At 41.3% G+C, this 144,179-nt stretch overlaps 6 protein-coding genes across 8 annotated transcripts in view; 4 read left to right on the top strand and 2 right to left on the bottom strand.

Moving 5' to 3' along the window:
- The window catches only part of gckr (glucokinase (hexokinase 4) regulator), a 10,591-nt gene extending 9,354 nt beyond the window's left edge, over positions 1 to 1,237 (bottom strand). The window contains exons 1-3 of the mRNA XM_079581956.1: positions 1,151 to 1,237; positions 199 to 351; positions 57 to 125 (exon numbers count right to left, since the gene is read on the bottom strand). Coding sequence (XP_079438082.1) covers positions 57 to 125; positions 199 to 351; positions 1,151 to 1,192 — 264 coding nt within the window. The 5' untranslated portion in view covers positions 1,193 to 1,237. The remainder of the gene's footprint in view (positions 1 to 56; positions 126 to 198; positions 352 to 1,150) is intronic.
- A 7,523-nt stretch (positions 1,238 to 8,760) lies between these two features.
- LOC306982061 (XK-related protein 6-like) lies at positions 8,761 to 21,394 on the top strand. The gene is made up of 5 exons (XM_079581836.1): positions 8,761 to 9,831; positions 15,576 to 15,772; positions 17,557 to 17,974; positions 19,458 to 19,746; positions 21,065 to 21,394. Exons 1-5 carry the CDS (start codon positions 9,260 to 9,262, stop codon positions 21,278 to 21,280), a joined length of 1,692 nt encoding a protein of 563 aa, XP_079437962.1. The 5' UTR covers positions 8,761 to 9,259; the 3' UTR covers positions 21,281 to 21,394.
- Positions 21,395 to 32,973: 11,579 nt separating this feature from the next.
- On the bottom strand, positions 32,974 to 39,236 carry enpp4 (ectonucleotide pyrophosphatase/phosphodiesterase 4). Of its 3 annotated transcripts, XM_079581461.1 has the most exons (9): positions 39,101 to 39,224; positions 37,591 to 37,656; positions 37,278 to 37,515; positions 36,905 to 37,198; positions 36,140 to 36,244; positions 35,850 to 36,048; positions 34,959 to 35,132; positions 34,486 to 34,755; positions 32,974 to 33,214 (listed from the first exon to the last, which is right to left on the bottom strand). In XM_079581461.1, exons 3-9 carry the CDS (start codon positions 37,512 to 37,514, stop codon positions 33,114 to 33,116), a joined length of 1,380 nt encoding a protein of 459 aa, XP_079437587.1. In that variant the 5' UTR covers position 37,515; positions 37,591 to 37,656; positions 39,101 to 39,224; the 3' UTR covers positions 32,974 to 33,113. The 3 variants fall into 3 exon arrangements, with proteins under 3 accessions (XP_079437587.1, XP_079437586.1, XP_079437588.1); XM_079581460.1 differs by lacking the exon at positions 37,591 to 37,656 and having other exon boundaries at positions 39,101 to 39,236; XM_079581462.1 differs by lacking the exons at positions 37,591 to 37,656; positions 39,101 to 39,224 and adding an exon at positions 38,724 to 38,981.
- Positions 39,237 to 39,613: 377 nt separating this feature from the next.
- On the top strand, positions 39,614 to 42,466 carry lypd6 (LY6/PLAUR domain containing 6). The gene is made up of 5 exons (XM_079581921.1): positions 39,614 to 39,770; positions 40,892 to 41,023; positions 41,092 to 41,190; positions 41,252 to 41,382; positions 42,116 to 42,466. Exons 2-5 carry the CDS (start codon positions 40,909 to 40,911, stop codon positions 42,290 to 42,292), a joined length of 522 nt encoding a protein of 173 aa, XP_079438047.1. The 5' UTR covers positions 39,614 to 39,770; positions 40,892 to 40,908; the 3' UTR covers positions 42,293 to 42,466.
- Positions 42,467 to 48,516: 6,050 nt separating this feature from the next.
- Positions 48,517 to 52,300, top strand: clic5a (chloride intracellular channel 5a). The gene is made up of 6 exons (XM_079581914.1): positions 48,517 to 48,590; positions 49,487 to 49,596; positions 50,699 to 50,824; positions 50,920 to 51,026; positions 51,114 to 51,280; positions 52,037 to 52,300. Exons 1-6 carry the CDS (start codon positions 48,543 to 48,545, stop codon positions 52,199 to 52,201), a joined length of 723 nt encoding a protein of 240 aa, XP_079438040.1. The 5' UTR covers positions 48,517 to 48,542; the 3' UTR covers positions 52,202 to 52,300.
- Positions 52,301 to 54,599: 2,299 nt separating this feature from the next.
- On the top strand, positions 54,600 to 136,135 carry mgat5 (alpha-1,6-mannosylglycoprotein 6-beta-N-acetylglucosaminyltransferase). Its single transcript, XM_079581831.1, has 17 exons — positions 54,600 to 54,674; positions 61,904 to 62,272; positions 63,017 to 63,181; positions 77,961 to 78,037; positions 80,801 to 80,890; positions 87,935 to 88,006; positions 89,521 to 89,682; positions 91,968 to 92,137; positions 92,232 to 92,366; positions 98,211 to 98,344; positions 110,032 to 110,165; positions 122,381 to 122,530; positions 130,262 to 130,408; positions 130,518 to 130,634; positions 132,326 to 132,400; positions 132,543 to 132,700; positions 134,557 to 136,135. Exons 2-17 carry the CDS (start codon positions 62,032 to 62,034, stop codon positions 134,753 to 134,755), a joined length of 2,226 nt encoding a protein of 741 aa, XP_079437957.1. The 5' UTR covers positions 54,600 to 54,674; positions 61,904 to 62,031; the 3' UTR covers positions 134,756 to 136,135.
- The last annotated feature ends 8,044 nt before the right edge of the window (positions 136,136 to 144,179 follow it).

Below are 144,179 nucleotides of genomic sequence, written 5' to 3'. Positions count from 1 at the left end.
CTGAGCCTTAGTTTAGTCCAGGCTCGTATTCTTTTCTCTCGTATAGCATTCGTTACCTTGAGAATCCGCTCCACTCTTACGGCAACTTCCATCACAGATTTCAACACAACTTCACTCAAAAGTGTCTAAAAAAAAAAAAAAAGTGTCCATAATACTAATTTAGATTTGCTTGATTCCTTTTGAAGTCACACTCTATACCTGGTAATGGCCACAGGCGTCCTCTTTTCGAAATATTTGCTCATCACAGGCCTGGAGGATTCTGACGATCTGATTGGCCGACGCTCTGTCCATGTCCCGGCTAAGGGGGTTGGACTTCTCTGAAACAGGAAGTGAGGGCTCGTAGTCTGAACTCTGTAATCACAAACAATACGGTCAAATCAACAACTTTCTGACACTGGCAGAATGATATACTTGTAGTGAAGGCAATTGAAGGACAGAAAGCATGATGAAGGTGATTAACCTCTTAAACCTCACCGAGCACACGTTCTCCAGTTTGGCTTTACCCAAATCTAAAAGCATCTTGAAATATTGTGTAAAATAGCAGCAAAAACTAGATGAAAACGAGGATGAAAATGCAACAAAAGAAGGATGAAAAAATTATGATAAAGTGACAAAAATGTGACGAAAAAGTGACAAAACAGCAGCAAAAGAGCAGCAAGAAGCAACACAAAAGTCACAAATGAGCAACAAATGAGCAACAAAAGGAGCAACAAATGAGTAACAAAAGGAGCAACAAATGAGCAACAAAAGGAGCAACAAATGAGCAACAAAAGAGCAACAAAAGAGCAACAAAAAAGCCACAAAAGGAGCAACAAATGAGCAACAAAAGGAGCAACAAAAGGAGCAACAAATGAGCAACAAAATGAGCAACAAAAGGAGCAACAAAAGAGCAACAAAATGAGCAACAAAAGAGCAACAAAAGAGCAACAAAAGAGCAACAAAAAAGCCACAAAAGGCAATGAAAATGTGGCAAAAATGTAATGAAAACTCTGAAAAAAATATGTGCAACTACACGAGGCAAAAGCTCCATTTAGATGAGTTTTGTTGGTCTTAGCTTTCAAATGAGTCGTTGCACTGGCCTATAGGCTGTGACCTCATGCGTTTGGGTAAAGCTGAACTGGAAAAAACACTCAGTTGATGTTGATCTTACCTCCCAGGCGTGTGTGAGGGCATTTCTATTCGGTGCGGCCATTACTCAAATAACCAGAGTAAGCTTTGCAAAAACAAGCAATGATTGACTCCCTTTAGCAGAGAAAAGTGAAAGGCAGGAAGTACCAAGTTATCTCTAAGGTCAAAGTTCACTTAAAGGTACAGTATCGCATTTGCACTGCCATAATAGAATACAATCATACTTCTGTCTCTGCCTATTGACAGTTTAGGATGACGTTATTCAGTAATAGTAGTAATCACCATAATCACACTAATATATCAACAACAGTATAAAAGTAGTAGTAGTAGTAATGTCTAATAGGGAAATATCTCAAAAATGGCCATCTAGCAACATACTTTAATGATGTCATAGTTGCTTCATTGTGTTAATCTTTTAGAGTCTCCCCTTGTTTCACCAGACGAAGTACAAGCATTAAAAGCTTCACTTCACAAGCACTTGAAATTCATCTTTACTTTTTAAAATGAAGTACTTGGAGCTATTTTTATTCCACAAAGTTTCTGTTGAGTGGGCGAGTAAGTCAAGGCCTCCTCAGCGAATAAGTAAAAGTATTGTGTGGTTAACGAACAAGAACAGAAACTGTAAGAGAAAGGACTTTAAATGAAGTATTAGTAGTAGTGAGTGATACTGCCTCCTCAGCTATTTATTTACTCAACTTAAAAAGATGAATTCTGCTTATTACTAAACATCCCCCTTCGCTCGTAGTTGGCGTTCAGCTGCCGGGTGTCGGCGTATGTGCCAAAATGACTAAGTAGTCGCTCAGATGTCCCCAGTCATTCTTATTCACTGTGAGACATCGGTGAGTCAAGCTGTTTTGTAATCGCCGGAGTGGACAGACAGTGCACGAACCGTGGTCCGAGGCTGCGCTTATTCAAGAGGCATCAGATGGACGGACACTTTTAGACGCATTAAAATTAAACGAGTGACGGCCTTGTGAATCAAGAAGCATTTGTGAGCTGTGTGTGGGATAAATTTGTCACTTTCGTTTGCAGTTTCACCGATCTGTGCCTCTAATATGGCGTCCAGTTGTGTTCTGTAGTGAAAAAGTAAAAGTAAAAACAAATTCTCTAGGCATGAGGTTTCCAAAGTGGGGTCCGGGGCTCCGTGGTGGGCCTCAGAGGCACTGTATGGGGGCCCAGAACAATGAAAAAAATGTAATTTGGAATTAAATTTGACTGAGTTTAGATGTTACTGTTTTAAAGGGGTTAGATGCAAGTTGGCCATTTTATACTCACTACTGCCACCTCAGGTCTTATGCGTAACTGCAGCTTTTATATTAAGCTTGTGCATGATGACAATTCAGACCCTGAAGTAACTCATTCTACACCTTAGGACATGGCTGGAACATGTAGGGGGAGGAAAATACATAATTTTAACATTTAAACTCTGTATAGTCCCTTTAAGTCAGTATTTAGCCCCCACAGTCATTGCTATTTGCTATTTTATACTAATTTCAAGTTGTAAAACATTAAAAATTCTTATTATAGGGGGGACCTTTGTAGGATATAATGGGATAAGGGACACTCCAGACTTTGGGAATGGCTGCTCTAGGCTATTTGGGCTATGAAAAAAAACAAAAAAACTAAACTAGCTCAGACAACCTTCATTTAAAACATTACTGGTATCAGATATCAGAGCCGATACTGGAAAAAATACAATATCGGGTGTCGGCTACAAGTATCAATACCAGTTTTGGCTCTGACCACTTTAAAAAAAAACAATTTTCACCAACTAAATCTTACTGAACATAGACATGCAGTATATCATTTTGAAGAGAGGAGCCTGAAGAATATAATCACTGAGTTACTTTTAACCTCTGCATACGTATATATGATCGCCATGCAAAATGCTGCGGCTAGCAATAGCATGCTAAAGCTAGCGGGAGCATGCTAATGCTAACGGCAACTAATCAAGGCTGGGTCAGAAACTAGGACATAAATACCTAAAGGTGCTAAATAGAATATTATCGGCCCCTGCTGGTGTGGCCAAGTGTTTTGTATTTAGTTTAAGAAATGCTGTTAAAGAATAACTGATATAAGATAATAATTAATATGAGTAAATAATAGCCTAAGTAAATAAGTAATGCACAAGTTGTAATGATCAGATGACAGTTAATGTAAAATAGCCTGTCCCAAGGAGTGTCTAAAATCCATTAGTTTTTCCATTTGTTTATTAATAGATGTAATTTATAATTGATCTGTAACATCATCACAAGAAATACTTTATTGACCAGTCACGTTTTCACTCACAGCAGCCACTTTTAAGAAAGTCTCTTGGTATCGGTTAATATCGGATTTCGGCCGATACTCAAACCCCCAGTATCGGCATCGGAAGCAAAAAGGCTGGATCGGTGCATCTCTAGTTATTACTATTTAAATACGAAAGATTTACCCCAAGGCTGCACTTTAGCCCCACTTTTGTTCTAAATAGATTCATAAAGAAAATGATTTTTATAGAAAGAGACATTACACTGAAAGCCTTTTTTTATTTGTGCTTTCTCATCTCGTCGTCTCCACCGAACATCCTCATCAATAAAACATTCCCGACCAACGCGACCCCCGTCTTCTCAACACTTTCTACTCATGCCCGGCTACACTGCACACTGACCTTGAGGACAAACCCCAAAAGGTCCGTCTTTCTTCACAGCTACATGCATTTCCTATTTCCTCCCTTAGCCTCTTTTGCTCTTATCCTCACGCTCGCCTTGCTCTTAATTCTAAATAAATCACCTCCCAAAGGAAAGAGAACTCATCAACACTAAGTGGTTCTCGCCTGTAATCATAATTGGCAAGGCAGTATAAAAAAACAAGAGAGATTGAATTCAGGGCGAGGGGAAAAAAACATGTTTTTTTTGTGTTTTTTTTTCAGTCACGAAGTCTTTTGATGCTTCGGTAAAAGAAGGTCATAGCAGATTTTGTGAATGCGCGCGGATTAGTCATCACCTTCTGCTGCGCCTTTGAAACTATGGAGTAAATTATTTTGGCAAGATTTGGAAAAAAACACTTTTTAGTTTATGTGATTCGTAGTCATTTCAAGTCGGGCAAAGGAAAAACATGTTGATAGACTTGGTTAACTCAACCTATAGGGTCACATTATTTTGTACGGTACAGCAAAGTGCAAACCACAAAGCTGAAAGATGAACTGCAGACCAAATTTGGACAAAAATCCGAAAAAAAAATTTAGTTAAGGGGTAAATGCTCTGTCCACAAATGCCACTCTAGACTTATAACTACCTTAGTATTCATCTTCACAGCAAGAGGTTCAATCCCTGGGCCATTAACCTCTTAACCCCCACCTGAACCGACCACATTTTCTCCAGTTTGCTTCAAAACAAAAAATGAGACAAAAATGTGCCGAAAAAGCGATGAAAAATTTGATGAAAACAGCAAAAAAAATGCAACAATAAAGTAGCAAAAAAGCAACAAAAAACCTACAAAACACCAACAAGAAAGTGACCAAAGAGTGACAAAAAAGGGATTTTAAAAAAGTGACGGCAACACAACAACAACGCTAGGAAAAACATCAGTTTAGATCAGTTTTGTAGTAGATTTGGGTAAAGCTGAACTGGAGAAAAGTTACATTTCCTCAATACTGCTTGGACGACAAAAATCTAAGTAACAAAATAAGAAAACTAGCTCAGACGACTCTCATTTAAAACATTAGTTGTTGCTATTTAAGTACAAAAGGTGTACCCGTTTAGACCCACTTTTATTCTTTTTTTTTTTTACTTTATTTATGAATTTTACATTTTACAATTATGCAAAACCATAAACAGAAAAAGTATAACTTTCATCAAAACACACTCTACCCCTTACCTAAACCCACTGTACATGCCCAATTAGTCAAAAAGGAAAATTAAAAAGATAAATCAATCAATAAAGGGAGGAAGAACATTGAATAAGAGTGGTAGTTGCAAAGAGACAAGTAACCCAGTATGAAAAAATAATAATCAGCCCGAAACATTCTGAACAGGAATATTTTCAACATAAAGTAGAAAGGGGTTCCAAATTCTTGAAAATTTGTCCTGAGAACCACCTGCACTGAGTCTGATTTTTTCACATTTAAGAAAGTACATCACATCTTTAACCCATTGAAAATGAGTGGGAGCAAGTTGAGACTTCCACTTCAGAAGTATCAGCCGTCTAGCAAGCAGTGTAGGGAAAGCTACAACATCTCTGTCAGAAGAGGAAAGAGAGGATGGAGATGGACATACCCCAAACAGAGCTGTAACAGCTTTAGGAGCAATTCTTGTGCCGGTTACAACAGACAAAGTGACAAATATCTCAGACCAAAACCTATTTAAGGATGGGCAAGACCAGAACATATGAATGTAGTTTGCCGGGCTCAGTTGGCAACGGTCACAGCATGGGGATGTCCCTGAAAATATTTTAGCAAGCCGAGCTTTAGTGTAATGAGTACGATGTAAAATTCTACATTGAGTGAAACAATGTTTTGCACAGATGGAGGATTTATGTACTCTACGCAATATTTCAGTCCAGACTTCGTTTGAAATAGTCTCACCCAAGTCTGATTCCCAGTTGCTCTTAACAATGTCTAATGAGTCCGGCTAGACCCACTTTTATTCTAAATAAGAGACACAACATTGAAAGCATGAGTGAGTGAGTGAGTGAGTGAGTGAGTGAGTGAGTGAGTGAGTGAGTGAAGTGAGTGAGTGAGTGAGTGAGTGAGTGAGTGAGTGAGTGAGTGAGTGAGTGAGTGAGTGAGTGAGTGAGTGAGTGAGTGAGTGAGTGAGTGAGTGAGTGAGCATGAATAATGATTACAGTGTGGCGAAACTTGGTAATTCAGGCTTGTGTATTGTGTATTGTAAGTAACAGTTGGCTTTAGGAGTTGTATCAAGTATGATCATACATACTCGAGTAATATTTTTGCTAGTCAAAGTATTTTCATAAAGTAAGACGCAGTTTTTTCCATCTCACTGTGTCTCCGAGGCTGTATGTATGGAAGCATTTTACAGTAGCAGCGGTTCATAATGAAGGCAACGGCGAACTACTGTATCGGCTGCTCCTTGCACCCAACGAACCAAACCCTGCTACACCAGCCGTCCTTCATCCCAGCCTGGGTCGCCATGACAACAGAGAGGCTAATCTCCAGCGGACAAACGAGAGAAGGGGGGAGAGAGAAAGAGAAAGCGCTGGCATCGGGAAAACGTGAGCACAGGAGACGCACGTGTGTGAGGAAGAAAAAGACGCATGGATCCGTCCACACAGAGGAGGGGAGAAAAGGGGAAAAAAAATCGCAGAGGGTTGAAGGGGTTCACGAGACCGATACACGAACATCTCTCCAAGCAATACATCATTAATTCCTTGCTTTTCCTCCTGCCAGATGTTTAAAAATAAAACATCTTCCCCTCCTAGTTCTTTCTTCGCTTTCTCCTCTTCCTCTTCCTTCCTCTGCGTGCTTTGATCTCGCCTCAGCCTTGTTAGCGAGTCATTTGAATCTGATTGTGCTTAATAATGCAAATACGGATGGTAATGTTGTTGTGAAGCAGTGCTTTAAAATGAATGAGTTTGGATTTCGTTTGCATGGCGGCCCCTTCAGATCAGGGGCGAGGCAGAAGCAAAACCTTCCAGGAGAAGAACAACTTGACGATTTGGAGACTTTGTGTGCGTCAGAGATCAAATACATGTTAAAGTATGGTTCTCAGGCTCCTGCTGTTCGTACCTTAGATGGGATTTTGCAGAAAGTGCTTCACTTTGAGCCAGGATTTGGGGGGTTTGACTCCTGATCTTTGAAAAGTAAGAAAATCGGCCAAAAATGAAGTAGCCTATAGAGCTATAAAACTCCTCCTTCAAGCAAAAAGTGCACATTTCTAGACTGTGCCACAGACTAATCCACCTGTTTGGATTGTAAACTATAACTGGAGGAAAAGAGATGCTGCATCATTAAGTGTTCAAACATTAAACAAAGAGTGTCCTCGTACGTTGCAGTCAAGCGCTTAACAAAAACTTAGACAAAGAAATGGCTTATACTTGAACAAACACTTTCCTCATCTGACAGTTCAAGCAAATGTACATCAGCAACATCAGACACTTTACAAAATAAAAGCCTTTCTCAGATCATGATACAATAAAACACAACACATTTGTATCTTGTTCTGAATTTGTAAAACTTCATTAATGGGAATAACAAAAAAAGCATAAAGGGAACAGGAATATTCAAGTAACCATTACTCAGAATAATAGGACAGGTTAAGACTATATTTAAAGGGGCAAGTTGGCCATTTTATACTCCCTACTGCCACCTCAGGTCATACGTGTAACTGCACCTTCTATTAAGCTCATGCATGACGGCCATTCAGACCCGAAGTAACAACTTTTTGAGTGACAGTGCAGGATTGTGGTGAACAGGTCTGAGCTCATTCTACACATTAGGACATGACTGGAAAATGTAGGGAAGAAAACACTTAATTTTAACATTTTTAAACTCTGTATAGTCCCTTAAAGTAACAAATGTTATTAGTACAAGGAATTCCCAGTTGCCTGTACTTACATGTCTAGTAATCAGAACTTGTATCATAAGTAATGAATACTGTGAAATCCATGTTACTCATACTCATAGAGTTACTTGTGATCATTGGGCTTAATAACTATGCATCAGGTTTACTTATTCCAAGTAAGCGCAATGAGTTGGAATTTACAGTGTAGATATTGTTGTTGTTTCTTTGAGAACTGCTTTTGTGCAGAGTCCTTCATAATAAGGGTACTTGCACAATGAAAACTTGCTCACAAAAATAGAAATGGCTTGACGAAAGATTATTTTTTTCAGTGTCACATGCCCTACAACCCTCTCCCTCCGACTCATGGGACCAGGACTAAGAGTGCACCGCTTGTGACTTTCCATGGACAACTTAACTCCCTTCTATCCTTTCCATCCATCTTTGACACTATCTTGCCCTAATACACTCTGCTGCTCTGCTCATCCTGTCAGTCTACCCTTCACCCCCCCTCTCTCTCTCTCTCTTTCTCTTCCTCTCTCCATCGTTTTGTCGGATTCCCAAATCAAGCCTTCACGCCTTATCTCGCCTGCAGCTCCACGTTGCGCTGCCCACAGTATGGATTGGAAAAAGCCCAGTGTGTATCTGCTTTGCTTAGCGGGAATGGCACATATGTTGCTGATGATTAGGCTGGCACAGCACAAGGCGGCTGCACCGGAGTGGGCTGTGGGAGGAGAGGGGGGTGGGGGGGGGGGGGATGGAGACAGAAGATTGATATGGTGTCAGAGCTGTGGCAAAGTGACATGTTCAGAGAGAAAGCACGGGTTTATCAAACTGAGAATTAAGTTTTAAAGAGTTACTCAATTCCCTTGATAATGGATCATTTCCAGAGCTTTATCTTCACGGGTCATGGTCAATTCTTTCTTATTATTACTATGTTTCTGTGAGTGTGCAATAGGCAGCATGTAGTTGAATAAAGCCACAGCAGCTCCAGTTGTGTCTTCTCTTTTAGGGTGGATTTGTTTGATAGTGGAAGAACCCTGAGAGTGATCCGGTCTTTGCTGGAGTGCGCGCGTACGTGCTCGTGCCCGTGTGCAGATGTGTTTTGGGGGGTGCTCTCCGGCAGAGGGCGGAGTGACGGTGAGTCGTGTGTGAGAGGAGGGGAAGCTGCAGAGGGCTGGGAGCTGCGGAGAGGAGCTCTTGTGGCGGACATGGAGAGTAGTTGTAGCCGGGCACCTGCACCCTGAGAGCGGGTCAGAGCGGAGGGGGAGTCGGTGAGGGGGGTTCGCAGCTGTTTCAGAGGGCTCAGGTGGAGCACATTCACTCACGCCTCGAGGACCACGGGAGATGCATTACGTCATAGCCAGGAGGTGCCCGAGGTGACCGCGCGGCACGGGACGATGCTGGGCTATTCCGCTGCTGCCGCGGGCCGCGTGCGCCCGGTGGCGAGAACTGAACCGGTGAAAGCAGCGGTGCCGCCAGCGCGCGGACACCGGCTCTGATGGCCGCTCGCGCCCGGGGCGAGAGCGAGACACAGCCGCTTTTCAGGATCAGGGACCGCGGGGCTCGGGGCCCCGCAACACACCAGCACCGTGCGTGTTCCGTGTTTATCCGAGAGCAGGAGCGGGAAGGGGGACATGCCCGCGCAGTCGGACGGGGGGAAGGCGGCAGTGGGGTTCGCGCAGCTGTACGATGTGGACGGTGAGGAGCCGCTGGACTCTGCCGCTATCCACATCTGCCAATGCTGCCGCACCTCGGCCTGCTACTGGGGCTGCCGCTCCGCCTGCCTCGGCAAGCTGCTGGGCGTGGGCCAGCCCGGCGCCGGATTGGGCATCAGGGAGACCCACTGCCCCCCCAGGGAGCAGCTGTGGATCGACTGCCTGTGGATCATCCTGGCCCTGCTCGTCTTCTTCTGGGACGTGGGCACAGACCTTTGCCTGGCGGTGGACTACTACCGGCGTGAGGACTACCTGTGGTTCGGACTCACGCTCTTCTTTGTGCTCGTGCCCTCGGTGCTGGTCCAGATCTTGAGCTTTCGCTGGTTCGTGCAGGACTACACCGGGGGAGGGCTGGGGGAGGTGGAGGGGCTCACAAAGAAGGGCGCGGTGTCACTGGGATGCCTGTATCCCGGGAGGGACCGCATGCAGCTGGCGTCCATCTGGCTATGGCAGGCCACCATCCACATCCTGCAGCTGGGGCAGGTCTGGAGGTAGGTCTTTACACACTTCTCATTACAGCTCAGATAGTGAGTACTTAGTTTACTTCTGAAGGTGTAGTGTTTTCACAGCAGGGACAGACGCCTGAGACATACTGTGCACGAGCTTGGAGTAACCTCAGACTTCCTGTTGTGGTCAGGGTGTGGCTGCTGTCACACTTGTCTCAGTTTCTTTGGAGTTGAAACACTCATTCGCTACAGAAGAAACAATTCACTGAAAACTTTCTCCTGTGCGATGTTGTCATGTCCCGTTAGGGAAGAGAAAGACCTAAATGAGCTCACGCAAAACAGCTCAGTCACTTTTCTAAGTTTCCATCACTGCCTGAGCACATGCCATTGTTTTGACAGGAAAGTTCCCCATTCCCGTGACAGCATCCCTTCTCTAATGGCTGTCGTGGCGTGTCTAGACAATGTAACAGTGAGAAAAGAGAGCCCGCTTCATGCTGACAGGTTTGTGGAGAGGGAGGCTGTGAGCTCTGACTGAAAGAAACTCCACGACCTCCCTGCGCTTCAGCCTGTCTTTACGATACAACACACACATTTGCTTACACAGTGTGGGGCCACTTTGATACGTTACTTTACCCACTTAAGAAAACATCTACAGGTGCAAAAAGTAGAGAGAAAGGCGAGAGTAGTCTGTTTCAGCACCACGGACAGCTCCCCGACTCCTTTCTAGGAACAACTGAACTGAAATGGACACGAAAGACATGAGGTAATGGACCAGGGGAGGATGTTTGGCCTGGGAATCCATTAAGGAAGTGAAGACTGGCTCCGGACACACTTTTTTATCGCTTTTTCCATGTCCTTCCTGAGCAAGAGCGGACTTTATTAGCACCGAAGGATGAAGAAATCGCTACAACTGTTTCCACATTATAGCTGGAGCAGTAGCAGCAGTGGAAATACTAATGGTAGAAGTAGGAGTTGTCATTGTAGTAGGAGCTTCAGCTACTCCTACTACTGCTCTTACAACTACTAATCCTATACTACTACTGCTGCTGCTGCTGCTGCTGTTGCTACTATGCTGCCGTCACTGGCCTATATGTGACGACAGGTTTCTCTGCAGCCCCCGCGGACACTTTCTTAAACATAGCCAGTTGTAGCTTGAGATCCCCGCGTTTTTTTTTGCATGTGTGACCAAGCGTGCTACTGTGTGTGACCGGCGGAAAAATGGTGTTATGGCCTTTTCCCTTCAGTGTCAGCGTGCACGGGGAGTACAAAGACACGAGGCATCTGCGCTCCTGGCATAGATACTTACACGAGCCGCCCGGGAGGAGGTGATAATTGTGGTGGGAAAAAGCAGATTGGAGAGATTTGTTTTTTTTCTTTTGAAAAGGGGTGCTGTTGTAGTGAGTGCCCTTAACAAAAAGACTACTAAAGTGTGGGAGGGATATGAGCTTTTCTTGCTACAATATGAAAGAAAAAAGCATCGGTCTTTTGGACGTCTGGCATAGCAACAGAAACAGCTGCTTTAAAGATATGTGATAGATCTTCCAAATGAATTGATTCCTAAAAGGATAGAGTCTAGTAGCAGCTGCTCAGAGGCGAGTACTGAGTTGTAACAATGTTGTTTAATCACATAGTGCGTAACATTATTTGAAGTATCCACACTCCACAAACCTTTCCCTTCCCAAGTGACGAATGCTTTGTTTTAACATTGAAAAAATATTTAAAATGTGTGATTTTAAAGAGACTAGATGCAAGTTGGCAATTTTATACTCACTACTGCCACCTCAGGTCTAAGGCGTAACTGCAGGTTCTATATTAAGCTCGTGCATGGTAGTAACAGCTTTTTTGAGTGACTAGTGAACAGGTCTGGGCTCATTTTACACATCAGGACATGGCTGGAACATGTAGGGGGAGGAAAATACTTAGTTTTAACATTTTTAAACTCCATATAGGCCCTTTAAAGTTGCATTATGGAACTTTTTATGTCAGTCACCCAGCAGCTGGTCAAAATGGCGCCTTTACTTTCCATCACAGGGGCCTCTATGACGCGCCAGGATCAATTGTTTGGAAGGTTTTCACTGCTGACGGAGCCTCTCACTAGAAAACCTACGAAACAATTCATCCTGGTGCGTTGTAGAGGCCACTGTGATGGAAAGTAAAGGAGCCATTAGGTCACAAAAAGTTCAGTTATACCGTTATATTTCCCACCACATAAAAAGTTGCATAATGCACCTTTAAATCAGACTTTCTAACACTCAGTGCTCAAGTAGATTTGTCTTCTTCAATGATCTGGGGTTCGGATCGGCCACCTTATAGTCCAGATCTTAACCGCACTGAGAATCTCTGGGATGTGCTGGAGTAGGCTTTGCGCTGTGGTCGCACTCTCCCATGATGTGTGATGTTTTGTCTGGCAGTGCTATTCTAAAACAGCATTACTCTTAAAGGAACAGGCCACCGTTTTTCCATACTGTGATATGTTCTTACCTGAGCTTAGACGAGTTCATAAGTACCTGTCTGGTCTTTGTGCCTGTGGAAGAGCGGGGTTGCTTCTAACTTCACCCCCATTTGGAGCCATAGGAATATGTTGGGAGAGGCCATATGCTAACAACATCTTTGGTCTTTTTGCGTGACTGAGGGCACACACAAAAACCAGACAGGTACGTATCAACTCATCTAAGCTCAGGCAAGAACATATCTCAGTATGGAAAAACGGTGGCCTGTTCCTTTAAGCGAGTAAACATCCACCCTCCTCTGTTGGTATCATGCTTTATCTATGTGGAGTAGCTTAACCAGCCGTCCATATTATGTTTACAGCCTGTTAGCTGAAGCACATAAACAAGTGATTCAGCGCTACATCATAAGAGAGGTGTTGAATCATGCACACAACGCTCGCCTGTGCTGGAGTAAAGCTGCTAAGTCCAACACGGTAAAAGTAGTTGGGACATTTACTGTATGCTCTGCTTTTGCCCCGACAACACCGCCCTTACTTGAGTACAGTATTTCGCTCCTCAGGACTCCATTGCCTATTTCCCTGTAGCCTTTCCCCGCATCATCCACCCATACAAAGCTTGATTCCATCCCCTTCGCCCGTACTCCCTCTACTCTCTCTTCACTGTGGCCTTTTGTAATGGTCTTTCTCTTTCTTGCCTCTGGGCCCTTCCTCTCCCCCTACTGTTTACATCCTCCTCTTCCTCCGAGTAGTAAAACCTACCCCCTCCCTCCCTCCCTCCCTCCCACCAACACCACTGTGCAGCGAATCGACCCAGGCCACCCCCACGCAACGGGCAGAGTGGACTCTCCCACCTGAAAAACAAGGGGGTTGGGTGGGTGTTCCCTCCCTTGCACTTTTCCCCAGAATGGTACAACCTGATTGAGATAGATCGCCGCAAGACGGTGGGGGGGGGGGGTGAGAATTGGGGGAGGGGACGGCACGCTATAGGTGGTTGTTGAGAGATTTATAACAAAACAATTGACTAGTATCGGATCGAGTGTAATGTAATTATAGCTGTTTGATTAATCCTTGCTGTGCTGCTTGATTTTCCTCAAAAAAACATCCCACTCTCAGCTCCGAAATCGACTCCTTCTACAAGCCCGTCCCCTTGTATCATCAATGCGACGTGGTTTGAGCGCATATGTTCAAAAGCAGCCGGCTTCAGTATCGAAGTATTGAATAATGCAAGAGGCAACACACACACTGGAGAGAGGAGCGGCGCTGCTGTATATAGGCGCACAGTAAAGTCATTAGAGTACATTAGCACATATGTTACAGCCTATACACGCCCCCACCACGTCTCTACAGCCTCCCAGCGCTTTAATTGAAGTCCCAGCCCACATCCCATCACCGTGCGCCACAGCTGCACTCCCCATGTGGCTCCCCGGGCTTAATTCATGACAATAATGAACGGCAAATGTTTGTAATTAGGAAAACAAGGAGGCAGAGGGTCACGGCGCGCGAGGTGTTATCGCCCAAGTGTCAAGGCTTTGTAGTTGAGCGCGGGAAGGGATTGATACTGCGGGGGCGTATTTAGCTTTATTTAGACAGAGAGGGTTGTCAAAGCAAAGCGTCTGGATCTTGTATGATGTGAGAGTCATGTGGCTTCAACCCAGTCAGAAATAACACTTCAATGACCAGCAAACATTCAGAAAAAGACAGTAAACAAAGTGGAGCGAAGAAAAAGGCAAAAAAAAAAACACACACACAGATGTACCAAGAGAGAGGGAGGCGGCTGCTTGCTTACACGTTGCCAAAATGTAAATACAACGAAATAAGATAAGATAAAGATAAGATAAACCTTTATTGATCTCACAAAGGAGAAATTCACTTGTTACAGTCGGCGTTCAAGAAGAAGAGTTAATAAAGTGCAGCTGATGCAGAGATTATTGCACATGTTACTTTACAGTCTTATTGTTCAGTCTGACAGCAGTGGGGATGAAGGCTTTGCGGTAGCGCTCCGTCCTGCACTGAGGGTGTCTCAGTCTGCCACTGAGAGAGCTGCTCAGCTCTTCTACAGTCCCGTGCAGTGGGTGGGAGGTGTTGTTCATGATGGAGGTGAGCTTGGCTAACACCCTCCTGTCCCTCACCTCCTCCACAGAGTCCAGGGGGCAGCCCAGGACGGAGCTGGCCCTCCTGAAATTCTGTTTGTGTAACTGTTAGTGGGGGAAAAAAGGAATTCTTCTCATCTCTCTGCTCCTTTTCATTCACTCTATAATATATTATACAGTTGTGCTCAAAGGTTTACAAACCCTGGCAGAATTTCATCATTGGCCTTGTTGACCACAAAAAAGTGCACCACACCCACTGTAGGGTGTTTCACTGATGCCTCTGGCTCCAGCAGAATAAAGTGAAGGTCCCGTTAGTTCCATCTCAGTCTCCCGACCTCAGTATCATTTCAGTTTCAGTTTATTATTACGAATATACAGTTCATTCATAGATGATAATGCATACTCACAAATGGGACACCCTTGAAGCAACATTTAGCTCATAGCCCAAGATAAGACACAATATTAAAAACACAAACATACATTAATACATTTATAACCTGAGATACATATTACCTACCAACAAACCTTACCTACTCTAATTTAAAACTACCGTGCCTTACTTATACTAGCTTTGAAATGCATACATTGTACATAAAAAGGTACATATTTTTTGCTTACACACATTACTATCAGAAACAGAAACATGTAGAACAGCCCAGAAACTTACAGGAACCGAAGGCTTTTTGCCAAGGAGAATGAGCCGCCAGTATTAAAAACTGGGGTGTGTAAACTTGTGATTGGGCTCATTTTGGCACCTTCTTTTTTCATTATGATTCAAAAATAGTAAACTCGGTTGTTTCACCATGAATATCTTCACACAACCACGAACTAGGAGGATCTTTCATATTCTTTGAGAAATAGCAAAAAATATATAAAAAATTCTGCCAAACTTTTGAGCATGACTGTATTTTCATTATGTACAGTATATATTTGAATTGTCACTTCTGAATGAAATAAATGAAATGGAATAAATTGAGTCAATGTCAAACTATTCACAAGTTTAAAAAAAGATAGATGTTGAAGGAGGCTTTTTTATTAAAGAGAGTTCTTCCCACTCTCATTCCGACGTGTACTTTCTTTGGTAAAATAGATGTACTATGATGTTTTTCAAGGTCTGAGTAAAATAAAGTCATTCATCCATTCAATTGAAGTAAAGTGAGTGGTCTTCTATTCACAGATGACTGTACTTTACAACATACTGAAGGATAAGGATAATCTGATTTGACTGGTCTCTCTCTCTGAATGCGCAGGTACATCCGCACGCTGTACCTGGGCATCATGTCGCGGCGGCAGAAGGAGCACCAGCGCCGGTGGTACTGGGCCATGATGTTCGAATACGCCGACGTCAACATGCTGCGGCTGCTCGAGACCTTCCTGGAGTCGGCGCCTCAGCTCGTCCTGCAGCTGTGCATCATGATCCAGGAGAACCGGGCCGAGACGCTGCAGTGTACGGACACAACATCCATTATTCAACACAGAAAATCCCCGTTTGCAGCGGCGGGTTCTGCACATGCAAATGAACGGGCGGACAAACAGCAATTAGCAATTAGCGCCGACACAGCCGACTCTGTAATTAACAAGGGGTGGACTGGATTCTGATTAGTTTTTGGCCTATGAGACAAACAAAACAACAATGGATTACAAATACAAAAGCTAAAAGTTCGGAGTATTCTTGCCACAGTTACTATGAAGGCTATTTGAAGTACCAAAAGTTTCATGTACTAGTCCTAAAAAACATCTAATTCAAAATATGCTCAAGTACAGTATACATGAAAGTCTCTGATACTACTTTGTACCTAATATAAATTTGAAACATTTCCTGTATATATATATATATATAACTTCATTATGGGTAGGGGTTTGGTATAGAAATAAAAGGTTTAGGTACTACTGGTATCGAAAGCAGGAGCCAAAAAGAAATATGAAATCTTTATATTCAAGGTTCATTTTATTGATGATTATTATTATTTTATATTCAAAATGTAAAACACAAGTTGAAAAAAAAAGGAATATATTAGGGGGAAAACTGGGAAAAATTGACAAATTTGGGAAAAAAAGTGAAAATAATATTGAAAAATTTAGAAAAAATAGGAAAAAAAAAATTAGAAAAAATTTGGGGTAAAAATTTAAAAAAATTGGGAAAATTTGAGAAAACATGTAAAAAGCAACTGCAGAAAAAAAAAGAGAAAAAAAAATTCTGGCCTTTTGTCGTTAAAGGAAACTTCTTGGTTGTTTCACCTAAAAAAAAAAGATAAAAAGATATATATATAAAAGAAATTAAATGGAAGGAAAAGGACTAAATTAACATTATTAACATAATGTTATATGGTTCTATGTGACAAATAATTTAGTATCAGAATCAAAAACCAAGTATTGTTCAAGCACCAATATTGAATATAATGTAACAGCACCCAGCTCTCATAATGAGTTTGTATCATTTTACATTTTCAATCTAGAACTGACTTTGAAGTTACGAGATTCCACATTAACTTAACGCTCATACTGGGAAACAAAAAACAAGATTTCTCAGTGAAAGCCCACATTTAGAGTCAAATCCAGCCCACAACCTGAAAACAAAGTGTTGCCCACACTGTCTCCCCTTAAATAGAATTACACTCTTAATATAATACATAAATGTGGTGAAGTAAAAAAGCGCTCTCTCTTGATGAGGGGGTAGACGGGGACATTTAGTCCCGGCTCTGTCATCCAAATGTGATGGGCGCTTTATACCGGGACAGTGACTCAGACAGCGTGTTTGTGTCCCTGTTCTTAAAAGCATGACTCAGCATCTGAATAATCCACATTTAAAAATAATATTGGCCGTGAGAGTCTGTTTACAGAGGTGAGAGGAGCCAGCAAGAACCTAAACCCAGATTTTAACCGAGTTTAACTGAATCTAACTTTGTGTTATGTTGCCCCTGGTTTCAAAGAGCTGTGAAAACTAGAATCTTACTGTATCCAGCCAGCTGCTAAAAGATTGTTAGTTGTTGATGAAGCCTCACATTGTCTTAATGAAAACGTAGCTCAATCTGACCTCTGATATGTTGCCTCTGGTTTCAAAGGGCTGTGAAATGGTTATTTTTAAAACCCACGAGAACATTACTGTATACAACCTGCTGCTAAAAGATTGCTAGTTGCTGATGAAGCCTCACATGGTCTTAATGAAAACGTACCTAAAGAAGAATGGCCTTATTGAGCGAAATCGTGACCTCTGCCTTCTTGTGTTTGCAGGCATCTCCTCTCTGGCCTCTCTGCTCTCCCTCGCCTGGGTCCTCGCCTCCTACCACAAGCTCCTGCGGGACTCCCGGGACGACCAGCGCAGCATGAGCTACCGCGGCGCCCTGCTGCACCTCTTCTGGCGCCTCTTCACCATCTCGTCGCGCGTCCTCTCGCTGGCGCTGTTCGCCTCGCTCTTCCACATCTACTTCGGCATCTTCGTGGTGGTGCACTGGTGCGCCATGGCCTTCTGGGTGGTGCACGGCGGCACGGATTTCTGCATGTCCAAGTGGGAGGAGGTGCTCTTCAACATGGTGGTGGGGATCGTCTACATCTTCTGCTGGTTTAACGTCAAAGAGGGCAGGACGAGACACAGGATGGTGGCCTATTACACGGTGGTGCTGGCGGAGAACACCCTCCTCACTGGGCTGTGGTGAGTTACCTGGCAAGATTTCACTGTTCACCCTCGCCATGGCACATCGTACACTTTACACACTTAAGCCTTGATGTTTTACAGTAAGACTTAAAAGAACATCTCAAGAAAATACTCATAGGCTTTAAAATGTTAAGAAATGCAGTTATACAACACACTAGCGCACCTCTTCCTCTGGTAAACCTGTTCCTCATGCAAAAAAACGTTCAAAATGTTTATCTACCCTCATTTTAGCAACATGGGGGAAAAGACTTGGCCATGGCCAGGATCAGGACAGGTTTGGTGAAAGCATGTAGACTATAAAACGTCATGGAAACGCCACCGGAGTGCGGGTTGGCGCTTTGAGTGCGGAAGACAGACTGAATATGCAGGATTCCTGAAACATGTGCATATCAAACAACTCCAGGTATGTTTCCGGCGAGGAGATAACATTAAAGCATGCATGGGCTTTAAGTAGAAACGGAGCTGGTATCTCTGTCCTCAAAGTTGAAAGAACATGTAGGGAAAATGGGCAAACATTTTAACAAGGCCATGTCTTTGTGAGAGCATTTCCAAGACTATGACTCTTGCGGAGTTCAAAATCCACAGTGGTCAGTATCTGTAGAAAACTGCAGTGGTGAACTGGGAGTCAAGGTTTATCTGTTGTTTTAGGTTTCAGTTACTGTATGCAGTGTAGGGGTTTCCCAAACTTTTGAGGCCGCGAGCCCACAACCACGAACCAACAAATCGGGACCCTCTTCTGTAAAATAACTCATTAATTGTCTATGAGAGTAAATACTACGCTGACAGAAAAGAAAAAGGGAGAGAGGGATATTGTACATTGTGCTACAACCCAATTATACAATGGAGATATTTTCTTTTCACTCAAACTTGGCTGTAAATACTGCTAAAGTGGCGTTAGCCCGCAGTTAGCTTTGCCCATTAGCCTGTTAGCTTCCTTGGATTGTTATAAACCAAGCAACATTTTACAAAATGTTCATCAACAGAATACATTCAGGACTTACCTGTACCATGTCATTGTCGAGAGCAGCGAGGGAGATGTTTTCCATTGGTGTGTATTGGGGCTGCCGGGTCGGAGGCAGGGAAAGTTGCAAGTGTGGTTTTCTGGCCAGAGACAACGGGGGAGATGAAAGACCCCCCAATCATCCCATTAACACTTGTATTACCCTCAGAGCGACTACAAAAAGGATGTATTAAGGTAAAAACTTTAAGGTGCAAAACATTACAAATCGGGGTTAATGATGTTAGTTTGGATTCTGTATTTTAATATTTGGCTTGATTTCTCTCAAATATGCTGCTTTCAATCAAAGTCAGAACCACTGCTGCAGTTAATGCTGGTCCTCATAGAAATTTGTTTTTCGTTGCATATTGTGGTATTATTATTATATCAGGATTTGGTAGTATATTAGGAAAGCCACACAGTGCAACTACATTAGAAAATACCTGGCATAAACTGTACAATTAACGCTGGACTCTTCCACAGGTACGCCTACAGGGACCCGGTCCAGACCGACTCGTACGCCGTCCCGGTGCTGTGCGGGGTCTACCTCACCTTCGCCGGCGGGGTCCTGGTGATGCTGCTGTACTACGGCTTCCTCCACCCGGCCACCGCGCACATGCAGCCCAGCCCGGCCTCCACCTGCTGCGCCCAGCTGCTGTGGGGCCTCCCCCTGCCCCCCTCGGCCCCGCCCACCGCCCCGCCCACGCCGGCCCACATGACCAAATCGCAGACGGAGGAGGACGTGGCCGAGAGCTGCCTGCCAGTTTTCCAGGTAGAATATAACGAGAGAGTAATCAGTAATCATCAGTCATTCGCTTTGTTAATAGACACAGCATGTGAATAGGAAAAATAAATAAATCTACAGATATCAATTTGAAACTGTTGCTGGAGACTACTTATATAAATATGAGAAAAATATGTATTGCAAGATTTCTGTCATTTTATTTTTTCATGTAAATAGTGAAAAAAATTGCTTATATTTTCAGCGACTAATCTAAATAATGGATAGAACTTGGTTTAAATGTATGTTTTTTTTTTTTTTTAAATATCACATATTTGCAGAGAGGGTTGTTGTTAAAGAGGGGATATTCTGCTTTTTTCAATCACATAGCACCAGTCTACATTACACTACAATGATGACCAAACCTTCTGTTGGTCTGTAAATTCAGTAAATTAGAATAACTGCCTTGTATAAAATTGCTCTCTCAAAATGGCTGTAGTGAATGTCTTGAAATAGGCCTCTGTCTCTTTAAGAACCTCTGAGCCTTTCCGACACGCCCCCTCCACACTCTGTCTGTGGCATCAGTGGGGAGGGGGTTCTGCTGAGGAGCAGTGGTTGGTTACTCGGCTGGTGACGAAAGCTCGGAGGCGTCTCCAGGAGGTGGGGGCGTTCCTAGGAGGACTCAGGCAAAGCTATCCCTAAAATGGCCGCCATCAGAGTTTTTACAGATTACTCAAAAATACGTGAATGTGCCAAGGCAACACTTCAGGCATGTTTTTAATGAGGGAATGACATAATAACATGATGTAAAGCTTGAAAAAGTCCATTTTGCATAATACCCCCCCTTTAAGTTTTTGAATTAGCTTTTTATAAATGAAAAAAAAAACATTTATATGGTTCAAAGCAAAATCAGGCTGGGAATTGACTTCAAATCATAACAACGCCGCCCAAGAAGTAACTTCCTGTTTCGATCCAGCACGCCAAAATAAAAGCACTCATTGATTAGTTCAGCAGGCACTTGGAACACTACAAGAATATAATTAAATACACACATTTTAAGTGTTTTGTCTGTTAATAGTTAAAGAAAGTTGAGCTAATGAATAAGATGGTGCTTTTATTTTGGCGTGCTTGAATCGAAACAGGAAGTCACTTCTTGGGCGGCGTTGTTATGATTTGAAGTTATGCACAAAGTCAATTATATGTTAAAAATTCCCTTGGAGTCTGTAGGAGCTGCTAAAGTGTGTGTAAAACTGTCTCCCAGAAAGGAAATGACCATATTTGGCCTACACAGTCACTTTTATAAGTGGACGCCAAATATGTCTTCTTATGCCAGCTATACTCCTAAACATTAAAAATATCTGCCTTCCAGGTGAGATCATCGCCCCCCACTTCCAAACCAGAGGGCCCACTCATTAAGATCGACATGCCCCGGAAGAGGTACCCGGCTTGGGACGCTCACTACGTGGACAGGCGGCTGCGGAGGACTATAAACATACTGCAGTACATCACCCCGGCCGCCGTGGGCATCCGCTACCGGGACGGACCGCTCCTGTACGAACTGCTGCAGTACGAGTCCTCCCTTTGACACAAAAAAAAATCATGTTCACACTCCAGCGCACCACGGGATACATGTAAAAGAGAAAATAACACCGCCTGAAAGCAGACAGTGGAAACAGATGGACTGAGTAGATCATTTGGGCTGAAGATGCTACCAATTCAATTCCAGGTTGTAGGCTTTAAAGCAGCACTAAGTAACTTCGTAGTCCCTGTGGGGGTAATACAAGTGTTAACGGGATGATTGGGGGGTCTTTCATCTCCCCCTGGTGTCTCTGGACAGAAAACCACAATTGCAACTTTCAAAACACTCTAATGGAATCACGAAGAAGAAGCTAACAGGCTAACGGGCAAAGCTAACTGTGGGCTAGCACCACTTAAACAGTATTTACAGCCAAGTTTGAGTGGAAAAAAAGTATCTCCATTGTGTAATTGGATGTATAATATCCCTCTGTCCCTTGGTCTTTTCTGTCGGTGTAATATTTACTCTCACGGACAATTAATGAGTAAAAAAACGTAACATGCTACAACGCCTGCAGTGACACTTGTGGCCTCTGGGGGCATGAGTTACTTATTACTGCTTAAAAACGTCGATTTGAATGCTAATATTTACAAAACAGGTATTACAAACTCACCTCAGAGTAGATATTCAATCAAACAACATTCAATGAGATTCACTTATGGCAAAAAAATATGGCTTTTCCACCGTTTATCGCCCTCTATCTATTGATCCATTTGTTTCTACTGTCTGTGGCTTCGTGTCTGCATACCTGATCTCCATTCATTCAAAATCACACTTTAGTTTCTATCCTGTCCGCCGCCGTGTCCAAAACTAAAAACCGCCATTGTGTCGCCATTGCACCTTCCAACATCGAAAAACACCGTGACACCCGAGTCCGAGATGTCACTTCCACGGGCAGGATTTTGTGCGCGTTTCCTCGTCAGTCCGGTTGTCAAAAGATTGTGTATATAGTTTTTAAGTCCATGAGAGGTGTTTTTATTGTTTCGTTTTCGTCAAATGTGCGTGCTAAAAGAAAAATCAACTGATGTAGGGGAAGTCTAGACAGAATAAACTGTCTCCAAGTTGGCTGGAAAAACATAGTCAAAAGCCCAAAGGAGAAGTTAATCATTTTTGAAACAGCATTTGGCAACTCCCCGCTCCAGCGCTAACAGTGTGGGGGCTGGTCATGAAACACTTTGGGGGCTTTTCAGTCGTCGACGCCCCTCCCTCGGGTGGCTACTCGCTGGAACGCGTCCAGGCCACCCACGGGCGCGCTGTGATGCATGGCTCATCATTTGATTTATTTATTTTTGTGTTTGTTTTTATGCCTGTGATCCAAGCTGTTACGCCGGCACATGGCACACAAACCGGCCCGAGATATCAGTCATCGTCGCGGGGTATCACACGCGCCGACGGGGGGCCCGCCACAGAAACATGGGAGACAGAGACAGAGGAGGAGAGAGAGATTATTACAAGCGAGAGTGGTCTGTCATCTGATCGAGGAGTTGTTTCTGATTGGACGAAAGCCTCAGTGGAATAAAGGGTGGTTAGCAGGTTAATAGGAAGAATAAGGAGTTCTTTAACATCAAGTAACCTCACACAAGATTTACTTTTTGTAGTGTCTGTGGTAAATATACATATTACTGCTGCTGTGAATACTCAACCCATTGTGAACTAGGGATGCATCAATACCGATAGCAGTATCGAGTATCGGCCCGATACCACACGTTTGTACTCATTAATGTGGTCCCCATACCAGAAACCGATACCACTTCATTGTACCTCAGCGGTGGGTCTGCTGTGTTTACAAGACCAGCCGCTAATGTTGCTAACTATGCCAACTCTGCTAACGGCTCTAGTGATTATTAAGCCGCTTAATGCCTAGAGCGTTCCAGGCAACTAGTAACTGGTTCCCTTGAAAATTAGGACTTACCACCTCAGAGCGTTCCAGCTGAATAAACGCATATGTAAACAAAATGGCTAATGCTACAACAGTTAGCTCGTATGATGCTAATGTTTTATGAAAGTTTCTCCAAACCAGATATAATAAAAAAACATGCGACATAATGTTTTGTTACAGCTTTAGCTGCTCCTCCACTGGGGGCCGCCATTACTGTCTTCATTCGAGTTTACAAGTTGTAATTACTAGTTCGAGCGGCATTCCAAGGCCTTTTTCCAAGTGGAAGGTGGGAAATTTAGCAGTTGCTAGTTGCCTGGAACGCACCATTAAGTACTCAGAAAATGCAATTTAAAGAGATATAGCATGTCCATTTTTAGCTGCAGCAAAAATAATCAATATGCTGTAGGCTGCTGGCTAAGTTGCTATAAACACAAGGGAAAGTCCACACTGAGCTGTAAAAGGCAAAAAGAGGCCAATTAGTAATAATAAGTAACCATCTCAATACTGTTATTGAAAAATAAGAATAAAATGAATACAGCACAGGCACTGAGTAATGTTTGGACATGGACTGTTCTGTTTATGATGAACAGTGCAATAATAAAAAAAAAATGTCATTCAATTCCTTCTTAAAGCAGTACAGAGTAACTTGTTTACGTTACTTAAGGCAAAGGTAACTGCGGGCTAGCACCACCTAAACAGTATTCACAGCCAAATTTGAGTGAAAAAAAAATATCTCTCTCTCTTTGCCTTTTCAGTCAGTGTAGTATTTACTCTAACGGACAATTAATGAGTAAAAAACATAACATGCTACGACATCTGCAGTGGCGCTTATGGCCTCTAGGGGCATGAGTTACTACTGTGAAAAAGTTTGTCAATGAACCGTCTATACACTTCAAAAAGTATGTTTAAGAAAATGCCATGTACTCGTATCAGTATTTGATATCGGTAAGTACTCAAATCAAAGTGCGTACTCGTATTGGTCTTAGAAGAAGTGGTATCGGTGCATCCCAGTCTGTCCCTCCCTTTCAGACTACCTACCACTCTGCTGAAACTTGCAATGTATCTTTTAGCTAAACAGAGGTCACTATGTTAAAGAACGCCTTTAAGTAAACTTTCTCTTTTGGTGCTTTTCACCAGAAAACCTCTTTCTCCTACAAGTTGGGTTGAGTCAGACGAAAAGTACAACTGACTGTAATTACGCACGATACTTAAGAGTGGGTTCTCAAAGTTTTCAGGCCTCTTTAATTCATTTCTATTTCACTGAACAGCAGTCTGATACAAAGTAAAATAAAAGTGTTAAGATTCTGCTTTCGTCGCCCTATAAAAACGCAATAATGACTGAGGTTTTGAGAAAATTTGAAAGATAGATTGAATAGAGGGGCTTGAAATCCTTCCCTGAACCCAGTGTCCGTCCAATTGGCTGCTAACCCTTCACTTATGGTGCAAACATGTATGACACACATGTACTTTATGGTGCAAATACAAAGGGCAGGTAACCTCTTTAAAGCCTACTGTATGGTGCAACTTCAGTACTGCCTTCACGACGCATTTGCCAAGGCTGTGCCAAAGTTTTCCGTGCAACACTGCTCTTCCTCGTCCTGCGATAGCTATGCAAAGTCTCTCCGGACGCAAGGGAGACAAGCTTAGGCTAGACACGGTACTTAACAGGCCGCATACTGCAAAGACACCGACGCCCCCCGCCAACAGCCCTTCTCCCCCTTTACGATGTGGGAACAATATTCAAAATGGTGCTACGATTTTCTACAGACGTGTAGATTTCAGCCAAATTATTTGTTTTAGAAAAAGTCAACACAATGGGTTTTAGTGGATAAGGGTGAACGGAAGTAGCAACACACTCGTTAAAAGTATTTCTGTTTCAATTTCAATCGCCTTATTAACTCAAGAAAGGGGATTCTTGCAAGTATAAAATGTCGACAATGGCTGCACGACGTTTTAGAGGTTGCTACTTTTGCTTTACTCTTGCAATGCAGCCGCGCCAGTCGCAGGAGTTCACTGGAGTTTGATTTTTCAAAGAGGCGGGACAAATATTTTCTGTTAACACAATCAACATTCTGCCCACGTTAAACCCGCTCTGGTTCGCCGAGTGAAAAACCCATTCATTTATCTCACAGACCTTTGGAGAAGGATGGAAGCTTCTACTATTTAACTACAGGGTTTCTTTAATTCTATCCTGACATATGTTCTTACCTGAGCTTAGATCTATCTATCTATCTATCTATCTATCTATCTATCTATCTATCTATCTATCTATCTATCTATCTATCTATCTATCTATCTATCTATCTATCTATCTATCTATCTATCTATCTATCTATCTATCTATCTATCTATCTATCTATCTATCTATCTATCTATCTATCTGGGTATCTGGGTATCTGGGTATCTATCTAGGTATCTAGGTATCTAGGTATCTATCTAGGTATCTATCTAGGCATCTATCTAGGCATCTATCTAGGAATCTATCTAGGTATCTATCCAGGTATCTATCCAGGTATCTATCCAGGTATCTATCTAGGTATCTATCTATCTATGGCAACTCATCTAAGCTCAGGTAAGAACATATCTCAGGATGGAAAAACGGTGGCCTGTTCCTTCTGTTTAAGATCTGTGTGCTCTATTTCCTGATTTCCTGACATAGATATTCTGCCATGAACAATGATAAAGGTACGTCCGGTTGTCAACGCCCCAAGAAAAAGTCGCCTCGGAAGACAGCACAGAACGCCGAAACATTTAAAAGCAAAAGTTCAAAAAGCGCAATTTGTCATACAAATAGAAAGCTAATTGCAAAAGTTTTGAACAAGAAGACATAATGAACTTATAAACAGAAGCTAGTCAGGTATGTGCTAACACAACACGATAAAATGCTAATTTAAAGCTAGTCTATGGCGAAATGAATGGGAGTTCCACTTCAGGAAACAGAGCGGGTTTCGAAGTGGGCGGGACAAAAGAAAACATCCTTCAGACCAATCAGAGACAGCGATCACCCTGTAAACCCCGCCCTCTCTTTTGGACAAGCGCCTCGACTGGCCGGGCTCCTTGCACCAGAGACCAGGCATGGACTGCACTGTACATTGAAAGCCAACAGAAAAACTCTTACATACATGTACTGTGATAGCACACGTGCCATCTTGAAAACACACCGTTTAGTGTCACACATTGTGCTGTTGTGAATATTTTGCATGAATGTCGTAGATCCGAGGGCACGTGACGTAACGCCTGTGCTCCCGTAGGAAATGCTTTGCTTCTAGATTGTTCTTTGGGGGGAAAAAAGAAAAAAAAGATGAAATAAATAGGAGGAGGTTGTTTTTTAGCTTAGCAACAGCCCCGCTAGCTCCAATCTGTCAGCTTTGACCTATGACTTTCAACTTAAAACAATCATTCCTCGCATTTGTAGTCGTTCAGGTGAAGAAATCAGGTCTGACACAACCAAAAATCGAGTTTATGTGCAACTTTAGAGATTATTTTTGTATTTTGTCTTCACTTAATGTCAACCGTCGATCTTTTCACCCAAGCGAACCAGCGCCAATCAGCAAAACCATTATGACCATGAGCTTATTATTACTAATGATAATAATGCATTTGTTTTCTGATTATTTAAAGGAGACATACCACGCAAATTCAACTTTTTTTTGTTTTTAATCATGTTGTAGCCTTGTTTTGAGTAATCTTGTTGGGTAATTTGGTTGTTTCCTCTCTACGATTCTTGGATATTATCGCATAATAGAGGAAACACAAAACTATCCACTCTTTCAAGCCCATAATCTATCATCGGGCTTGTTATAGATACAGACGGCATCTCTGGAATCGCACACATAAGGTCATGTTTGAAAACAGTTAAGGGGGAAAACAATGTGGAAACTTTCTCTAATTATTCAAAAACTCCTTTAACAAATGCTGAATTATTATAGATTTCTACCCAATACAGATTCAAAGACATGGAGAGGAGCAAAGTGGTTCAACAGCCCATAAACACATAAATAACCGAGAATGCTAACACTAGCTACGACTGACTTTTTTTGCTTCTACTGAACAATCTGCTGTGAATAAACACCCATATGGACCCGATTTAGACTGAACTTCATTTGTATCTGATAAATAAGTTCATATTCCACCAGAAAATGGCCTAAAGATTCTGTTTTCCCCCTCGGCGAAGCCACGCCCCTTTCTATGACGCGATGCCGTCTGTATCTATGAGCCGTTCTGCGCTTGAAGTGTGTTCATCGCGCCGCTAGCATGTTGTGGTCTTAATGCCTTTTCTGATTGGCGTACGCAAAACGGCGCAGGTTCTCGCTTGGTGTAACATCACAATATCTCGTATCGATGTTTACTTTTATTTGTTCCGCTTTTTTGACTCGTCTAATTGTCTGGAAGGCCATACAGGGTAACAAAGAATGGATGCAACCTCCCGACTAACTACTATGTGACTTCTTTCTTTCTCTTTTTTTTTTGTACTCAATCTAAAAATCGATGTCAGTATTGCATGGTCCATATTGTCCTATCCCCCTTCCCCCTCACCTCCCCCCTCCCGCACCCAAATCTGAATCTTTGCAGCTGAAATCCACGAAAAACGAGTGGATTTTTAGCAACTTGGCTCAGGTCTGGCAAACTTTGAAGCACACAGGTCAATAAGTCATGGATGTAAGTATATCTTTCTCTCTGGCAAAAAGCTTTTATTTTCAAAATGCAAGAAGTAGCTTTAGAAGTTCTATGTGCTCGTGGCGGTTCTTTGTACATACGTTTTTGTTTCGGGGGAAATATCCGTTGGGCTTATCGTTGCTCTTTTGTTTGGAAGAAATATGTGCCACTTGTAAATGTTGATAACTATTATGGAGAATGTACGACCAAGAGAAGTGACTGTGTTGTCGTATAGCAGTCTGTGCCACTGTGTTGTCATTGAGTAGAAGCACTCAATTAGATGTTATGGAGACTATGGGGAGGTCTTGCCAGGCAGCCATCTTGGATTAGAAGGATATGGAGCCAATGCTAGTCATGGATTTTTCTCCGATTTGGATTTATTCTTGATTACAAAACATTTTACAGGGTTTTCAAGTGGTCCTTAAACCTTAAAAGATCCCCCCTGAACTTAAAAATAGTGTCATCATCGATTTACAGGCTTAGTAATGTAGGTGATGTCACAGCATAGCAACAGCATAGCAACAGCATAGCAACAGCACGGCAACGGAAGCCAAACGAGTGGCAAGTCTGCATTGCAGGTACAGAGAAGTAAATGTTTATAAATTGACCAAAGAAAACTAAAAAAATACATTTAAATAATGTTGAATTTATCTTTACTGGTCAAAAGTTTGAAAACACTTTTAATGTATGGACTTTTCTTTATTTTCAACACTATTTAGATCTCTCTCATTGAAGACATTAAACTATGACAAAATAGGGTGAAATAACTCAAAATATGTTTTATATTCTTCCAAATCTTGGCATTTCCTCAATGAGCTAAATTCCAACAGTCTGAGAACTGAAAACCATTTCTGTGACCACATCGTGAAGCCCAGTGTGTAAAGCCGGAATCAAAGCAAAAGGCGGCCATTTTGAAGAATTTATTTCAACTTTAAAACTTAATTCCATATGTGTTTGCTCATAAATGAATGCCCTAAGTGAGAATCTTCGATGTGAAAAAACTAAACATAAGAAAGCGTTTTCAAACTTGACCGGTACTGTAATGTATGTGATGTCACAGCATAGCAACAGCACGGCAACGGAAGCCAAATGAGTGGCAAGTCGGCATTGCAGGTACAGAGAACTAAATGTTTCTAAATTGACCACCGAAAACTAATAACTAAAAATACATATAAATAATTATTAATGTATCTTTACAATTTATGCACCAAATGTTCGTGAACACTTTTTACATTGTGTGATTCTCATTGTAGACATTAAACTATGAATGAGCACGTGGAATTATGTAGGGAACGAAAAAAAGGGTAAAATAACTTAAAATATGTTTTGAATTTTAAATTCTTCCAAATTGCCACCCTTCCTTCAATGAGCTTCATTCCAACAGTCTGTGAAGTGAAAACCATTTCTGTGACAACATCGTGAAGCCCAGTGTGTAAAGCAGTAATCAAAGCAAAAGGCGGCCATTTTGAAGAATTTATTTCAGCTTTTTTTTGTTTTGTTTAAAACATAATTCCATTTGTGTTCACTCATAAATGAATGCCCTAAGTGAGAATCTGCAATGTAAAAAAAGAAAAACAGTACATAAAAAAAGCATTTTTAAACTTGACCTGTAATGTAAGTGATGTCACCACATAGCAACCGCATAGCAACGGAAGCCAAATGAGTGGCAAGTCTGCATTGCTAGCGTTTGGTTTGACACTCAATGAAAATGATGTTTTTTTCTTAAGTTTGGATGAGAAGCTTAAGTTAAAAAGAAAAACTACATTGATTTGATAGGTTTTGATTATTAATTGAGAGATTTTGGGTTAAAATCTAATAGAAACATCTCTTGATCCTCATATTCAAAATACATAAAAATAATGACTAGTTCATCTTCCTATTCCACTGTGGCTGCCTGGTGTTCTTTCCCCATAGCGTTTTATCCTCAACAATGGCTACTACTGTCATCTACCAAACTGCTCCCACTTTAGCTCATCCGAAACACAACCGGGGGAATTTTCCCAAGTCACTCCGAATGTTTCCAAACCAATTTTTTCCGACCGCAACAAAACAGGTTCTGTATCTCAAGTCTGTAAATGAAACTACGTGTGTGTCTAGGAAAGATATTTTTTAAAAGATGTTTCGTTTCGGGGCCAGTGTTAGCAAACGTGTTATTTTTGTTACCTCCAGAAAATCTATTTATCTGTGCAGAGATTTACAATTATTGACAAACGAACAGAAACTAATGACAGATTTTGAACCACGGTATAGAGATGTATAATAACGAGTCTGTAACGAGTTTGATTTTCTATTTATCTACATTGTAACGTGACTGCGATGGAGAAAAAAAAAATAGATATATAAATTAATTTTTCAAAATGTGTGTTTGTGTGGAGTTGCCATTCACTTTTAACTATTTTGATTTAATAAAACACAGAAATGTCTTAAGTTTATTTTATTTTTAAGCTTTTTTAAAATCTCAAAAGCGGCAGGAATTTCTTCGAGGGCCGTAACATTGCATAGTGACAAAATGCTTGAAGTGCAGTATCATACAAATGTACATAGAAAACAAGCTATTATATATACACATAATCCAACATTTAAAATCACGCATTGGTGCAACAATCTATTTGTACAGGGAATATTTCAACAGTTTATCAGTAACAAGAAGCTCGAAGGCAGTTTTTTTGAATGTAATTGACTCTGTGCATAACTTCAAATCATAACAACGCCGCCCAAGAAGTGAGTTCCTGTTTCGATCCAGCACGCCAAAATAAAAGCACACAGCTCGTCTCTTGATTAGTTCAGCAGGCACTTACATTACAAGAATATAATTAAATACACACATTTTAAGTGTCTTGTCTGTTAATAGTTTGGCAGAAAGAAAGTTGAACTAATGAATAAGATGGTGCTTTTATTTTGCCGTGCTGGATCGAAACAGGATGTCACTTCTTGGGCGGCATTGTTATTTGAAGTTGGCACTTTATGCAATTTATATTGGTTAGTCGGCTCAACTCAAAGTTCATTCAAAGTTTCATTATTAGTGAAAGAAGCATTTGCACAAACAATCTCACATCTAGACATTAAAATAATGAATAAACAATCAACTAAATCAGTGATACCCAACCTTCCCCTTGACTAAGGATGGGACGATCGCCACAGATTTGATTATCATGCTAGAAGATAATGGCTAAATCCATCAGACAACCAGTAACTTTACCGGGAGTGGGTGCGTCGCCATGGAGACGTGACAAAACTCAGCAGTATTTAAAATTTCAGTAGGTATTTCAGTAGTTCCTCATCCAAATCCATTCTTTGATTAGCCACTGCAGAAAAAGCACTTTCTGTGTCGAGCTGTTCATGAGCTGCATGTTTTGTATTGATGAACAGTAGAGTCCAAAATGTTACACAGTGTGCCTTTAAATACTTCATGTCTCACTCAATATGACTTTTACAGCAGACAATGAAGAGGAATATATAATAATTGCCCATCATTTCTGCAGGTTCAGTAAAGGGAAATATCGTGATATCGTTAATCGCAAGATAACCGTGACCCCAAATTTCATTATCGTCCCATCTCTACCCTTGAGTCAATCATCTTTACTCCGAGTACCCCCCATCTAGAGGATCTGCCCATATTTTGACAAAGTGATCAACAAATTATTCACGATTGAGAACGTCCAAAATGAAGCTACTCTTAAATTTAAAAATCACACTAAAAAAGCAAAAAAAAAGCATACTATAAAACAAAAAACAAAAAAAAAAGCATGCTATAAAAAAAGGCCCCAATAAGCATACTATTAAAAAAAAGAAAAAAAAAACATACTATAAAAAAGAAAAAAAGAAAAGTAAAATATACTATTAAAAAAACATACTATAAAAAAGCCAAAAATAAAAATATACTATAAAAAAATCCCCCCCCAAAAAAGAAAAATAGACTATTAAAAAAAGAAGCAAAAAAACTACTATACTATACTATACTATACTATACTATACTATACTATACTATACTATACTATAAAATACTAAGTTTCCCCTTTTTAAACTTAGTTCTCTACTGCCCCCAGGGGTCCCCGTACACCTGGATGGGAAACACTGATCTAGGAGGACGTGTTTTGAATGTAGATTGTCCAGTAACAAATAGCGAAGATTGTCAAGGCAAAATGCACAGACAGAACATTGAAAAGCAGCAACACTTTCTTTTACAATGCATAAGATCCAATAAAGGGAGCAGTGATGATATTTACATTAACAACTGCAGGATAGGATTATGTTCCCATCGTTAGTCCTCACAACTCATGATGAATTGAAACCGTTTGGAGAAAATCAGCTCAGGACAGTAAAGTAGTGCTCGATCTGGTCAGTTCAAAGAAGAAGCTTTGAATTGGTCAAAAAAACAAAGTCATATCCACAGTCAATGTACAGGCTTTAAACTGGACAGGAATAATCAAATTACTAAGAATTCATTACACGTGTGCCCTGTTTCCATGTAATTACTTATTACAACGTTTGGTGCAATGCTATTCCCCTTCCCTTTAAGTAACTTATACACATATCACTACTTACATGATTTATATATACATGATTTTCCAAAAGCAAAAACTATATTAAAGACTATTCTGTTGCATATCTTAAAATGGCAAGTAAAACAACAACAACAACATGACAGAAATAATCAGTATGGCTCTTTCCTGTGTCTCCTATGTGTCAGTGTGACCTTGAGCAGCAACGCCTGAAGCAACATGAAATCCCAGTTCAGTGTAACAGAGGTTGGATATATATATACATATATATGTGTACATACATTAAAGCACTATCAACTCCCTGTAGATATTTTCTACCTACTACATTTGGTGCAAGTCTCGGTGGAATTCAAGTGCAAAATAGAGCTAAGATTTGGCTAAACTGATAGTTGGCAATACACAAAGCAAAATAAACACTGTAAATGCAGTGAGTCCATTCTGTAAAATCATGATTTCTACTAAAAGCTGTTTGTTTTCCATTTTTTCCATAGATGTATGGCGCCCTCTGCTGGCCACAATACAGGAAACAAGTAAAAATTGAAAAAAAAAATCCCCTTATTTTCTGATCAAGTGAAAGAAAGGTTTGGCTTCCTTTGGTGCCACGACTTCAGTAACACATGAAACAAAACAATAAATAAGATATTTTCTCCCCTACATAATTAATCTCTTTGATTCTTCGAGATATTCCTCAAATGGACATACTGTACACGTCAGAAACTTTTGGAGTCAAAAAGGCATTTCAAATAATCCAGTGTCTAAGTTCAAGTGCAACACGCTTTGTACCTCCCACAGATTTGGGCTAAAGTTACTCCAGAAGTGGGTCATCGTCGCTGTCGTCCGCGTTCAGCCTCTGGAAATCTCGGACGGAGAGAGGACGCCGACGCCAGCCCAGGCACCGGAACAGGACTGGAGACACGCGGACATTAAAAACACATCAGGAATGTTCAAACCTATGACTAGTTCAAGGAATTCAAAATGCGCATAATGTTTACTCAACCTAAAGGGACTATGCGGAGTGTAAAAATGTTAAAAGTATGTATGTCCTCCCCCTACATGTTCCAGCAATGTCCTAATGTGTAGAATGAGCCCAACTGCCTCTAAAATCCTGCACTGTCACTCAAAACGTTGTTACTTCGGTCCGAATTGTCCATCATGGACGGGCTTAATATAGAAGGTGCAGTTACACTTATGACCTGAGGTGGCAGTAGTGAGTATAAAATGGCCAACTTGCATCTAGTCTCTTTAAAAGAAGCTATACCTGACATTTTTTCATTTCGTAGGGTAAAATTGACTCTAACTTCAAATCATAACAACGCCGCCCAAGAAGTGACTTCCTGTTTCGATCTAGCACGCCAAAAAAAAAGCACACAGCTCGTCTTAGTGATTAGTTCAGCAGATAATTGCAACATTACAATAACATTATAGGCGACAGTGGCGCAGATGGTAGAGTGGGTCGTCTCATGATCGGAAGGTCGGGGGTTCGAATCCCACCTCCTGAAAGTGCACACTGTCGTTGTGTCCTTGGGCAAGACACTTCACCCACATTGCCCCCAGTGTCTGCGTACATTGGTGTATGAATGGGTGACTGGATCCTTGCTGTAAAGCGCTTTGAGTGCCTAATGTAGGTGGAAAAGCGCTGTATAAGTTGAGACCATTTACCATTTATCTATTTATTTATAGATATTATAATTATATTAAATACACACATTTTAAGTGTTTTGTCTGTTAATAGTTAGGCAGAAAGAAAGTTGAACTAATGAACAAGATGGTGCTTTTATTTTGACGTGCTGGATCGAAACAGGAACTCACGTCTTGGGCGTCGTAGTTATGATTTGAAGTCATGCACAGAGTCAATTATTTTAGCATCATAAAAGCATGTTGTAAAAGTAGAAAAAAATCAGCCTGATGCGTGAAATTTGCGCCATATTATGATTTGTTGATGTTGTGTATGGACAACCCAAATAGTCAGTATGTGACGAAAAAGGGGTTTACCTTTTTCGCCACATATTGACTCCAAAGGATGGTAAAAACACCCATTTCTTCACATTGTGACTAAAAAGGTTCAAAATGAGGTATAGTCCCTTTAACCTCTTAACCCCCACCTGAGAAAAAACTGGAGGTTAAGCTTTATCAAAATGCTACATAAGTTTAACATCAGACACTAGCCTCATGCTCACCAGTGACTGTCGACAGCACGAGTAGCACCCCCACCACCAGCCCGACGACCAGCGGGACGTCCCAGCACCTCTCCCCGGCCATCATGCAGCGCGTGTGGCCCAGCGTGCCGTTGTTGGGCCGGGCGCTGATGGACAGGAGGCGGCACATGAGCGGGTAAACGTCCACGGTCTGTATGGAGCTCAGGCGAACGCCCTGGCGGAAACCCGGGCCCGTCGCAGCCAGGAAGGGATGCATGCTGGGTAGGGAGTTGTCGTAACCATGGTCACCCACTGAAACACAAGCAAAAAAAACAACTACTACGACAGCATACAATGTTCTAATGCAGGAGAATGTGTTATATAATGGCCATTCAATTTCAAATACACAATAGAGGATGTGGATGAATCTGCTGAGACCATGAATCTAAAACATGAATAGACAGACGCCTAACAACGCGGCGCATTAGCTGAAGTGAAATGACTCAGAGCCGTACGTCTGGGCAGGACATTCCCGGTCTCTACGATGGTCCAGCCCTCGTCTGCGATCAGGAGGATGGGCTGAACGCGGTGATTGTTCCGATAATGCAGCCTCTCCGGGATGGACTCCTTCAGATATGCGGTCACGTGAGGATCGCAGTTCTTCAGCAAATTGAAGACTGCTGTTGTGTCTGGTGGGGGGAGGACAAAACATCATTGAGGAGCCAGCAAGGACTTAACCAGGACATGAGTAGGGATGGGCACCGTTACATTTATTTCAATACCAGTACTGTAAAGATACTTGGTTTTCGATGCCTGAACGATGCTTTTTTATATACTTATATTAAATTATTTGTCATATAGAACCATAAAACAAGGCAAGGCAACTTTATTTATACCGCGCATTTCGTACACAATGCAACAGAATAATAATGTTAATAATAATAATAATGTTAATTTAATACTTTTCATTTCATTTCATTTCTATTGAGGGGAAACAACTTAGACACTTCCTTTAACTACAAAAAAAAAACACTTTCCAAGTTTTTCTTATTCATCCCAGATTTTCCCCAAATTTTCCTGATTTTTTTCCCTACATTTCCTCAATTTTTTCCAACTTTTCCCAATTTTCCCAAAATGTAAATTTTCTTTTTTCAATTTTTGTTTCATGTTTTCCACCCAATTTTGACCCTTTTTTTTTTTTTTTTTTTCCCAAATCCTTTTCAAATTTTTCCTTTTTTTTTTCCTTTTTTCAACTTCTCTTTTTTTCTTAACAACTTCAATATAAAGATTTTATATTTCTTTTCTGTAACTGCTTTCGTCACTTTTATTTTTTCAATACCAGTAGTACCTAATACTTTTCCTATAACAGACTGGTTTAACGGTACACAGCCCTGGACATGGCGTACCTTGTTTTGGAATGAGCGCAGCCACAGGGGTAAGGTCCACCAGTGTGTAGTTGTCCGGGTGGAGACACTTGTCCAGGGGTATTAGGCGGTCGGGTGAGCACTGCGCCATGCCGTGGTCACTGGTTATTATGACGTTTACCCGACCCCAAAGTCCCACCCTTTTCAGCTCTGACATCAACAGGCCGATATTATCATCCACCTAGGGGCAAATAATGAAGAGCAATATAAAAAAAACAGTCTTTGAGTTCACTTATTTTGCATTCTCTCCTGTAGAATACTTAGGACAGTACCTCTTTGAGAACTTCGCTCATCATTGTGGTGTTGTCTGGACCATAATGGTGTCCCGACTTGTCTGGTTCCTCCCAGTACATAGCTGCAAATTTGGCTCCTTCTTCCTAAGGGAACAAAGCAAGTGACCGTTTATTTCTCTCCATCCCAGTATTTTAACCTCTCTTCTCCAGTTGTTTGACTTCACCCAAATCTAAAAGGTTCTCAACTGGGGCTCACAGCCTCTAGGCCCGAGTAACGCCTCATTTGAAAGCAAAGACTGATCGGAGATTTTTCCTTGCTGATTTGTCGTCACTATATTTTGTCTATTTTTGGCGGGTTTCGGCACTTTTTTATCACTTTTTCCAAGAAGCTTTTATATTTCGGTAAAGCCAAACTGGAGAAAATGTGCTAGGTTCCGGTGGGAGTCAATGGGACTATACAGAGTTTAAAAATGTTAAAATTAAGTATTTTCCTCCCCCTAAATTATATTACAGCACTATCCTAAAGTGTAGAATGAGCCCAGACCTATTCTTCACAATTGCCTCTAAAATCCTGCACTGTCACTCAAAAAGTTGTTACTTCAGGTCCGAATTGCTGTCATGCATAAGCTTAATATAGACGCTGCAGTTACGCATAAGACCTGAGGTGGCAGTAGTGAGCATAAAATGACCAACTTGCATCTAGCCCCTTTAAGAGGTGAATAAATGTTGCCAATAACACTCCCATGATCATGTTTTTTCAGTGTCTACTTTAGGTATGGAGGAAGTTTTCAAGCACATTTTTACCTCGCCGTTCCTGGTCATCCACTGGGTCACGTTCCCGAGCCTCTCTTTGAACGTCAAGCGTGGGTCGTACGGCAGGAAGTGGGTTGCGGTGCGGTTGTGGATGACCACATCGGACCCGGGCCACATCATGGCTGCCGTCTTGTAGCCGGAGTCCAGGGCAGTGATCCAGAGGGGCTCCGCCTCGCTCCACCACGACGGGTCAGTGTCGTTCGAAATGCCAAAGTGCTTCTTGGTGTCCGGGTCGTACATGTTACTGGCAATAATCCCGTGGGACTCTGCGTACAGGCCTGTTACCTACAGAAACCATACAAAGTGATAGACGTTAGGGATGATATTGTGACCAGAGCTGTGGCACAGGGAGTATAAGCTTTACCAGGCTGTAATGGTTTGGAAATGTTTTGGTCACAAAGACGTTGGTCATTTGCTCCACCAGGACCCCTTGGCTGTAAAGGCTCTTCAGGTTGGGCATGGGGAACCGTTTTAAATAATCCGCCCGAAAACCGTCAAAGGAGACCAGCAGCAGAGGAGGAGGATCCGTCTGACCCGCTTCTGTGCCCGCGGCCACTGCAGGCACCGCAAACAGGAAACCCAGCAGCGTTTGAAGCAACATCCTGTAAAAAGTACAGATAAATACATGTAGATCAGTCAAGAAGAAAGTATGGGTTGAATCATGGTGACTAGTTGACCTTTAAAATATTATGATGTTGCGTCCCACAGTGCAAAAACCTTCCAAATAAGTGTGCGGCTGTTTGCTGCAGGAGCCGCCAAATGTTCAAAAGACAAGTTGAAAAAGAGGCGAGGTGAAAGGAGGAGCAATTATTAACCAGGAGAGGTGAACAGAAGGAAAGGCAGAAAGTACCAGACAGCCCTTGAGGAACTGAAAGTATACCTTATGACTCTAGAGTGTAAAACGATATTACTCACTAGATTGAATTATTTTCATTTTTGACACTTAAGAACACACTACATTCATCATTTCCACTGCTCCTTAATCGAGTCTTTACCGAAATCTGAACTGAGAGGTAACGGTTTTGCAATAACGAAAATTACCTTCATGTATTTCTAGTTGAAACCGGGTTATCTGACATTACAAGACCAATTCAGAGGCAGTTTTATAGTAAATCATGTTTACCACTAGTCAAAAATTAATAGTATGCAGATGGGGAAAAACACTTGAATTTTCTACTGATAAGTGGCTTACATAATACAAAGTTTACCATTACAAATATATTGCACAACTTGAGCTTTCAACTGTAAGAACACATGGTGCTCTCACAAAGAATGCAGGAGGTTTGTGCTAAGCTACAATCCTTGGATACCTAACTTCAATCTGATTATGGTAGATGACGATGATGATTGTTATTGTACTATGATAGGTAGTATTGTATTTACATCCATTTCTGTTTTTCTATCTCTTCCCCTTTATCCTTTCTTCCCTTTTCTTTAACTCCATTATCTCTGTCATATCCTCTCCTCTTATTCTCTCTCTCTTTCTCTCCAGATGACTGGGCAGGGTGGTGGAAGAAAAAAAAACACTGTTAATGCAAACGTATAAATCTATGATAACCACGAATAATAAAGAAATGAGCACAAAAAAGTCAATATTGTATTGTGACATAAACATAAAGGGAGAAAAACACACCAAAGTTCACAGTATCAATCCTATAACTGCCCTATATGCGTCTTAATACACAAACTTTAACCATAACATGAAATAAGCCAGACGGAAACGCAAACTTATCCCTGCATACATGTCTGTAATTTATTTCTATGACCATAAAACATCAATAATAAACATTGTATTTCCATTGGATCATACCTGTTTCGCTAAAGTAGCCCCGTGCAATCTTCTCCTCTTTCACTTTTACGAAAACCTCTCTAGACTAGTCCTAACAATGGCATGACGCAGCTCTTCCTCGCAGCTGACGGGGTAAACAACATCAAGAAACTGCAACTAACCAGGAAGTCGCACCTTTTGGAGAATTGTGCTCATTATTCAGAAATATCCATCTTCTAAGAGTGATAACATCTGCTAGAATAACAATCTGATACGAAGGACAATCGATATTACAAGGATGAGTGATTTAGCACAGGACAGAGTGTTAAAAACAAACTGGTTAGCACCTGCTGCAAGTGGACACTTTTAGCCCGTCTAATATTAGCAGCAAAGAGCATCGCCGCACTTTTAATCCTCACCTGTAAACGGGCGCAGACAAAAACATCCTCCAAAAACAGATGGTCTTCAATGATGCTCCGGTTTCACTATCAACATTTTTTTCCACGACATTATCAATGAACTTCCTCGAAATGAGAGGAAAGGGGGGCGCTGTCAAGCTAATCAAGAAGCTAACAACAACATCCGGTATCTATGTTTGCTACTTCCTGTATCTCATGCACGAGCGCTCTTAAACTTAATTTGTAGACGCATTGGCCACAAAACTATACAAATTCTTGTAGTTTTAGCTCATTTGGTCTATTGTTACAATCTTGAAAAAGTATAAAAACCAAACGAGATGCTTTGTGGGTTAAAATGCTTTTATTTTGAAGCGGTGAATGTTGTGTTTACTAACCGCTTGCTGTAGCCTCTCAGGCAGCCAATCAGCATTTCAAATCCGTGTTAAAGGCGGGTCTAATATAAATATTGAATTATTTAGTAGCTTTTAATGCAGAAAATCAATGTTTTATGCTCTCGCGGTGCGATGCATTTGAATCCTATCTTCTCTTACGAAGGATTGACTTTAAAAAATTTTTTTTTAGAATACACAGGGGGGAAAAGCCGGGCGCGCACAGTCAGTCACGCATCTGCAGAAGATCTTTGGAGCCTCAGACTGCAATTAGATTGTCCTAAACCGCAAACTAATACAAGGTGAGTTTTATGTCGCCTTTTTCCCCCACCGTAACCTATTTAATTCCTATGTAAATTCATCAGCACTGCTACTGCATATTGTAAACGCACGTGCAGATTAATAGTGTAGTGGACTAGATTTTAGCAAATGTATTTATGTTGTATACCTACCTCCAAGGGGTAAAAAAACAGAAAACAAAAAAAAAAACACATTTTATCTTTTTTTCATTCTTCAAATTATTGTTTTGGCTATTGCAGATTTCTATTTTGCGCAATAAAATAATACTAAGAGGCTTTTATGTATAAGTCTGTGACACCAGTGTGACCAGAAAGAGACATTATCAACAATTTACAGCTGTCTATCTTTTTCTCTCTTAGTATCTACACTTTCTTGCCGGTTTATTTTATTAGGGTCTTAGAGAGGAAGATTGAGTCTTTTCGAGTGTCCTTTACATTCAATTACGCAGGTCCTGGAGAGGTCACTTGGACCTGATTGAAGCCAGGGTTTAATAAAGTCTGTCCCATTGAAACGCTCTGATTTTGGGGCTAATCCGCCTCTTGAGGTCCCTGGTCTGGACCCTGGTTCAAAGCTAATCTCGCTTTCATACAGTAGAGCCATACAGCTGCCTTGCCTCTGTAAGGAGCTTAATTACCACAAGCACCAGACTGGATTTGAGCTTTAGTCTGCGGTGCCACATTTTTTGCGTAAACATAATAGAATCGGATCTGTCTCAGGGATTTTAGCACCAATTTCGAGTTACAGGATAGAATATTTGGCTTCTTCTGTTGCCATGCTCCTCCAACATTACTATGGACTATTATGCAAATAGCTGACATGGTGGATGCTCCCAGTTACAGTATGAGGCAGAAGCCATTGACCTGGTTTCGCGTCTGAACCGGACCAGTGCAGATTTGTGCATTGACTTGAGATGCCTTCACTTTATGTGGCATGTCCCGAGGCGCTGTGGTGAAGAGCAGTGTGCTCCTAAATGCTTGTTTTCTTTGCATTATCTACGCCCCAATAACAGGCACAGATCACTGTATGTGCCATGGGGAGCTTATTGAAACTGGCATCATTTCTTTTTTTGTGTAAAGCAGGCAAGTATTTCAATTTTTTTTGTCTTTTTTGCCAATTTCTGCAGTGTTTGGACGACCCACAATGAAGTCTTGGCCAGTGACTTGTGTCTTATTGCTTTCGACTGTTGCCAAATGGATAAAGGACGCTGAAGCTCGAGACTTTACAGCGAAGGATATTGTTCAATTACACCCATCAAGTAAGATTTTGCCTCACTTTGACCCCCTCTAAAAGTAGATGAGTTATTTTCTTTTTCGTTGTCCACAGCCACTCCCCATCCCGGAGGCTTCAAGTGCTTCACGTGCCAAGAGGCGAGAGACAACTACGAGTGTAACCGCTGGGCTCCAGATCGCTACTGTCCCAAAGGTATATGAACTTTGTCTTGTGTCTCTTCCATCATGTCTTATCCTTATAAACAATATTACAGAGACGAGATACTGCTACACTCTTCACGTTATGGACTCTGATGGAAACAGCCTGTCCGTGTCCAAGCGCTGCGCCAGTCTTCACGAGTGCAGCTTCACTGGATGTGCTCCCCTCACCATCAACGGACAACAGGTCTGTCAGCCCATAGTATTTCTCATCTAGTGGCAAATACTTTCTAAAGAAGAAAACCTCTCATGGGAATCACAATTTTCCACTATTTTTAGCAGTTTTCTGACAGACTATAAACATATTAATCACACACCCATAAGGACAAGCCAAAATGGGGTCCACATGGAGGTTTTTTCACAGGAAACTGTTCAGTAGAAGCAAAAAACGGCACTTGTTAGCATCACTTTGCTAGCGTTAGAATATGTAGCATGAAGCTAGCGTAGCATCCTGGTTAGCATTGTCCGTTTTTTAAAGTATTTATGGGCTGTTGAGCCACTTTACTCCTCTCCATGTTTCTGTTTCTTTATATAGTACAAAAATACGTATACTTATGATTCTGCATTTGTTTAAGGGACTATACTGAGTTTGAAAATGTTAAAATTATGTATTTTTCTCCCCCTTTCATGTTCCAGCCATGTCCTAATGTGTAGAATGAGCCCAAAATCCTGCACTGTCACTCAAAAAGTCGTTACTTCGGTCCGAATTGCCGTCATGCACGAGCTTAATATAGAAGGTGCAGTTACACGTATGACCTGAGGTGGCAGTAGTGAGTATAAAATGGCCAGATTCCTAGACTCACTCCTGCTTCAAATAAGAACAAATAAAGTTCCCAGGAAGCTTCAAAATCTTCCCAAGTTTCTTTCACCTTTTCTGTGGCAAATGTGGTGACATCTAAAGCAATCTCGATCTTTTTAAGGTGTGCTCCTCCTGCTGTGAAGGAAACATCTGCAACCTCTGGGTTCCACGAAACGAAAGCAACGCCATCTTTGCTTCGAGCTCTCCTCTGCGCAGCTCTAGCAACAAACTTGAGCCTGCAATCCTCACATTTTATAATATTATCGTGATCAAGCTTTGGACATTTGTAAGAGACTGACAAGTAAAAGAGAACTCATACTTTCATATATATGTGTTTTTAAACCTTCCTCATAACTGTTTATATTTTGCGGTTTTGCAATCCCAACAGTAATGCATTTAAAATTTATGACTAGGATCTTTATTCATTTTTAATACTCTCTCGAAAGCAGCAAGTTTTTCTTTTGAACTGTATCCACCCAATTCTCTCGCAGCTCAATAATTTTCTGCAAAAAGTGGAATCGCTTTTATTTATAATGTTTAAAAACCTTTATGTAATGCTTTTTATACTTCTGTTAATTAGATGCAAGCGTGTATTAAAAACTGTTTTGCAGATTTTACATTCCGAACCAATGTGAATTCATCAACGTTCATCAAGGTTTAGACTTGGTTTACAGTGGTACTTGTATGGCAGGCCCTTTTAACGTTTAATCAAAATACTGGATATGTAATACAGATATCTCCAATTCAGTTTTCACTAGTAAAAACTATAATTACAGATATTTGTAAATATAGTTCTACTCTGCTCAATATAATTTTGGATTTCCATTACATCATTTGTACTATATTCTTTCCCGTTCATTTCTATGGATGACGTCATTATAGATATCCGTGATGTAATTTTTACTAGACATAATTCTAATTAGAGATATCTAAAACTCAACTTTATTTAAGATATCTTTAAAATGTTTTAGATATATACAAAACTGCTTTTTGACTATACTCAAACAAATATGGATTTCTTTAATAGGCTTTGTGACTTGTCAAAACTAAGTGACAGATATCTGTAACTGTAATTATTACAAGCAACAATGTAGTTGAAGATATCTTTAATTATGTTGCAGATATCCACAGTTCATTTTTATTAGGTTTACTCAATTCAAGATATCTTCAATAGATGTTTTGTCTAGAGAAAACTCAATTACAGATATCCCCAACTGTTGTTTGTACTACATATACAGTACTTGGTTTAAAGCAGAGGTGTCCAAAGTGCGGCCCTCAGACCAATTTATGGTGGCCCTCGGCCTCTTGCTGTATCGGTACACATCACCAAAGATGGACCTTTTTATTTGAAATGTAATAATTCTATACAATTCTAACCTAACAACTAGCATTTTATTGTGAGACAGAGCTGAATAGAGGTGTGGGGCACAATTTAAACCTCTGCTAGTCGAAGGTTTTGCGGCACTAACTACTGATCTACGGCCCTTCACCCCGTGTACGCTTCAATATGCGGCCCCCCATGAAAAAAGTTTGGACACCCCTGGTTTAAAGGGTTTGAGAACTAATTGCTGTATGATGTTACAGACAGTAACCTCTAGGTGGCAGTAAAACAATGTGGATCAGGGAACAACAGTGTTTCTGATTAACTGATTTTATTCGATTTTATTCATTGTAAAAACAGCAAATGATGAAGTTATGTTTAGGGAACTCTTTATGGGCAGGACAATACTACTTTGTTTTATTTCTTTCTCAATAGTTTGCTTCTGAAACAATTAGGATTTTATGTACTGAATATGCTGAAAATACAAGCCTTAGCTATAATTGGGACAATGGTTGACATTTCTAACACAATTCTGTTAATGTCTCAAGTCTCCACATATGTTTTCAAAATCTCAGTCTTGCTTTATGAGGGCCACTCCTCTTTCACAACCTTTACACATTCTGCAGGCAAATGAAATCTGCCAAGTCAATCTGGTATGCTCAGTTTTATGACCAACTGCATGCTTTGAGTAGTAGGTGGCCCCGTCTCTCGCAAAACATTTATTTTTCTATTTTACTTTTTCCTTTGCGTTTTCCCACTTTAACAAAAATATATGCTGTTTATTTGAGCATATTTTACTACTCCTATCAAAACTAGCATGGTGATGTAGATCCAGCATTGCCCATATAAGGTTAGCCTTGTTGCGTTCTCCTTTAAGAATCTCCCTCTATCTTCTTGGCATGGCTGATCACTGTCCAAAGTCCTCCAGAGCGTCCCCTTTGATAAGGTAGGCACTTCTGGCATACACCATCACTCCACCTTTGCGGATCGCACGCCGTTGTCTTTACCTGTGTGTTTTCACCTTCCCAAGATGGCCGTGTACGAGACCCCTGACGAATTGAGTGAGAGGACTTACGATGTCCATCTAAATCCCAGCTCTGGCATCTACGAGTCCGTCTACGAAGAAGCGGCAAACGAGTACGAGAACACGGGACGCAGCTTTGAGGGGATACCGGAGCCCCCTTCTTCACCCCCGCCCCATCCACCGGCCTCAGGTGGGTAGAACGAATCCAAAGCAGGACTGGGTGGGGATCTCTGGCACTGATTTCAAATGGGTGAAGTCCCATCTGGAGGACAAGGAGAAATCTGTTGAAATTTGTAACTGTGTCTCAAATCAAATGGCCTTGACTTGTGGGGTTCCCCAGGGGTTGATTCTGGGACCCCTTTTGTTCAATAATGTGGTATTCAGATCTCGACAACGGTACAGTTATTAAAGTACTACTTAATCAACCAATCTTACTTATTTTGTCTACAGAGCTCAGACGGGACAGTGCCTCCTCTTCATCATCTTCCTCTTCATCATCTTCCTCTTCCAAGTCCGACGAAGAAGACATGGTGAAAGATTTGGTGGAGGAGATCGAGGAGAGGATCCAGGAGGAGGAGGAGCGGATCCAGGAGGAAGAAGAGCGGCTGGAGAGTCATGTCCCCGCCACCTTGGATATGTCCTGGGACGATCATGGGAAACAAGACGAGGTGGACACCGGTGGGACGTCCCGCCGGTCTTCATCTTCTTCATCCTCTTCATCCTCTTCGTCATCGGCGTCTGAGAAAGAGCAGGAGAAGAAGCCAGAGCCAGACAGCAACGAGCCCAAAGTCACACTCTATACTAAGGTAAAAGCATGATGTGGCGCTCCTGTTTCCAATACCGAGTAAAAACATGCACAATAGGGTCCACGCTGGGGCCAGGACTCCCTTGATAAAGAGAATCTGCTTAAATAAAGCCAAATATAATGTGTCATTTAGGTCTGATAATGAAATCTTGAGCACAGTTGGTGGTGTATCACTGAGTTGATTATATATCGGCATTGGGCATGTTCGTATTATCTCTAATGGGTAAAACATTAACTAACATTGTCTCCTCTACATTATAGGCTTCTGTTATCATTTTAGAACTGTACCAGATTTTCTACAAGTGGAACACGCTTTTTTGTCCCCCTTAAGTATGTTTTTAACTCTTTTTAACTTTGGGGGAAAACACGGTGCATTTAATTATAAAGAATTTGTATATTTCATGAACTTACAGGCTAGTTTTTTAGCATTCCTGTGAAAGTGACCCTGCATGTTGTAAAATGTACCTATAGAAAGAAATTGGGCAACATTCGGCACTAGGAACAAAGTCACCACGACTTGGCTGTTTCAGCTCAGATAAAGGACTTTTCCCCGCCATTTTTCATAATTTTGTTATTCCCCATTTTCCATTATTTTGTTGCCACATTTTCTCCCAAATTTTCCCAATTTTTTTTCTGATTTTTTGCCTAATTTTACACTTTTTTCCTCCCAATTTTCCTTTTTTTTTCTGATTTTTTTGCCTCATTTTACACTTTTTTCCTTCCAATTTTCCTTTTTTTTCAGATTCTTTGCCTATTTTTTTTTCCTCACTCCATTTTTCCCTTAATTTTTCTTTTTTTTTCTTTTTTTTTTTGTTTTCATTATTTTTTGTCACATTTTCTCCCAATTTTCCCTCATTTTTGTTCTGATGTTTTGCTTCATTTTCCCCATTTTTCTTCTTTTTTCCTTCCGATTTTACCCCTTTTTTACAGATTTTTTTCCCATGATTTTCACAATTTTTGTCTGAATTTTTCCCACATTTTCCCCATTTATTTAAACATTTTTGGGGCTAAACCAGAACTGCATAAACCATAGCCAAAACAAAAACTTTATCTTGACCAACTAGAACTGGTTTACGACAAGATGAACCCCACGCGCCACTCACTGAACCCACACCACCGCTTGAGAACCTTTGACCCTAATTTTAGTGCCAGCGTCATGAGTGGGGGGAGTCATCCTGAAAATGGGGCGGGGGCTTAGTCTGTGTCTAAATATAACAGGAATCTTAGTCACTGCTGGGATGGTTCCTTTAGCATGTGCATGTGATCTGGCATGTTAAGGTGAATGTACTCACAGCTTCCCCTGCGTGGTTTGAATCTGCTCTTCCTGCTCGCCCATATTCACACTGTGTATATCTGAGTGCGTGTTATAATCCAAGGTCCAGAGGTAATAAAGTAAGGCCATAAATCTCACACTTTGAATCCAGATTGGGAGTAACTTCCTGGGGGTGGATAAAGGAGTGATTTACCTTTCAATGTTGCAGCATTAATGTCTTGTAATCATTCTGTTTGGCCGAAATATTAATCATTTGATGTTTTGATGTGTTTATTTAGATGTATTTATTAGATTGTACAGATAGCAGCCTGAAAGTGTGGGGAGAGACATTGTCGGAGCAGGTTTATCAGTCTCACAATGTTGCGAACAGAGCCTGGCATGTGTGCTGTGGTCAAACCCTTCAGCCATCCTTTAAAGAGGGGGTATTATGCTTTTTTCAGCCACATAGCACCAGTCTATAGCACACTACAATGATGACCAAACCTTCTGTTGGTCTGTAAATGCAGTAAATTAGAATAACTGCCTTGTATAAAATTGCTCTCTCAAAATGGCTGTAGCAAATGTCTTGAAATAGGTCTCTGTCTCTTTAAGAACCTCTGACCCTTTCCGACACGCCCCCTCCACACGCTGTCTGTGGCATCAGTGGGGAGGGGGTTCTGCTGAGGAGCAGTGGTTGGTTACTCGGCTGGTGACGAAAGGTCGGAGGCGTATCCTGGAGGTCGAGGGCGTTTCCTGAAGGAATCAGGCGTTTTATCCCTAAAATGGCCGCCATCAGAGTTTCTACAGATTACTCGAAAATACGTGAATGTGCTAAGGCAACACTTCAGGCATGTTTTTAATGAGGGAATGACTTAATAACATGATGTAAAGCTTGAAAAAGTCAATTTTGCATAATACCCCCCCTTTAAGACCAGTGCCATTTCTTGATACTATGGGGTTAAGACGAAACCGACACAAAAAATTCCCACATTAAAGGAGTAATCTGTTGAAACTGGGAGCTGTGTCTCACATCAAATGACCTTGACTCGTGGGGTTCCCCAGGGGTTGATCCTGGGCCCCCTTTTATTCAACAATGTGGCATTCAGATCTAAAATAAGGTGTAGATATTGATTAAAGTTAATTTTTGTGAGTGTACAGATTTGGTTAAAGATTGATAGTCGTTCTCAAAGGAAGATTAGGGAAAGACATTTAGAAAGTTGTCGGAGCAGGTTCATCAGTTTCACAATGCTGAGGACAGAGCCTGGCATGTGTGCTCTGATCAAACCCCTTGGCCATCCTTTAAGACCAGTGCCATTTCTTGATACCATGGGGTCAGGAGGGAACCTAGACAAAAATATCCCACATCAAAGGAGTAATCTGTTGAAATTGGTAGCTGTGTCTCAAACCAAATGGACTTGACTTGTGGGCTTCCCCAGGGGTTGATCCTGGGACCCCTTTTATTCAACAATGTGGCATTTAGATCTAAAAGAAGGTGTAAATATTGATTAAAGTTAATGAGGGAAAGTCAGGAGGGAACCTAGACAAAAATATCCCACATCAAACCCAAAAGATAGCATTAAGGAGGAACAGCTAATCTTTTTCATTTATTCATTTAGATGTGCTTGTCATTTAGATAAGATAATGATTTCAGTTGCCTCATAATAACAGTGATATGTCAGGCCATTACATCATAAATGTAAGTACTTAATGTAAGATATTGTTATTATTCATTGTACATTATAGGTATTTGTCAATTTAAATACAATTAATTAATACCTACTAATAAGCAATGACATCAAATAGCCACTCACTCAGCAATGTTTGCCATTACACTAAGTAACCAAAGCTTCCGATCCTTCTCTCTCAGACATGAATAAGTCAAAAACATGTATGACACTCTTTACCCCTGACGATTCAGGATGATTCAAAGTCACCCGGCCCTGTCTCTCCCTCTCTCTCTCTCCTCTTGGGGGTTATTTTTGGACAGTCACGCCCCGGTCCGGTACAAGTTGCACCCCTGTCACACTTTACACTTTGCGGCTCGTGACTGTCCTGTACTCGACCAGGACTGGCTGCTACAATGGGACCAGACCCGGTTTGGACTTGGCTCTAGACTCGTTTTGAGGATTTTTTTTTGTTTGAAACAATGACGGCTTCTGGAGACAAAGATCCTGATATTGAACTTTTTGTCAAGGTGGGATTTTAAGAGTCAGATATGTGTGGATTTATTCATCTTTATTTGTGCATTTTCATAACCTCCCACTGAAGATTTACACGCTTTAACATTAGTTCTACTAACTTTTGTTCCTGTTGTTTTGGTTGTGGCCCCTTTAATGCTGTGCATGCCTTGTTGTTGTTGCCGATTTTCCATGTGTTAACCTGACACCCACGTGCACACACAATCTCTCTCTTTCTCTCCCCTTATCAATAAATTAAGACCAATACATTAATATTGATAGCTAATGATTTGAATCACATCTTTCAATTTCATTTTAGATCATTATTGCTTTGTGTTTTGGGGATAAAATGCTTTAAAATTGAAAATAAGATCATAAATATTCATTAAAGTTTGTGTTGGAACGTAGGCTATGACAGTCTATAGTGTCACCGTATATTATGTAAATGTATTCACTGATCATTTGATACAAAACGCACAGCAAATATCAGAATGGGCAGTGAAGCAGCTAATGGAAGTGTTGTGGATTATTAATGTCGGACCTTGGGTCTCATTACAGTGTCCTGTTGCAGCTTTGTGCGCACACATTCTACACACGTAATGTTATTATAATTATTGAAGTAGAAGTATTTCATTAGAAGTGGTGGAAGCTGCGGATGGAGAAGGAATAATGGTTGTAGAAATGATTGTGGTGTTGCTTTGTATTCAGATGTATGGTTAATATTCAGCTGCAGTGGTAATAGTAGTAGTAGTAGTAATAGTAGTACACTTGACTTGCTACTTCCTGTTTACGAACCGCTGCTTGGTGACCACACAGACTGCAGAATAAGATGACTATATATATTTTTTGTTTGTTTTTTGTAATTTTAACTGGCTGATATGTAAACCCTGTGTTTGTTTGTGTTTACGTCCAGGCGGGGAGCGATGGGGAGAGCATCGGAAACTGCCCCTTCTCCCAGCGCCTCTTCATGATCCTGTGGCTGAAAGGGGTCGTGTTCAACGTCACCACGGTCGACCTGAAGAGGTGAGAGAGGCCGCGTCGAGTTACACTGTACACAAACGGGAGGTCAGGAGCACTTAGCAGCTTCGGTTACGGATCGCACGGACCGGTGTTAAAGTCAAACGGTGCTGTGATTTGACCAGGGCGCTGCAGGCGCTACAAGCTACACAAATCACTACCACTTCATCAGCCTCCTTATGTTTGTATGGAAGGTATGGAGATGGCATTTCCCTCATGTATAAATGAGCACATGTGCAAACCCTCAACTCAAATGATTTAGCTTTGGGATCCACCGTTACCTTCGCCATGACCAAAATAGAAAATAAATGTATGTGCAATGCAAAATACTGTATTTTCCCACAAAAAAAAATCATTATTGAATAGCTATTAGATAAGCCATTAAAGTCTTAACAAGTGCATTTCTCCAGTTCAGCTCTACCCAAATCCTAACGCTTCTGGAAATGAGCCTATAGGTCAGAATAATGCCTCATTTGAAAGCTAAGACCTACAAAACTGATCTAAACGGATCTTTGTCCCACATGGTTGGCCTGTTGTTGTCACTTTTTTTTTTTTATTCTTTTGTTTTTCAATCACTTTTTTGTGGCTTTTCTGTCACATTTTCATCGCATTTTTATGTAAGTCACATGACAGGACTTGGGGGAGTTTTTAGTTGCTCTTTTTTGGGTTTTCATCGTTTGCGTCTCATTTTTGTCACTATTTCCACACTTTTTTCCAAGAAGCTTTTAAATTTGAGTCATTTCAAACTGGAGGAAATGTGCTTGGTTGGGGTGGGGGTTAAGAGTCATTAAAGCTGAAATTATGATCCAAACAACTGCCATTTTAACAGACTTTGGTACTGTTTCTCCTCGTTTCATTACCTCCATTTTGAAAAAAGTTTTCTGGGAAAGGCTTGCGTCGCAATCCACTCTACTACTCAAAATTATAGTGATATTAAAAGTCCTTTGCCAACTTGGATCTGTCTGCTTTACCAGGCCTTTCATGGGAATCGTTGCTCTAGTAATTAAAAATTCATCAAATACTCTAACTTGTGAATGGTGTAAAGTGACTGAAACTCATGGATGATCAAAACCATGCGTCCCTCACTCTAATGTCTGCTTGTTCTCAGGAAACCAGCGGACCTCCACAACCTGGCCCCGGGGACACACCCTCCGTTCCTCACCTTCCAGGGGGAGGTCCTGACTGATGTCAACAAGATCGAGGAGTATCTGGAGGCCGAGCTGGCGCCACCGAAGTACGAATCACAAGCAAAAATATAACATACCCTATTTTCCGGACTAAAAAGTGCCACTTATAGGGAATTGATAATGACGTCTGTATCTTCTTCAGATATCCCAAACTCGCAGCAAGAAACCGGGAATCCAACACAGCAGGGAATGATATATTTGCAAGATTTTCAGCTTACGTCAAGAATACTAGGCCGGATAAACATAAAGGTAAAGTTTCGAACAGCAGCTGTAGTAGTCTTTGTCCGAATCAGGACACGTGTGACTAAAATACACTAATGTTTTTCTTCCCTACAGCTTTGGAGAAAAGCCTGGACAAGGCACTGTCACAGCTGGACGAGTACCTGGTCAGTCCGCTGGCCGATGAGGACCACAGTGGCCACGAGTCCAAACGCAAGTTCCTAGATGGAGATGAGCTGACTTTGGCCGACTGCAATCTTCTTCCTAAGCTCCATGTTGTCAAGGTAAAAGAAGAGGATTTTTTATTTTTTTTATGTGTTTGAAGGACTTGAGAGGGATTGTGAAATTGTGATAGTGGACAGAGCATCTCCAGGTCTGTTCAGGTTTGATCCTGGTTCGGTACTTTTGACCTACATTAGTTCTGGGTTATAGGACTCCTTTAGTACCATGTTCAGTGCAGGTCTTGTACGGTATTTCCAGAGGTCTGTCATTGCTCAGCTGTGTACTGGAATCCTGGCTTTACTGGAAGGTTTACTCAAACTCCAGAAAAGGTCGGACTCTGTAAACTGTCTGCGTGAGGAGAGGTGGAAAATGAAACTCATCTTCAGCCTGAAATGTTTTGCAACAGCGACGACGACGACATGAAATGGATGTTTCATTCTAATGCGTTTCAACTGGCTCCTTTTGTTTGTGAAGTCTGGAAGAGGCGGCAGACTTGCATAGTTGAGTAAGTTGTATTGTATTGTTTATTGTGCCTATTGTCTGGCATCTGGTCTTTTGTTCGTGTTGCTGTCTCACAAGCCCATGAAAGGAAATACAGTGTTGATGCAAGACACAATAATAAATTCATTCATTGCTTTAGACTGGGTTTAATCTTGGGCTAGACCTGTTTTCTCCTTTGCTCTTATGGGGTGCACCCTCAATATCAGTGGTACCAAAGCCTGGGTTTAGACCTGGTACAAGGAACAAGAAAGACACCATCAATAATGTAATGTATGTGTCATAATGTTTTGGCTCATCAATGTATTTTCTATATTCAGGTGGTGGCGAAGAAATACAGAAACTACAACATCCCGTCCGAGTTCAGAGGGGTGCTGCGTTACCTTAGCAACGCCCACAGCCGGGACGAATTCAGCAACACGTGTCCCGCCGACGAGGAGATCGAGCTGGCCTATAAGGACGTGGCCAAGAGGCTGGGCAAATAAGCTAGACATAACAACAACAACAAGAAAAAAAACACAGACTGTATATATAGATGGACACTGGACACTTAAGTGGGTCTTTCCAATGTTTTTCTGGCCCCAGTTTTCCATTTAGTGCATCCAATTGTGTCTCTACATCTGCGGGATATTGGATTTTATGCTATGTTGCAACAAAATCAAGCAAAGTAAATTATATTCCTGGTGAAATTTCATTGTTTTCTTGCAAATACTCCATCTTTATATACAGTCTAGCACACAGCTAACCACTGTTTTGAATAATGTCTACACTGTGTTCCTCTGCAGAGACAAATTAACAACGTACAACTGTGAACAAGTACATTTTCAATAGCATATAGTTGTAATTCCCTTATTATGCTGATTTATTGGTTGCATTCTGAATTGCAGAGCAGCAGTCGTTGACTATATCCGGCCTCAGCCAAAGTAATTAATCTTTTTATTGGACACTTCCCATTTGTTTTTGTGTCTATTGCATTGTTTTATAATCTGCTTCATAATGCTATTCCATGTGAACTGAAGATGCTTGTGTTTAACAAAGGCAGTAATGAAGTGTATTGGGAAACAGCCCACACTTTTGATGCTATTATGATTTAATTCTTGAGTGCCCTGGGAAAAGCTAACCCTCGCCCGCCTCTGCTCCTACGTCTGTAAATTATATATGTTTAAATGTAACATAGATGTACAAGGTAAGTTATGAATAATAGACAGGCACCTATGCAAAGCTTTAAGGCTGATATTAGAACATTGTGTGAAACATGCTTTTCGAAATCTGCAATGATAGAACCATGACGCTATTGTGTATATGATGATTATTTGCATAATAAATCTATTTTCTCAAAAACTGCGCTGGCCTTGTTATTGCTCGGAGAGTATAGCTCCACGTAAATGGTAAAGAAAGACAAATGACATTCACAGAAATAGGTTAAAGGTTTGTTGCATGCATACTTTCAGTTTCAAAATGGCACTGAATATAAAACATGAGCTGGGCAGCCTTTTCATATTGGTTTATACTGGTTTTAAAACATTGGATAGACTCAAAGCATTAGATTCCGATTGGACAATTGGCAGGCCTAACGTTTAGTAAACATTAACCAAAAACTCCAACATACCCTTCTTTTTACCTCTTAACTCCCGCCTGAACTGAGAGATCTTTTTCCTCACGTTATCAGATATCAGATCTAATTTTTGTAACTTTTTTGTCATTTTTTGGTCCATTTTTGGTCCATTTTTTATCACATTTTTGTCATTTTCTTTGGTCATTTTTTGGTCACATTTTGTCACATTTTTGTCATTTTTTTGGGTCATTTTTTGGGTCAATTTTTTGTCATTTTTTTGTCATTTTTTCGTCAATTTTTTTAAATTATCTTGTCAAATTTTTATCACATTTTTGTCATTTTTTTGTCATTTTTTGGTCACATTTTGTCACATTTTTGTCCTTTTTTCTTCACATTTTTGTCAATTCCTTGTGACATTTTTGTGACATTTTCATCATTGTTTTCGTCTCAGTTTTATCACTATTTTCACACCTTTTTTCCAGAAGCTTTTGGATTGGGGTAAAGCCAAACTGGAGAAAATGTGCTCTGTTCAGTTGGGAGTTAAGGGGTTAAACGTTTAAATGTGTTTAAATAAGAAGCATTATACATGTCATTCTCATACTAAGCTGCAATTACAGCGCATTACCAGCAGAGGGAGGCAAATGCTACACTTTTAAAAGACGAACAGGCAGGAACTAGCAGTTAGGGAGCGTCAGTCATTTTGCAATTAAAGGTTTATATTAACAATACTTATATAAACAAATAAACTAATCAATTAAAGAAAAATAGAAACTGTGCCCATATATTTAGTACGGTGTCATCCACAACTGTTATTAGCTCTTATCTAGCTAACAAAATGAAGAAAAATTAAAAGTATTTGATTTTATTGCATTTGCACGCACGCTTGTGTATCATCCTATGTAGATTTTAGTTATATTTATTTGTTTTAATTGTTTTTAAACTGTTAAAAATGTCATGTTGATTGGTGCACTTTTGGATATTAGGGCCCTGAAGCAATGTTTGCTTCCATGTCCGCCACAAAATTAACGCAACAAAAAACAATCCCCTTCAAATAACCTTTGGAGGTTTAAATTACTCTTTTTGAATAGACAACTTATCTACACAAACTCCACGGATAGTTATTATGCAACGTCACAAAAATGCAGCGATTCCACGATTTCCGTCATTTTTCGTTTTCGCTCGGGGGCGGTAACACGCTGACGGTCCCTGCGCTCGTGCTGTGGAGTGGGCTGAGCGTTGAGCAAACACACTCGTGCTCTCCGCCTGAAGAATCTCATCGCTCCAGTCCTTCCAACACCACCTCGACGCCTTTCCCCCCGCCGTCTCCTTCTTTCGGACATTTCCACAAACTTTACCCCAGGTGAATCGCGAATCCCGTCCGGCGACTCCATACCGAAGCCTCCGTAAGTCATGGTTTTGCGATGCGAAGGCGGCGGGGTGCGATTTTTTCGGGGCGCTATTGTTGAAGCTAGGCGGCGAAACAGACGCAGTGTGTGTGGATGGGACTTGTCATTGCGGTGCGTTTTGTTGTCATGTGGGTAAAGCGGCTGGGAAATAGCAACCAGAGCCCGTCCTAAGCCTCAAAGCGAAGCTAATAAAGGGGGTACGGGAGTATGCGGTGCCTACAAAGCGGCTAGCTGCCTTTATTATGGGTAACAACATAACGGTTAAAGGCTAATGTCAAAGCTAGCTGCGTTTTACAACCATTTGGGGACGGTGGTGTTCACGCGCAGCTGAGGGCGCAGGACTCCCGCTTGTTATTACACGGTGGCGAAGGCTTTTTGACGGCGGCTGTGAATGAATTACGAGGGAAATCTCACCGTCAGCAGAACAAACAGTGTTTTAGATTTGATAGCGTCGCCATATGGTTAAAGTAAGGACGGGCAAGCAAAGGCACAGCGCGTAAAGCCGTCACCGTGGAGACGTTTTGTCCTTAACCTGTTATTATAATCACATAAACTGCACCCATGTCTGTTTTGTAGCACGTGTTATAGATGGCAAGGTTGAAATTGAAAGTTTAGCTGGTTAAATGATGCATGGATGAGGTTTTATTTCCGCATTGAGAGGGAGCAACGTCTGGAAATGCTTGTGCGTTTTGGCATTGACGTGATAAAAACATGCCCAACATCATATCTCATCGTTTGCATGTTTTGCTGTAATTCTTGTGATGGATTTGGACAACAATAACCTTTTTCAACCCCCCCCCCTCCCTTACACACACACATACTCATGCTGTAGTGTAGTCTGGGTGAGCTCATGTTGAACACAGGCTGCTTTACTATCTTGAGGTGTTGCACTGACGCCGGTATAAAGAGCCTCTTTGACGAGATTTTTTTCTCTCCCCCCCCCCCTGGAGCTCCCGGGATTATAAATCGAGGGTTAAGGGAGATTTGAAGGCAAGAAATCACATGTTAAATGGGAGTTAGTGACTATATGCTGGAGTGAAAGCTGCGGTGCTTCTTGGTGAGGGAGATGATACAAGATTTAAGTGTGGTGTGATCCTCTATTTGTCTTCTTTATCACGGCTTTATTCTATCTAGCTTCATTAAGTGATGTCATCTGCAAGTAACAAACTATCTTGTCTCCATGGGGTTAGAGATAGAGACGTTTTGTATGTGTGATTGCAGCTTTAATGCTTCATATTAGTTCAGCAGTTAGTCAAAAGGCATTTCCGTTTTCTGACCGAGAAAGAAGCACCTGTACCTGTTGCTCCTTACTTCTTAGTGAGAGTACAATTTTATGTAACTTCTGCCATGCTCTCTTGACAAAAGGAGATCCGCTATCACAGTGAGACTTCTTCTCCCGCTTTATATAAAGGTTGAGTCAAAGATAGTAAAGAATTGATGTGAAAACATAAACCTCAGATTGGAACACAATCTAAATACCAGCCCAAGGCCTCGTTTTGATGATAAAGAACCTGAGAACATTCGTCTGAGTAAACGCAGCCTCCTCTCTGGTTAGTTTGTCGACGGATGGCACGCGGTGATGTGGAACATTTGGCCTTTCTCTATTAAAGGAGTCTTGTTTTCTCCCAGGCCGCACACACCTCGCCGCTGTCCGTGCGGTGGATTTGATTACCGATCGCTAAGCCAAAAATTGCAGCCTTTCCACAGCCAGCGATCCCTAATGTGATGCGACAGTGATGGCTGCTGTTATTTAATGCCAGCCTGTAGGATTTGCTCGAATTTGAGTTTTAAAACAGCCTGATTCGGGGCAGTCTGGGCTAGTTTTCTGTTGGCATTTATACCTCGCTAATCTCTCTCAGTCCAATTGGGAATCGGTGCTTTTGGAGACATACTTGAGGGGATTTTTGCTAAAGAAGGTTATGAACTTCAGTTGAAAGTAAATGGCATTTTGAAGTGTTAAATGTCACAGAGTTAAGACGGCAGCAACATATTAGCCAGGCTAGTTAAGTGAAATAAAAAATCTTAATATTTGTGTATATTAGTAGTGACAAAGTGACTTCATAGGTGCAGCATGGGACCTTTGCTTTCCCTCACAGTGGCCTCTATGATGCTCCAGAATCAATTGTTTTGGGGTTTCTGGCCAGTTTCACGCACGGACCCATAAAACCAACTGATCGTGGAGCGTCATAAAGGCCTCTGTGAGGGAAAGCAAAGGTGCCATGCTGCACCCATAAAGCCACTGAGTCACTACAAGGTCAAATATACACAAATATTAAGATTTTTGTTTTCACTTAAAAAGTTGCATAGTGCACCTTTAACTAGCCTGGCTAATTTGTTGCTGGCGTCTTAACTTTGTGACATTTAACACTTCAAAATGGCATTTACTTTCAACTGAATGCACATAGGGCTGTCACGATAATTACTATATCGACTTGGCGTTCGGTAAATGACAGATGAACAATACCTCTTTGAGCCCATTTATTTAATATAGTACTATTTTTGTATTGTATCATTTGTATCATTGTATTTCATGTTTATTGAAGGATATTTGAAGAGAGAGTCCTTTTTCTGTCATTTTTTAGCTTTAGACTTGCTATATATACTAATATAGTTTATTTGCCATCGGTGCGGGACCTGGAGACATGAACTCGAGACATTGCGCTAGTCCTACCATTCAAGTCTGTCTATGCTTCCACAGAAGAGGGATAAATACCCTCTCAGAGCGTCATACTGATACGCAAGCATTCAGTGGCAGAGAGTGGGCGCCTGAGCACCACAGTCAAGGCTATGACAGAGATAGTACGACTGTACAGCCTGACCCAGTATGATAAATAGCGATTTAATGTTATCCTCTAACATATATACTAATATGTTCCCCATGTAAAAACAAGATACAAATAAAGAAATGCATAATACATTTCTACAAATTATGCTTTTGGTTTCTTGAACTAGTATTATGATTAAATAGATTCATAAGTGACATTTTTCTTCTAATATTTTGTCTTTGTTTGCTTCAGTTATTCTTGCAACCGTAAAGGGTGCAGTTTGAGACACACCTTTAAAATGTTATAGATAAAGTGCTTGCTCATAAGTCATAATCATAGGTTTACGATTGTGGTCACAGCTTTGTCACACTTGTTGAGGTTGAAAATGCCTGCGCTTAATCTCTGAACTTGCACTCGATTTCAGCTTGTTTTGCTTCCTCTTAAACAGCTGAGATGGTTCCTCTCTGGGCCGGACTCCGTTCCAGACAAAAGGAGACTACAGTTTTGGGCACCATGTAAAGTAGTGTTTTTCATACTTCGACTTCCTGGAGTGTCAAAGCTCACTTTCTCCTTCCAACACACGGAAGCCGATTTCAATATTTGACACTGCACTGTGGTGTTTGTTTTCGCGGGAATGCGTGGTTAACCATCTCTAACCAAAGGAGATCAGCAAATAAGTTGACCTCAAAGTCGAAGTGTCAAAAGTGGGAAGTGAGATAAGGAATTTGAGTAAGTTTGTAGGAGAACGACTTGGGGTTAAGATCTGGTTTAGACTTTGTTTGTCAAGGTTTAGAACTAGTCAATTGTCGTCCAAGGAAGAAAATGAGAGTGAAAGCTCTGTATTGATCTGACTAAATATTGAACTTAAAGCAGAACTAAGTAACTTGTTTTCCATAGTAAATCCTTTTTGTAGTCCCTCTGGAGGACCCCCTGGTGTCTCTGGCCAGAAAACCACCCTAACAACTTCCCTGCCTCTGGGTTATAGGTGCAATACACACTAATGGAATCATGAAGAAGCTAACAGGCTAGTAGGTAAAGCTAACTGTGTGCTTTAGCAGTGTTTACAGCCAAGTTTGAGTGGAAAAAATGATCTCCATTGTGTCAATTAGTTGTGGCACATTGGATAATATCCCTCTCTCCCTTTGTCTTCTCTGTCAGCGTTGTATTTACTCACGGACAATTATTGAGTACAAAAAAATGCAGTGGCGCTTATGACCTCTAGGAGCATGAGTTACTTAGTTCTGCTTTAACACTGTATTGACCAAAAAAGAAATAGATACCAGTTAGGTTTGGTAAATTGGGGCGACATGTTTTTTTAGGCCAATTAAGTGGCACACTGTGTAATAATGAGATGGGCCGGTCGTAATGTTTAGGCTCATCGGTGTGCTTCAAATGAGGAAGCTCGCAGTGTCGAGTGTTCGCACATTAGCATCGATCTGTCTGTCCCCCGGCGCCCTCCTAAACTTCCTCCTCAGACTCTGCGGTTTCGCTTTTGGTTTCGCCTGTCCCCCCCATCATCATCCTTCAACCAGATCCACCCTGTACTGGGAAGAAAAAAAAAAAAAAATCTCAAATCTTACTTCATTATGTTGCTATTTTAAGAAATTGAGCAGAACGTGCATTTAAACTCGTAGATATTCCTTTTCGCCGCGCGCCCGTTTCCGCGGAGTGTGCCTGATGAATTATTAAGAGGCGGAGTTTGTGTGAAGGAGTCCATTAAGATGCAGAGTCACTGCGGTCGCCATGGCAGCAAACACATGACCGAGGATCCGAGCCGGGTCTTCGGACACGCAAGCGAGGACCGAGAGAGACCGAGGCGTCAAGGGCAGCAGCAGGACCAGAGGGACTCAAACCGGGACTACACAGCCGGACTTGAATGAAGAGTAACCAGGGCGCTGAGAGGCGGTCTGCGCAGCCAACTGTCTGCTGCTCCACGGGCTGAAATCTCCCACCTGTTCAAGTGGGAAAACAAGCTCCGTGACAAAAAAAGAAAAACCCCAAGACGCCAAGTCCTGGGAAAGTCTGTGAGATATAAGAAAAAGACTGAGATGAAGGAGTACAGTCATACAGTCACTCACCCACCAACCAGAGGAAATGGACAAAAAGGAAGCTCAAACATTGAACTTGGGAGGTTTTCTGTCCACTCCACAATTCTGTATTTTGTTTTGCGCTTGTGTGTTTGAAAACCATCCGCCCGTTTCCGGTTGGGAAAGCGGGTCACGGTCGGCTAAAACCGGCGTCACCTGGACGTGAGAAGTCAGGGCTTTTTATCCGAGACAGAATGGATAGTTTTTCAGGCCTTATCCATCATTAATGACCGGGGCTATATCCAGAGTGCCGTGTGCCAAGCTCTACAGTCTCTCTTAAACCTGGAGCTGTGGAATAAATATTCACCTTCATGGAGCCTCTCCCCGGGTTATTTTGAGTTGGGGATAGCCCTAGTTTTTTGTCCTAGTTTGGTGCTTCTGGTTTCTACCTCTACTCCTGGCTAAGCTTTTGTTTTGTCCTGGGGGATATTATATTGTTTCTCTACCAATAGAAGAGTATAGGTGTTCATTTTTCAGTCTAGTCTCAGAAATAGGAAGATATAATGGTAGCTACCTTTCCATTATCATAAAAAAATGATCCTTAAGCTATAGCCGTTGATTGTAATGTTGACCATTGGACGTGAGTATCTCCTGAATGAGTCTTGCATCAGCAGAAGAAGCCACTATTGTCTCACTAAACGACGTGGATCACCTTTTTCCCAGCGACTTCACCATCTGGCCCGGTCTGCACCGAACAAGGGCAAAGGCTTTCTGCGTATTACTGTTAAGCCCGAACATGATTATGGCGACGATGATGCCACAATGTCATTGTTCAGGCAAATCCATCCACATAAACGTAATCCATTTACTTCCTATAGCTCAGTGGCACGCTGCTGCACACACATTTTCTATCCAGGAGTCATTTGGAATAACAAGGTTGGACGAATATCAATCTCCCTGCGCGGTCTTGTATTATTATAACATATCCCAAATGTCAAAGCCAAGACGTAAAAGAATAGCTTCATAGTGCTTTATCACAATGAAAAGAAATGCTCACAACACCCCCCCCCCCCCCCCCCCCCCCCCGCAGACTTGTGTAGCGCTGATTATACTGGTTTCCTCTCGGCTGTTGAACTATTTACCAGTCTGAGCTTTTCGGGCACTTTTCCTGTACACAAATGCCAAATGCTGCAAGGTTTTTGGCCCCCTTTCTTGGCAACATTAACGCCGTGGTGCTTACATTATTGCATAATTAACACCACGGTCTGCAGGGCTTTATCTTGTCTCTGTCAGTTAGAGCCTCCGATTGTACAGTAATGGGGAAAATGAACGTTAAGCAGCGAGGCAGGTGGGAGCAAGACGAGGCCTGTTTGCCATATGATAGTTCAAAAACTTAGTGTGGTTGGTTGCAATGAATCACAAACCTTATTACAATCTTAATGCAGTTGTGTTTCATTATTTCGGTTTGGCAGTTCATGCTTTAGTTCCATGTAGCAAAACATACCGTGAATTGTGTTTTTTTTTACTCTTTGAATGCTCTCCAGTGGCTATTCCGTGTCCAGGATACACTTTCCTCACCTCCCAATTAGAGATAGACTGATCCAGCTTTTTTTGCCACGGATACCAATGCTGGCCAGCCGATATCCGATATTTACCGATACCAAGAGACTTTTTTAAAAGTGGCTTCCTCTGAGTGAAGCATTTTATTGACTGTTCTCCATTGTAAGATCAATAGAGTCATATTTTATTGTCATGTTACGGGTCAATTATTAATGACATCTATCGATAAACTCTTGGATAAACATTTAACAAGGGTGACTTTTCTACACTAAATATCCTTGGGTTTATGACAGGCTTTAAGTTACATTAATATAAACAACTCACATGAAGTGATCTGATCATTACAAATATGTCAGATCAGTTATTTCTAAGGCTAAAATACAAACACTTGGCTTCAGCTAACTGCAGAATTCTGCGCGTTGATCAAAAATACATTGGCGAAGATTGAAACTAACTCAGTGATCGGATTCCCCAGTTGTGTTGTGTTTTTAAGGCGTTGAGAGCCAAAACTGGTATGGTTTCAGTATCGGATATGTGTAGCCGATAACCGATTTAGTATTTTTTCCAGTATCGGCTCCAATATCCAATAGCAGTATCGAGATCAATCCCTATTCTCGATCTCGTGCCAAACTTAATCCTCTTATCACGAAGTAAAAACCTAGAAATACCTTCACTACAACCACACAAACCGGAATTCATTTATTTGTGTCTTTACTGAAACTGCTGCACAGCAAAGAGGAGGAGGTGGGAGGAGCTTAGAGTCAGATCGCTTTATAATCAGGAATTTGGCTGTTTTAGATCAGTATTGCAGTTTCTAACAAGTGCAAGACTGTGATCAACATGTGTTTGACCGTCAGCTGTGTGTGTCCTTCAGGTGGGACTGGCGTGTCGAGTCGTGAGGATGCGTCAGAAAAGGAAACCCAGCCACGCCCCCAGGCCATGCCCCGTTTGAACTCCTGATCCGACCCCCCCCCCCCTCCCCCCGCCCTGCCCCGCCGCGCCATGGCCACCCCGTTTCTGTGGAAGCTCTCGTCCCAGAAACTGGGCTTCTTCCTGGTGATCTTCGGCTTCATCTGGGGCATGATGCTGCTGCACTTCACCATCCAGCAGAGGGCGACGCACGAGAGCAGCGCCGTCTTGCAGCAGCAGATCCTGGAGCTGAGCAAGAGGTACATCAAGGCTCTGGCCGAGGAGAACCAGAGCGTGATGGACGGGCCGTACGTGGGCAGCATGACGGCTTACGGTGAGTGCTGGACGTATTAAAGTCTCACGTTACCTTTCAAAGACTATAAACGTGTTGATTCCAAAGAAGGTTGATCAGATTAACCGCGTTCTCCCCACAGCGTGTTCAAAGTCCTGGAGGAAAGCAGCCCCGTAGCGGAGGCAGCTGCACACAGACGTAATCCCGCTCAGCTCAGGTCGTGAAGACGCATCAATAAGTTATTCGCGCCATTAATAGAGTCTGGTGGCCCAAAGGGAGGCTTCATTAGAAACTCCAGATTGGAATTGATCGTCCTGTAATGCCCAGAGAAACAACTGGATACTGTCAGGCTCCCGCAGATTAAACCGGCCGCTACAGGCGCTTGATATGAAATCTACAATATGGCGTTGAAGTTGTTGTTTATCGGAGGACTGTTTGTTACAGGTTCGTCCCTCCTCTGTCAGATCAATACAGCCATTGTTGTGGAGCTCTTGGTGGAACAGGTGAAGAAAGGTCTCCGGGGTCAGCAGTAGCGATGTCACTATCAGGGATAAAGATGGGCCTGGCTGACTTTCCTGCAACCTCGGGGTCAGAGCTGGGGCAGAGGTTATCCAGAGTAACAGGTGTTTGTCAGAGAGACCCGGTAGTGAGTCAGTGGTTCTCATAGCCCTGTTTTTGGCCTTGACCAGTCTCGGCTTGATAAGATTGGGATAACGCTACGGAGAGCGGCTCATTGTGCAAGGCTACTGTTCAACACGTGTGCATTTTCTTCGACTTTTTGCGCAGACCTGAAGAAGACTCTGGCCGTTCTTTTGGACAACATCATGCTGCGGCTGGGGAAGCTCGAATCGAAGGTGGAAAACATCTACAATGGAACCGGAGGAAACCTGACCAACGGCACCAGCACGGCCACGCCCAGCTCCACCAACCCGGAGAAAGTCAACGTGGCCGGTACGTTCACGTCATTACTTATTTCACATCCTCTGTAAAGCGTACGATCTCCCACAGTCTTTCCTTCGATTTAATTCACATCACCTCTGCTCACGAGGCCTGACCCCTTTTATTTGTTTCCATTGATTTTGCTGCCAGCTTTTCCAGCGAGAGTCGGTTCTTTCTCTGGTAGCTTCTTAGCTCTTTTACAATCAATTACCTCACATTTTGACCAGGGAATTGTTTAATCATTTGCCGCGTGCTGGTTTTGTTGCATCGTCGGACAGCGAGATAATTCACCTTCTCTCCGCGTGATCGAGATTGACATTTGTGGGGCTCAGTCGTCTTCAGAAATTCGAGCGGCAAAGAATATTCCAAATTGCTTTACGCTGATTGAGTTGCGTTTGATTCGTTGGAGTGTTGAAGACAGCTGCCGCGGCGCTGTCCTTTCCCATTTCGCGAAAAAGGCTTTGAATGTAGAGCAGCAATGGTTTAACTGCCAGGGCCACATCCTTGACTAATATTTGTGCTCGGATTGTAACGGGTTCAAGGGATATCTTTTATTTGTATTTGCCATTGATTAGATAAAGGAAGGCCAACAGCGTGTGGGAGTGAATAAAGCTCTGAGCACATGATAGCGTTGTCGATTGTTAATTTATTACAGGCTGTGGTAGAGGAAAGGGCTGCCAAACTGGACTTGTGACGACATCAGACAAGCTTTTGCGCAGCTTCCAAGCCTGGATAAATGTGCACTGTGTCAGGAAGGGCATCTGTAACACAACATAAGCTATATCGACATGCAAATTTGTTTATATTCCATCAGGAAAGTGGTCGACCTTGTTGCCTCATGTCTAATAACAACATTTAGCCTACTATTATTTCTAGGATTTGAATAGAGGCAATGTAGATGACAGCATAGCAACGGAAACCAAATGAGTGTTTGCGCTAATTAAACATCTTAAATGATGAGGCAAGTTAAGTTTATAATGTCTAAAAACTAAAGGTTGACCGATATATTGAGCCGATATTTGGGGATTTTACAAATGAGTAGACCGAGCGACGCAACCTCTTGGACCCTCTGATAGAGACTTCCAAAACGAGTCCTCCCACAACGTCCTCGGCTTCAGGGGAGCAGAGAAACATCGCGATGTAAATTGGTTTGCTGCAAGTTTGTTAAACAGTAACATAAGTTTCACTAAACCTCAGTTAATATGGACATTTTAAAGCACAGAAGAAGGAGAATCCAGTCGCTGAGCTAGTTTTAATAGCTGCAGTTTTAGTTTGGATCGCGGCTAGCAATGCTAATGGCAATTATTCCAAGCTGTGACAGAAACTTTGATTGAATCACCTAAAGTAATAAACGGCTGCTGTGGCCAAGGATTTGTTTTTACAGCATTATAAACCAGACATTTGGAAAAAGTATCGTCTGAGCATATCGGCATTGGCCTTAGAAAAACCCATATCAGCCGACCTCTACTAAAAACCTTGAGAATACAGAGATACATTACATTGTTTAGCGATGAGGGAAACGTCCTTTATCTCCCTATGCTGTTAGCTAACAAGCTAGCTGATCATAATAATGAAGTGAAGACGAAATAGAGACTGAAAATAAATCCGAGCCGTTACAGGAAATCAGCATGGCTTTATTTGCACAAAAAAAAATCCACTCGGAAACAAAGGGAGCACCATGAGGAAAAGAAACTGATGGTCTGTTCTTGACGTGCTGTAGGGTCCCTCACAGACGAGCTGTTTTTACATCTGCCAGAGCTGTGCCCACTGCAGAGATAAGGATCGGGACAGTGCATGTGCATGAGAGGAACTGGCTTCAGCAGCACAGCGCAGAGCCGGAGCTGCAGCTGTAGGAGTGCGCAGCCTCGGCTCGCGGGAAAGTGCCAAAGCCATGTCGTGTTTGTCTCTAATCACTGAATCAAACGCAGCAGCCCCGGCGTTAGTGTGCGAGCGCCGTGTTGACAGTGGGGTTGCGGCGGAGGTTGTTGATATCAGCGGGAGATGGGCCCCAGTCCAGCGGCAGCATGTGTCTGTCTGTTTATCTGCTGCGGCTAATCAACCTCCCCAGCACCGCTCCATCCGAGAGAAAGCCGTGCAAAATGTAATCGCTTTCATGCACCATGCGCAAACCAAACAACACACGCTGCCCCGGGCACAACACGGCGGACGGCCGGGGTGTCAGTTTGGATTTCAGTCTCTGAAAGTTGAGCAAAGTGGCTAAACTGAGAATCATTTTAACCACAATTTCACAGTCATCATGTAATGTTTGGTATAAGGGGTTTGATGATCAGGAGCTGTCTATTTGCTTGGCATTTAAATCAATGCTTAATGTATGTGAATAAAAGATGACCCCACTTCATACAGCTGTAGCGCTGTGGCCTGAGGTTAAAGCACTGGCATTGAATAGTGATTGGTCCCAAAAGCTGCTCCAGATCTTACTGTCTTTTCTTGAGATGCATTAAGTGCCTGCACAGTTGGTAGAGCTGGTCGTCTCATGATCCGAGGGTCAAGGTTTCAAATCCTAGCTCTTGTCCTTGGGAAAGACACTTCAGCCACCTTGCCTCCAGTGTCTGCTAGGAGGGTGACAATATATCTGTTTTCTGATATCGCGATATTTTGCTTGACAATATGATACTTTTTATTCTGATATCGTTACATTTGATGACGTCATGCATATTAATGAGCGACGTCCTGCATATTAATGATGCACCACATTTCACAGTCAACAGAGACCAATAATGATCAAGAATACAGTCATATTTTATATTTAGACAGTATTTAGATGCTTTAGATTGTTTTTTATATTTATAAAACAGATTAATTTTTTGATTGATTTATTCCTTTATAAGTAGGACTGTGGTTTCTTGTTTAAATTTAAATGTAAATGAAGTCACTGACAGATCTATAGACCCATTTGTGACCCAGTGTGCAAGTCGGGGATCATTTATAGACACAGAAAGGGATACAAAGCACTTGAAAAGAAATGTAAATGATGAATAGTGTGTATTATGTTAAAATAAAGTTTAAACTTTTTTTTTTATGTATCGTAGGTTATTTTTGTGCAACATATCGGTTACTGCGTATCGTATCATGAGGTATCCACCCCAAGTGTCTACGTACACTGGGGTTTTTCGATATTTGTGGCCGATTTTTCTAGCCTGGCATCCAGACTAATCTCCGATGTTTATTAATTAATAAACAGGAGACTATGATGGCGATCCTGTCGAAAAGCTACTGCTTGAGGCGGGACTAATGTGGGACAACCGAAGTGCATAGCAGCCAATGAGAACATAGTGGATGTGACGACAGAAACAGCGACAAGAAAGTTGTCGTCATTCGGACATTAACAATGGCGCTCCTGCCACACGGAGTTCAGTAAATGACTTCTGTCGTTTATGTCAGAAAAACTTAAGAATACCAGCATACTGGAGCATTACGTGAAGTGTTTGCTTGTGTTGAAAAACTACAAAGGCGCAACAACGTGACGCCCGTTCAGGGAGCTGCTCTGATTGGTCGGTAGGCTCCATATCGCTGCGTCACTTCCTTTGAAAGCGCGCAATGGAGTGTTGCCAGACCCTCTTCTGTAAAGAAGCGGAGTCTGGTTGCCGAGACTACGATTTTTCCAAGTGTCTTGTCACTCCAGCAGTGGCCGATTTTACTTTAGGTAATTCAATCTTCAATCTTTTTCGTCTTGCAGCTTTGATTCGTTGCCGTTAGCATTAGCGTACTGTTGCTAGCCGCAGCATTTTACACAGCGATTGGATTCTCCAGGTTCTGTGCTTCAAAATGACATGCACCATGTCCACATTGACTGAGGTGTAGTTGGTGAAACTTGTAGCTAACCAGTTTTCATCGTGATGTTTCTATGTTTCTCTGAGGCCTAGGGAGTTGTTGAAGTTATTAAAAGCTCTGACTTCGCTCTTTCCAATGAAAAAACGGGAAGTCTCTATCACGTCCGGTCAAGTTTCAAGTTTCAAGTTTCAAGTTTAATGGTTTTGTATAGCCCAATATCACAACAGAAGTCGCCTCAAAGGGCTGCAACAAACATCAAGGCAATAAAACAGAGCAATAAATATGACAATTAAAAGTTCAGGTGAATCCAGGCAAATATAATGTCCAAAGGTAGCGACGAGCGGCGAGGGCGTCCCCCGTCCTTAGACTCTCCAGCACGGCAAGGAAAAACTCAAAAACCCAGCAGGAGAAAAGAGAAACCTTGGGGAGAACCACAGAAGGAGAGATCCACTCCCATGGACGGACAGGCTATAGAGACCCAGGGCCGAAGGATCCCTCAGCAGACGGGCCAAGATCACAGACTGTCCAGTCCTCAGATTCCAGAATGCCGGTTCCTCCGTAGAGAGTCCTGGAGATATCGACTTTATCAGCGCTAGATTGGCCGATAGCCCATATTGTAAAATGTCCAATGTCAACCTCTAATTTTATTGTTGTAGTTCAGTGGTTCTCCATTAATTAAGGACTTTATTCATGGTTAAGGCATAATAACAGACATGATTAATCTCAAATAAGGCTTATAGTAGACCCTTTTCAGACCCGGTTTAGCTCAAATATTGTTTGAGTTGGTGCTTGGTGTAGAAAGATTGAGAATCGTGGTGTTAAATAACGACGCAAAGTACCAAAAAAGTATTGTTCAGGCTCTGGTGCCTTACTGGCTAAACCAAGTAGGCACTTCTCTATTTTCAGGGATATCAGTTTTTACAGGCAACAAATCTATTAAACTGAACGCAACTTCCTCTATTCATGAAGACTGGGTGCTATATTTAAAAAAATGATGCAAGATAAGATTTCAAATGATTACTCAAACAGTAAGCCCTTCACACTTCTTCTTAGAAATGCTGTAAAACATCCTTCATCCGTTGCAGTTTTCTGGTAAAGAATGAACGAGCTGCTCCTGTCCTGTATCGATCTGTATCTGTGTTCTCCATCGACGGTGAAAAATGATCCTCCGGGCGTTTGAAACCAAAGGCACAAGGTCGGGGACTTTCTCTCTCTCTCTCTCGGCGTCAGAAGCAAACGTTCATCTGCAGCCCAGATCGTGTGACGTAACGGAAAAAGCGAAGAAACATTATCAGGATGCGGTGGCGAGGTTGGCTTAAAAATATCCCCCCGAAATCCAATTCAGAAAAAGGGTCTTCGGTCTGTTGTTAAAATGAGCGTGAAAGTTGTTGACGAAATGCCCTCCGCAAGAGTTCCCACGCCGAAGCTCGATGGTGGAAGAAAATAAACTTGATGATTCACTCTTTTGTGTCCTCCTAAGACGACAAAACCTATAGCATGATCCCAGTTGCTTTCTTTACAAAGTAGAAATGCAGTCAAACTCGAAGACTGGGAGAAGAACAAAGCTTTATCAGCTTTTAAATCTACTAACTAGTCATAGACGCAACGTTCTGAAAAATCCCTACACGCAATGGAAAACTTGTCATCTTATCAAGATCTGGCCGTTCGGTCTTGCTCTGATGGTCCAAGATCCTGACTGTTTCACATCTGGATATATTGGGAATAACTTGATTGGGTCAGTTTTAGTGCAGAAGCCGTTTTACTCCTGGATTTAGTCAATCCCACGGCCAGTTGTTGACTTGGTTTGCTTTGTCCTAGTTTTACTCCCTCAGGTAAGTCGTGGTTTAGCTCAAGCCTCTCCTAGTTCTGTCCCGGTTTAGTCCTAGTTTAGTTCCTTTATTAATCATGGTTTAGTTCTAGCTTAGCCCCACATATTAAAGGGATCATTTCCAGCGTTTCAGCCAAGGATTGTAATGAAATAAGTTGAAAGCTGAGTGGGCTGCGGCAGGAAATCTGGTTTAACTTTTAGGCCCCGGACTCGAGGCATGTGTTTTGATCAGATCCAAGCACGTGCCCTGTTGCATGCTGGGAAGCCCCCGCTGCGGACGGTGTACTTTGACTGACTACTTACTTTCTGCAGGTGATTTCTGAGATGTGAAGTACGTGGCTATATTTCCTCCGTTGTTGCGAAATCTTGAGAAACTCGCTCACAGCTAAGAGTTAGTAAATGTTTGAAATTCATAAACCGCAACATGGCTTCCTCTACGGCAGATGTTGTGTGTTTGGCTAATGCCTCTTCTCATTACAAAACGATATGATACAATTTCCTCTCTCCGCTCCTAGCCCTGTTGGCAGATGAGGTCACGGGGCATCAGGAAATGATTCTGAACAGGAAGAAGTACCGGCAGACGGCATTTTTAATCAGATGTACCCCCTTCATATTATATTTAATCATGTCACAAGCAAATATTGTTTAATTCAATGATAGACCTTAAGGCATCCATGTCAAGCTGTGTCAATATGTCGAGATAAGTTTGTCAACACCAGATAAGTTAATTGAGATGAAGATGAAGCCCTGTAACGTTCCCTATGGAGACTCGGTCACCGTGTGCTCCTTCACCTATTGTTTAGCCTGGGCTGTGTAAACGCTATCAGATGCTGGCTGCTATAGGGCCCGGCTAATGGCGCTCTTATGCAAGGACTGGTGATCTCATCTGTTTCTGCGCCTCTGGGCTGCTCTGATTGCTTCTACTACTCCGATGCTTTCTCCTCCTCGCTCTTGTGTTTACTGTTAGAGCTTTGTAGTTCCACCCTTGGACCAGCGTAGCGCCCTTTTCCCCCCAAAACAACATCAAGTCCAGTCATCGTAGATGCCAAGACACATGTTCTTCATCAATGAACGCCCATAATTCAATCAATAGTTGCATTTCATCCTTTGTTTTTGAGATGTTCTTCACCAATTCGATGACTCCTTGTGTTTTAGTGAAATGTTGTGCTGTCTTTCAAAACCCCAAGGTGTTTACCTGCCCACTGTTCTGTCAATGGCCATACCTGTTTGCAAAGTAAACACGGCAGGTCTATTGTACATGAGCAGCCCTGTACGTCGGCCTGTATTTGGTTACTGTATGAAGCCAGCTATTTTTAGCCCACTCCACGGCAGCAGCTTCTTCTTCTTCTGCCTGATTAAAGCTGCGAGGGAGGAGGAGGGAGGAAGAGGAGGATGGGGGGGGGGGTCTTTGGCATTCGCCCGCTCACTGGCCTGACTTCAGTGACTGACAGCAGCGTGATTGCCCGCTCTGGTCGTCTCGGTGATGGATGGCGGAGCAGCGGCGGGCTCCAAAAAAAAAAGAAAAGGAGGCGGCCAAAGCATAGAGGCATAGACGATTCACCAAAGAGGCAGCCAGCGCTTGTTTCTGACGTCTATGTTTTTGGATATTCGCTTTTTACCTGCCTCAATCTCAGGCCGATAGCATGCCGTGATGTCATCTGAAACCCAGCCATAGCGGGATGAGAAAATGTGTTTACTGTAAACTGGGTGGTCTGCTCTGCTCTGGGCTCTTGGACCTTGTTGCGTTTAAGAGCCTATTATCCACTATTTGCTGCTACACACCTTTTTGCCAACAACTGTTAGCCTTTCATTGCTTGTTTAGCGGCTGTTGCTTGTCAAACTGCTTGTTCGCCGTTAAAGTGGGCCAGTTTTGTTTCACGTCCAGCTGGTGATTATAATCAAAGCGTGAAGGTCTTTCAGTAGTTTGGGGTTTTGACCAGGTTAAAGTTCTGACTTGAACCGGTTTCGTCACTATTTGGACCTGGTTTCGCTCTTGTGTTGTTGTGCTTAAGAAATCCTTGTTCAGAACTTGGATCAGTCTAGATTCTTCTTGATTTAGCCCCTGTGAGATCCCTGTTTTAGGCATTTGAGACCAGAGGTTTATCCAAGTCCACTTAGTTATCGAGTTAGGTACTATTTTTGTGTTCATTTTTCAATCCGTTATTCATTAGTAATAGATTTCCTTGTAAATGCTTTCCTGCAGGCACCGTGTTTTCCATAACAGCGGAAAGACGACTTTAAATAACGCTAATGTCCCGATTGGGAATTTGCCGAGCCTCTTTTGCGTTTGGTTTCTTGGCAAATGCAAACACTTATCTTTCTATTACAACTTAAACGCGGCCTCCTTCGACTTGTCCGCAATGCCAAGCCGGAGGTTCGCTCTCCAGTGACGCAATCCCCGAAACATCCCTCGCTTTTTGGGACCGCGGCCACGGGACACGCTAGATTACTCCCCGGGCCCCGGAACAGTCAAAACCGCGCTGTCAGTCTTCATCTCTGACAGCAGATGGATGGGTGTTTTCAGTGGCGGCTTTAACGAGATATATTTTTATGGCTTTCTGGGATTCGGCGGGCTCATATTTGCCGATCAAATCCTACATCTGGTGCCGCTCGAGCTCATGTCATGCCCACTGTTTGTTCTCATTGTAGAGGAAAGAAGTGTATGATTACAGTTAAAGCCACACTTTGGAACAGGTTATACAGTATGTTGCTACGCACCTGTTCTCTAGACATTTGAGAGATGCACCGGTCCAGCATGTTTGATTCTCTGAGTGACAGGAAGCCAATGCAGAGAACGGAGCACTGGACTAATATGGTTGTATTTCCTGGTTCTTGTCAGAGTGTAATAGTAGTCTAACCTTCCAGAGACAAATGCATAGATAAGTCTCTCGAAGTCTACTATTCCTTTGATCGTAGCAATGGTAAAAAGCTGCTGATGTTATTGCTTTGTGGCTGTTTAAAGGGACTAGAAGGAGTTTAAAAATGTTAAAATTAAGTATTTTCCTCCCCCTACATGTTCCAGCCATGTCCTAATGTGTAGAATGAGCCCAGACCTGTTCACCACAAATGCCTCTAAAATCCTGTACGTCACTCAAAAATGTGTCACTTCGGCCCGAATTGCCGTCATGCACGAGTTTAATATAGAAGGTGCAGTTACACATATGGCCTGAGGTGGCAGTAGTGAGTATAAAATGGCGAACTTGCTTCCAGCCCCTTTAAGTTCAAGTCCATGATCACTCCTAGATTTATAACCTATTTTTTGGGGGGTTTTACAGAGAGAGACTCGAGGTGACAGATCACACTTTGTCTTTGTGTCTGTGGGCCAAAAACAATGATCTCAGTTCTGTCTGAGTGTAGTTGGAGAAAGCTGTTTTGCATCCACAAACTGATCTGTTGGATGCAGTGACAGTGAGTGTCTCTCCAGGCCCATGTTTACCAGCCGTCAGTGACACATAGGCCTGAGTGTCATCTGCATAGTTGTGGTAAGACACATAATTGCTGTCCCACTGGAAGCGTGTACATTGTAAGTTGAATAAGAGCGGCCCCAAGATTGACCCCTGGGGGACTCCACAGATCATAGCCATTTTGAGAGAGAGATTCCCACCTTCCATTTCTCCCACTCCCAGAAAAGTTACCGTCACTGTCAAAATACGTTTTTCTTTTTCATTAGGTATTTGAAGGTCTGAACGTTTAACTCTAACGTACATTTTTACCATTGCGAGACTTGGCAGAGATCACTTTTATTGCTTCAAGGTTTGACTTCCATTCCTCCTGTATTTTGGTGTAATTCTGTCCACACTGACGCACATTTCTTTGTTGGAAACGGCACAATATGGTTTGCGTTGATTCAACATTTCCGTCTCCATCTGTTGTTGTTCCGAGTTCGGATCCTGACACATGCCGCCGCGTCTCTGTTATCTCTTTCATTTCACTCTGCCAAGTGGAGGGAGGAGAAACGCGCCTCCAAAAATCTGTTTTTCAGGTGAGAGAGCAGCGTGCGGAGAGGAGGAAGTACGGGGAGGATGTCAGTTCACCGCAGCAGGCTGACGGCGCAAATAAACAAAAATCAATGATGAAAATAACACCGCGGCTTTTGCCTCATCCTGCTGCGCATCGCAACCAAACACTGGGAAGCTCAAAAACGGTGATCAAGTTAATTCGAGAAAGTCTTTGCCACAAATTATTGATGCTCTAGTTGTTAAACTTGAACAAAAGCATGACTTATCGGATCATAATCTATACATTTGGAAGTAAAAATCCGAAAGGGCTAAAGCCAAAAAGTTGAACTTGTTTTACTACATTAAGTTTATAATTTCATCTCACTTTTACATACAAACATGAACAGCATTTTTGCGCAACAATCCAAATGATATGTTACGAGATCAACTTAAAGTGCATTTGACACATTAGACACAATTTTAAAATAAAATAAATAAATAAATGCTAACGGCACAGCAGCTACGCTAACCCCAGAAGTCGTGACTTTAGTAAATATTACTTTTTTAGCGGCAGGTGCGGCATTTTTGGCTAATGAGTCTGAGAAATAAGTAGGTTCAGTAACTCTCTGTTGAGTTTCACAAATATTGATGGTTGTTTTTAAAGAGGGGGTATTATACTTTTTTCCATCACACAGCACCAGTCTATATCACACTACAATGATGACGAAACCTTCTGTTGGTCTGTAAATGCAGTAAATTAGAATAACTGCCTTGTATAAATAGAAATTAGAAATAGGCCTCTGTCTCTTTAAGAACCTTTCCGACACGCCCCCTCCACACGCTGTCTGTGGCATCAGTGGGGAGGGGGTTCTGCTGAGGAGCAGTGGGTGGTTACTCGGCTGGTGACGAAAGCTCGGAGGCGTCTCCAGGAGGTGGGGGCGTTCCTAGGAGGACTCAGGCAAACCTATCCCTAAAATGGCCGCCACCAGAGTTTTTACAGATTACTCAAAAATACGTGAATGTGCCAAGGCAACACTTCAGGCATGTTTTTAATGAGGGAATGACATAATAACATGATGTAAAGCTTGAAAAAGTCGATTTTGCATAATACCCCCTCTTTAAGAGTTTGTTTTTTTCTCGCATTTGCTGGTCGGAAGTGGAAGTCGTCAGTAGCTTAAAAATAACTTTCCTGTCCAACATTTCTTCATTAAAATTGCTGCTTCACTTAAATAAAATGACAGTACACGGATGGACCTCCTCACAGTGAATCAATGTAATTTAAACCTTTGCCCAGTTAAGAGCGAAATTCAATTTACCCTCAAGTGATTTATATACAGATAAGTCACAAATAAGGAGCTATGTAACAAAACATAGTGATTGGGAACTGATCAGAAGAAAGTCTACAAGCATTTTATTATTTTGGTTGAAAATGGTGGTGTCATGACACATAAAACAACAATGGAAATGGAGCTGAATATTACCTTGGATGACGATGTTTGGGTTCGCATTTGCTCTGGCTGTCACAGGACTGTGGGCGGTCAGGTCTGGAAAGAGTTTGATTGGAAGACGAAAACCAGATTTTTCAGGACTCCATTAAAGTTTTTTCCTCGCCAAGAGAAACATGAGTGACTGAAGAAACTGTGGATTTGTCAGTGATCAAACTCAGATCTTTTTTTTTGGACTGTCCCACCAAACATAACTTCTGTAAGGACATTAAGGGGCAGACTACTAAAAGTGAACGCCTCTTTAGACTCTCTAATATTTTTACTGAACATCTTTCCAGGCGATCTTTCTCAAAAGCAAACATCCTCTTCATGACTGCACGGAAAATGATAACAATCTGTTGGTTAAAACCTGAGCCACCTACAGTTATGCAATGGATACAAAAGACAAGTTTATTTTGAGGAACGGTTGACAGCACCACTGCAATTAAAAACTCTGTGTGCTGTTATGGACTTCCTGAAATAGGACACAAGCTTTTAGAAGTTATTGTGAAAACACGGTGCGTAGTGCGGCTTTAATATTTATCATTGACTTTTCCAGTGAAAGCTCCACCCTCTGTCATCTCATCAGCCCTTCCTTTTCCCTTTTGATTCCCTCCATCCACGACGAGACCCATGCATTATTTATCCGTCCGCTGTAAAGGTCACTGGTGAAGACGCTGACCTCCGCGAATGGCCCGTATCAGGAGGTGCTTATATGAAAGGCACGTGGATGATAACCACGCACACGCACGCAATATTGGCTTCCTGGGATATTAAAAACTCTGAGGTTTAAGCTGGCGAACGGAATTGAAATGGTTTAGACTTTAGAATGTGACCCGCCACGCCGCGTATTACGCCTCCGTGGCTTTGTAAGGAGGACAGATTACCGTGGCAGAGGTGAAGCGGCGGCCCGACGGTGATCCATGGCCGCAAAATAACAAAGGCTTTTTCAAAGACTTATCAGGCCGTGCAGGAGAGACGGAGACAATGATAATAAAGATTACACGCATCACAAGGGGGGTTTGATCTGGATAACTTAACACTGAATTGCAAATCATGGTGCCTCTTATAACGCTTATAACAGTTGAAAAGGCTGGATATCCAAGTCGAGTCTTTTTACAGTTAGCCTAGTAGCCATAGCTGTTGCAATAGTTGTCAAAAGATACTAGGTTTAACACAAATACCTGACATGTTTCAGTGGAGTGAAAAATGACTTCCGTCTTCAGTCAGAGGCGTATTTAGACTTGCACGATGCGTCTCTTATCAGCTGTTGTTCCACACTGACACCACACTTACCTGAAGTCATTTTCCATTCTGTTGAAACATGTCAGCTATTTCAATACATTTTTGTTTTACCGTTGTGTCTTTTCTAGAAGAACCTTATGATTGTCTTTGATGCTATCGTCTGCTGCTGTTGAAGCGCTCTGATCTATATTTCCTGTGTTTTGTAGAGTGTGTCATAGAGGAAAACATTTTTTGAATATTTTTAAAGCTCATCATCCATCCTCATCGGATAAAGTATCTTTCCCACTTCAGTCCAGTTTATATTCCCATCCGGCCCAGTCTCACTACATACTGTGATTTCTTTATAATTATACTCACAATCAAAACCCCAAATTGTTTTTAAGCCCATTGTCAACGTTTAAAGCAGAACTAAGTCATTTGTTCCCCTAGAGGTCATAAGCGCCACTGCAGGTGTCGGCATGTTACGTTTTTTAGACATTAATTGTAAATACTACGCTGACAGAAAAGTGTACATCCAATTACACAATGGAGATGTTTTTTTTCACTCAAACTTCGCTGTAAATGCTGTTGAAGTGGCACTAGCCCACAGTTAGCTTTGCTTGTTAGCCTGTTAGCTTCTTCTTCGTGATTCCATGAGTGTGTATTGGTGGCTCCGACTTGGTGCAAGCAAAGTAATGCAATTGCGGGACTACGAAAAGGATTTATTAAGGTAAACAAGTTACTTAGCACTGCTTTAAGTTTACAAATATTTATCTTAATTTTTCTGTCATTTTTTCTGACCACAAGAGCTGAGAAGAAGAAGCGAAACGTCCTCAACTCAACCAGTCCAGTCGTCGCTTTAAGCTTCACTACCATGAATACTTCCATTACTGCACAAACATGTTACAAATTCCTGTCTTGCACCTTTGACCCTCATCCAGTTCACATCAGGCGAGGCAATCACGCTAACTAAAGCGAGCTAGCCGATGCCGTTCCGCTTAATTACCGTTTTTAATTACATCTCTGACTAAATGAAATGCTAGCATGCTAATGACACCTTGTGCACCGTGTAATTACTCTGCAGAGCTGGCCCCTTCACCCTGTTGTGTAATTAAGTCGACGCAAGACGACAAACCGCTGGGTTAGATTAGCGCCATTGTTTGCTGTTTAGGTTATAGCATTGTGTTGTGGGATTGCAGAACATCCCTCTTGTCAAATCTGTTCTCCTGAAGTGTTTGTGAAAGTGAGAGGCCAGTCATCTGTGTGTATATTAGGCACTCTAGTTTACAATGTGCTTTTATAATAGTTTGGCGGCTTTAGTGTAGTCCTGGTTAAGGCCTGGTGTTTTTCCTGGTTTGAATCAGCTTTAAACTGTGCAGACACGGTTCTACCACCTCACCCGATCTCTGAAGCTAAGCAGCGATGTTCCTGGCTCAGACCTGGATGGAAAACCGTGAGGAAATACCAGAGCCCTGTGAGAGCGGCTGTGTGAGTGCCCGGTGGTGGTCGGAGGGTCTGTTTGCGCAGAAGTGTGCCGCCGCCATGCTTCTGCGGGTCCTACCCCAAAGGGCAGCCCGGGCACACACACTTACCGCCGCGGGTCATGAAGTGAATGAAAAAAAAGTCCCATGTGAAAAAGAAAAAGCGTTGTACAGACAGGACTAGGAGTGTGGCAATATATCGATTTTCCGATATATCGCGATATTTTGCAGGACGATGCAGATTTTTACTCCAATCAATCTATTTTTGATGATGTCATACATATTAATGAGCGACGTCATGCATATTAATTACTCTATTCACTGTTTTCCCGGTCAGTGGGGGCCAATAATGATCAAGAATTCAGTCAGGACAGCAGGGGGCAGCACTACAGTTTTAAGCACTTGAACCAAGCACTGTCGCACAAATCAATTAATGATAGTTTTTATATTTAGAAAGAAGATTAATTTGGGGTTGATTTATTCCTTTTTGAAATAGCACTGTGCTTTCTTGTTTATTTAAATGTAATTGAAGTCACTGACAGATCCTGTGACAAAGTGGGTTTGTCCCATTATTTATTTTGGACACTGTTTCATTTGTAATATCCATCAGCCAACAATAACCTACCAGATTCATTCATTTGTTTAAGTTACTGATTACACTTCACATTGTCTGTTCAAAACTGTTTATTTATTCATTTACTCAAACTTACCTGTACCACATGGTGGGAACAGAGGCAAGGCGTGGTCTTTGTCGGCCATTTTAAAATCTCAGGCTGAACCACGTGGCAGGGGGGAAATTGGTTTAATCTTTGCTTTAAATTTCCTTGTATATTTTGGTTTTGTCTTTTATGAGTTTAACTTGAACAGTTATTTTGAAGTTTGCATCTTTTTTATTTTGGTTGTTGTGGCTCCTTTAACCTATTCTCTCTCTATGGAGTGACGTGGGCGTACCTCGTGTTAATTTGCTCTCCACGAACGCCGTCCTCACCTCACTCCTGCCCTCCCTGATCGATTTCCCGTCTCTCTCTCTGTCTGTTTTATCAGATCTGTTGAGCGGAGCGCAGGAGAAGTGCGAGCTGCCCCCGCTGGACGGATTCCCTCACTGCGAGAGCAAAATCAAGGTGACCACACACACACGAGGCACATAAACCTCACTGTATCTTATCACCGCGGCGTCCATTATCAACAGCGGGCTATCGATCATACGGCTAAAGAGGCGGTGAATCATGGAAAATGCTCCTTCAAGGGTGGCACTTTGTAAAGTCGTATAACCTTAATGTCACACGCTGTTTAATGTCTATGTCCGCATAATCCTCCTCCTTTGTGGCCGCCCTCAACCATAGTCTCTGCTTTTTGAGTCAATTTGCTCAAATGTGAACTGCCTCCCACACACGACCTCAAACGTGTTCAGAGAATGGAAAACATCACCTCCCGCAGTTTTAATTTGACGCTTTTGGACCAAAAAGGGAGAGCAGGAGCCCACTCACAGCCCCAAGTGTGCTCTCGCCAACCAACCAGTCGCTCAACATGCGAATAGTATGGCTTTTGTTATCCACAGTCTCAGATTTTGTACGTTTTGTCTGGCCTGTCTGATAGGCCTGTATCACTCTCCTCACACGGCCCAGACTCTGATATTGTAGAGCAGAACCCAAAAAACGCTTCCCACCCCTCCACACTGCCCGCACATGCTCAGCACATGAGCGGCAAAAACAATGGGCTCTTTCAACTGATGCGGGAGGGAAGCTGCGGCCGAAGGGAGAGGAAATGTTTTATGTCATGAGATTAAGCTGCTATTAACAGTTTGAAAACATGCTTTGTTCAGTTGCACAACTTTGAGGAATAAATTCAGTTAGTGGTGGAAAAACATGTAATAAAAACGATCATTTACTTGGTGAGGTGGAATAATGCTGCTGTCCGGGCAACTGGGAACTGGGATATATCCAACATCTGATTATAGGAAAAAATCCGCTCAGATGTATAATTGCTATGTGCAAATTCAGTGAGAATGATCTGATACGAGTACGGTTGTTATATTGCATTTCCATACAAACTGTTTTTCATGTGGCGCAGATGCAAGCCACGGCAGTTTACTGAATTGTGGCTAATGCTAGCTCCCGGAGCTCTTTAAATACTGGCAAGTTGCAGTAACTAAAAACTGGAGGTCGACCGATATGGGTTTTTCTATCGGCCGATATTTTAGACAGACTTTTTTTGCTGACTTTTCCAAATGTCTGGTCTATAATACAAACATAAATACTTGGCCGCTCCAGCAGTTTTATCGGCGCAAGATCAGCCGATAGCTGATATTGTAAAATCCCCAAATTTCAGTCCAAATACCTCTAATAACAACCTTAATAATCAAAGAGAAAGTACTGCCGTTACCCCTGTGATGCCTTCACTTAGTCTTCAGAGTAGAACAAGAACTTTGATAGAATTAATAGAGCACATAAGCGCGCATGGTCTTTGTTTAGCATGATCAGCTGTAGGTCCAGGTGACATGGACCAAAATATATCCCGATATATTTAGGTTGAATATCGATATACGATCCTGAAAGTGAGAGCTGTGAAATGAAATGTGAACATAAACACTGTGTAACAAAGCTCCGTAAGATGCACATTTAAATAAAGAAATTGCACTTTATTAAAGGAACTATATCAATATATGCGATATTATCTAATTCCATTTCTCATTTGAAAATATATCGATATATCTTAAATATCGATATATCTCCCAGCCCTGATCAGCCGTTTGATTTTGGACTTTCAACAGGTCTCACTGTTGTTTTTATGTGTTGTTTTCTGGGACGTTGGAACGGCAGCTGCCAAGAGTCTCGTTATCATGGGGGGGGGAGATGTTTTCAGAGTAACACAAGACACAAATATGATAATACGATAATTATCATTACTACATCAGTGTTTGCCACTACGGAGCAACGCAAATGTTTATTATTAGACACAGCTTTGAGATTCACTTCAGATAAGATTCACTTTCCTCCGCAAGATTATTTTATTTATTATGTATGTGAACCTTAACCAGCTACAGTCTGCAGTTTACAAAAGGGTTTGGTGACACAATGCCATCTGTATATGGAACAAGAGGGGAGCGTGACTAAGACAGAGTTGATCTATTCGGGGCCCAGTGACAACACATGTCAAGATCTTAATATAATGCATAAACAAACAGGGGATTGTTGTGAATAAAGCCTTTAAAAGTAGCCCCACACGGTTTCTGTAACAGCACTTCCTTATTCACCTCACCTTTGTCCTTCTTCCACGCCTGAACAAAATGCTGCCATTCCTGCCCAGCTACCCGTCCGTCGGCACATTTAGCTTTATGCCGTAAACCAAGCGGGACATTTCCACACACTGCTATTGCGTCAACAAATCCTCCTTTTATTATTGGAAAAGCACAACTAATCTGCCCAATCTTTTGCCCGGTGCCGCCGCGTTTCCGTCTTTGCAATAAACTGTGCTTGACGCGCATGGTGCATAAAGCCAGCCAAGCAGAACAATTGATTTCCTCTAGGCCTAATATCACACAGCATTTTAGTATTGGATTTTTCAAGGATTTAGGACAGGGATCGTGTTGTTATCTCGAGGCGGCGGAGATTGTCCAAACATATATTTAGCTGCTGTCAATTCGGGCACAAGAGATATGACGGTTTTAGGTAAGTCTCAAAACCTGAATGGAGAAGGTAGAATCAGGAATGGCGTCTGGCTAAACAAATGAAGCTAATTATGCAAATGAGGGAGCAGGAAGCAATGCAAATTCATATCATTAAGCCCAAAGTGCAGATGACAAGTTTTTGAATTGAGTTAACTATGCGAAACGGGTAAACTAGCTAATCATGCTAATCGTGCTAATCGTGCTAATGTGTTTGCAGTGGATGAAGGAAATGTGGCGCTCCGACGGGTGTTACGGCAGCTACGGAGTCGACGGTTCCACCTGCTCCTTCTTCATCTATCTCAGTGAGGTGAGTGCAAAGACGGAGGATGAATAATGTTCTTAAAGGGCATGTGTTCAGATGAATGACAAAGTGCTGGTGAGACATGTGGAAAGTCTGTCTTACTCCAGTCTATGTTTAGGCGAGACACTGCAGGTGAATAGGAAAAAAACCTCGGGCTGTCAATTTTCTGTTATTATATGTTTTGATATAGAAGTATGGTGTTTTATTTGATTAAGGTTCTTGAGTCATCGTCTGTACTCTGTAGTTGAAGTGTAGGATGTTTGGCCTCGACACTGAAGTTTCCAGCTCAGACCACGGGAGGGGTTAACTTGGCTAAGCTTCCCTTTATTAACCTCTTATCCCCACCTGAACCAAGCACATTTTCTCCACAATCAGTCTTCTAAAACCTTGATATAAGCGTCAAAATAGCGATGAAAACGAGACAGGGAACAAAAACATGACAAAAATGCAACTAAAAAACGAAGCAAAAAAGTGACAAAATTGCAGTCTTAGCTTTCAAATGTGGCGTATAGGCCCATAGGCTGTGAACTTTCCAGTGGAGAAGGTTTTAGATTTGGGTAAAACTTTACATGGAGAAAATGTTCTCCGTTAAAGGAGCTACACCGGATTTTTTTCTCATTATGGAATGAAATTTGTTTTGTCTTCCTTTAGTATATTGTAAACTCACACATTTGTGGGGAAAACACTGAAGATCTAATTATAAAGCATTTGTATCAATTTTATGAACTTGCAGGCAAGATTTCTAGCATTCTTGTGAAAGTGACCCTGAAACGTGCCCGCTGTGAAATGTGCCGATTAACCTGCCCCCGTGAAGAACTGGGATGCTACAAATATATAAGGAATATTAGGGATGAGCTTGTGCCCCCACCAACATTTCAATTTAGTGGATTCTTCTATCATTGTTTGAAATGAAAAAATCAGGTATAGGGCCTTTAAGGCGGGGTTAACGGCTACTCTCACCTGTCGGTAAACACCTTTGTTGTTTTATGTCTCAACAACCCCTGAGGTATTTTATAAATAAAAGAAATTGACAAAATTGGCTTTATTTTCAGTGAAGAAATGTATGTAATGAATAGAGCCAGGTTTAAATATATGGTTTTATTTTGTTGAAATATTAGTTGTAAAAAATGTGTTACAATTCAAGACTGGAAAGTTTGGAGTCTGTATGAGCTACTTAAGTGGGAAGAGTGTGAAGTAAACCTAATTTTGGGCTGCTATATTGTCATTATTTCAATTCAAAATGTCAGAAAATAAGCTTTACAAAGAGTGAGGTTCATCTATTTTTTTACTCTGACATTAAGCTGTTAAGGAAGAAAACGGAAAAAAAAACACGTTTAAATCTTGGTTAGACCTTGAGCTTAGTCTGTTGTATTCCTTCATACTGATTAATTATTGCGCTAAATAAAACCTCATTATCGCTCTGTTCCTGGCGATATCCATTATCATCTTTCCAGGGTGTACAGACTCCACGAGCGCTCGACACACTGCGTTAACACAAAGCGTTAAATCCAAATAATGACACTGTTCTTATCTCGCGTGAATGACGACAATTCACTGATGACTAGGTTTGAACCCTGCATTTAAAAACACCGCGCCGAAGTCGAAGGGAGAGCGGGTTATTTCAGGACCTCGCTGAATAGTTTATGTTACAACGGCGTAGATGTAGAACGGCTTTCTCGTTGCCCTCGTCTTTGACACACATGTCTATAGCTTATTCTCATGCATCATTGAAAACACGCAACATTTAAGCGCTTTACTTTGACCGCGTTGAAGCTTTCAATTCCGAGGGATTTATTTTCGTTAGAGCGCGCCGTACACAGCCAGGTCTGAACACGCATCGATCTCATTAATATTAATGACAGCGGACTGGGAAACGGTATAGATCTGTATATCAGAGGGAGAATAGGAGAGGCACTGCTGTTCTGGGGAGGACTTCTGTGGAGTTAATGTGCTGGAAATTACTTAGGGCCTGGAGTTTTTTTTGTTTTTTTAACCTATTAATTTCCAGTTTAGAACTTTTTCTCCAGTTTGGCTTTACCCAAATCTAAAAGCTTCTTGAAAAGAGCGTCGGAATAGTGACAAAAATGAGACGTGACTGAGGATGAAAAAAAGTGACAAAGAAGTAACAAAACAGATGTCAAAACAGAAAACTAAACAGGCATCACAATACAACAAAACAGGCATCAAAATATAACAAAACAATCATCAAAAAGCAACAAAACGGGCATCAAAAAGCAACAAAACAGGCATCAAAATACAACAAAACAATCATCAAAATATAACAAAACAGGCATCAAAATATAACAAAACAGGCATCAAAATACAACAAAACAATCATCAAAAAGCAACAAAACGGGCATCAAAAAGCAACAAAACAGGCATCAAAATACAACAAAACAATCATCAAAATATAACAAAACAGGCATCAAAATATAACAAAACAGGCATCAAAATACAACAAAACAATCATCAAAAAGCAACAAAATGGGCATCAAAAAACAACAAAAAAGCAGCAAAACAATCATCAAAACAATCATCAAAAAGCAGCAAAACAGGTGTCAAAAAACCCACCAAAAATTAGATGGAAAAGTGACGACAACACAAGAAAAATTATCAGTTTTGTAGGTCTTAGCTTTCAAATGAGGTGTAACTCTGGCCTATAGGCTGTAAGCTCCAGTCGAGAAGCTTTTAGATTTGGGTAAAGTTGAACTGGAGATAATGTGCTCTGTTAAGGAGGGGGTTAAAGGATAAAGAAATTAATCAATCTCTACACATTTTGGAACAAACTAAAACTGAATTGATAATATGCTGCCTTACAAATGTTTCTCCTTTGTGGCCATTTCTCACTGGAGTTGCCACATTTAAAGAAGGGTAGAGAAGCCAAATATTCACAAAGCTCAAAGTTAACATATTTTTTTCCCTCAACATTAAGTTTCTGTCACTATAGATTGACTTGAGTGGGAGGAGTCAGTAACTTATAAGTATTTCTGAAGCAGTAAGTAAAAGTACTTTGTGATTCAGGAGTACTGACATCTGTCCAGAACGAACAATCTCTGTCCTATACATTTGGTAAAGCAAGAATTGAAAGTTTTAGTACAATTTGTCTTTGCTAAAACAAAAATACAATATTTTTTTTTATCGTGCCCGAAGAATCTTTCTGTTCTGACCCAATGTGGAAAAACTTCTTCAAAGCCCTTCTGTTGGTTTTTGAGCTTTGGAGCGGTCAGTCTGCCATGAATATTGTATACGGGCTGAAAGCATTGCAGTTATAAACGGATGCAGTGGGGCCGCTTTGTGCGCCGTATGGAGAGAGGAATCGGAGTTAGATGGACAACACTGAAATCCATTAGGAACAAGAAAAGCTCCATAGAAAAGCTTGAGTTCACTTTGACCTCAATACAACACTCACGGCGCAAACATGTCCGTGTTTTTCATGGAGAAATGGGGCAAAACATGACAATTTGTACGTCAACACTTTCAAACTGCAATAACTAGACATGGATTCATTGAAATTAATTGATACTAAAGTAAAGAGAAATATAGCGAAAACTATGATTATAAAAACTCAAGCTAACCAGAACCAGCTCCATTGGGGCAAAATGAAGAAGGCATGACTAAACTACTGTATAAATCAACTTACCATACTTTCCAGACTATAACTCACACCTTTTTTCATAGTTTGGCTTGGAGTGCGACTTACACTTATGTGATATTATATTTATTGATATATAAGTTGCACCTGTTTGTTATTTTCACACTGAGGGCACTCAGCCTTGTAGTACCACTATCTGCTGCTCCTATAAAGCACTTACTTAGTTACTTGCTGTACCACTGAAATGTAAATAAACGGTAAAGTTTGGAGTGAGAGAGAAACTTGTGAAGGACTGGCGAAAAGAGGAGGTTATTCTCACTGCAATGAAGAAAACAACAAAGCTAATCACAGGCTAAAAGCTAGTTGGAGAGGAAAGAGTTCACAAATGAGAGCTTGAACAATGTGCTGCCGGGAGAGGCTTGTCAACGGTGCAGTTATGCCTTCATGCCCAGGTAGTTGCCAAGGCTGGTGCAACTTATACTCCAGAGCGACTTATATATGCTTTTTTCTTCTTCATTATGCATTTGTTGCAGTGTTAATTTTGACAACATATTTTAATTTAGTTTTAGTCTTAGTCTTTTGACTAAAATGTAATGTAATTTTAGTCGAGATTTAGTCGAAAAAAATCTTTTCAATTTTACTCTAGTTTTAGTCGACTAAAATTGCATGTCAATTTAGTCGACTAAATTTAAGACGAATTTAGTCGACTTTGCTTTGATAATATTCATTATAATCATATTCAATCTTGTTCCTCTGCTTCATGGAGCTGCTCCACATGAACAAAGCTCAGAGCTGATCCTTTGGCAGTGAATTTACTTGATATGAGGCTTTTTCAGACGGTCAATAGAAGTTTGGATGATTTTAGTCTCTCCTTTTCATTTTTATTTAGTCTTATTTTAGTCGACTAAAATATCTGGACATTATAGTCAGAGTTTTAGTCTCATGAGAAACTTTTAATTTAGTTTTAGTCCAATTTTAGTCGTCAAAAATATCACTTTGACTAAAATTAAGACTAAATATTTGAGTCGACGAAATTAACACTGATTTGTTGGCTGGTGCGACTTATACTCCAATGCGACTTATATTCTGGAAAATACGGCACACACACTTAGTTGCCTTAATACATAACATTAAAAAGCACTGACTAAAGAATAGTATAATTCCTTTGTTTTTTGGTTGTTTCTTTGTACATTTTCTTTTTGCAAACATTGACATTTTCCATGAATCATATGGGTTGGATGCCAATAAAAATGCCACATTTCAATTGTAAAGAGCCACCGCGACCAATTAAAAAGCCCTTCACTGGGAGCATGTGGATTTTCAATTGTGGTTCAGACTCCTAACTTTCCTAACACATTAATCGCATCCCAGTTCTTCACAGGGATAAGTTTATGATCACAACTTTTCGGGAGCTTTACTGTCACTTTAATGGAAACGACAACAACCAGCTGCTAGTTCGCGATCGATAAAAGGTTTTATACAATAGACGACGCACAAAGGTCTTTTTCTGCTTTTACAATACACTGAAGGACAGACACATTTCATTCCACCACCGGGGGGAAAAAACAGCATAGGTCTTCTGATAATGTTTCAAATTATGATGATTATGATATTTCTTTATTCTGAGCATTTCCCAGCCCTTTTATCTCACAAAACGCTTTTCAAGAACTCCTCCTCCGCCGCACACAAACAAACCACATACATTTACACAGTCAAACGAGGCAAAGAATATGACATTTTCTGCTCCTAATTTCATACAGATGCCGTGTGTGCGCGGCCCAGCAGCTGGCGGCTTCCTCTCGGCGAAGTCACATGGCCCGCGCTGTTGCCATAGAGACGCGCTTGCATTTCCTTCACAGGCAGCTGCAACGATAACAACAACTTATGCAACAAAACATGCGTTCACTTTGTGGGTTCACTTTGACAGAACTTTATCATTGTGGGAACGCAGCTGTGTCAGATTACACATCATCCATATCACAAGAAGCTACAATATACGGCACGATCCGCCTTTCAGGGGATCAGAGGTCTTTCATTTGGCTGAGATTTGCACAAGCACAGCCAAAAAGGAACACAAGGGAAGTTTAAAATGTTGAAAATGTCAGTTTTTGTCACATTTCTGTATCAATGTGGCATTTTCCACTCTGCACAAATGTTTAAAATCATCACCAAATGCCTGGAAAAGGACAACACGCACCACTTTAAGCGCAATGCAATGCCAAACCACTGTTGTAATTCGTAGGAGGAGGTGTTGCTGTGTTGCTTTGCATTTCCGTACAATCAAATGGGAAAAATATCAAGCTCTTGAGGTGCATGTGACAGGTTTGAATGCTTTTGAAAATATAATCATGAAGCTACAAACAGGAAGTGACATAGAAGAAGGTAGCATTCCATTTCCCATTGACTTAACATGGTTTGGCACGGTAGCAGTTGTTTACCTTCTTCTATGTCACTTCCTGTCGGTGTCCAATAAGGAAGTGAAACTATAAACATTAAAAAATGGCCAAACTAAAGAAAGCTGGGTACAGTGTTTAGCAAAATCTTCAATATAATCGTATAATCAGCACAAATTGTGTCTAATGTGTGCACTTTAAGTATCTAAAAGTGCTTATGTCAGTATTTTTGACATAAGGCCTCATTTCCTAGTCATCCAGAGTGATTTCTGGAGAGATATTTTCTTTTTAATTCATGCAGTCCTTATATTTGAAGAGTTTAGTGGTGCTAGGCTAATGCTAGGCTACACTACAAAAAGTAAATATCAAGCAATGGCTTAAATGTCTTGAATTGAGGAAGTGTATCTTGTTTTGAGTGGGTTTCACTCATTTAGACACTTTTCCTGATCGGACCAAGTTTACTTTGCTTGTTTGAGGACATTTCAGACCAGTTCTAGGGTAAATCTCGCTTGAAATAAGAAAGTAAAATTGCCAATGAGATAAGTCCAATTTTCTTACCCCATTGGCAAAGAAAATGACCTGAAATAAGGACGAAATGTATCAAAACGAGTCAGAAACATCTCAAAACAAGTGAAATAATCTAGGACAAATGCCCAAGAACTTCTTAACTAGTCAAAACAACTAAAATTAGGATTATTATGCTCAAATTGAGATGTTTATACTGATGTAGTTAAAGACTTTTTGCAGTGTAGTGCATGTCTATGGTAACTTGTAGCTTGCATTAAAAACTAGTCCTCCAAATTTTTAATGCAGGCTACTAGTTACCATAGACATGCACTAGCTTAGCACCACTAAACTCTTCAAATATAAGGACTGCATGAATTAAAAAGAATATATCTCCAGAAATCAACAACACTCTGGATAACAAGGAAATGAGGCCCCATGTCAAAAATCCTGAAACATCCCTTTAACCATCGCGTCCATCTGAGCCTGTGTGTGTGCCTGACAGCAGCCAAACGCTCTGCTCCTCTTCGTGCTAAACATGCGCCACTCATTTGTTTACAGGTGGAGAACTGGTGTCCTCGTCTGCCCTGGAGACTCAAGATCCTGAACGAGGAGTCGGACAGACGGGCGCAGGTGAGAAAACACAAAACCGGTTCAGCAAGACCCCCATCTTCAGCGCTGCCATTTGAAAATCATACTTTCTTTTCTCACGCCACAGAACAACATTGCAGTTTGCACCCAGTAGCTGTTGTCGTAGTATTTCATTGCCAAAGTAGACTATGATTTGAGAAATGTTGATGTCCTGCTCCAGCCTTCTCTCAGAGCGTTTACAGCTGCTTCACTCTCCCCTCTCTCTCTCTGATGTTGTTGCATAGCACTAGCTCGTCCTTGGGAGCTCCTCGTGTTTAATATTGCAGACCTTGCTTATTTGAATAGTTGCGAAGGATTTCTCAGTACTGCCGCAGCGGTTCACTGCCTCCATAATATTTGTCTAGTGTATTGGGTGGAAACACGGCGCGAGTGACTGTGCGCCCGAAAGGGTCCGAGAGATCCAAGGCCCTCGGTCAAAATGTGCTGAATCCAAATTTACTAAAGACAATCAAGGACAAGCCAGACTAAACCAGGTCTAAGCCAGGGATGAAATGGTTCTGAAGGAGGACCTACTAGGACTACTCTTTTGAGGCTCATATCAATACTTTTTATGTGATCATGCAGTATACCAGGAATTTGTGGTCCATCACGGAATCGATAGACTTAAATCGATCAGTCTTCCATTTTACACGAGTAAGTCAGGTATCGTTACTTAACGTATTTATTTACTGAAGAGAAAGAGGAGCAAATGCACTTGAAAAACAAATGTGAATCATAACATTTATGGAGAGTGTAGTTGTTTAGAAAGTAACAACGTGAAATATATCGATTATCGCAGTATCGCCATATCGTGAGGTGATCGTGATTTGATTGATTTGTGTAGAGCGTTATGGGTTTGTAGTCCAATGCCGATTTTGGGGATTTTTATTGGCCGATACTGATTTACTCGATATTTTCAACGATATCTTCGGCCGATATGTCGAGAATCCTGTAAAAAATAAATACTTGGCCGCTCCAGCTGTGGACGATATTATTTTATTACTTTCGGTGATTGAGTCATAGTTTCTGTCCCAGCTTTGATTAGTTGCCGTTAGCATTAGCATGCTGCAGTTAGCATTATCATACGGTTGCTAGCCACGGCATATTTCACGGTGCTCAAAAATACTATAGCGACGGTTAAAACTAACTCAGCAATTGAATTCTCCAGGTTCTGAGCTTCAAAATGACATACAGCATGTCCATATTGACCTACGTTTAGGGAAACTTGTATTTACCAAACTTGTAGCTAACCAACACTCATTGAGAAGTTTCTGTGTTCCTGGAGGACGAGGAAGTTGTGCGAAGAGTCGTTTTAAAACCTTGACGTAGCTCTTTCCAATGCAAAAAAAACAGGAAGTCTCTAGATTCCCCGATATATCGATCAACCTCTATTTTTGTGAGCCATGCATCATATCAAATCGACACACTTAGAGGTTCCCAATCCTATCATTCCTGGACTAAACATAGCTGCTGCCATCATCACGTTTTAATATCTGTATCGTGGTTTGCTCCTCCAGGCCGAGATCCGGACCAGTTTCGACGAGCTGTACCGCGTCATGTCCCAGAGGGAGGAGTTCCGCTGGATGATGCTGAGGATCAAGCGCATGGCCGACCCCTGGGTCCAGGCCGTCCGCTCCCTGGCCCACAAGCAGAACATGGTCAAGAGGCGCAAGAAGAAGGTGGGCACAAAGACTATCGTAATATTTGTCTATCAATCCAGCCAATAAACATCTCCCCCAAATCGTACGCAGCTCAGGGACCGGCCAGACGTCTAATCCTGCTTAAACCCCTGACGAACAGCTGACATTTGTGTGACATTTGCACTGTTTTTATGAATGAACGTGATGTACGGATTTAGGACGGGAAGCTATTTTCTCCCATCCTGTTGTAAAACCTCAAGCCCTCTCCTCTTAAAATGAATAATGTTAATTGCTTGTTACCGAACATCTCATAAACTCCTTTGTTTACGAAAGCTAATCATTGCTGCAATCTGCGTGTTAGCATATTTTTTTACGAGCTTCGCTAATGCAGAAGATCCTCTCTCCTCCTCACTTACTTTTAGCGACTACCTTTTTAATATTTCGTGCTGCATGTCATTTACAGCCAACACTGAGTGGTAGCCAAGGTAATTATGGCCATACTCATGAAAACGCTCTGCTAAATCGGGTTCCTTAACAGCCCACTGTGTCATGATTATAGTTACATGATAAAAAGCCTATGTCACTCTAATCACATTTGGGTGCTGTCCAAGCTGGGGGAAGGAAGCCCCGGCGGGACAAGAAGTGGCTCAGATCTTCCTCCTCTGCGTCTGCCGCTGCTGAGTAACGTCCTGCTACTTTTCTGCTCATGTATAATTCAGGCGCAATTCCCCCGACTCCTCCGCGCAAACGAAAAAGAGCAGGAGCGCGTTGTATCTATCCATCCCCGTCTGAATTAACCTTTTCGCTGGCGAGAAAGCGACGACGTCTCTACACGTGGATACACATGGATTTCTATTTCTGATATCTCCCCGTTACTCCGCCTCCCTGAAGGATACATGCCGAGCGCTTCAAGTGTCGACGATGAAAAGCGGCTGTCGCCTTCAAACAAATGCCGCTGTTTGTTCGGTCCGCGGTGGCACATTGTGTCTCTGCCCCAAATAAATCATTCTTTTCAACTGCTACCGTTAGACTTAAAAAAACACACAGTCCCTGCTGGATCTGGACAATGATGCACTATGTTGCTGTCCGGCTTAACTCACAGGGCAGGGGGACTTTCTCTGCAGCTGTCACATGCACTGGTAAATTGTAAAGTTTTCAGCCTGGATTTGAACGTTGACAGAGTTGAGGGCTGTCGCACTTTTTCAGGAAGGCTGTTCTGGATTTTAGCTGCAGAAAATGGAATATTCGATCTTTTGAACTGTCAAAATGCATCAAAATGGCACTTGTGACTAAGACTGGGTACAGTTAAGCAATACCAGTATGGTATCGGAAAAAGGTTTAGGTACTACTAGTATCGAAAGCTGGTTCCCAAGAAAATCTTTTATCTTTAGAGACGATTTTGACGCCTGCTAGTCCAGGGACCGCATTAAAGAACAACTAAGTAGCTTGTTTACCTTTAATAAATCATTTCCATGGGCCCTCTGGGGGTAATACAAGTGATAATGGGATGATTGGGGGGTCTTTCATCTCCCCTGGTGGCCAGAAAACCACAATTGCAACTTTCCTGCCTCCGGGTCGGAGCCACCAATACACACTAATGGAATCATGATAAAGAAGTAGCTAACGGGCAAAGCTAACTGTGGTCTAGCGCCACTTAAGTAGTATTTACAGCCAAGTTTGAGTGAAAAAAATAATCTCCATTGTGTCATTGGATGCACAATATCCCTCTCTCCCTTTGTCTTTTCTGTCAGCGTAGTATTTACTCGCACAGACAATTACTGAGTAAAATAACGCAACATGCTACGACACCTGCAGTGGCGCTTATGACCTCTAGGGGCACGAGTTACTTACTTGCTTTAAAGGATGTTACTTCAAATTATACAAATTCAAAAGGAATTTAATTAACATTGTTTTGTTTTCTGGCTGTAGATTATAAATATTGTCATATAGGTATCGGAAAAAACTATTCTTCAGGTATCTATATACGCAGTAAACTAAGTATTGTTAGAGAACCGGAACAAAAATGTAACAGTACCCAGCTCTACAAGTTTCAACTTCATGCATGCCGCGCATTTCGTACACAAGGCAACTCAATACGCCTTGCAAAAGAAGATATGCGAAATAACAATCAGGTTAAGTTAAGACAAAGAACATAGATGGAAACAAGACATGGGAAATACACAGTACACAAGGTCACGTGCTCTGGGCATTACAATGACATGGAAGGCATTTAATCTGCTCCCTGTTTATCCTTTATTTAATGATTAGTAATCCATACCTTTCTAAAATGATTCACATCTTCATCTTCTCATCTTGTGCCTTAGGTCCTGGTCCACCTGGGGCTTCTGACCAAGGAGTCTGGCTTTAAGATCGCAGAGAACGCCTTCAGTGGAGGTCCTTTGGGGGAGCTGGTGCAGTGGAGCGACCTCATCACCACCCTGTACCTGCTCGGCCACGAAGTCCGCATCTCCGCCTCCATCGCAGAGCTCAAAGAGTGAGTGCTACGAAGAAGAAAACTAATCTACTAATCCATATTGTGTTCTTCAAGCATGTGGCCAGTCTGTTTCATCTGACATTGTTTTCTTTAGGATCATGCGGAAGGTGATGGGGAACAAGTCCAGCTGTCCCACTCAGGGAGACAAAATCGTGGAGCTCATCTACATTGACATCGTGGGACTAACCCAGTTTAAAAAGACGCTCGGGCCGTCGTGGGTCCACTACCAGTGAGTAAACGTTTATATTTCACTAGTTTGACCTCACATAAACTAGATTTAGGTGACTTTCTTTGACTTTACCCTCAAAACTAGAAACACACACCATATTTTGACTTTACTAACTTTAACTATAACCAAACCATCCATAATAGATTTACAGAGGCGGGCAGTCTTCTGTAGCAAGAATACATGGTTGTTTTATCGCACAGAACATTTTGTTTCCACGCCAAAAGTAAAACAATTAAGATAAGATAAGATAAACCTTTATTCATCTCACAAAGGAGAAATTCACTTGTTACAGTCGGCGTTACTTCGAACTGATGAAAGAAGTTAGTTTGTGTTTCTTATATCTCGCCTGGAATCTTTTGATACATTATGGATATGTTTTATATATATAATTAAAAATACATAGACACTAAGCATTAATCTTACATTTTCCTTCTTCTTTTTTTGTTTGGCGTCATGGCGACACATAAGCAAGCAGCAACTTCCTCTCTCTTGGTACAGCTGCCTTTTTCTGCGAACTGCATCTGTGGTTTCTGTGTCCCGCACTGTTTTGCTGGATGCTTTAGTACGTCTTTGCCATGATTTTGTCGGGTTCAGCAGATTTTTTTTTACTGCAGAGAGTATACGTTTGTTAAGCTACTTCTGCGATTAGCGTAGCTGCTGCACCGTGTAGCGATTTTTGGTAATATTACTTTTATAGCAGTAGGTTCAGCATTTTTGGCTAATGAGCCTGATAAATAAGTATGTTCAGTAACTCTCTGTTGAGTTTCCGAAATATTGATTGTGGTAATGAAGAGTTTTGTAGTTTCTCGCACATCTGCCGGTCGATGCGGACTCGGAAGTAGAGCTGTGATGTCACCACTTAACAAACGTATAATGGTCCAGAAGACAGCAGCTTTTAAAAAGAGCCTGCCCACACCAGCACACAGTGGAGGCGGCACAAGAGGAGCTCCAGGAAACAAGGACAGGTCAAACGAGGAGATGGTGAAAGACTGTTGTGGTTTAGTCTAATTAACCAGAAAGTCCTATTGAGAACCAGAACACCTGCATTTGTTTGACTCATCCACTGACCTAATGTTGTTGCCGTATTCTCTTACAATCGCTCTACCCGGCCATTAGTCCCCAAATCATTTACTCTCAGCTCATTGCTCCATTAAAGGCTGTAGATCAGGCCTTCCGCTTGTTTTTTACAGTTCACTTGAAGCAGCAGCGTAGGAACAATACGAGTACCAAGTGCTTAATGGTCTTCCTGCATCCTCCGACTTGTCACCACTTTTTGTTTACGAAATGCCTTTGTGTTCTTAGGAAGTCGATTCAGATTTACTCAGCATCCAGCTGCTATTTTTACGTACGTTTTCCTCCTTCCATTGTCAAAGCGAGGCAGTAAATTGACTTTTTCTCTGCAAATTACCTACAACGCAGTCGGCGTACCGCACTGTGTTCAGTTCGTCATCCATCGAAGCTTTAAAACCTTGATCTTATTGCTGCGCCCGCCTGTGTTTCCGCAGCCGTATGTCGAAGCGCTTATAGAGCCACTAAACTCTTTCACAGGGCTTCCTCCCGGATCCATTTTCCAACTGCTCTTTCCACTCGTCGTCCCCTTCTCCCAGAGTCTCTCTTATTGTGTTTGTCTTCAATTGCCTTTGTTGCCTTACAGCCCCAAATCCCACTATTCCCCTCCGCAAAGCCGTCTCAATTTTCTCTGGATTTTATTTTTCACTTTGACTCTCCGCGGAGTCGACACACAAAAACGGCACTTCTGTTTTTTGATATGCCCGCAGTTTCAACATCGGAAACTCTCCATTCTGCCGTTTCTTCTGTTTTAAGTCGAAGCCTCAAAACGAATGCTTTGTTTTCCCATTTCTATATTTTTAGATCATCTGCTGCCACGAAAATCCACTCATGATATAAACGCTACCATTACCGGTACTTTAAAGGGGCTAGATGCAAGTTGGCCATGTTTTACTCACTACTGCCACCTCAGGTCATATGTGTAACTGCAGCATCTATATTAACAAGTAACAACTTTTTGAGTGACAGTGCAGGATTTTGTGGTGAACAGGTCTGGGGTTATTCTACTTCAGGACATGTAGGGGGAGGAGAATACATACTTTAAAAAAATGTAAACTCTGTATAGTCCCTTTAATCATACTTGGTTTTCGATACCGATACCTGAACGATACTTTTTTCGATATCTTTACGAAAATATTTGTCATCTAGAACCAGAAAATGGAAGATAGGCAAATTTACGATATCGGGATCATCTCCAATGTCAAGAAATGGGTGAAAAGTGGGAGATAATTTGGGGTGAAAATGGTGGAAAATTGGGAAAAAACTGAAAGTGTTAGTAATCAAAAATGAGTAAAAATTAGGGAAAAAATTGGGAAAAATGGGGTAAACGTTGGGAAAATGTTGTTTTCAAAAATGGGAAAAACGTAAATAAAATAAAATTAGTAGTAATAATAATAAATGATAAAATTAATAGTAAAATTGGGAGGAAAACGATATTTGAGCTGAACCAACCAAGCCACTTCCTTTAAACTCCAGTTTCTCCAGTTTGGCTTTTCCCAAATCTAAATGCTTCCTGGCTGGAGACAGTGTAATGCCTCATTTGAAAGCTAAGACCTACAAAAGTGATCGTCACTCTTTTGTCACATTTTTGTCGCTTTTTGTCATGTTTTCGTTGTTACTTTTTGTGACTTTTTTTGTTGCTTTTCCATCACTTTGTCACCTTTTTTTAAGCTTTTAGATTTAGGCAAAGCCAAACTGGAGAAAATATGCTCAGTTCAGGTGGGGGTTAAGAGATTAATGCTGTCCCTGGACCCTACAGACATAAAAACTTGAATCTGTGCCTCTTTTCCATACCAGCAGTACCTAAACAATGTCCCCTGATGCCACACTGGTATTGCTTAATGGCAACCAGCCCAAGTTACTCAATTGATGAAACAAAGGCGATCCATAAAGAGGGTTACCAGCTCTTTCCAAACACTAAAATGTCAAAGTAGCTTCATCTGAATGAGCTGCCAGCTTCTCATGAACGTAACTTCCTGTTTGCATTTCCTTGGTACAACCACACGCCGCCATACCGGTCTGACCACATTTGTCTCTCATCCCTGCCCATGTTTTCACTCTCTCTTTCTCTTTTGCCTTCAGCTGAACATGCTGCGTCCTTACACTGCAAAAAGTATTTAACTAGATCAGTATAAACATCTCAATTTGAGCATAATAATCCAAATGTTAGTTGTTTATACTAGTTAATAAGTTCTTGGGTATTTGTCCTAGATTATTTCACTTGTTCTGAGATGTTTCTGACTCGTTTCGATACATTTCGTCGTTATTTCAGGTAATTTTCTTTGCCAATGGGGTAAGAAAATTAGTCTTATTTCATTGGCAATTTTGCTTTCTTATTTCAAGCGAGATTTACCCTAGAACTGGTCTGAAATGTCCTCAAACAAGCAAAGTAAACTTGGTCCGATCAGGAAAAGTGTCTAAATGAGTGAAAACCGCTCAAAACAAAATACATTTCCTCAATTCAAGTCATTTAAGCCAATGCTTGATATTTACTTTTTGTAGTTTATGAATGGAACTTTAACGCCTTTGTTGTGAAACTAAATTGGCAACAGTCCATTTTTAATCTAATCCAGAAGAGACCCCTTCCTTCACACATAAACCTGAGCCGCGGTTTGCATAATAAAACTTTTATAGCTATTCATTTATCGCGGCTAATTCTGGCTACTCTTTAAATGTCCTCGTAAAACATTTCGTCGCAAGCGATACAAGATATCAGCGAAGGCGTAATGGCTGTATTCCCTTATTTTAAGGGCTGCTTTTTGAATTTGAATTGAAGCCGATGCATAAACCTGGCCGCTCTTTTGCGCGTCTGTCGCTCCATCTGCTTGGTCTGCTCTCGTGGGTACAGTGTGGCAGCCCGCAGGTAGAATCATTACCGAGGAAACTCCCGAACATTCGATAACTGTTTGCTAATAGGGCTTTGGGGACTGTTTCCGTTAGCGCTGCGGGAAATCTGGCAACACAGGAGGTTTGACGTTAGCTCTTGTTGTTGAGTACAAGCCTGTTTTATGAAATTAGAAGAAGGGTTTGTGCCGGCCTGACCAGAAACAAGCCGTTATATAAGTGTGATCAAGTGTTATGGCAAATGACAGTTATATGATGGTATGATTGCAGGGTGTTGCGCTGGTTTTGGTGGCTGTTTTTGTTCCAGTGTTTGGGGTTTTCCAGGCGCGTGGTCCCAGGCCTGCGCTCTCTCAGGGCAGCTCGGCGTTCACAAAGACAGCTGTGCAGCATCTGCGGCTCACAGAGGAGGCCGGGCGACGAGCAGGGGTGTTGAAGTCAAGCTTTGGCATTAGGAGAAGAAGGATTTTTAGGACTGAGCCATCTAAGCTGCATCATTTCGGACAAAAACTTGCAATGAGATTAACTATCAATAACTTAGCAGACATTAACTAATGAGCTAAAACTGTCATATAAACTGACAGACTAATACAAGAATCCCAAGTCCTAAGAGGAAGTCGCAAGTCTTAGTCCCTGTCCAAATGTTTCCTCTGCTGGAAGTGATTAGATTCACAAATCTGCCACATTCATCTTATGCCGGAAAATCCTCTCATCTGACTGACATCAAGCACATACATTTAAATATATTGCCTCCACTTTATATCTTGAGACAGTTCATTTGTGCTGAGAGAGAAGGCATTGAACTTTGTGACAGTTTTTGTTTCATGTGGAGAGGTCCAGCCATTACAGAGATATTAACTAGATTAAGTCAAGCCAAAATCGGGTCCATATGGATGTTTTTTCACCAAAAAATGTTCAGTAGAAGTGAATAAGTGCACTTCGCTAACGTGGAATGAAGCTAACGTTAGCTTTGCTAGCTTCCTGGTTAGCATTGTCAGTTTTTTTTAAGAATTTATGGGCTATTGAACCACTTTACTCCTCTCCATGTCTCTGTCTCTTTGTTTGGTAGAAAAATATATTCATAATTCAGTGTTAAAGCAGTACTAAGTAACTTGTTTACCTTAATAAATCCTTTCTGTAGTCTCTCTGGGGGTAATACAAGTGTTAATGGTAAGATTGGGGGGTCTTTCATCTCCCCCTGGTGTCTCTAGCCAGAAACCCACACTTGCAACTTGACTGCCACCGGACCGGAGCCACCAATACACACTTATAGAATCACGAAGAAGAAGCTAACAGGCTAACGGGCAAAGCTAACTGTGGGCTAGCGCCACTTAAACAGTATTTACAGCTAAGTTTCAGTGAAAAAATGATCTCCATTGTGTAATTGGTTGTACAATATCCCTGTCAGTGTTGTATTTACTTTCACGGACAATTAATGAGTAAAAAAAACGTAGCATGCAGTGGCGCTTATGGCCTCTAGGGGCATGAGTTACTTAGTTCTGCTTAAAAGTAATGGTGGAGAAATGCGAGAACGTTTTTTCTCTTTTCTCTTGCTCTGACTGTCTCAAACATGAACACATATGGGCAGTGTGTATTTATACACACACATAGAAGAAAACTGACAATAAAATGAAGAGAATTCCTGGAAGTTTTTCTGGCTGCTGTTTTGCGCATACATTACCTAAACACACAATGTATATCCTGTTATAACATGTTTTTCAAAGTGGATTGTGTGCAGAAGGCGGCCACCCCTTTGTCTCTCTGCGCTGAAGCTCTTTATTTAGTCCTGTGTGTTTGCCCAGAGCTGATTTATAACCGCGCTTAAGCTTTTATTGATTTTGATGCCAGTGCAGTTGTAAAGTGTAGAAGCTGGTGTTCGCTTTTAAAAAAAACTGAACAAAAACACATTGTCTTCCTCTGTGTGTGTTTGCGTAGGTGTATGCTGCGGGTGCTGGACTCTTTCGGGACGGAGCCGGAGTTCAACCACGCCCACTACGCGCAGTCCAAGGGCCACAAGACGCCCTGGGGCAAGTGGAACCTCAACCCCCAGCAGTTCAACACCATGTTCCGTAAGTACAGTGCAGTACAGCTACATGTACTTCTTCCTCTGAAAGGTTTGAAAATGAGGTACAGTAAATTTGTTTGAAAATCCAGCGTGTCACGGCTAATGGAAAGTCGTCAGTCGGATTAAAGTAATGGGTCAGAAAGTCCCCATTTAGTGATTATGAATGTAGGGCATGAGGGGTTTATTACTGTGCACCGCTTCTACTGCAGAGGAGGGGTTACGAGGTGTACTTTTTACATTCACAACTTTTACTTCTCTTTTGTTAATACTGTATATTCATTCAGTTTTATGAGCAATTTTGTCAAAGTTTACTTTTACCCAACTATCCATTGGTTATGCAGGGCTTCACAGTTGTTCTGAATGAGCAAATCAAAAATGGCTGCAATTAGCTTGTACAGTGTGGTTCAACAATATGTTTAAAACCTACAAACCCCGTCATATAGACCTTTCCAAACATGTTCTGTAATATATCGTCTCTACAAGATAATATTGAAATTGCTGTTTGGACGATATGCAAATTTACAATATCGAGTTTTTATCCAATGTCGAGAAAAGTGGGAAAACATTGGAGAAAAAAAATAGGGAAACATGGAGGAAAAATAGAGAGAAAATCGTGTAGAAAATTTGAAATATGGAGAACATTTAGTTTTTACAATATTTTACCCGATTTAGATTTTTTTCCCTCACGTATTCCCCAATCTTCCCCCATTTTTTTTCCTTTGTTTTTAATTATTTTTCCACTTTTTCCCTGTTTTGGAAACATTTTCTCACATTATTTTTTACACATTTCAAGGAATTGGGAGGACATTTTTTTGTTTGTTTTGTTTTTATGCTGGGAAATAGATACAGACAACACATGTGATAGAAAGGGGCGTGGCCTTGCGTTGTTTTCCCCCTTAACTGTTTTCAAACATGACCATATATGGGCGATTACAGAGAGGCCGCCTGGATCTATGGAGGGAAAATAATTGTAAAATGTTTTTTTTCTGCCCTTTTGTGGTCTGTTTCTTGACAATTATCTTTTTGAGCAACTAAGCAATTTAAATGACGATGTGTTTGTCTGTATCGCCCAGCCCTATCTGTAAAGCATGTGATTCGTGGATCATATTTCTCTCAGATTGATGTACTCTCAATCAAACAGAAGCGTTCCATTGTAGATTTCAGTTTGACTTCTGTACTAGCTCACAGTGTGAATTGAATCTGGATTTTATACATAAATCCCAAAGCCGTGCCACCATGAATAAGCGAACATAGATAACATTTCTGGTGGTATTTATGTTCTGGATGGAAGAGCCCACTGCAGGAACCCTCTCCCTGGAGCGTTGACCTTCTCCCAGTGGCTCAGAGGGAGTGAAATGTTACCCCGCTGTTCACGTCTGGAGAGGTGAGTCCCGACGCTGTCCGGGATCCCAGTCCGTTTCAATGCTCCCTTTGTGCGCGGGACGGGGCCTGTCTTTCTCATACGGCGCGCAGGTTAGATGATATCAGCTCTGGCCCGGCGTTAAAACCAGTGGCATCACTTCCAGCCACAGGAGACGCGAAAGACGAGCTGTTCCCCGCTGCGAGGTAGAGGATTGTCCCACAGTGCACTCCGGACCTCGGGCTCGTTCTGGACAGATCATTTTCAATAAATGGACACGCTGGCTACATGTTTACAGCTATTATTACAAAGTACATGTGTGGAAACGCTGTCCTACATGCTTCTTTTTTCATAGATTTGCCTCAGTGAGTTACATTGTCTTTGAACTAGATAGATAGATACATAGATACATAGATACATAGATACATAGATACATAGATAGATACATAGATAGATAGATTGATAGATACCTAGATTGATAGATACCTAGATTGATTGATAGATAGATTGATACCTAGATTGATAGATTGATAGATTGATAGATAGATTGATAGATTGATAGATTGATAGATTGATAGATTGATAGATTGATAGATAGATAGATAGATAGATAGATAGATAGATAGATAGATATATAGATATATAGATATATAGATAGATATATAGATAGATAGATACCAAGATAGATAGATAGATAGATAGATAGATAGATACCAAGATAGATAGATAGATACCAAGATAGATAGATAGATACCAAGATAGATAGATAGATACCAAGATAGATAGATAGATAGATACCAAGATAGATAGATAGATAGATACCAAGATAGATAGATAGATAGATACCAAGATAGATAGATAGATAGATAGATACCAAGATAGATAGATAGATAGATACCAAGATAGATACCAAGATAGATAGATACCAAGATAGATACCAAGATAGATAGATACCAAGATAGATAGATAGATACCAAGATAGATAGATAGATACCAAGATAGATAGATAGATACCAAGATAGATAGATAGATAGATACCAAGATAGATAGATAGATAGATACCAAGATAGATAGATAGATAGATACCAAGATAGATAGATAGATAGATACCAAGATAGATAGATAGATAGATACCAAGATAGATACCAAGATAGATAGATACCAAGATAGATAGATAGATAGATAGATACCAAGATAGATAGATAGATACCAAGATAGATAGATAGATAGATACCAAGATAGATAGATACCAAGATAGATAGATAGATACCAAGATAGATTGATGTATACCTGGATATATACGTCAATACCTTTATTACAGGCTCATGGTCCAGGTTATTAATTCATTCCATACTTGGTGGTGGTAAGTTTCTATTGTAGCCACAGCTGCCCTGGGATAGACTGACGAAAGCGAGGCTACCAGTCTGTGCCATCGGCCATTCCACCACCACTCACTCACTCACTGCAGCCCCCAGGCTTCCTGGTGTTTCCCAAACGGTCTCCCATCCAAGTACCGACCAGGCCCTTCCCTGATTAGCTTCCAGGGAGAGCAAAGGCCACAAATAATGTAAAATATTGTTGAATAAGTGTTAAATAAGGTGAAATGCAAATGAAGCAAAAATCACTCTGCCCACCATTTGTATTATGTAATGCGCAGAATAAAAAATACTGATTATCTGTATCAAATATAATTGAAATCCAAAAAGAAAGGTGTGTATGGATCTGGATCATTTTAAGGTAGAGCTTTTACTTGGTTGATCCCTGTGCTTGTGTTTATTTACTGCAGTGTTTGAGTATTTTAATGCAACACTATCAATAAATCAGCGTTTTAGTCGACCACTTCCTTAATAATTAGCATCACGCTGAGATTGAAAGACTCGAGGGGTACAAAAGACCAAAACCCACTTGTTTTCCCCACAGCTAATCCATTACCGCACATTCTGTATTCCCGTTTCTAATTGCTGCGCACACTTTCTCATTCCGAGCTACTCTATGGGCATGCTCCATAAATCAGCGGCCGCACCAATAGGAAGAGCATATGGCCCCGGTCCAATAAGACAACGCCGGTCCAAACTGACCCCATTAATCTCTCATTGCAGACAGCGCGGCGTTTCCTCCCGCCGCTTTTGTTTTTTGAGCGCTCTCTTAGCACCTGCCGCCGCTCAGACGCACAAGTCGTTTGTGATGAAACACGTGGAATAATGTCCTTTCTAATATGAATCAGCGATATTGTGCGGCTCTGCTTCTTCCTTGCTGCACTGAAGCCAACGAAACAAAAGAAATGCTGCTAAATGCTTCTATAAATGACTTTCTTTTGTCATTTTATCCCTTTTGTTTCCAGAAATGATGATTAATGGCGGTGGTCGTGGGTCGGGAATAGCCGTAAAGCCATTATGACTGACCCTGAGTGTATTTACTGATATTATCCCATGTCTCTCCCACTCACTCAAGTATTTTCACATCTGTGTTATTTGAAATCGATTCAATTTGTCCATCCCCTGCAATCTCTCTCCATTATCGGCCCTGGACATACTTCCTCCTCAGTGCGGGTTCTATAGGGCCGGACATTTGATAGTTTTCATCCAATACTAATGAGGTTTGTGCGCCGTGTTGTCCCAGACGTTTAGCAGCGAGCAAAGAGGTTTTGTTTAGTGCGTGGAGAAAGTCAAAAAGATGAAACATTGATTTGGAGATGATGGGTTTGTGTGTCTTATTATGCACATTTAAGCCAGAGCAACACCTCATTTGAAAGCTAAGACCTACAAAACTAATCAAAGCTTCTCCCTTGTTTTGTTTTGATCGATTTTGTTTTGTTTTCATTACTTTTTGTTGTGTTTTTGACACATTTTTGTCACGATTTTGTTATTTTGTTGCATTTTTGTCACTTCTCATTGCTGTATTTGAAGCGTTTTGGCCACATTTTGTTTAATGTAACTGTAATAAAGCCACAAAATTGTGATGAAAAATATGACGAAAAATCACCCAAAATATGACGAAAAATCATCCAAAATATGACAAAAAATCACCCAAAATATGACGAAAAATCACCCAAAATATGACGAAAAATCATCCAAAATATGACGAAAAATCACCCAAAATATGACGAAAAATCATCCAAAATATGACGAAAAATCACCCAAAATATGATGAAAAATCACCCAAAGTATGACCAAAAATCACCCAAACTATGACCAAAAATCACCCAAAAAATGACGAAAAATCACCCAAAATATGACGAAAAATCATCCAAAATATGACGAAAAATCACCCAAAATATGATGAAAAATCACCCAAAATATGACGAAAAATCACCCAAAATATGATGAAAAATCACCCAAAATATGATGAAAAATCACCCAAAATATGATGAAAAATCACCCAAAATATGATGAAAAATCACCCAAAATATGATGAAAAATCACCCAAAATATGATGAAAAATCACCCAAAATATGACGAAAAATCACCCAAAATATGATGAAAAATCACCCAAAATATGATGAAAAATCACCCAAAATATGACGAAAAATCACCCAAAATATAATGAAAAATCACCCAAAATATGATGAAAAATCACCCAAAATATGACGAAAAATCACCCAAAATATGATGAAAAATCACCCAAAATATGATGAAAAATCATCCAAAATATGTAGAAAAATCATTCAAAATATGACGAAAAAATCCCCCAAAATATGACCAAAAATTGTCCAAATTATGATGTAAAACGTTACACTGGCCTTTATGCTAAAATAAGGTAAAGAATATAAACTTTAATTGTGGAAGACAAAGATGTGGGTATAAATACTTGCTAAACCCAGACGAGATCGCACAGGTTTGGCCTCTTTCCGAGAATTTTATAATTTGTTCACTGATTTTTATTTGACGTGCTGAAGTTTATTGGTAAAACAAATAAACGACCACAACAAGTCCTCAAAGTACTTGAACATCTTATCGCTTATATCCATTCTGCTGTCCTTACAAACCCTGTCCACACACACAACGCCGAGGCTTTGCACTCGTGAACTGATTGTTGGCTCTCGGTAAATAAAGCCATGGATGCATTTGAAGTGACCTTTTCGGCGATAGAGAGAGAGGGTCGTCCGTTTACTCAGGTCAGGTCAGGATTTAGCCAAAGTCCGTCCTTGTAAAAACAGCCGTGAGTAAAGAGGTTCGAGTCCCATAAGAATTCTCCTACAGCTTCTCAAAATGACATAAGATTATGAACACAATACTGTAAATCTAAATACGTCATGGAGCTACATGGACACAGGTCAGTTTGCCATAACACCTCCCCTTTAACTCACTCACCCTTTCATATTATTAGTGAAGTATTTCAGGAAACCGTTAGCTAAGCTCCTGCCCACTCCTGCACTTAACAGATATTTTCAAAGTATCAGTAAGTATCTGGGCTACTCCCACATACCTCAGCGCTAGTAAAACGGTAGTGAAGCTATCAGGAAGTGACTAATGACATCGCTCGTATACTTCTGAGCAAAGTCAAGTCTTGGCTTGTCCTTTATCTGACGTGCAGATGCTTACAGCTGTTCGAAGCACATTTATATAAAACTGTTATAAAGATCAGCATTATCGTAGCTTCCGGGGCTAAGCATGTGTTCAATCTAACTCTATCTTCCAGGCGTGTTTCTCTTTCCGAATGTTTGTTGTTCACTTTGCCCAGGGGTGTTTTCTTCTCGAAGCCAACTCTGCGTTGAATCAAAGATGAGCCAAGTTTTTTTTTTTTTTTTTTGATGTGTGGAAGTGTCCAATTTCAAGCTACACCCAAACAATAAGCATGTGACTGTGGAGGCGTCGCTATGGTTACGTAATGCAGTTACTGGTAAAAAGCTTCCATGTGTTTCCTGACTGTGTGTTGTTATGACTGGATCTTATTATATTATGCCTTCACAGCTTCCGTTTAATATCAGGCGGCGTTTAGGACGACTGTGATTCCGTATGTTACAGATGGCGTATTAGTTTTGCCGTTTTCTGCTGAGTTAAATGTCAAAAGAACGGATTTTATGCCTGAGTTCTGGTCATTTTGGTGTCATTTTATCCAATGGAGACGATTTCACCTTATCTGACTTTTAATGCTTACTTTGTCATGAACTAAGTTAACCTCTTACCACCCGCCTAAACCAAATGCATTCTGTCCTCTTTGGCCGTTATATCGGTCTGTGTAACACCTCATTTGAAAGCTAAGACCCACAAAACTGATCTTTTTCCTCGCGTTGTTGCTGTGTTGTGTCACTTTTTTTTGTAATTATTTTGTTGAATTTTTGTTGATTTTTTTGTTGAATTTTTGCAATTTTTTGGTTGATTTTTTGTCACATCTTTGTTGAATTTTTGTCTCATTTTTGTTGAATTTTTGTCACATTTTTTCGATTTTTTGTAATTTTTTTGTTGAATTTTTGTCACATTTTTGTTGAATTTTTGTCACATTTTTGTCGAATTTTTGTCACATTTTTGTCAAATTTTTGTAATTTTTTTGTTGAATTTTTGTCACATCTTTGTTGAATTTTTGTCTAATTTTTGTCACATTTTTGTTTAATTTTTGTCACATTTTTGTTTAATTTCTTGTCACATTTTTGTTGAGTTTTTGTCACTTTTTTGTTGCGTTTACATCCTTGTTTTCTTCTCATTTTTTGTGGCTGTTTTGGTGCTTCTTTCCCCAAGAAGCTTTTTGATTAGGTTAAAGCAAAACTGGAGAAAATGGGATCCGTTCAGGTGGGAGTTAAGAGGTTTACTGAATAAACAGAATGAAACAGAATAGGCATAGATAGAATTTTGGAGCATTTTTATCTGGTCCCCTCATGATGCTTTTCTTTCATTTTACTAGACACGACACAGTTTAATATGAAAGAACACGACTCACATGTGTCATCTCCCTGCTTCATCTACCTTAAAATGAAGTGCATTAGACGGTCAACACAGTAAAATCCATCAATGAGGAAATCAACCATCATTGCTAGCTTGTCCAATCCAATTTCACTGACTTGCCAAATTCCCAGTAGTCGCTCAGCTTGAAATACCTGCCCGGCGGATCATTTTTCCCTCGTACGACCACGCCATTATTCCTCAGTCCGACTTCAGGTTTCGCCCTCTGCTTATTATCACTGAGCGCTCTTCACCCCGAGCTTCTCTCTTTTACAAATTCCCTCTGATGTTCGCTCAATAGACTCCCATTGTTTGGATCGTAAGCAGGTTCCCCTCTTTATTCGACCTTCCCCTCGAGACAAATGAGCGTAATTACTTTTATCAGCGGCGGCCGTGTGGTTTAACAAGGCACCGACCGCAGCAGCTCCCGTCGGGGACAACCGGCAACCGCACAGGCCAGGACCGGGGGTTTCTCCGCCTGGTCGGGCTGCGTTCTGGGAGGAGCACGTTCTCCGACAAATATTTTGCGATTGTCGAGTGGTTTTTTTTTAATCAAGTTTCAGTTCACGGGGCGCATTAACGTTTGAAACTGCTGAACTAAGATTACTATTAATCTCTCTGGCTGTATTTGCGACCTCTTTTTGGTGTGAAAGGCGAGGTACAGCTGCTGCTCTGTTCTTGACCCAATCACGTTCCTATGGCAACCGTGAGGGGACAAACAGGGGTGAAGATGAAAGACAAGCGGCCATCAAAAAAACATGGCGCCCGTGCATCTGGTATCGTCTCCATCAGATATTGTTTAGAAGATTTGAAAACATAAAGTGATAGTCTGTAAGTTTCAATGTTTTACAAATTGAATTGATTGAAATTTGAGGTAGCATAAGTATTATTAAATATGATTTCAGACACTAATCAGAATCGGCGGGGTACCACATTGACCAATGAGATGAGCTTTCCTGTGTCTGGTCCAATCAGGAAGGAAGGGGGAGGAGCTTGATCGTTTACTTCTGAAAATTCTGTTCTTTCTGGTTAAAGAGGGGAGGAATTTCATTCTATCACTCCTCACTTTGTAAACTTCCGGACTATCTCTTTAACCTCTTACCCCCCACCTCAACCGGGTGCATTTTCTCCAGTTCGCTAAAGCTAAGACCTACAAAACTGATCTCAATGGATCTTTATCCTTGCGTTGTTGCCATGTTGTCATCGGACTTTTGCCACTTTTTCATAGCTTTTTTTGTCAGTCTTTTGTTGCTTTTTGGGTGCTCTCTTTATTTTCATTTTTGCCACTTTTTCCATAGTGTTTTGGTCACTTTTTTGTAGCTTTATTATCACATTTTACCATTTTTTCCATAGTGTTTTGGTCACTTTTTTGTAGCTTTAATATCACATTTTTGCCACTTTTTCCATAGTGTTTTGGTCACTTTTTTGTAGCTTTATTATCACATTTTTGCCACTTTTTCCATAGTGTTTTGGTCACTTTTTTGTAGCTTTAATATCACATTTTTGCCACTTTTTCCATAGTGTTTTTGGTCACTTTTTTGTAGCTTTAATATCACATTTTTGCCACTTTTTCCATAGTGTTTTGGTCACTTTTTTGTAGCTTTAATATCACATTTTTGCCACTTTTTCCATAGTGTTTTGGTCACTTTTTTGTAGCTTTAATATCACATTTTTGCCACTTTTTCCATAGTGTTTTTGGTCACTTTTTTGTAGCTTTAATATCACATTTTTGCCACTTTTTCCATAGTGTTTTGGTCACTTTTTTGTAGCTTTAATATCACATTTTTGCCACTTTTTCCATAGTGTTTTGGTCACTTTTTTGTAGCTTTAATATCACATTTTACCATTTTTTCCATAGTGTTTTGGTCACTTTTTTGTAGCTTTAATATCACATTTTTGCCACTTTTTCCATAGTGTTTTGGTCACTTTTTTGTAGCTTTATTATCACATTTTTGCCACTTTTTCCATAGTGTTTTGGTCACTTTTTTGTAGCTTTAATATCACATTTTTGCCACTTTTTCCATAGTGTTTTTGGTCACTTTTTTGTAGCTTTAATATCACATTTTTGCCACTTTTTCCATAGTGTTTTGGTCACTTTTTTGTAGCTTTAATATCACATTTTTGCCACTTTTTCCATAGTGTTTTGGTCACTTTTTTGTAGCTTTAATATCACATTTTTGCCACTTTTTCCATAGTGTTTTGGTCACTTTTTTGTAGCTTTAATATCACATTTTTGCCACTTTTTCCATAGTGTTTTGGTCACTTTTTCGTAGCTTTATTATCACATTTTTGCCACTTTTTCCATAGTGTTTTGGTCACTTTTTTGTAGCTTTAATATCACATTTTTGCCACTTTTTCCATAGTGTTTTTGGTCACTTTTTTGTAGCTTTAATATCACATTTTTGCCACTTTTTCATAGCTTTTTTTGTCAGTCTTTTGTTGCTTTTTGGGGGCTCTTTTTATTTTCATTTTTCCCACTTTTTCATAGTGTTTTTTGGTCACTTTTTTGTAGCTTTATTATCACATTTTCCCCACTTTTTCATAGTGTTTTTTGGTCACTTTTTTGTAGCTTTAATATCACATTTTTGCCACTTTTTCCATCGTGTTTTGGTCACTTTTTTGTAGCTTTAATATCACATTTTTGCCACTTTTTCCATAGTGTTTTGGTCACTTTTTTGTAGCTTTAATATCACATTTTTGCCACTTTTTCCATAGTGTTTTGGTCACTTTTTTGTAGCTTTAATATCACATTTTTGCCACTTTTTCCATAGTGTTTTGGTCACTTTTTTGTAGCTTTATTATCACATTTTTGCCACTTTTTCCATAGTGTTTTGGTCACTTTTTTGTAGCTTTAATATCACATTTTTGCCACTTTTTCCATAGTGTTTTTGGTCACTTTTTTGTAGCTTTAATATCACATTTTTGCCACTTTTTCCATAGTGTTTTGGTCACTTTTTTGTAGCTTTAATATCACATTTTTGCCACTTTTTCCATAGTGTTTTGGTCACTTTTTTGTAGCTTTAATATCACATTTTTGCCACTTTTTCCATAGTGTTTTTGGTCACTTTTTTGTAGCTTTAATATCACATTTTTGCCACTTTTTCCATAGTGTTTTGGTCACTTTTTTGTAGCTTTAATATCACATTTTTGCCACTTTTTCCATAGTGTTTTGGTCACTTTTTTGTAGCTTTAATATCACATTTTTGCCACTTTTTCCATAGTGTTTTGGTCACTTTTTCGTAGCTTTATTATCACATTTTTGCCACTTTTTCCATAGTGTTTTGGTCACTTTTTTGTAGCTTTAATATCACATTTTTGCCACTTTTTCCATAGTGTTTTGGTCACTTTTTTGTAGCTTTAATATCACATTTTTGCCACTTTTTCATAGCTTTTTTTGTCAGTCTTTTGTTGCTTTTTGGGGGCTCTTTTTATTTTCATTTTTCCCACTTTTTCATAGTGTTTTTTGGTCACTTTTTTGTAGCTTTATTATCACATTTTCCCCACTTTTTCATAGTGTTTTTTGGTCACTTTTTTGTAGCTTTAATATCACATTTTTGCCACTTTTTCCATCGTGTTTTGGTCACTTTTTTGTAGCTTTAATATCACATTTTTGCCACTTTTTCCATAGTGTTTTGGTCACTTTTTTGTAGCTTTAATATCACATTTTTGCCACTTTTTCCATAGTGTTTTGGTCACTTTTTCGTAGCTTTATTATCACATTTTTGCCACTTTTTCCATAGTGTTTTGGTCACTTTTTTGTAGCTTTAATATCACATTTTTGCCACTTTTTCCATAGTGTTTTGGTCACTTTTTTGTAGCTTTAATATCACATTTTTGCCACTTTTTCTATAGTGTTTTTGGTCACTTTTTTGTAGCTTTATTATCACATTTTACCATTATTTCCATAGTGTTTTGGTCACTTTTTTGTAGCTTTAATATCACATTTTTGCCACTTTTTTTTTTTGCTTTTTTTGTTCCGTTTTCATCCTTGTCTTCCTCTCATTAATATCGCGATTTTGAATCTTTTTACAAGAAGCTTTTTGATTTAGGTATTGCCAAATTGGAAAAAAAATGTGCTCGGTTCAGGCAGTAGTTAAGAAGTAAATTGAAAATGATTTAGCACTTAGCTCAGAAGACTTTTTTTTTATGCTAATTTGTCTCTTAAGCAAAATCTAAAAAGGTCTGACCCTGTACTTAGATGATTTCTAACTAGGTTTTGACCTCACCTTATTGTGGATCGTTCATAATGTGGGATGTTTGATGGCTACATGCTAACAGCTATAGGAAAAATCCACAGAGCTGGCTAACAAAGGTTGAAAAACTGTGTCTATATCGGCTCCAGCTGAAATGATGACATTCTGGTGAAGCCTATGACAATGCACCATACTAATAATAACAGTATGTCCGGGTTATGCGTAATGTCTCAAAGTTCTTTGTTCTTGTGTGTCTCCGTAGCCCACACTCCTGACAACAGCTTCCTGGGCTTCGTGGTGGAGCAGCACCTCAACGCCAGCGACATCCGACACATCGACGACATCAAGAGGCAAAACCAGTCCCTCGTCTACGGGAAAGTGGACAATTTCTGGAAGGTACGTGGGCAGCCCTTTTGTAGAGACGCATTTAGCTCATCTTTTGATTTCATTACATTTCTGTGTCGTATCTGTACCTATATATTTTTTTTCTTTTGCAATTGTTTCCGCCCGACATCTCATATTGTGAAGAGTCTTCCTCCAGAATACAGAAATGGTGTCAGCTTTAAAACCATCAAGGCCTGAGACATAATCCACCCGCCACGGCAGGCCAAACAATGCGCAAATCTCTCCAAAGTCTCCAAGTTGTTTTTGTCTAGGATACAGTAATCCCTTGGCCCTTTTGCCGCAGTGTGAGCATGCATTTGAATATATTAAAAGTGAGGAGAGAGGGTGATAAGCTGAATTTGGGCAGCTAAACCAGACTCTTAATAAGTTTCTGTGTGGAACTTTTTAGCAAGGTTCTTCAAAGGGTTTACGCAGCAGAATGGTGGGGAAATAGGGTGGCTTTGCACACTCTTGTCGCCTATTCAGTCCAAACACTTTCATCTTTATGAGCAGAATATCTCGGGAAATATCGTGGATGGGTCGGATTTGTTTCGAGAATTATTTGCATTTAAGATTTTTCTAGTCGAGGGGGAAAACTAAGAGGAACTATTTCACTTATTACTCCACAACTTCATTAACAAATGCTGAATTGTGGATGTATTGTCTACAAAATGAAGATACAGAGACATGGGGAGAAGCAAAGTAGTTCAACAGCCCATAAATACATAATAACAGAGAATGCTAACCTTAAATCTAACGTTACCTTCATGCTACAAGCTAGCGGCTAGCGTAGAGTGCCTTTTTTTTTTTTTACTTCTATATATATTCTGCTCTGGGAAAAAAATCCTAATTACCCGGTTTTAGTCTGCCAGCAAACATCTAAAATGAGTGCTAAAGTTACACCCCCACATGGCCACTAAGAGGAAAAAGAACAACTATTTAGCTCTTTTCTCCACAACTTCATTAACTAATGCTTGATTATGGATGTTTATGAAATGTTTATGTTTATGAAATAAAGATACAAAGACATGGAGAGGAGCAAATTGATTCAACAGCCCTTAAATACATGAATAACAGAGAATGCTAACCATAATTCTAACGTTAGCTTCATGCTGCAAGCTAATGTAGAGTGCCATGTTTTTTTTTTACTCCGAGTGGACTTTTTTTTTTATGAACTCTTTACTTCAGAACTTCATCAACAAACACTGAATTATGGATATATTTTCTTTTCCAAATCAAGATACAAAGACATGGATAGGAGCAAAGTGGTTCAACAGCCCATGGAATTCTAACCATCATTCTAACGTTAGCTTCATGCTACAGGCTAACGGCTAACTTAGAGTGCCATTTTCTTTACTTTAAATCACTTGATTTTGACTTTGCTTTATATTTGAGTGCTAAGTATGCTTATAGTCCGCCAGAAAACATCTAAAGAGAGTGCAGAAATAAAGATTTCCACAACAGACTTCCTTCCTCTTCGCTAGGCCACGCCCCCAAGTATGACACAAGGCCGTCTGTATCTATGTCACTATTGCTACAGACACTTTTACAGCTTTTTACTTATTTTTTCTTCATGTAAAACCATAAATGAAACTTACCATTGACATTATCCACTCAAACTAAGTTATTATTCTGAGAACCAAAGGGAAAAAGAGCTGGAAATCCAATATAAAACAGTGTGCGAGATAAAACGGCACAAAACAACACAAGTTCCGCATCTAACTTTGCTAATGCCACCGTTTCACACTCCCTGCTCTTGCGTCCTCATTGGAGCCGTAAAAAGGGACATCTCGCAGCATGGAGCCGCTAATCACACTCTCTCTTCATTACTTTTAATTAAGGGACATTTTGGGGTCGAATTATAACGAGCCATTTGCCTCCTCCTACTTTTCACACCCCGCGGTTTGTCTTTGCTCGCCTTGCACTCGGCTTAACAGGCTTGATGTGTAAATAGATGGAGTCAGTGTTTAAAATAGATGCGGGGCGATGAAATAGGTCTCTCACGCTTTGAAAGTTTGAACTATTGAGCTTGTATCTACATCAATTTGAACAGTACAAGCAACATCACATTAAAATCTATCTTTTCTTAGCTTTTATATTTGATTTAGCGTATTTGCCACTCCATTTATTAATTTTTAGCCGTTCTTTCAAACACTGACTTCTATTCATCTACTATATTATCTTGTTCTGTTCCATTTCTTTTCACATTGTAACATATTGAAGCCCAGTCAAACCAGGAAAGTACTATTTTAAGCTTCCTTTAAAGTCAGTCTTCCTGTACGTCTTTAAGATGAATGCGTTTGACAAGTAAAATCTGAGTAAGTAATGGCGTTCACATTCAAATTGAGCCTGATCAGTATGCCCAGTGCACTCGGGCCACGCGCGAATATGTAGGAAGCAAATGAAGCACTGGTTTTGAATGTCAAATAGAGTATTTCGGCGCGTCATTGTTGCAGTGTTGAAAGTAAGGTGAAGCTAAAGGAGGAAAATGGAAGCGGGGAGGAGGAAATGCTCTACAAACTGTGGTTGAATTTTAAAACTAGAAATTCAGGATGTGTCTGTGATGACTGTATATCTACTGCGACACAGGCCTGGGCGATACATCGATATTTAAGATATATCGATATATATTTTTAAATGTGATATGGAGATATGAAACCATGTTGTGTATATCGGGATATTTCAAATTCAGATAAGCTATTAAGTTCACAAAAAGAAACAGGACATCTCAAGCTGATTTAAAAATCTTCTTAAAGTGAGCACTTTATTTTGATATCTCTTTTATACATAAATACTGCCCTATTTTATTTTCTAGGCTATTTTTATTTAAGATTTTTTTGTTTATTTACATGTGCACCTTACGGAGCTTTGCTATACAGTGTTTACATACAAGTTTACATTTTATAGTTTATCGGGATATATATCGTATATCGATGTTCAACCAAAATGTCTCGCGATATGACTTTTGGTCCATATCGCCCAGCCCTACTACGACAACTGCTGTTTCAAATTATGCCCATAACAAGGCAATAATCACTTATACAAGTAGGCCTGTCACGATAACAAAATCCGATATATCGAGGCAGGAAAATATCGCGATAAACGATATTATTGAAGCCTCAGAGACTCAATCTAAAGCTTATAAATGAGTACTTTCTCTTAAAACATCCTACAATAAACATGAAATACAATGAAACACGGCCTACTTTGGGTAAAACATAAAGTACAACATAAAAACAAAGGGAAAGCATGCAAATAAATGTACAGACGGTAAGTATTGAGCCCAAAAATGTATTGTTCCATCTATTTATTGAACAAGATTTAGAATGTGATGTCAGGTGGAGGGCGGGGCCAATACAACTCTATGTGAGAAACACTTTTTTGGTTCGTTTTGTCAGACACTAAGGTTAGAGATGTTAAAGATCTTTTACCTTTACATGTTTCAGCCGCCATCTGCAGGCCGTCATCAGAAGTATCACCGTCTGACAAAACGAACCAAAAAAAGTGATACTAGAACACAAGTAGACACAATGAACGTTACGAAGTTTCTATGGGAGAAATGCAGTTTTTGGATGAAATCTCGAAAATTGACAAATGTTTTTCCTCATCAGTGTTTGATCGCGATTGGATTCACAAACCTGACATATTACTTTTATATCTGAAAGTCCTTTCTATTGGACAACATCACGCTCATGTTTTCGCATATCGTCACCACTTTTTGACGTTTTTCTGCTAAAATATTTGGACATTAGTTCATATGTGCTGACAGAGGAGACGATGAACTTTTTGACAGTTTTTGTTCCTCAGTTACCATAGTTACCGTCAGATGCTCCACCTCAATTTTAAACTATAGGCTCACACTTTCCATCTTCCCTTTTGAATGTACTTTGACTAAAAAAATATATATCTTGACAATTAATCCATAATTTTACCAAATCCATGGACATTCTTGTAATGTTTTGGGATCCGCCTCGTCTGAGTCATCGCTCCATCATCTCTTTAATCCCGTGTAAGTCCTGTCAATCCAGTAGTGCCGCATTTGTCCGGTCGTGTACACAGTGGAATCTGAACAGGCTTCAGAAGCTTCCCTCTCAGTGTGAGCAGGTTTGAACAGGTGTTGCGGACGTTACCTGAGCTCGGCGCGTGTGTCAGTCTAACAAAGCTACACGATATCGCACAATAGCGGAGAATTACTGTGTTGATCCCGCAGGCACTTCACACAGGACGGACAGACGGTGCTTGTAACGTATAACTTGAGCGTCACGTTCACTATTGTTGCCTGATATGGAAACCGCCTCGTGTTTAAGTGGGGCTTAAGGCCGTTTGGAGAAGCGGGATGTGGTTAGGATCATGTTTGAGGTAATTTTCACAGTTAAGCGCCGAAGAAACACGAAGCTACTTAGACCAGGAGTGTTAGACTCATCTGTGTCTTGGGTCGAAGTTCAGCTCCTATGGCGGGTCGCGGGCCACATATAATGTAAACAAGAAAATGCTATAGAGACATTTTTTCCAATAAATGAATAAGAATAATGAGCTGTGATTTGGTCAAAGCCCCATCATGACTGACCACATGGCTATAATATTATGTTCATATCTGCTCTCTTGTTATATCAGTGCCATGTGCTGGACATGTGGAAATCTTTCATTTAGTTTTTTATTTAAGCTTCCCCCTTGTGGCTAGAATGAGCATTCGGGTTAATCTTTAAAAATTCACAACTCTGCACAGGAATGGACTTACTTTTTTGCGGACATAGACACAGACGGCATCATAGAAGGGGGCGTGGCCTCGCCAAGGGGGAAAATAAAATCTTTTTAGCCATTTTCTGGTGGAATATGAACTTATTTATCACACATAAATAAAGTCAAGTGTAAATCGGGCCCATATGGATATTTTCTGACAGCACATTGTTCAGTAGAAGTGAAAAAACAGCAGTCGTAGCTAGTGCTAGCTAGCCGTTAGCATTAGCACGATGCTAACATGAAGCTTCGTGTTAGCATTCTCCGTTATTTATTTATTTATGGGCTGTTGAACCACTTTGCTAGTAGAAAACTATATTCATAATTCAGCATTTGTTAAAGTAGTTTTTGAATAATTAGAGAAAGTTTAGATTTTTCTCAATTGTTTTCCCCCTGAACTGTTTTTCCTGAGGTACTGTCTGTATCTATACTCAGGAATTTATGCTCTACAAGGCAAGGGCCGGATTAAATCATCTCGCGGGCCGGATCTGACCCGCGGGCCGCCTGTTTGACACTCCTGACCTAGACCATTGTTTGGATATGGATGAAAACGCTTCTTTTCAGTCCCATTGACACTGACTTGTTTTTGAGCTAAATTATTGATGGAGAATTAGTTATCTCCCACCAATGTCTAAGGCTTTCATTGTGAACAGTCACTCGCGGTTTTCTGGCCTGTTTTCCATTTCTCTGCAGATAGGAAGTTGGGTCTCATTAGCTGTGAGTTGTAAGGGGAATTTATTGCACCACAAGTTGAGTTTCAATGACGTCCTGGGCCTTTCGTTTCCTCTCAGCGGTTTCACGCTTGTCTGCGACGACTTCCAGATAATGTAGAAAACCACAAAGTACATGACGCTAAACACATGTGTCGAATCTATGTTTACCGCGAGTTTTCCAGCTTCTGCCATGCATTTTAGGGATTTTTCGTCTGTCGCAGCGCGCCCCGGCACTATTAAACAGGCATGAGCGTTCGTGCAGCGAGTTCTGAGATGAGTCGGACTGAGAGATGCTGTTCATTTATTCACTCCACTCCGCCGCTCCCATCCAAACACGTTTTATGTTTTATTCACTTGAGGGACATGGCACCTCCACCGGGCAAAAGGTGTTACTCGCAATTGGAATTTCCACAGATCTGTAGCAACAATTGAAGAAATATAGAGTATTGATTGACGAAGTAAAAGTTTTGTTATTTGCTTGCCCTTTCTTCTACTGCTGTATACTTCCTATCTGTAGGGCTTATCTCTCACCCTCTATAAGGGAGTGTGCTTCCTCCGATTCGATTTATAGAAGTTATTTTTTCCACACTTTCGGTCCCTGGTGTCGAAAATGATACGAAATGTGCCTTATCTGACTGCGTTTGAAGTCTGGAGGTGTGAGGGTCGTGGGAGGGGAAAAGTGGAGCACCTGTCTGCATTTTGATCGAGGTTCAGAAAAACCCGACAGCCTCAAAGTATCGCCGCCGCCGCCGCCACTGCCTCGCAACTGAACATTTCCAACTATATATATTTAAAAAAAAAAAGGGAAATATCACAGAAATGAACAGAGTCAAGTCCCGCTTACGTGTGAATCCACAGAGCGTGAGGCAACAGCGTTTTCACTCGACAAGAGAGTCAGTTTTTCTGCAGTTCAAGACGGGAGTTTTCATTCTTGGAGTATGCGCGTGCCATCAGGGAAGAAGAAGAAGAAACCTGCTGATGGAAGAGCATTACCTGGTGATTCAGCTTTACCCACATCTTAAAGCTTCTTGATTGGAGCTTAAAGCCTATAGACCAGTGTAGCGCCTCTGTTGAAAGCTAAGACCTACAAAGCTATGATCTCAGCTTCTTCCTCTTTTTTGTTGTCAACTCTAAGTCGTTTTTGTGGCTTTTATGTTGCATTTTTGTCCGTACTCGTAGCTTTTTTTTGGTTAAGTTATGGCCGCATTTCGTTTCAAAAACATAAAACGAGGAGCTTCGATCAGTTTTTCAAGTCTTAGCTTTCAAATAAGATGTTTACACCGACCTACAGGCTTTAACCTTCAGTCAAGAAGCTTTAAGATTTTGGGTAATTCCGTGCTGGAGAAAATGTGCTTGGTTAAGGCGGGTGTTTAAAGCAGAACTACGTAACTCATGCCCCTAGAGGCCATAAGCGCCACTGCAGGTGTCGTCGCATGTTACTCATTAATTGTCCATGAGAGTAAATACTACAGACAAAGGGAGAGAGGGATATTGTACATCCAATTACACAATGGAGATCATTTTTTTCACTCAAACTTGGCTGTAAATACTGTGTAAGTGGTGCTAGCCCGCAGTTAGCTTTGCCCGTTAGCCTGTTAGCTTCTTCTTCGTGATTCCTTGGTGCAGGGAAAGTTGCAATTGTGGTTTTCTGGCTAGAGACACTAAGGGGAGATGAAAGACCCACTTGTATTACCCCTGTAGCGACTACGGAAAGGATTTATTAAGGTAAACAAGTTGCTAAGTACTGCTTTAAAGGGTCAAAGCACTTCTGAAAATGAAACATCAAAAGTCGTAGTAGAATACCTTGAGCTTTTTTGCTGAAATCCACCTCTAAACTCGCTTCAGTACCGCCTACTCCAGGGGTGGCCAACCAGTCGGAGACCAAGAGCCGAAATTTTCAACCTTGATCCTGTGAAGAGCCACAAAGGCACCGACCATTAGCGAGATCCCGGGGCGGTAGTTTATTGTGATTAAATAGAATGTGACCGTTTTATTTAATCACAATAAACTATAACTTTATGCCTTTTTCTTTTTCTTTAAAATAATTGTGTTAGATTGAATGGTTTTACTCCTCAACAAGATAGAAATACATGTATATTAAATGACATTTTGTGTTTCCTGTTCTGACTGAGACAGAATTAGATTATTATTATTATTTTTATTTTTTTTAATGCTGGGGTGTGTTTGTATGTGGGGCCCTGCCCACTGAGCCCCCTTCTCTGATTCGCCCCTGGCCTGTGCGCTCAGTGCCTGCAGCTTTGTCCTGACTGGACTGTGCAGAGAACGCACTCTAGGCTGCACAAAGTTCATGAACTTTAACCAGGAGCCTCTGGAGGATCTGAGAGTCTGTTTTAAGTTGCATCTGTTACAGTTATAGCACGTGTGAAAGAAAAGTCATGACTTTGCGTATTTCCGCGTTACGATGTCGCGCTTCGCATCATACGCTTAATAAGAGCTCCGCTTTTTTCCATTTCCTAATGTTGATCTTTTTCTGTGAATATGTGGCCAAATTACGTCAAATAAAGAGTAGCTGATCAGAAACCTGAAAAGCACAGAAGCTAATCCTAGTGCCACGATCTGCCTGCCTGTTGTTCAACCTACATCCCGCTGTGAGTGAGGCTGCACGGGCACCTTTTACACGCCGCCTCGAAAAGGAGAGAGATACAGACTCTCATTCATGTAGAGATGGAAACAGGGTCTGTAGGACAATGGTTGGATTTTTGGTCAAAGACTGTTACAGTTTATGGGAAATATTTACCAATTATTTTGCAAAGAGCCGCATTGTATTAAACATCTCCAATCATGCAAAGAGCCGCACTCTAATTGGCCAAGAGCCGCATGCGGCTCGAGAGCCGCGGGTTGGCCACCCCTGGCCTACTCCTACAACCTGTCAAAACAAAAACACCGCAACGGGTCAAATCTCCCATCAGCCCTTGCAACTCAGGCCCAAAGCCGTTTCCTCATGGCGACTGTGAACTCCCATTTAAATTACGGTACATTAAATCCTCCGCTCCCTCTCTCTCTCGCTCTCGCTCCGCGGCAGCGTTTACAAATTCCCCGTGATTTACAAGGTCGTAAACCGCGCCTCCCACTCCCTCTCTCCTGCTTTAATCAACCCCTCCAGCCCGGGCACTCATTCTATCACTGCGGGGGCTAATGCAAGTCGATGGGCCCGCACACACACGGAGGCTCCTTGCTGTGGACGTGTTCACCGCCGTGATTGGTCCAGGGATGTCGAGCCAGCAAGATGTCACGCACACAGAACGCATGCTTTGTTTCACGAGGTGCGAGCCGATGCTAAGCAGTACGTGCTATTTTGTGAGCTTTAAAGGCAACGTGGCACGCGAAGTCGACCTCTGAGCTTTTAACTGAATGATAATCGTCAAAAAAAGAACATATAGGGAGCACTGTTTTGCTTCATTCATCCCTGTACGCTATTGGTTTCTTCCTCTAACGCCGAATTGCTCCGATTTGTGCTTCCTGGATTTTATTACATCATAGGGCGAACTCAAAACTGGACCCATTCTGCACTGTGTGTTCATCACAGCGCCATTGATTTGCAAGCGTGCCCTTAAATGAAAGTTTTTTTCCCCATTTTTTTTTCTGAACGTTTGCCCAATTTACCCACAATTTTTTTCTCCATTTTTTACATGTTTTATCACTAATATTTTTTTCTGCATTTTTTTCAACACAATTTTTTCGTCACAATTTCTCCCTATTTTCCTCCTATTTTTCTTAATTTTTGCCAATTTTCTATTACTAATATTTTTTCAAATTTTTATTTTTTTTTACACGTTTTTTCTGATTTTTTACCCCCCAAAAAAATCCAAATTTTTTGTCACAATTTCACCCAATTTTCCTGATTTCCCCCAACATTTTTTCTTAATTTTGGCAATTTTTATCTTGTTTTTACACCATTTTTTTCTCCACAATTTCTCCCCAGTTTTTCCCCCTATTTTTCTTAATTTTTGCCTCTTTTTTTTATTGCTAATATTTTCTAAAAAAAAACCATATATTTTATTTTTTCAGAATTTTGTTTTACACATTTTTTTGTCACAATTTCCCCCCATTTTCATACATTTATTGACATTGCTGATGAACCTGATGTCATAAATTTGCAGATCTTACAGACTTGATTGTGTCTAAATGACCGATATTTTAGTATTGGTATAGTTCACGTATCAGTATCGAAAACAAAGTTAAAAAATGCATGGGTACCCAGCCCTACTGAGAACAGGATTAAATATAGTCATACAAGCTCAAGCAGAGGGTTTTCGTTTCTCTACTGCTTTGGTGACGGCCATATTTATGACTTTTCTGGATCAGTCAGTACAATTTTTCCCTGAATCTCATTGGCTAGTCGACATAGCAGTGATATTATCATGGTTTCCCTGCTCCAGCTCTGTTGTTTTGTGGAGGAAGTGGCCCATGCTTCACGGAGCATCTGTCCGCTCATGTCCCCTGACCGTGAAGACGCTTTGTGTGGCAGCTGCTTCGGGCCACTCCACTCTCTCTCGCTCACTCTCTGTCCAGTAACACCGAAAAGAAAAGAAAAAAAAAAAAAATCGCCACTGCGGAGGAGAAGGATGCCCACTTACAACCGTCCTCTTTCCTTTGGGGTTTTGTTTTCTGCCACGGGGAAGTCACAACAAGGCAGAAATAAATGGCGGGAAATGCATTTGTGTGCATTCCCATATACTGTTAGCAAACACCGCTGTACAGCTCAGATCCCTGCGGGGGACAGATTAGCAGGTAGAGAGTTCAGCGTCCTAATTAGGCCGCAGCCCCTCTCTCTTGTTCTCTCCGCATCCACACACCGGGCCTGCTTTAGTTACATCAGGCCAGCCCCAGGCATCTGATAGGCAGGTCCGGAGGGAGAGCGACGAGCGGCGAATGAAATCCAAGCCCCAAGACACAGGTCGAGGAGAGCGGAGACACTGGCACACACACACAGTCCCTCAAGTTATTTAAGACGTGTGTTTTATAGCCCTTAATGGAAGTGGGGATTCCTGTTTGGATGATTTTTGGTGCCCAGACGTTGACATTTTCCTCTTGAATGTGAAGAGACGATTGCGAAGTACGTCGTATGGCAGCCATGTTCCTTCACTTTGCCCTTGAGCAGCTGTAGTCAATGGTTGTGGAGGTAGGTGATCGAAATGTCTCTAGTTTAACCTCTTAAACTTGCCTGAACCAAGCGCTTTTTCTCCTGTTTGGCTTTACCCAAATCTGAAAGCTTCTTGGAAAAGAGTTTCAAAATAGCAACGAAACTGAGAGGAGAATGAAGATAAAAACAAAAAAGTGACAAAAGCGTGACGACAAAGTAGGGCTGGGCGATATGGCCAAAAAATTAAATCTTGATTTTTTTATTTTTTTACTCAGTTTGAACGATTACGATTTTAATCAATTTTATTGGAGCTAAACTTAAAAGTTCTCCTGATCTTTCATAATGAAGAAAACTGCTCTGTCCTGCTCATTAATATTTAGGTTAAAGTGACTATACGGAGTTTAAAAATGTTAGTATTTCTAGCCATGTTCTAATGTGTAGAATGAGCTCAGACCTGTTCACAATAACTGCCTCTAAAATCCTGCACCGTCACTCAAAAAGGTGTTAATTCGGGTCTTAAGTGCCGTCATGCACAAGCTTAATATAGAAGCTGCAGTTACACATAAGACCTGAGGTGGCAGTAGTGAGTATAAAATGACTAACTTGCATCTAGCCCCTTTAAATACAATTAGGCCCATTTAAAAATAGTATTATTTATGTTTTAAATATTCCTTGTGTGCTCTCAAAAGTAAAACTTCTCATCCCCTTGAGCTCTGCTGTGATTGACAGCCGTCTCCATGGAGACTCAAGGGGAAAGGGGCGGAGTTATATGTTTCAGCACCTCCGCCATGTTTGTCTCCGCACCAGTGGGATATTATTGGCAGGGCAGAAAGGATCAGGGGGAACTTTGTTTTGGGTAATTTGGGTAAAGCTGAACTGGAGAAAATGCGCTCAGTTAAGGCGGGGGTTTAGAGGTGAACTGAGAGACTTAATTCATGTGGAAAGTTGATACAAGCCTCTTCTGTGGCAATGAATCACTAGTTTTTTATGATTGTGCTGGAGAATAACAGGCAGTGATTTTTCCCAGACCTTTTTACATCTTCCTCAGTATCAGGGAGCTCCAACCTTACCTGCACATATATATTCCTTTCCCGTCCCCGGCCCCGCTCGCCATGGTTTACCCGTTATAATGTAGGTCACACAGAGCACGTAATGATAGGGAAAACGAAATGAGAATCTGGTTCCGTCGGGGATTAGGACCTACCTAGGGGGGGGGGGTTAAAACAAGGAAAAGGTAGCAGGCGTTAAATGTGTTTAATATTTCAATCTCCCCTCCGGCGTCCTAACCTTTCTGACTCGCCTGTCCGACCGTTGCGAATCCGGATGAGGTAGATTGTCTTTTTAATAAAGGACACGGAGGCCAGAGTCGATACCCAACGGCAAGTCGTGCTCGGAGGCTATTTTTAACCTGGCCCGGCTGATTGTGGCCAGATGGTCAGACAGGTAGCGCGAAACAAAAGTTCAGCAGGGCATCGGGCAAATGATGAGATCGTGGAGCGATACGAGCGGAGCCAAGATAAACGCAGAAAACCAATACTGCCATGTGAAGACTTTGTACTTTTAGCGCCGGAGGGGGTTGCATCAGGACGGGAGGCAAAAAGAGCCCGTGCTGCTGTGTCGAAGATGAACCCTTAGTCCAGTGATGACATTAACCACTCCTCTGTTGCTTCTAGGACAAGAAGAAGTACCTCGACATCATCCACAGCTATATGGACGTCCACGCCACCGTTCACGGGACCAGCACCATCCACCTGCCCAGCTACGTGAAGAACCACGGCATCCTGAGCGGCCGAGACCTCCAGTTCCTGCTGAGGGAAACCAAGGTGACACTTCTTATGGTTATTACATGGTTCCTCTTTAGTTTTAGTACTTTAAATGAAAGAATAAACATGAATAGACTGCAGGGATGGAGAAGGTGAGAGTTGTTAAGATTGTTCCATGTTTTGTGAATGGGACATAGTTCAAGCTTTTGCTGTACTTTTTATATTGTGGTATTTCCCCCATAAAATACAAAATGGGCCTTTTAAAAATCTGCGCTGGCCCGAGTAGTGGAGCGTTTATGTGTGTGAAACATTTCTCTGTTCACTACATTAGATTGAGCTTCAAATCTTAATCAGAAACTTCATTCAAGTCTGTGGTTCCCAAACTGTTGTACGTGTACCTCCAGGGGCACACATACAAAATAAGTTGGTGATAATTTGACTACTTTTAAAACAAAAATATGGGAATGATGTGACTAAAACGTCTTTATTATTGTTTCCTCTATAGAATCACATCTTGAATGAAGGTTCTTGAGTTGTCCTCTGTACTCTGTAGTTGAAGTCTCATCCAAAAGTCGTCGTCAGTCCACTAAAGTTTCAGCTCAGCCCATGTAAAGACCACTGGGAGGAGTTTAGCTTGGTTCACTCCCTCCCCTCTAGTAACAGCTACTCTCACCTGTAGGTAAACACCTCTGTAGTTCTGAGTCTTTGTAGTTCTAAGTCCTAATGACCTAACTCACACCTGAGTTTCAGTCTGAACGGCCCAACTCTCAGCCGATCACCGCTTGCCTATTGATCTGTCCTGGGCCGAGTTTTTTTCCTAGGATGGGAAAGGGCTAGCCTGACATCCAGACTAATCTCTGATGTTTATTAATTAATAAACAGGAGACTGGTCTGGCGACCCTGTCGTAGAAAAGCTACTGCTTGAGGCGGGACTAATGTGGGACAACCGAAGCGCATAGCAGCCAATGAGAACATAGCAGATGTGACGACAGAAACAGCGACAAGAAAGTTGTCATTGGGACATTAACAATGGCGCTCCTGCCACACGGAGTTCAGTAAATGACTTCTGTCGTTTATGTCAGAAAAACCTAAGAACACAAGCAAACCGGAGCATTACGTGAAGTGGTTGCTTGTGTTGAAAAACTACAAAACAAAGGCGCAACAACGTGACGTTCAGGGAGCTGCTCTGATTGGTCGGTAGGCTCCATATCGCTGCATCACTTCCTTTGAAAGCGCAATGGAGTGTTGCCAGACCCTCTTCTGTAAAGAAGCGGAGTCTGGTATGCGAGACTAGGGAAGGGCTTTTTCCATTGATTCTAGTATTTTTAAGGTTAGGTTTAGGTCTACGGGTAGTTTGGGTTGTTTTGAGATGTGGCCTTTCCCATCCTAGAAAAAAAATCTCGCCTCCAAGCCTGGGGTGATGGAGATTGTTGTACAGTGGGGAAAAGTTAAATCGAAGTCAGCCATTTCAGTTCATGGAGGGATTGTTGCTTCTTTAACTCTTTCAAACCAACGTCTTTCTTTAGATAAAATCACATGTTTTTTTTTTATGTTGTTTACATCTAAGATCAGATATGTTATTCGTCGGTTCTTCCAGACAAGCCTCTATGTTTAAAAGTGCCTTGTGTTCATGTCAGGTTTTCGAGGGCCGTGCGACCTGTTCATCGACAGCATATTGCAAAAACGTTCGCGATCCTCTGACACAAACTCAACATTTGTAAAAGCGCCTCCGTCTGAACGTTAAATCACCTGCATTCTGCTCTTTCAACGAGAGCCGCTCCATTCAGAAAGCCAAGGACGCCGGGGACAAAGGCGCAGCCCCGGCTCTGTCGATGGAGAGGATTTTATGCAGCGGCAACACCGGCTTTCACGGGGCCTCCTCTGCTGCAACATCCAATCACTGAGCAGAAACACGAACGGTGCAACCTTCAAACTATTTCCTACAGCGTCCCGCGAGCCCCAAAGCAATTAAAATGTAGCTGTTCAATACCCACGGCAGCAGACAGCATTACATTATTGCGGCGCATCTGAGCAGTTCAGTGTGTGTGGATGTGTTTAATCGAGCCATGTTGGGGTTGTATGCAAAATATTGAAGTGTTTTCAAATCCTCAAGGGAAGGCTGCTCTCATTGGTTACTGGCTCCATCTCTCTTGATCTCTTTATGACGTATGTTTCCCAGTAAAGCCAACTCGATTTGGCTAGTAAGACTTTGCATGAACTTCAGTGGAGCCGTCTGAGCGTCACTACCTCCATGTTGTTTCCTTCTTGGTCTCTGAAAGCAAGTGGTGGTTTCAATCAATCAATCAATACGCCTGGCACACCCTCCCATATATATTATATATTAGGACTAAAAAAAATAGATGTCAGTTAAAAGCTAAGCTAAAAAGGCGGGTCAACGTTCTCTGCAGCCCTGAGCTCCTCCTCAGGTCGTTCCAGAGGCGAGGGCCGGAATACTGGAAAGACGCCTCACCATGAGTCCTTTTGTTGACTTTAGGAATAACAAGGAGACCCCTGCCGGAGGAGCGAAGGGCCCATGAAGGTTCAGAAGGTAAAAGCAGTTCTGAAAGATAAGAAGGACCAAAACCATTAAAAGAACTTTAAAATCGATCCTGAAACACACGGGGAGCCAATGCAGCGATTCTAAAACCGGTGTAATGTGGTCCCGCCTGGTCTTCGTCAGGACACGAGCTGCTGAGTTTTGTAAACCTGAGATCCTCTTCTTGGGAAGGCCAGAAAGCAGGGCATTAAAAAAAACTATCTTTGTAATGTTCTTAATGTGTGGAATAAACGCCAGCTCAGAGTCAAAGATCACACCCAGGTTCTTCACCTGTGAGGAAGGATAAATAGACAGTGAATGTAGTTTGGGTAAAAGTCTCTCTCTCTGGGCCTCAGGTTTGTGTATTATGGGAGGAGTATCACATTCTGCTGATGGTTTAAAGGCTAATAAATGAACAAATATACAAATTACCTTCACACAAGTCCTCCTCAGTGATGGAGTACGCCTGTCTTCAGTAGCAGCTCACTGTGTTCTCAGTACCTTGTTCATTCCCCTGAAATAACAGCACTTTAGCAGCGGAGGCGTTTGAACCGTGGGGAGCTGCCTTCATTTCCCCCTCACACACACACATACACATACATGCACACGCACACGCACACACACACACACACACACACACACACCTCCGGAGCTAATTGGCCTCGTGGGGTTGGAGCCGCGTCATGAAAATACTCGGCAAAGAACTCAAGCTGCTTGCTCATGTTTGATATTTCATTTTTCTTTATTTTTACACTTCCTAAAATAACGCATCGCAAGAGGTGAACGGCGGCAGCGATCAAGCCGGTCGAGGGTAACAAAGCTGCGCTGTCATCCTTTTGAGGGCTCTTGTTTCGCCTTTTTATAGCTTACGGCGGAGGTTTGCCGCAGTTGAAACGAAAAAGCTCGGTTTGAATGGCCGCGATTTGCAAATCACGGAGGATACGGTCATTGATGAGGAGGTCGTTTCCGGTGAGAAAGACTTCCTGTTTTAGTGAAGTATAAAACCTAAACCTCTACAAATACAGTATGTCCTCACACCCAGACATTGCAGGTGAATAGGTCAAAAGAGAATATAACTTTAAAGTAGGGGTGGACCATATTGCATTTCATTATCCCAATATCACTTTTTGATAGTGTTGTAATTTGTTATATTGCTGTCGACACGATGTAGTTTTTGTTTCGCTCAGCTCCATCAGAGCAGCACAAACACTGACTGTGTAGGACGCGACTGTGGAGGACACGGGAGCAGAGGCTTAAAAAGTGAAATGAAATGAAGGATGTAGAGTAGATGAGTAGATCATATTTGTGAGGAAATTTGTATGGTGCTAAAAAAAAAAAGAATGTAATATCTTTGCATTAATCTTCCCAATAGGCGTAAGGCTGGAATCTTGAATTATATCGTCAAATATATTGTTGTCATGATATTTCTTTTTTATATCGTGATCGCCCTGTACTACTTTAAAGGGACTATACAGAGTTTAAAAATGATAAGCTAAGTATTTTCCTCCCCCTACATGTTCCAGCCATGTCCTAATGTGTAGAATGATCCCAGACCTGTTCACCACAACTGCCTCTAAAATCCTGCACTGTCACTCAAAAAATCGTTTCTTCAGGTTTGAAGTGCTTAATATAGAAGGTGCAGTTACACGTATGACCTGAGGTGGCAGTAGTGAGTATAAAATGACCAACTTGCATCTAGTATCTCTAAAGTGCATGTGACAGGTTTTAATGCTTTTGAAAATATGACTTGTTTAGAAGGATGACATCAGCTGCATAATTATCATTTTTATTTCAGCGAAGCAGCGATTTTAATGAGGAAATGTTGGGCAGAAAAGTTAATTTTATTCGAAATTTTAAGCTGCTGACAGGAAGTGACATAGATAAAGGTAAAGTTCCACAGCAACATGGTCGGTGCGGCAACAGTTTAAAATTGTTTCCTTTATCTATGTCACTTCCTGTCAGTGTCCAATAAGGAAGGGAAACTATAAATATCACAAAAAATGGCCAAACTAAAGAAAGCTGGGAACAATGTTAAGCAAAATCTGACAAACATGAGAGAAAAAGGCAAGTTTTCTGTAATTTGTAACTGAAAACTGTAACAAAACAATAAAACACTGATTCATGGACAGAGCCAGGTTCAAATGTATGGGTTTATTTTAGATTCACCTTGATTTTTAGGTTTAAATGTCATTAAATCATTTCATTCAGATATTAACCACATTGTTTTCCACACTTGTCTAGCTCTCCATGTCCTTATTGGTAATCTCCACACATGCCAAACTCGATCTCTTTAACTAAAGGCGATGCTTTTACGTGGAAGGACATTTGCATGAAATGAGAAACCAAGACTTTGGAAATAGAAACCCATAACGCCTCAAAATCGGACCTAAGCGAAAACTGTGGGGGATGCAAAGTGTACAATCCACTTTACATTCAGATCATGCAGTAAGAGGATGGTGCAGCCTGTAACTTGTAGAGTGGATTTTAAAATGGAAAAGTGATCAGGAATCCCAAACCGTTATTGTAAATAGAGAGAAAGTGAACGTTTTATCCTCACTTGTTGATTTGTGAAAAGCTCAAACAGTTAAGGATCATCTTCTGGGTGAGTGAGATTGAAATGTCACAGAATAGCCCTGGTTTCTAACCTCCGACGCTCACAGCGCAGCAGCCGTTGCAGCCCAGCACAAACACCCTTTGATTTCCTGTGGATTTACGTAGTGTCCGCTGAAGTGTCTCCCTCCCAGCCTCTCGATCCCCCACTCCCCGCTCTCTCCCCCCTATAAATAGTGGCTGGCTTTTTCTCAGCATCAAGGAGCCTGTGCATTCACTTTCACATGGGGCAAAACGTGTGCTCTGCTGCCACCTGTTGGGCAGAAAGCGCACGGCAATGAGGCAAAGTCATGACGATGGCTGTTTGTGTGTTGATATAGTGACGAAGAGGAGTGTCGGGTCAGTTTAGGTCATATTTCAGTCTTCTCTCAAATGTCACTGCTCCTGGACCTGCTTGAAATGTGCACAGTGATCTGAATTGTGTATTTCGAGCGTAAATCGGTAAAATGATTGCCCCTATTTTGAATCTCATGCACCCTGAGAAGTCAAAGATCACCCATAAAGTTTCTGAAGTCTTTGAAGCTGCGTTGTGGGCGGAAAAAATCCCTCTCTATCAGCTTTCCCACAACCACACAGGCTGAAATGTGTGCTCTGCTGCCCCCTGCAGGCCGTACCGCGCGCAGAACAAGTGGGTCTAGTAGCAATAAGTGTTCATTTGAAGCTGTATTGTTTCATTGTGAGGCAGGCAAATGTATGGGGCCTCTCTGTTCTTGTGATTACAAAACAAGGCCGTCCATTGTGTCCCGCGCCAAATGAGCGCTGGGCCATAGAAATCTCCCCCCTCCTCCTCTACTCTCCCCCCTTCTCTCTCTTTCTCTCACTCTTTCTCTCTCCTTCTTGTCCCGGCGTGTTCACAAATATTTTCTCCTCCCGGGATGACCTGTTATTTAAAGCCCCCCCTCCATCTCGCACGCCAAAACACCGCAGTCCTCCCAGAAGTCCGCGGGAGACGCAGCTCACGCTGGCGTCTTTTTTAGCCCGAGTCGGCCTCCCCGCAGTTTCATAAAGCTCAAAGTGCTGCCTCAACTTTATTTTGTGCTGATAAAAAAAGAGGTGGTTTGTTTTTTGTTTTTTTTTTAACTAAATGCGGCTCTCAGCAAAGGACAAAACTTTGTGGATTAACTTTGAAATCCCGCTGACAGCCGTAAGAGCTTTATCTGTGGAAGTGTTTGTTTCTTTTGCAACAGCCAATCATCTGTGTTCTGTATTTTGTGTGAAATGCAAACACGGGTGGGTCGACCTTTTTCTCCCCCAATTCTACCATTTGTGACACTGAAACTTTTCTCCAACCTGACAAACTGCTCTGGTAAAGGGAAACTGTGCTTTGATATGTTCATATACCATTGTAGTTTTAGTTAGTTAGGCCAGGAGCGACAGTGGCGTTGTTGGTAAAGCTTGTCGTCTCATGATTCGAAGGTCAGGGGTTCAAATCCTTGCTCCTGAAGATGCACGCTGTCATTGTGTCCTTAGGCGAGACTCTTCACCCACCTTGCCTCCAGTGTCTGCGTACATTAGTGTATGAATAAGAGTGTGAATGGGTGACTGGTTCCTAATGAAGGCAGAAAAGTGCTAGGTTGAGACCGTTTACCATTTAATTCTGTCAACCATTTTTTCAAAAGCTCTGTAGACTTCCCATAGTGCTTTAGGGCCTCCAGTTTGGAGTTCCAACCCCAAGGAATCATTGGCCTATACAAGGGGTAGGCAACATCAGGCCCTTGATCATAGAACCTCTGGCCCTCAAGATGGTTTTGAAGAAGATGAAGATGAAGAAGCCCCTTTCACAGACAATTGTACATTCACTCCATGCTGGTAAGCTACATTTGTAGCTTCAGTTTCCCCTGGGGGAGACTGACAGAAGCGCTGTCGCAACTGCACACGTCTGCACCAATGGTCCCTCTGACCACCACCATACATTCACTCATACACATCATTCATCCTGGCCTATTGGGCATGTTTTTAGTGGTAGGGGAAACCTACGCAGACACGGGGAGAACATGCAAACTCCACACAGAAAGGCCCCGTACAGGTGGGAATCGAACCCTGGACCTTCTAGCAGTGAAGCAAGAGCACTAACCGCTGCGCTACCGTGCCGCCGAAGTATTCTTGTAATGTGAAAAATACTTTTACATTTCTTAGCAGGACATCCATTCAGGCCATATAAGATGCAACACTGGCATTTGTAGAAAATATTGCTTTACTTCGGCCGACAATTGGAGGGTCCAGCCCTTGCTCTTTTGACGTTAAAGATTGTCCCTCCAGCAACCAAACTTGCTTACTATGACTGTACTGACAGTTAGTGGCTACAGTAGCTCTGAAGTGAACTTTTCTGAGGACATGAAATAGAAACAGCAGATCTCCACTGTGCTTAAGCAGCAGCTGTACCACCTCAGCAAACTCAGGCAGTTCAACATTTCAGATCTTCGACAGCACTATAGTGGAATCGGTGTCCTCTCCGGCTGACTGTGTGGTAGGGGGACAAGAAAGTGCTCAGGAGGAACATCTCTGCTTCACTTCATATGATTTCTAAGTACTTATATCCTTTGACGTTTTTGGACATACGACATGAAAGCCTGTACTTCTGATCCCTTCACACACCAGTTCCACCTAAAATCCTAATCTTCTCTCCCCCTCTGTTTCGTTCACAGCTGTTCGTGGGCCTCTCCTTCCCCTACGAGGGCCCGGCGCCGCTGGAGGCCATCGCCAACGGCTGCGCCTTCCTCAACCCCAGATTCAACCCCCCCAAGAGCAGCAAGAACACGGACTTCTTCAAAGGCAAGCCCACGCTGCGAGAGGTGAGAGCGGAACGTCGCGCATCGGTTTCCCCCCCCTGGCTGTGAAACTCGCCCCCTGGACCGAGACAAAAAACACATTCATGATTGCTTTTGTGGTTTGGTTCTGCAGCTGACCTCCCAGCACCCGTACGCCGAGGTGTACATCGGGCGGCCTCATGTGTGGACCGTGGACATCGAGAATCCCGGGGAAGTGGAGAGGGCCATTCAGTCTATCCTGAGCCAGAAGGTAGTGCCGCTCTCTCTCCTGCGCAGGAACCTCGGCAGCCCAGACAAAGCCGGGTCTTGTTGTTGGCTGCTGTTTGAAGTTCCCCTCCTTCGGCTAACAATAGTCTGGGCAGTCGGTCGCTCGGGCTGCGGGTACAAAGAGCAGGCGGCTGGCTAATATTTCACCAGCTTTAGGACTCCTCTTATGTAACACCAGGGCTTTGCAGTGATTGTCTCCTATATGGTGCTATAGGCCTCATGCGTGATTCAATTAGAGAAGCTGTTTTAGTTTAGTTACAATTTAACCCAGTTATCTGTCCCATTTCCGAATAAACAGAATCAAATACAAGCTGTTATGTCATTACGGGTGTTTTTACTTCATTAAACAGAAGTTGTCCCACCTATTCAGATACAAAAAAGTTAGATGTATATAAAGAATGACAAATTATTGGCCGGAATTGTGCCAAAATGTCACTGAAAACCATGACAGTTGTTTCAAATAGGCATTAAATCTAGATTTGCTCCTCTTTTATGCCATACATTTATTTTCTAAGTGCTGTATGATCCAAAGCACATTCAACGGCATGTTTTATTGTTTTGCCCAATTAGTCGAAATTCCAGGAATAATCCAATGTTTCCACATTTTATTGGATGATAAATGCATAGATTAGTTGCATTTAAGGCATAAAACATAGTTAACCACTTAACCCCGCCTTAACAGAGTGCATTTTCTCCAGTTTGGCTTTACCCAAATCTACAATCTTCTTGAAAAAAAGTATCAATATTGCGACAAAACTGAGACAAAAACAAGGATGAAAATGTAACAAAAAAGTGACATGAATGTGATGAAAAAGCCACAGAAGAGCAATAGAAAAGGGACAAAAACACAACAAAAGAGCCACGAAAAATCAACAAAACAGTAACAGAAAAGTGAGGAAAAAAAGTGATGAAAACTCAACAAAAAAGAGATGAAAAAAATTATCAAAAATGTGACAGCGACACGAGGAAAAAGATCCTTTTAGATCAGTTTTGTAAGTCTTAGCTTTCAAATGAGGCGCTACACTGGCCTATTGGCTGTAACCTTTTAGATTTGGGTAAAACTGAACTGGAGAAAACACACTTGGTTAAGGCTGGGGTTAAGAGGACAATTATATTTAAGATTTTACACAAAAAAAATGTACCCAGCTTTCTTTAGTGATGTTTATAGTTTTACTTCCTTATTAGACGGCGACAGGAAGTGACATAGATAGAGGCAAACAACTTTAAACTGTGCCATGCCAACGGATGTTATTCATCTAAATAAGTCATATTCTCAAAAGCACTAAAACCTGTTGCTTTAATTTTGCATAAAATGTAGAATATTGTGTCCTAACTTTCTGGATTATGATATTGTGTGACTTATTTCTATCTGCATGTGTGACTTTTGACCTGAATAGCAAAGGAAACACGTCAGTGCTGATCTTCATCTGAGGTTTAGTTTCTCATGTCTGTCCCTCCACGTCCTCTCACATCACACGACTTGTCCCACTTTCACTTCGATTCAAAGTGGTCACCCTAGTCTTCACTGTGAGCCGGCCTCTCCTCAGACCTGACCTGTAACTTTGCTAAGAGTGGGATCATAGTGTTAGGAAAGGATTTAGTATCTTGTATCTCGTATTTGTTATGAGACGTTTGTGCTTTACTGAATTGTGAAACTGTTTTGCATATTTTCAGATTGAGCCTTACCTGCCGTACGAGTTCACTTGTGAGGGGATGTTGCAGCGGGTCAACGCCTTTATCGAAAACCAGGTATGACTTTTCTAATCACGCTGTAAACCCTTCATAGTAAGTAATTGATTTTATTATAAGATACAGTACCATTTAAAAGGTTTCTGTCACATATAAACAACATTTTCTCTCTGATGACGACACAACACCTCTCTGTCTTTAGGACTTCTGTCACGGTCAGGTGATGTGGCCCCCCCTCGCCGCTCTGCAGGTCAAAATGGCCGACCCGGGGCGCTCTTGCAAGCAGGTGTGCCAGGAGCAAGAGCTCATCTGCGAACCGTCCTTCTTCCAGCACCTCAACAAGGACAAGGACCTGGCCCGGTGAGACTCATTGTGTCAGCCGCCGCCTGTGGCCAGGAGGGGGAGCTGTCACGCCGGCTTGAATTACTGCGCCACTATTCAGTGGACCGCAGAGAATGGGTTATAACCACCAGGGGGCAATGTTTGTGCACTAAAATTTATGGTTCACAGTTCACAAGACACTGATCCTCATCTCTGTCTGAAGCAGCTGACGGGGGAGGGTTTAGATTTGACACACGTTTTACTGCGGGATATTAAAAAGCATTTAGTCAGGCAATTAATTATGCCAAAACAGAGGCCGTTATTGTCATTAAAAGCATTTAATTTGATTCAATCTGGCTTTAAATCTACAATTCATGGGGAAAAAGGGATATTGCTCAACTAGTTTGACTGCATAGGTTTATTATAACACCTTCCACTGTTTTGGCTCATTCATCCTAATCCTTTTCAATTACCAGGTTAGTTTGTTATTATTGCCAGCTGAATCATTGAGGTGCTGTCTCGGAGATCCGCCCACATACTGTATAAACTTCATTTCCAATGTTCGTATCCCTCCCAGCAGCAGGGTCAGCCCTCCTCCGCACCGAGAAGTTGTTGTCTCGCCTTTATTGACTTCCTCCTACATTGTTTTGCAGCAGCCATGACAGAATCGGGTTTTTGTTCAAGCTGGTGTTTTAGAACGTGTGAGAGTCGGTGTTTCTATATCCACCGTATGACATTTAAAAAGTATTCGTAAAGTCGCTTTCAGAGGTGATTTTAATAGTGATGATCTTTGCACTCCTTTGTTGTTCATTGAGTCTAGATTTCCAGAATTCCAAGAAGTGACTTCCTGTTTCAATCCAGCACACCAAAATAAAAGCACAATCTTATTCATTAGTTACACTTTCTGTCTGCCTAGCTATCAACAGACAAAACACATAAAATGTGTGTATTTACTCATATTCTTGTAGTGTTGCAAGTACCTGCTGAACTAATCAATGAGACGAGCTGTGTGCTTTTATTTTGGCGTGCTGGATTGAAACAGGAAGTCACTTCTTGGGCGGCGTTGTTATGATTTGAAGTTACCTCTAAACCTCTAAACATCCTTCTGTCCAGTCTAACTGTTACATGATGGAAGAGTAAAATGACCATAACTATGTATCTAGTGTTAAACTTAAACTTAATAAAAATACTTCATACAAAACCTTAGGTAGTTTTGACAAAAGAACACAAAGAAGGGAAACATGTAGTCTATTCTTCATGTTAATATGAGCACTTTATTTTGTCAAAGTAATATTTTTGATGAATAAAATTGGACTAAAACTAAATGAAAAATGTTTCAAGAGACTAAAACTATGACTAAAATGTCCAGATATTTTAGTCGACTAAAATAAGACAGGAAAAGGAGAGACTAAAATCATCCAAACCTACACTGAAAGAGCCTCATATCATGTAAATTCTCTGCCAAAGGATCAGCTCTGAGCTTTGTTCATGTGGAGCAGCTCCATGAAGCAGAGGAACAAGATTATATGTGATTATAATGAATATTATAAATGCAAAGTCTTAAATTTAGTCGACTAAATTGACATGCGAAAAATCGAAAATTGAAAAGATTTTTTTGACTATATCTTGACTAAAACTAAATAAAAATATGTTGTCAAAATGAACACTGGTGCACAGTCAAGCACCAGGACGGTATTAAAAAGACAATATTCTTCGGCAAAATTTGGCTGAAGGGCAAAAAAAATTGACCCGATTGAGCAATGCGATTTTTAAATCCGCACATCAAAACATTCTTTGTTTTTGCGCAGTGCCTCCAGTTAGTTTCCCCTTTCAAAGTCATCTTAAAAACCTTCGAGCAGAGTGAGTGACCCCCCCCTCCCCTCCCTCTCCTGCAGGTACGGAGTGGACTGTCTGACGGTGGAGTCCAGCGCCGACACGGTGGTCCCGGCCTACAGCGAGGCGCGGCGTCACTGCGTCTTCCAGTCCGACCTGCTCCTCTTCAGCTGCGCCGGCGCCCACCCCACGCTGAGGCGCATCTGCCCCTGCCGCAACTACAAGAAGGGCCAGGTGGCGCTGTGCAAGGACTGCCTATAGCAGCGCCCGCAGCACCGCCCTCTCTCTCTCTCTCCCTCTCTCACCAGGCGGGGGCGCTGTGGAGCGTTCAGAGACACTCTCTCCACGGCTGTCTGTGTGTGTCTTCATCATGCGTGTTGTTTCAGAGCGGGCGAGGGGAAGAAGTAGTTAACTCTGGAGGCACTGACTGCATTTGGACACACGGGGGCGCTGCAGCGACATCTACTTGAATCGACACAGACTTTACAGTAGAGTGAGACGGTTCATGCAATTTAGTGACTGCTTATTTGTGTTGCAGACCCCCCCAACCCCCTCCTCCTCCTCCCGCCTGAGCCCCCAAGTCGCCTCCAGCTCTGTCAGTCTGAAAAGCTCTGTGTTTGTTAGGTAGGTTTGCACTGGACGGGCACAACAGGAACCTCATAGCCCCCAAAAATACTTACAAATTCACGCCCTGTTCAGACACTCGGTTCCAATTTAGTCTGTTATTATGATGTTGTAAAAGTCGAGGAAGCTACGTCTTTGAAGCATATCGAAACAGAGTGGGAAAAGTGTGGAAAATGGCATTTAAGGTGGAATGTTTACGCTTTTATATGTTAAATCTTACAGGGAAGCTGCCAGTCCACCTCGAGCGTTGTCTCATTGATGGATTTGATGAAACTCGTGTAGCTCAGATATGTTTTCCACCATATTTCAAGATCCCACAGGTCTCATGAATGTAAAATAGGACATTGCGGACGCTTAACTGGTGCTTAAAGCCACACTGCGGAACATTCCAGGTCATATTATTGCTTAAGCAAACACGCCGGCTCCTGATGATCAGAGAAATCACAGAAACAGCGTTAGCTAAATGAGCCTGGTCGTACTATTTTTATTAGCCAAAGCGTTCTTTTCCCATACAAATGAATGGAGAAGCCAGGCACAATGCTAAAGTACGGCGAGGTATGACATACATTTTGTTTCGCCATCATTAATTTATCATAAGATGATGTATAGTTGCCATTGGATGTGTTTCTGCACCAAAAAGCAGAAACTTGACAGAATATGATCTAGCATTTAGCTCAAAGATGCTAATTCATTTCTAAAGTAGCATCTCAAAAGATCTGTACATTCATTCATGATTTCTGGCTAGGCTCTGACCTCACCTGAATGTGGTCGATGGGTTGGCAACAGCTTAAAACATCTGGGTCGTTCATTGTTTGCGATGTTTGATGGCTAAAAGCTAACGGCTATAGGGAAAATGCATTGAGCAAGCTAAATAGCCGGCTTGCTAACTGAACGCCACTTCTTCTTTTCATTTCTATCATCAACAAGTCGCTGTGGGTTATCAAATAAGGCATAAACATTGGGCTACCCGTCGTTAAAGCGGCATCTCCATGGAGACGAGTTGGCGATAGATACAGACAGCATTACAGAAGCATTAAGTTAAGGGGAAAACAATTTGGAGAAAATTAAATAAAGATACAAAGACGTAGAGAGGAGCAAAGTGGTTCAACAGTCCATAAACACATAAATAACGGCGAATGCTAACATGATGCTACATGGTAGCAACGTGCTAATGCTAACACGAGCTAGCGCTACCTACGACTGCCGTTTTTTCGCTTCTACTGAACAATCTGCTGTGGAAAAATATCCATATGGGCCCGATTTAGACTTGACTTTATTTGTATGTGACAATAAGTTCAGATACCACCAGAAAATGACTAAAAAGAGTGGAAAATTCCCTAAAGATTCTGTTTTCCCCCTCAGCGAAGCCACGCCCCCTTCTATGATGCGATGCCGTCTGTATCTATGTCCCGCTCCATCAGGTCTACGGAGAGGCGAGTTCGCTCACTGTAAAGTAAATGCGGGAAGGGTTTATTTTTCTGCATATTTCGCTACCAAAATCACCCGTAATCAAATAAATCCTTGTATTGTATTCTCCTTTTTGGGTGAAATGTTCCGCAGTGTGGCTTTAAATGACCAGAGTCCTGTCCCGTGTCTGAGCAGGGCCGTGCGTTCAGGGGCTGTGGGCGCGAAACGAAACGGTGTCTCAAAAAATTTTACACTGTACGAAACTTCAACCAGAGTCTAGATTTTTATTCTGGAAACTACATGAAACTTTATTTTTCTTTTTTTTCGGTTGGAAAAGGTTAAATTGCCCACGCACCCCGACCTGATTTGCACACATTCGTTTTGAAATGTTATTTATCGTAAGACGCGCGTCGACGTGCGGAATGGCCAGTAGGAGGTTTGTACACCTAGCTAGAGGCGTCGTTTTCGGTGTAGGACGTGTTGGCGTTGTGCGTAGAGCGTATTAGATCGTCAATGAAAACACCCAAGATTTTTTCTTTTCTTTTTTTTGTTTCTTAAAGACTCCACAAAGGACACTTATGAAATGAACTCTTCTTACATCCACGAACTGCGATGGAAGACTTTTGCCAACTTTTGGACCACGCTACTTTGCATCTCCTCGTTTTTTTTGTCCGGATATTAATTTGCCTGCAGATTTTTTTTTAGAAGAAAACAGAAAATATCGTTTGTTTGTGGTGAAACGAAAATGCACTACAGTAATTCTTTAAAAAAAAAAAAGCAAAAAAAAAACAAACATTGCTAACACTGTATATTGTTCATATGTTGAAATTTTTTTATTTATTTTGTACACAAGCCTTTCTGTTTTGCTGGAAATCTGTTTTTTTATTTATGAAAAAGGGGTGTCTTTCTTTCGTTTTCTTTTTTTTTTATATATAGAGAGTTTATTTATGGAGAGTAATTTAAGGGAAAACGTAACGACTGTAAAATGTTGGGAAAAAAGGAACGTTTTATGTGTCAATGTTTAGCTTTCGGACAGTAATGAGAGGAGACCTTATGGGTGGGTTTCAACCACAACTCGACCCCTTTTCCTGTCGCTTTCCGAGTCCCGTAGATTAATTCATATATTTTTGGAAGACAGATAACAGCCAAAAGATCTTGAAGAACTCTGGAGGTGTTTGGCAAAATCTAGTAGACAATTTGGGACAGAAAGCTCCCCAAAAACGAGCACAATAATGCGCCTTATTGCTGGGTTGCAGGTGACATCACAGCGTTCTAAAGGCCAATGCTATTGTATGGAGGAAAAATTATTTTATTTTTGAGGAAATTTTTGGTCTTGTACAGAGAGATCATGGACCCAGTGACTGATATTAATGATCATTTTTCTAATTCATAAATTTTCTTTTGAGCTACGACTTGTGAAAGTGTAATGCTGTTAATAGGAAAAACTGGCTCCTGCCCCCCGCTGGGCCCGATGACATCATCACATTCTAGAACCTGCAATCCAGCAATACAGTTATTAAAACACTACGAAGCCATGGCAACCATCGCCGTGGTGAATATGGGGGCCATCTTGTGACTGACTGACCCTGTGCATAACTTCAAATCATAAAAACCCTGCCCAAGGTGTGACTTCCTGTTTCTATCCAGCGCACCAAAATAAAAGCACCAAGTACCTGCTGAACTAATCAGTGAGATGAGCTGTGTGCTTTTATTTTGGCGTGCTGGATCGAAACAGGAAGTCACTTATGATTTGAAGTTATATTTGTACATTTAGGTCAACTAACAAAAACGTATACAGCTTGTAATTATTATAGACGACAACTACCTTTAGCGTTGAGGTCCCTGGGTGTTTGTGTGACCATTTTAGGGGTCACGAGTTGAAAGTTTGGGCACCACAGTTCTGTATTTTTGCACTGAAATACGAAGCTGAATCTTTAACCTCTATATTATGCAGTATTATGGTGTGTTTTCTTTGATAATGAACCCATATTTTTGTATAAGTATGGTTGTTCAATAAACATGGCCCCTTAATGAACACAATGCAATAAAAGGAATCAAGTAATAAGTTTATCTAAAGATAACATATGTGAGGAATGAAATACCTACATGTCTACATTTACTGCAGCTTCATGTCTTTAATAGGATTACAAAAATATTAAACACATCATTTAGGAATTGTTTATACTCCTCTCATTGTTGCTCCAGAGTCTAAAACATTTCCAGGTAAAAGGCAGCGAACACCAGCAGGATTCTGTGCTTTCTTTCCGAGTTCCGACTAAAAAATGGCGTCCTCACGAAGTTATATTACAATTTTGTACCGTCTTGTTTTCTTACATCCCCTGATTTGATGCCATTTTTTAGTGTTTTCAAATATCATAATGTGCCTTTTTTTATTTTTACGGCGAATGCGCTTGTGTTGGAGTTTGTGTCTTTGTCGTATTGAAATGGGACAACAAATTTCTCGGTAAGTGCTACTATACTGCAACTTGCACCACTAAAATAGGCATTAAATTGGCTTTATATTGTACCCTATGGTGCTTTGAGAACATTAAAGCAATTATAGGAATTGAGAGACACAGGCTCCAATACAAGCCAATGGTTTTGTGACTTTCGTTGCCTTATTGTTTAGGTTATTTAATTTTTCCGGTCAAAAATACCAACACATCGACGCTATCCCGTTTGCATTGTCCGCGCCATCTGTCGTACGAAAAACGTTTGTATCTCGAAGGTCTTCACGATATTATGTTTTGGTCGGAAGCATCTGTCGTGCGATGATTGTAAGTCCAGGAGGCAGACGAGTCGGAGGGATACAACTTTATTTTTAAATAAACCTTTTTTCTGTGACAAACGGCTCCGTTTGACATTTTTGTTTACATCACAGCAATACAGTTCCTTTATGTACACCTGGGTATGTGCGTGTTTGTGCCAAGAAAGAGGGATGCAAAACTGGAGACGCAGGTGAAGATTCTGCAGTGGGCTCAAGAAGTACTCATACGCCTCTGTTTATTCCTATACATGCGTTTCCAATGACGTCACGCATAGTTCCAGCGGCCATTTTGAATACCGAAGTAGCATTATGCAGTGCTACAACATGCAACCATATCTCTACTCAGGATTTACTAAAGATCCGCTTCACTCCTCAGACTAAATGAACAGATCAAAGAGTAAACACAAAACCATTCTGTGATTTTTACAGTTTGTCATGTCAACAGAGTCTCAGTCTGAGTCACTGCTTAAGCTGCTCAAGACGTTAGCATGCTACCGGCATTTAGCATTTAGTTTCAATCATGGCTTCAACACGCGTCAACTCACATCTATGAACACTGAGGAAATACTACAGTAACAGCATGTTGTATCCAAGGCTAGATGTTTGGAGTGTGGTTCATGGCTTTCTCTTGGAGAGGTCAGAGCTGAGCTGTTGAAGCTGAATGCTAACCGGTAGCATGCTAACGTCTTGAGCAGCTTAAACACTGACTCACTGGTTTGTTTCTTCACATAATTGTGCATCTCTGGGGCCGTGTTTTTTACTGTTATCTTCTTGAGCAATGATTACAAGTACATAAAAATTCCACTGTCCATCAGTAGATTGTTACATGTTGTAGTACTGCATGGCCACCACTTGAAAGTCACTCTACAAGCACTTGAATGTAAAACTGTAGTCTTCCATTTTTCACCATTTTTCCAAAGCTTGTGTTGGCTCATCAGTGTAGAATTTCACTCAATTGAAAGCATATATGATTTTATTTGTGGACTGCTTCATAATGAAATTGAAAAGGATCTGAAAACTTTCTGAACCCACTGTATTTAGATCAGCCAAAACATTCTTTGACCATATTCCTATAATATGTACAGCACATAGTGACACCTAAGCTTTGAATCTTGAAATGTGTACAAAGCTAAGTGTGTGATATATATATATTCATATTTGTTACCTTTCCAAATCCTTTCCCATTTTTCCTCTTTCTTCGTTCCCAAATCACTACACATCAAGCGCCACGGTAAAGCGTTACTACTATTTACATGACTTATAAGTGGTCATAATGTTTTGGCTCATCTCAAAATTGCACCTTGATATCGAGCTCCGTTGTTTTCCTCACCCTCGTTAATTGCCTAAAAACGACTAAAAGTGTGTGCATCAAGAACAGACCTGAATGGAAACTTAAAAATATATATTATTATTATTTGCATGTTCGACCGAGCAAACAAACCGGTGACCTGAAGTTACATTCAAAAGTTCAAAAACACTGATGAATTAAGGCTTCGGAGGTTAAGCGCAAAATGGAGAAACGATAATTATGTCGTGGTCGTGTGGTGGATTCATTTATTACTGTACATTATAGCGTCTTAAATATAGCTTTATTCTCACTCCCACGCTTGTGCTTTCACTGCATACATTAAGAAACATGCCGGCAGAAATTATTACTTGTACTACGACAGTCGTACGGAAATGGATTGCCCCTCTGTCTGCGCGTGAGGGGAGTTTGGTTGTCAAAAAAAATGGGCTTTAAATTCAGCAGTTTCGCAGCTGATGGATCGTTTTAATTACGCGAAATAGGCGAATGTCTAATTTGGCTTGTTTGTAGCCGCACAGGATAGGGGTATAATTGTGTGTAAAACACATCTAATGGGGTCTTCTGAGGTTAGGAAGCAATTACCGGGGAGGAATGGACGGTGCCACTGCTGCTCAGCTTCAGCTTTCAGAAATATTGATTTATTTTTTTTACTGCCGGAGCTGAGAGAGCAGCTGAGAAAGATAGTAAGAAAATAAAAACATCACAGAAGCATCCGGCAATATCAGCTGTAGAAAACTGGGACTAAACACGGGCTAAACTCGGTCTAAACTTTGACGAAACTGCTGCTTAAGAGTTCGGGGGAAATCCACTGTTACCATGGAGATGGAGATCCGCCATGTCTGGGGCTGTTAGCATACATTAGCTAAAAACAGCCTAAAAAATGGAGGGGAAAACAACACCGTTTGCTGTTGAGTCACTACAGGTAAATACATCTAATTCACTGTGGTGTTTAAATGTTTTAATGTGAACAATAACGCCAGTATTTTACCTTTTAAAATCTCCATTAGTTTATTGCTAATCCCATGATGCTAATAGATTCACAGTCAAACCAAATCACACTTTTGGACTTCTATATTAGGTCTAAATCTAAGCCAGGGCTAAATAAGGACAAAACCACAACAACTAGGTCAGGGGTAAGCAAAAGAAAACTCATGAAGTGTTTACGATTGATGAGTTGCTAAAAATATAAGGCTATATTTGAGTCAGAATGAAGGCAGTGACAAATGGTTTGCTCCAGATCTCTATCTTTCTAATGAAAGTTATATAATTTTGATCATTTTTCATTCAATTTGTGCTTTAATTCATCAATTTATCAAAAATATGTGCTCTATATATTATTGTGGCTCTTTGTGACCTTCATTTGGTTTGAAATGGGTTAAAGTGGCTCTTTTGAAGGTTGCAGAACACTGTATAAGATATAAAACGGGACTAAACCAGGATGAAATAAGAACGAAGAACGAGTTGAGACAAATCTAATCGATGACAGGAGCAATATCATTCTAACTAGAGATGCTTCCGATACCGATACTGGAGGTTTGAGTATCTGCCGATATCCCATATTAACCGATACCAAGTGCCTTTCTTAAAAGTAGCTTTACAGGGAATTAAAACAATCTTTACTCTAATGTGAGATCAATAAAGTCAGATTTTTCTTGCCGACAAGTTATCAATTATAGGCTATCTATTTAATAAACTTTAATGGAAAAACATGAACCAAGAATAACCGGACTTACCAACATTAAAGATATGATCGGCTATTTATGTTGCATTAATACGAACAATTCAAATATTATTATGTTATGTTATGTTATGTTGACATTAGTATTAGCATATTGTTGCTCGATCAAAAATGCATTAGCGGAGGTTAAAACTAACTCAGCGGTTCTGCCCTGATATACAACATGCCCATTTTCACTTAGATTTAGTCGGTGAAAGTTGTGTTTTTAAAGCTCTGAAAACAGGTATCAGTTCAGTATCGGATATTTGTTGTCAATACCCAATATATTTTTTCTGGTATCAGCTCTCGATATCCGACACCAGTATCGCATCAGCGCATCCCTAATTCTAACCAAGAATAAACTAGTTCTAGGGCTAAACACCGGGCCTGGATCGACTTTGCTGCATCATCGTTACATTTGTGACACGGAAATTTGCTCGGTCACTTTGTTCTGGAACCGAGACTGGACTAAATCAGATCTAAACCGGGACCAAACCAGAACTAAACTGTGCCCAAACCCCCATTCGAAAAACAACCAAACTACCCCTTTGCAAATAAACGTGTGCTTTCGACAAAGTTGTAAACACATTTCGGTCTAAGTTACATTACGTTGAGGTTATTGTTTGAAGGATCGTTTACCAGTTTACAGTAGCTTCACTAGACCCACAGGTTATATTGTACTCGCAAAGACTGACATAATTATTACCAATATCAGCGGGAAAACAGCTGGATTTGAATCGTTCACAGTACAATATCGAAATATATATTGACTCTCCACACTCTATTCACATACATGTAAACAGTTCCCTCGTCCGGACAGCGGATGGCGCTAGCGTGTAGGTGCAACTGCGTTTGCTTTTGTTGATTCAAAATAAAGCTATGTGCTTTTCAGTGTATAGGTGAAGCATTGCTTGGACTTGCCGGATTTGTGACAGGATTTAAAGGCGAGGCACTGCAGGAAACAATATTTTTTGTAAAAGTCTCAGGTTTTGGGCACGACTGGGGTCTATCAGCTTTCACAATGATCTCTTATATGGGAAATTGCAGCTTCAAAGGCCGTTCAACCAAAATCCTTTTTTCTCACAGTCCAGGGACAATCTCTCCACTTAAAAAAAGCACCTCCACCTTTTCTGCCACACAACATTTATGTTATTTTTTTTTCCATTGTAGGATTTGGATCTTGCAAACTAAAACCTGACTAAAACAAGGAAAAATGTTTTATTTTTTTTATAGATTACAGTAATACTTGTTTTTAAAAGATTAAAGCAGAACTCAGTAACTGATGCCCCTAGAGGCCACAAGTGCCACTGCAGGTGTCGCAGCATGTTACCGTTTTTCACTTATTAATTGTCCGTGAGAGTAAATACTACGCTGACAGAAAAGACAAAGGGACAGAGGGATATTGTACATCCAATTACACAATGGAGATCATTGTTTTCACTCAAACTTGGCTGTAAATACTGTTTAAGTGGTGCTAGCCCACAGCTAGCTTTGCCCGTCAGCCTGTTAGCTTCTTCTTTGTGCTTCTATTACTGTGTATTGCCCCTCCGACCCAGTGCAGGGAAAGTTGCAGGTGTGGTTTTCTGGCCAGAGACACCAGGGGTAGATAAAAGACCCCCCAATCATCCCTTTAACACTTGTATTACCCCCAGAGGGAACTACAGAAGGGATTTATTAAGTTACTTAGTTCTGCTTTAAAGTGAATATGACAGGTTTTAATGCTTTTGAAAATATGACTTATTTAGAAGGTTCATCAGTTGCATAATTATCATTCTATTTCAGTGAAGCAGCAATTTTAATGCATTAATTATTTGAATTTTTGAGCTGCTGACAGGAAGTGACATAGATAGAGGTAAGTCATTCA

The sequence above is a fragment of the Gobius niger genome (assembly GCF_951799975.1).
Source record: "Gobius niger genome assembly, chromosome: 23".
NCBI lineage: Eukaryota > Metazoa > Chordata > Actinopteri > Gobiiformes > Gobiidae > Gobius > Gobius niger.
This window is presented reverse-complemented; position numbering and strand designations above follow the sequence as displayed.

What these genes read in the sequence shown, in the direction of transcription:
- LOC306982061 (XM_079581836.1), top strand. Translation starts at nt 9,260, where the DNA reads ATGCCCGCGCAGTCGGACGGGGGGAAGGCGGCAGTGGGGTTCGCGCAG. An exon ending in CAGCTGGGGCAGGTCTGGAG is followed by an intron (nt 9,832 to 15,575) that starts GTAGGTCTTTAC and finishes CTGAATGCGCAG; the next exon opens with GTACATCCGCACGCTGTACC. An exon ending in CCGGGCCGAGACGCTGCAGT is followed by an intron (nt 15,773 to 17,556) that starts GTACGGACACAA and finishes TTGTGTTTGCAG; the next exon opens with GCATCTCCTCTCTGGCCTCT.
- enpp4 (XM_079581460.1), bottom strand. Translation starts at nt 39,126, where the DNA reads ATGTTTTTGTCTGCGCCCGTTTACAG. An exon ending in TGAGCGAAGTTCTCAAAGAG is followed by an intron (nt 36,049 to 36,139) that starts GTACTGTCCTAA and finishes ATTTGCCCCTAG; the next exon opens with GTGGATGATAATATCGGCCT. An exon ending in CGTGCTGTCGACAGTCACTG is followed by an intron (nt 33,215 to 34,485) that starts GTGAGCATGAGG and finishes GCGTGTCTCCAG; the next exon opens with TCCTGTTCCGGTGCCTGGGC.
- lypd6 (XM_079581921.1), top strand. Translation starts at nt 40,909, where the DNA reads ATGAAGTCTTGGCCAGTGACTTGTGTCTTATTGCTTTCGACTGTTGCC. An exon ending in AGATCGCTACTGTCCCAAAG is followed by an intron (nt 41,191 to 41,251) that starts GTATATGAACTT and finishes ACAATATTACAG; the next exon opens with AGACGAGATACTGCTACACT. An exon ending in TCACCATCAACGGACAACAG is followed by an intron (nt 41,383 to 42,115) that starts GTCTGTCAGCCC and finishes GATCTTTTTAAG; the next exon opens with GTGTGCTCCTCCTGCTGTGA.
- clic5a (XM_079581914.1), top strand. Translation starts at nt 48,543, where the DNA reads ATGACGGCTTCTGGAGACAAAGATCCTGATATTGAACTTTTTGTCAAG. An exon ending in ACCACGGTCGACCTGAAGAG is followed by an intron (nt 49,597 to 50,698) that starts GTGAGAGAGGCC and finishes GCTTGTTCTCAG; the next exon opens with GAAACCAGCGGACCTCCACA. An exon ending in TAGGCCGGATAAACATAAAG is followed by an intron (nt 51,027 to 51,113) that starts GTAAAGTTTCGA and finishes TCTTCCCTACAG; the next exon opens with CTTTGGAGAAAAGCCTGGAC.
- mgat5 (XM_079581831.1), top strand. Translation starts at nt 62,032, where the DNA reads ATGGCCACCCCGTTTCTGTGGAAGCTCTCGTCCCAGAAACTGGGCTTC. An exon ending in TCTTCATCTATCTCAGTGAG is followed by an intron (nt 80,891 to 87,934) that starts GTGAGTGCAAAG and finishes ATTTGTTTACAG; the next exon opens with GTGGAGAACTGGTGTCCTCG. An exon ending in AGTCTATCCTGAGCCAGAAG is followed by an intron (nt 130,635 to 132,325) that starts GTAGTGCCGCTC and finishes GCATATTTTCAG; the next exon opens with ATTGAGCCTTACCTGCCGTA.